This window comes from Lygodium microphyllum, chromosome 8 (genome assembly GCF_053477565.2).
Source record: "Lygodium microphyllum isolate KBCC chromosome 8, Lygodium_microphyllum_v1.1.10, whole genome shotgun sequence".
NCBI classification, from domain to species: domain Eukaryota; kingdom Viridiplantae; phylum Streptophyta; class Polypodiopsida; order Schizaeales; family Lygodiaceae; genus Lygodium; species Lygodium microphyllum.
The window spans coordinates 141,834,403-141,978,581 of NC_141142.1; the positions used below are offsets into that span (position 1 = coordinate 141,834,403).

The following is a 144,179-nucleotide window of genomic DNA, read 5'->3' on the forward strand; positions in this document are numbered from 1 at the left end:
GCCAACTTGAGACGTCAAAGGTGGAGCACAAAGCAAAAGGTAGTTAATTTTAGAAAAGGAATGTATATTGTAGTATGTAAGTCAATGTATCGACCATGTTTTAGATCTTCTAATTAAAAATGAGAAAATTTTCTTTAACCTATTGTTTATATCTTATAATTAATTAGAAATTTATGTGCACAAAACATAACATGCAAGCTTACTTATAAAGACCTTTCTTCAAGTTTTGTAAAGTAGACTCGAACTTTTGTAGTTTGCAATTAAAGGTATCACCATAAGAAGTCAAGATGATTTGTTTCACAAGAGGATCAAGATTCTATTTTCTTTGTGAAACTCATATTTGTTGCAATGTTCTAGAATGTGTTGATGTTCCTATCAAAGTTATGATGCTTTTGTGCACAATTATATGTTGAGTTTTTGGTGGGACATAAGGCAAAAAATGGAAGAAGGAGAAGTTGTATATGAATATCAATATGTTATTAAGAATAAAGTGTATGAGCATTGCTTCATGGGGCATCCATGTAGCATGATATAACAAAAATGTATTAAGTCGTCAGGCTTTGGTGAAGATGAGCCCTCAACTTGGACATTTCACTATTTAGCTACAAGTGTATATTTTGGTAAGATCTTATGCAATTCTTGAGGAGATTCTTAAAAAATATCATTAGCTACAAGTGTGTATTTAGCTACAAGTGCATGGTAAGAAATTACACTATGAAAAAATTGAGCTCACTCGTGTTCTTCTAGCAAAAGGTGACTCTCTCTCTCTCTCTCTCTCTCTCTCTCTCTCTCTCTCTCTCTCTCTCTCTCTCTCTCTCTCTCTCTCTCTCTCTCTCTCTCTCTCTCTCTCTCTCTCTCTCTCTCTCTCTCTCTCTCTCTCTCTCTCTCTCTCTCTCTCTCTCTCTCTCTCTCTCTCTCTCTCTCTCTCTCTCTCTCTCTCTCCTCGCATTATATGCTAAGTTTCTCTAAGTTAAATTACTTTTCAAAATTACTTTCCATAGTCTTGGTGCGGTTTGAACCACCTTCGAGATGGGAATGTTCTATATCATGCCAAAACCCTATTAACCCAATTGAAGGGCCAAGGCCTCTATTTCATGAGTGTGGTAGGTTTTCTTAAGTGATTGATACATCAATTATTTTCTCAATCATCTTACTGCATCCAAATTAACGGGCCAAAGACTCAGCTTCAAGCTTGATAGAGCATGATATTCATGATGTGAGCCATAATTGAATTTTAAATTTGAAATTTGCATTGCAAAAAATGAGGATCTCATAAGGTGTTTCCATATATCTCCACCCTCTCGCTATTTGGCTTTACATATGTGATACATACATTTAGTCAATGGTCTAATGGATAAGAGTGAAAATGAACAATAATTGGTATCAAGTTTGAAATAGTTATTTTGTTGGAGGCTCACATGGACCACCCATGAACCAAACAACTTACATATACATGAGGAACAAGGGTTACGTAGTGAGAGATATGTTGTCTTCAACAATACGTTTCTCTTAGAATCAAAATTTTTGGACCCTGACACATGCTTAACACTCATTCCAATGTCACTACCAATGCTTTATAATGTTGATACGTTTAAACATGCTTTGATTAATTCTAATAGTTTTCTTACATTCGTAAACCATAATACATGAAAATCCACTTCAATATGGGTAGTACAACATTGCACTTAGTACTTCGCATTCCCTTAGGGACCCAACTCTACTAAGTGTCTATATTGAAGAGTTAGATGTTCTTACAAGAACTATGTTTACTTATTCTCAATAGTATTAGCATGGTTAGAGAAAAAATGATCAACTTTGTGGATATGATGTTGCTCAAACCAAAAGCTAGATTTGATTCTTTAAAGTAAAATTGAGTGTGTAAGAGGCCATGACTTGTAAATTCCTTCTTAAATAGCACGTGGCATACTATGATTTACTAGACACCATGTGACAATCCAACTATAAATTTATCATTGCATTGAATAAGATTTATGATCCAGAAAATAGATGTTAACACTAGCCTTATAATTTGCCACAAAAGTGGCTATAAGCCACTTTAATTGCTTAAAACTTATTTTATTATATCTAAAATAACATGTGCATATGCTATTAAAATTCAGTGGGACTTTGCCAATATTGCAAGATGGTATAATAAAAGGTTTAAAACAAGTTTCAAGTAGAAATTCATGTTTTACAAAAATTGGATTTTGATAAGCATAGGAAAATTGGTCAAAATAGCACTCAACAATACTATTTGGAGCTCTTTAAAAAGTTGTCAATTTTTATCTCATTGCAACTCTCCTAATGGGAATGCATGCTATAGATATCAAAGAATTCTTCATGAAATGTTTAGCCTAGTTTTAAAAATTTGAGATGGTTTTGATAAGAAGCACTAGTCTTTTATTTTTTGCGAAAATGGTCTCAAAGGTAGACATAACTTGTTTTGGCATTGTGTATTTTTTCCAACTACTATCTTATGTTGATTGTGTTTGCCTAAAACCATTTAAATGTAATTTTCTTATAGAGGGTTCAAATTTCCACAAAAGTGACTTTTCTACTACAATACCAACATTGATCCCACTTAGTGGTGAAAATTTTTATGGAAAGAATATCACTAAGTGCCCTTTTTGGAAAGAAAGTTAAGCCTTAATAGAACGAAAAAATCGCAACACCTTGACCAACCAAATGAGCTTCTAATTGGCAATGTGATCAGTATCTCTCTTGACACTTGTGCCCTTAGTGCCCATTCACTAGACACACACACACACAACAAATGTATACTTACACATTGTAATATCTATCAACTGTTAGAAATAGAATTGCACATTATACAAGCTCAAACTTACCATCTAACTTGCATTATACAAGATACACAATATGTATTATACAAAAATGCATCACTATCACAAAGCTCCTAGAAAGAGATGGTATAACATGGGTGACACATAAGCAAATGTAGGAATAAATGTATCTAATTAAGCACATCCAATCTATTGTATGATATAATTAACTCTTTTCCATTATATATTATTTAGTATGAAAGAGTCTTTAGTTCAAAATCATTCTTTGATACGTAATAATTTTTATCATGATAGAATTTTAGTAGATAAATGGCACCCCTTATATGAGCCATAGCCCCACAGACCAAAGTGTGATTTATCCCTTTGGCAAAAGCTTAGGAAATTTGAGTTATGCAAACAAAATCAAAGTCAAAAAAGATAAATCCTAATGATCAACATCATGTGAACAAATATACTTGTTATGTACTAATTTAAGTGGTCAAAGGCTCATGATATGTAAATAGTCATAGGAATACTCCAATCAAAACCTCTCTTTTTTACCCCTTAGTTTTAAATGTAGCTTGATAATATTCAAGACATTGACAAGACTTGTTACATGTTTCCAAGAGTTATTAGTACATTACGTAGTTTTCAAACTTAAAAATTAAGGGTCATTTTTAATAGTAATTGAGATTCCCTAAATTTCACCCACATATTTACACCATGCATCAAGTTATGTTAGCATACCAAGTGTCATGAGTGTTTGCAAATGTGGGGACAACTAGCCTCATTTGCTATTATAGATAAAGGCTCTCTCCCATGTTTAAAAAAGCCTTTGCAAAGATACTTGCAAACACAATCTTAATTTCACATTGGTATCTACCCATAATAATTTCTTATTAGTTACAAACCTCAAGTTGTGGTCATTAGCATGGTAAAGAGAACACCCTTTGTAACATGTCACAACATGTTGTAATTCACTAATAAGTTGGTAATAATAAGCCCATGGATACACTCTTTTTGTTTATGAGATGTTGTTCAAATCAACATCTAATAACTTGTTAGTTGTCAAATTTGTAGGCCACATGATTTTTGCTTATTAGCATGGAATGTGAATTTATACTACTAAAAATGTAGTATGTACAAGCTCAAAAGTCTAGATACCTAAATTATCTACAATGACAAAGTCCTCTTCATGCTCGGATCCATATTAATAAGCCTTGAGTAACTAGCCAAAACAATCGGCCTCTATCTTTAGCTAAGCGGTGCATTGTTAATCCCTGCAACTTTGATTCTATCAAACCACAAAGTCTAATAAATGAATTACCTTCATAAATGCAAACATTATTCCCCATCATTATAAAGGCATAGTAGAAACACCCACCACCATCTTCTTAGAAGTAAACTTAATACCAAAATCCTTATAAAGAAATCCAAACATTTTCTCCACATAGCCTTAAAGAGCATCTCCAAAAGATATGACCTAAGGTCGCAACTAAAATTTTACGTCTAAAGAAAACAGGCTACAATTCATTTCCCCTCTTTTACAATGAAATTTTTAGAGGAAAAACACCCAATAGCATTCTCAACATACAAATTACATTTAAAATGTAAATATACTTTCTGCACATCATAAGAAAGACATGACCCTTTTCTTTTCCAAATAACCATTACTCAACTCCTATTGGAACTCTAAGAAAGCCACATTTTCTCTAATAACTAACATGGATCCTATATCTGCATACTAATTCTCTCAATCCCTGCAATTGAGATTATGAAACCTAGACATTTGAACTTCACATGTTGTTTAACATTTCTTTAAAGTTTTTGAAACTTGCATGTGAGGCCGTATTTCTATTAGCCATTTTAAAGGCAGACAAAGATCCATTATTGAGCATGTCACTAATAAAAAAGTGCATTTAAGAATGAGCCGGTGTATATATGTAATAAACTTATATGAAGAAGATTGCAAGGCTACAGGAATCCCAAGCTCAACATAGTCTATGGCTAGCTTCCTTTTTACCATTGAATTAGCTATTTAAAAAAGATTATTTAAAAACCAATGAGATCGTTGACAAAAGTAAACATCAACTCTCATTGGGAGTCCCAATACCTTGAAATTATTACCTATTAAAACCTTCCCCATGCCAATCCAAGCCCTCCAAAGAGTGCTCAAGAAATCTAACAAGAAAGGACCCATATCAATTAATATTAATGGAAGATTGTTGGACCAAAACTTTATTTTGAGAATGATTTGAAGTTGAGTGAGCTTCCAAAATGATTTTCATGATAGCGCCCTTTTTTTTTTAATAAAGCCATGTTGCATAGGGTGGACAAAATTAGGAAGATCACTTAATGCTAACAATTTAGGAAAAATGTAATAAATGAGAGATATGATCTCCAAGGAGAGATTGGAGTACGAAGACATTGATTGGTTTTTTTGACAATACCCATTTCATATTGAAACTTTTGAAGCTGATAGTCAAGAAACTCTAATTTCAACAACCACTAAAAATCTTTAGTGATGCCATTTCATTCTTGTGCTTTTGAAGGATTCACACCTTTAGTGTCCTATTATTTTAGTCCATGCAAAGGAAACAAGCCTTTTTAAATATCAAAGTAGCTAATCTCATGAATGACTTCTTTGAGATTAAGAAGTTCTTTTTTATATTAATTATTTTTAAAGCTAATTCATATAACCTACATAATTGTTGTGCTTATAGTTGGGAATAATCATTTAATAAGATATCCCCACTATATTGATTCTATTAAAATAATTGAAAGAAGATGAACCAAGCTTTACCTAACCCTCCATTGTTATTCAATCAACATATGGTACACCAAAACATTTTCATTAAAGAAGGTTCAAAAGCTTACAAACTAATAAGCCCATCTCTCATAAATGGCAAGTTAGGGGAGGTGACTTACTAGCAACAATAGCAACATAATAATCATCCCAATCATGTGTGGAGCATCTCTACGTATATTAGAAAATATGATATTGCCCATCATATAGCTTTTGAAGAACATGACTAAGAAAGACTATGCCTACTATTAGAAACCTTTTCTTAGCTTAGCTTCAATTTTTCATTATTCTAATTGCTCAGTTATTGCAAGCCCATGTTGATGTTATCCTTTTAAAAAATTGATGTACCCACAAACATAGGTATGCCTTTAAATTTTTTACAAAGTGCACACATTTGAAGCATGAAACAAGAGAGGTAACATGGAGATTATCATATTAGAAAAGCAAAAAAATAGTGAAATACCAAAAGACAAGGCTATTGATAAAGGAGACTATGCAAAAAACATAAATCGGAAATAGGAATCCACTATGTTAATCAATATTATAATGGATAAGTGCCAACTAACAAACTCCACAAGCTTCCTCTCCACACATCAAGCATTTGCAAGTACATGAATGAATGATTGTCGCCACACTCCCTCCCTTTATAGACAAAGTACAAGAGTTCTCACACCATAAAGGAGATTGGCCAATAATCACATAAATAATAAAGAGTCCGCTCATGAATGTATGATGTGAACACTTCTAGCACCCTCTCTCGAAGCGCAAGTGAACTAGCAGAGAACAATAATACCTAGGAATGCACCATAGATACTATAGTAGCACGCACTTCACTAAATGCACCTTAGTAAGAAAGATGATGATGAAGTCCAAATAACAAAATTTTGGTGAATTTGAAAAACTTTCAAGTCCCATTTTTATTATTTAGAACATCAGGATTCAAAAAGAGATGTGTTCAAGGTCACTCAAAGCTACCACCTAATACATAATTGGAAACCTTACTAAAAATAGAATCTATTGAGCTATTGAATACCGAATTCAGAGCCATGATGTGAGAGTTATAGCAAAGAGAAAGTTTTAATCATGAGTCCTAAACTTGTGAAAAAATCCCAAATTCATTAATGGCATGTTAAATAACATAATCTCTCTATCAAAGCATAGTCAAGCTAGCCACCTTGCACCTCTTATAGCCACACAAGCTCCATGGAAATCTCACCATGATACCAAGATTCCCCCACTAGAACATATGCATGCTCTTTAAGTCCTCTCATCTGAGACCACATGAAAACATTATGTTTTAGGTACCATCATGAAATTTGTATTGGACAAAACCAATCCAAGTTTTGGGGTCATCGAAACACGTGAACTTTGACACATATCAAATCCCCAAGAATGATAGAGATCATCATGCCCTTTATCTACCCTTGAACTTGCCCATTTTGGCTAAGAGCATGTGAGGGCATGCAAGATCACTTGAGCCATCGATGGGCTTCAATTGAATCAAGATGATGTAGACATACATTATATCTCATGCTTCACCATGCATGACCATGATATGCATTCCACATAATTACCACACCATTCCTTATCTTCACCTTCACATGTATGACCATTGCTCCACTGTGCATTTGTGATGGAAGCAAGGACTCCTCTAAATATTAGAGCAATCCAACACCTACTCTGAAACACTAGTGAACGCCATAGCACTCAACCATAGCTCTTTGGGATATGTCAACCAAATGAATCTCTCAATCACAAGGGCACAATTAGGATCATAATACATAGTGAAATGAAACTAGAGAAGAAAAATACTTGGATATTGCATCGGTTGGGAATGAGTGACAAAGGGAGTGTGATTAGCCTACAAGTGCTTAACCACAAGCAAATCAAGAAAAACACAACCAACAAATAATACTCATATGAACCATCTACAAAGAAAACTCGAGATGGGAATGAATGTACACATAGAAAACACATCCAATATAGTCAAAGAGAACCAAGCAATATACACCATCGCGTTCAAACCTCAATGACAATCAATGTTGACATCATGATAACAATAGTCATCAAACAAAACAACAATGTCAACAAATGTCATAATAATAAAAATGACAACATCCAAGGAGATAGGAGCAAAGCAACAATATCGCAAGGATAATCACACTAGGGTGTAGCCATTGAAGAATACAAAGTTGAACACACGATACACAACATCCATGCTCCAAAGACATGGTCCATACCAAACTTGACAGTTGTTTCTAAGATGATAACAAAGGAAACAAAAGCCAATGTAAAAATAACAATGCCAAACAAACACAAGTCAACATACTACCAACATTAAATACACCAAGGTTAGGAAACATGAGACGTGTCATTGCCAAAATATGTAGAAATGCTCACAATTTCAACAATCAATTAAAAGCATATCGCATCTCAATCAAGTGCTTCTCTTTCCTTGGGAGTAGGGTTTGGGAAAAAAAATTAAAGAAAGGAAGTAATTGACTTGGACTTCTTTCATTCCTTGTATAAATTAATAAGGATTTTTTCTCAAGGTAAACAAGTTTCAGGTCGAAGCAAACTCATCATTTTCTAAAACTTGCTTTGGAAGCATATCGCATCTCAATCAAGTGCTTCTCTTTCCTTGGGAGTAGGGTTTGGGAAAAAAATTTAAAGAAAGGAAGTAATTGACTTGGACTTCTTTCATTCCTCGTATAAATTAAGAAGGATTTTTACTCAAGGTAAACAAGTTTTAGGTCGAAGCAAACTCGTAATTTTCTAAAACTCACTTTGGAGGGTTAAAGGTTTGCACAACTGAGCTAAATATTTGGTGCAAGCTTATCCCATGTGGGTTAAATTCAAATGAAAGACTATCTTCCCTTACTTGGCCGGCCTCTTTACATAATATTGCTTTTTTACAAGTGAAGTTCTTTTTGTTACTCAAATTAGTAGTGACAAGGCTTTTGTTCTTTGGAGAAATAGACTCAAGAATATAAGGATGCATAGTTTTCTTTTTTCCCTCTTTGTTTTGGTTATCTCTATGTTAACTTGTCTCATTTGAAATAATGACTTTAGAGCAACTTGATTGCCTTGTTCTTTTCTTGCTCTACCTTTGAGCTATTTCTATGTTATCCTCTCCTAGGGTTAGCATGTAGGTTTATTCAAGAGCATGTTATCTGCATTGTTGTCTTTGCTTCTACCTTTTATTGTATCTATGTTATCCTCTCCTAAGGTTAGTAGATAGGTTCACTCAAGATCATGTAGGTACACTCAAGATCATTTGGTATGCATTATTTTCTTTGCTTATACCTTTGATTCGTTAGAAATGATCACATCAAAGAATAAACTAGTTTATAGTAGGACAACTCCATTTTTATCTGTAAAAGAAGGAAGTATACCCACAACCATGCATTCATGTACTTGCAATGCCTTCTATGGTAAATTCTTTCCAAAGTTATCATATGTAGTTAAACTAATGATCAATTCCAAGAACTTAGAATTAAACATAAGCATGAGCACCACAACTTTAAATCTATACATATAAGCTTCCTTTTAAAGCGTGTTAAACTTACTTTCATGATGTCACTTGCAAATATATTCATGTATTTTCATGGGCCCAACATAAGAATTTTCTCAAATACCATTTTTAGCATTTAAATCTATGTTAAAAAGACATTATTTACCAATTGAATTTAAAAATGTTGCGATTTATTCATAGATAAGTAGGCATTGGAAGCACATTGATATAAAGGATATACATATAGTAAAACCCTTGAGCCTTCATATTTTACTCTTATGCTCATCAAATGGTTAAAGGACATTTGTAACGGTTTTGTCAAGCTCAACACTATCATCAGCTTGCATTTCTAGACCATCAATGGAGCTTCATCTTCTAGATTTGTCAAGCAAAAGCGGATGCATGCAAGAGCAGTTCTAAGAGGAACTTCCATCAAGCATGCATGGAACAACAAAGGCAAGGATGGTGCTGATCCGTGCAAGAAACTCTATACTCTGAAGACGTCTTCAATTCCCCAATATACATACAATTTTCTAACACTTAATTATTTAAGGCATCAACGCATTCGATTCCTCATTGCCACTAGATGTGACGGTAAAATCGATCCCTTGGTACAACGAAAACGGTGCAAATTTACATCTAATTTATGAGCTCTATGTTTCAAAACTATGCCCATCCGATGTATACATTGGAACATGCAAGGTTAAGTTTCTTGGTTGACCTTCATAAGCGATTTTGCTTGGATGATCTCGAAACAACTTACCCAAGTCAAGAGGCAGGAAATTTTATTTCAACAAACTCTTTTCTGTTCAGTAATTTCACTCTTCACCTCCTCCCCTGCCATCAACATCTGCATTCTGCAGATTTAAAGCGTATCTGCAGATGAAAGAATACATTGTTTATGTGCAGATTTGAAGGACGTATTGTATGCAAATTGCAGACCGTAAAGGCACTGCTGTGTGACTGAGAGCATATATGGTCTGTATGGAGTATGATTGTTCCATCTGTACTTGATTCTTCTATCTGACAGGCTGCGGGCAAAAGCTACGTCTGTGCGATGGCCTGTCTGTCATTCTGCGTAAGTTGGAACCATGGCAATTTTTGTTGAGCGTGCACTTGCCTTACCTTGTTGATCCGACTCTTTGACGCACCATCTCGAGCACCCCATCAATGGCAATGTCGAACGCGTCCCTAAAATTAGCAGTGCAGTTCGTCGAAGGCGTGTAGATCACACGAGGCATGGTGGCAATCAGATTCTCTCTCATCTTCCTGATCCTCCGCTCCGAGAAGCCCTTGAGAACGTCCTCGATGCGTTTCCCCTTCCTCACCTCCTTCCTGTCAATGAACACAGAGTAGCTATCTTCTTCGGGAGGAAGGTGCCATCCGTACTGCAGATACGCAGAGCGATGCCAGAAGAACACCGGGATGCAGCCTGCGACCATGGAGTCGAAAATGGACCGGCGCGTGTAGCTGTCCCCCCGCGGCTGCAGGCAGAAGACGGAGTCCAAGAAGAGCTCCATGGCCGGTAGGGGATGCTCGCATCTCTGCTCCGAGCAGTCCACAGACCGGCACGGTCCCGAGTAAGCGGAACTCCTACATTGCTCCAGCAAGACGCCCCTAAAATCGTCCGCAAACCGAGATCTCGAGCCTCCGGCATAGCTGAACAGGTTGCTCCGCTTAAAGGTTCTCACAATGCCCTGCCATGCCGCGAGCTCCGAATCGGAGCTAGGGTGAAAGCTGGTCGGATATGGCACGGCTATTTCCTGCTTGTCGGCGAGGTCCTTTTCGATTGTGAGGCGTAGGGGGCCATTCCTCATCTCAGGTGTGAGGAAGAAATCGCTTCCCCAGCCTGACCTCCCCCAAAGCCTATCCCACAGGGAGCTCTCTTCTCGCCTGAAGTCCCAGGTAATCCTGCCAATCACCATGAAATGATCCCTCCCGCCGTTCTTCTTCCAGGCCTTCTGCATCTTCAGCCACCGCAGCAAGTCATGGCTGAGCTCGTCTGTCTGAGCGGCCGTCGACGGCACGAAGAGGTACCTGGCCACATCCAGACCCGCGTAGAACGGCACGAAGAAGGCAGCGGCCTGCTTCTCGTCCCGAGTGCGGCAGGGATGTACCAGCATTTTGGCGTGGTAGAGGACCTCGCCGCCGAACTGGCTGGTGAAGTACCAGAAGCCCGTGCCGAGCCACGACGGCATGTCGAGAGGACGGCCGATACCGTTGTTGTCGAGCGCGGGGCACAAATCCGCCCATGGCACCAAGGAAGAGCAGGCCAGGAGAAGGTCCGCATTGAACTGCGGGGGCAGATCGTAGACATAGACGCGGCCGGCGGGACAGAAGCTCTTGGATTCCTCGCCGTCAGCCGCCATAGTGTTGGCCAATGCCGGGGAAGGCAACCTTAAGTAAACGCCGGCTGGCGAAGGTGCAGGCTGGTCCAGCTTCGCAGCAGGAGAAGGACAGGAGCGCCATGGCAGGAGGGAGCAGGTATGGAAGCCAAAGAGGTAGACGCAGGAGAAGAAGGCGAGGAGGGAAAGGGCGAGGGAGAGCTTCCGGGGAGGGTAGTGAGGGCAGGAGCGGAGGGTCTTCATGGAGCCGGGGTAAGCGAGAGCAATGTAGGCAAGGTTTTCTGCTGCTGATGCGTGGGCCTGCGCTTGCAGGAGCGGTTGTCCGCCATAGCCAGGTGCCTCGTTTGTGAGATCTTGCTTCTTGTCCTCTGGAGGAGGTGCATGGTATTTCGGAGATGCAGGCGCACTATGCTGCCTCGGAGGGGGAGAGCTGGCAATTTCGTCTGTCATTTTGCCATCAAGCACCCAACCCCTCTTGTCTCTTTGTAGATAGGCTAGCCCGCTTGGTTTTTAACAAGTTTATTTCATCGAATCTTAATAACCCATCCCCTCGGGGAGAATTTAGACAACATAACTTTTCGAGTTCCAAGAGGTCCAATTCAAACTCGATGTGAACATTGGAAACGCTTTCTTGGTCATGCATGGAGTTTATGTATATGCATTCTTTTGATGGATGGAGTCCAACTTTCTCCAGCCTTTTTGTGCTACCAACACCCGAGCTCGCTATGAGGCTTGCCAAATCTCCGAGTCCGCATGCTTTTGGATCTACCATCAAACTACAAACTGTGAACCCTTATGAGCCACCTGTGGAAGCATTGTTCGAAAAGGTTTGCTCCCAAATTCACATGTATGGTGTATGGGCCAACACAACATTTCATGTTTTCAAAATCATAAATCACTCCTAAGCAACTTTATTGTGCATGTGGGCTGGTCTTTATGGGCTCCAAACTGGCACTCGAACAGGTTGTGAACCTTACACCTAGTGGTGCACCAAAGCATCCATTGCCAACACATCCCACCTCTCCTCAAGTAAAACTCACAAGCATTTTTATTTGCCTTAGTCACAATCGAATGGATTGCCTTCAACCATGGACCTTGCTCTTCCAATCTTGGGAGGGGCTTTGCACATGGGCATAGCTTGCAATTTACTGCATTTGTAAAGATGAATCTTTGAACAGCCAACTATGCCTCTTTCAAAAAAGTTCACATAACTACACCATTTCAAGTCTTGAGAAGGGAGGAAAAGTTTAATGTAAGCTCAAGCTCATGTGAAGGGCTGTTTAGTTAGCTAAAGTTACGATGAAGAAGGGAGTTTTCAAGAACCTTTATGGTGTAATGTAATCATGCCAATACAGAAAATTCAAATCCCGAAACCCAAGAAATGGTGGCCTCATGGAAGAGTAGCTTTGATAACACCAAGTCCACTACTTCAAGTGATTTGGACTTTTAAGCATGCTTGTGATCCTCCTACCATCCAAGTTGTGAGGACACTAGGTACCAAATAAATTGTAAGATGATTCAAAACTTCTAAGATAGGAAGGTCAATTATATGATAAGGCTAGTGACTAACACATTTAGAACACTATCAAGGGTCAATTCTGTAATAACCTACTCTCCATAACAACACACTTATGAAGAAGTGGTTAGCTTGAGATTACTTGGCATCTTCGCATTGTTGGAGAGGTAGGTCCAAATCCATGCATTATGTTATCACAAACACTTCGATAGCAATCTACTTGTAGATTACATACACTTGTGATCTCAAATTCACTTGTGAATGGAGATTGATCCACATCTTGTTACATCACATGACCATTTTGGCCTTGCTCTTCACAAGGTAGCATGTCAAACAAGAAGCTTGCATGCAATCCCAAGCTTGAAATACCAAAGTTGGCAAGAAAGGTTTTTGTTGTTGTATCCTCAAAGGGAAAATATAATAATTGTCAACAAGAGTCCACGAGTGTGTGTAAGAACATTGCCCCTTTTCCTATAGCAACCTCCTAATATGGGAAAAATCAAGTAAAGCAGAAAGTGAGCCTTTAGTCATTTTTTTAATGAAGATTCACCATGCCATCATTCCATCATAATACCACATGCCACTAATGGGCAATGGTAAGAAAGCTAATTGTGCTTCAAAAAACTAAACTTCTCATAGGGGATTGCTTAGATATGAACAAGTGTAATCATCATGAAACTCACACAAATGTTAACTAGGGGAACCTACGTAAATAAATGTGTTAATGTAGTTTTACCAAAATTCTAATGTAAGGAAAGGATAAACTATGGTGATCACCAATCAACTCTCAAGCTCATAAAATATACTCAATCTAGCTAATTGTTGGGTTTGGCTTAGATGCAATGCATGCCACCATAGACTAGCATGGTCCATCCACTTATCTCAAAGTGATGCCACTAAACTTCTCATAGGGGATTTTGCCTAGATATGAACAAAGTGTAGTCATCACGAAACTCACACAAAGGTTAACTACAGAGTATTAAGTAAATAAATGTGTTAACATAGTTTTACCAAATTTCTAATGTTGGGAAATTATAGAATTATGTGATCACCAATCAACTCTCAAGTTCATAAAACATACTCAATCTGGCTAACTTTTGGGTTAGCTTAGATGTAATGCATGCCCTAGAGTAGGGTGGCTAAGCCACTTATCTCAGAGTGATGTACTAGTCTGCTAGCATAATAGCAATTATTCACTTACCTAAATTTTCATGCACTAAAAAGTGCCACTAGGTGCATGGGACTATTGCTTCTCCTAGCACTGGTCTATGGCCTGCCCACTTTCACATATGTTTCATAAGGTGAGTATCAAAATATGACTTCCTTCCTTGTGGATGACATCCTTCATGAGAGGTTAACTTCATTTCCCTATCCAACACCATGATCTTTGGTAACCCGAAAACCAAAAACTATGCATAATAGTGAGAAATTTGCAATGTTTACATTTCATCATTATTTACATAATTCTAAACATACTTTTAAATCATTGCCTTACATAATGTATGATAGAACATAAGGCATCAAGGAAGTCTTTGCAAAACGTAAACCTTACCTAATTATGGTATGATATAACTAAAGTTATGGCATTAGAAGCTTCAACAAACCCTTGGCCTTTAACCATACAGCCAACCATCATTTTTGTAACCCCAAGCATGTATCTGGAATCTAGGTTCATTATATCTTGCTATTATTGATGAAAAGGAACTAGATACAACCAATCATCTTTTTTGTAACTACAAGTATGTATCTTGTAACTATGAGAACTCTATTAGCTCATGTGCAATGACATAAGCTTTTATGTTCAATAAATGTTCTTCTTATGTTTCCAAAATCTAGGTTCATTCTATCTTACTATTACTGAGATGAAGAGGCAACTAGAGAGCGAATGCATACAACCCATGGATGGAATCCACATCAACTTAAGCATATAGGATTTACCTAATCTTACACATACATCCATACCAAGACAATGTACCCAATTATAAGGGGTGACGTAAATTATGAAGCAAAATAAGATATGCTCTCAAATAACACTTGATATATGATTAGACATACTCTCTTATTCGTAAGAAGGGTAAAAAATGTCATGCTCCCTTTTGATGCATCTCTGAAACAAAGCATTAGGAGTGATTAATACAACTCTTAAACATAGCCTCTTGGGGAGGGAAGCTTTGAAAGATGCATGTAACAAACCTTTTGGGGGAAAAGCCTAAGCTCTTTCTAAAGTAGCTACCAAATGCTTAACAACATAAGATATATTATCGAGAAGCATAAAATCACTAACAAAAAAAAGCATACACTTAGCTAAGACATCATATTGTCATTACAAAAAATATTGGATGTGCATTGAACATCAATACACTTACATTTCAAGCTTGCACTTCAACTACTTCAAATGAGTATTGGATATGCATTGAGCATAAATACACTTACATTTCAAGCTTGCACTTCAACTACTTCAAATGAGTATGGCATCTATTGGTTTTAATGCAAAATAAAATAGATGTAACAATTGGTGAGCATGCAAAAGGAAAGCTACAAAGTTACAAGGCCTTTATCCTTTTCCATACTATTTAGCACTTCATCAATTGCACCTAAGTTTCTCCAAAAAGGCTAAGACTTCCTTATTAATACAAACAAACTCTTCTAAGTTTTATTAGATGTTTGTCCCAAGAGTTATAACTATCAAAGTTTTCCCACATTTTTGTGACTCATCATGCCATTTAGCTTTATCCCCTAAAAGAGCATGCCTATAATTATCTCTGCAATAATGGTTCTCCACACCCAATGTATCCAAGCATGTCAGGTGGAATGCACAATCCCATGTAGTGCAAGCCAACTTGAGGAAATTATTAACTCATGTCGATTCCTTTTGTTCCATACCTTGAGATTATCTACCAAAGCACTTTCAAACCCAATTAGACTAATGTATTGACATTAAACTCTGACTATTTTTATTACTTCAAGGGTTCAAAACTTCAAGGGTTCAATTGTGCAAATTGGAAGTTCGAAGTCCCTCTCCACTAATTCACAGGTTGAGTCAGTAGAACAAGTAATAATTTAATCCATTGAAAAAAGAAAAGAAAATAAAAGAAATCATTATTGACTAATTGGCCAAGATAGCTTAGTTGGTAGAGAAAAGGACTGGAAATCCTCATGTCATCAATTCGAATCTGGTTCCCAACATATATAATTAGTTGGGATAAAACAAGGAAAAACAATCTCATATCTTCCACCTATTGATAGCACTACAATTGGGATGACAACAACCATTAATGGATCAATCAAAACAAGAGTGAAGGTTTTCTAGTTAATATGTACCCATATATTTAGATCTACTTTGTCATGCAAAATCAAATTGAAATTATATCCACATCTCAATAAGCATCATGTAGTTCATCAAAGTCAAGCACCATACAATCTTTCTGCAAAGGCCAACCGATCCATTTTTTTGGCATTAATATACATTTAAAATTCGAATGACCATCATGAATGATTCCCAACATGTCATAGGACTCTCACTCTTGAAAATCACACATTTTCCAAACACACTAAACTAAAGGTATCCTAGGGCTCGTCCTTGAAACAAATATTTTTACACATACTTCTTCATGTTGATTCACATTATCTTCCATTTGTGTTCAGTGATAAACACTAACTAAAAACCTCATGGGGTTCTATCATAGGCACATTGAGATCAAAGATAGTTAAAACCATATGCATATAGCACAACAGCTATAGAAATGACCATTCCTCCACTCTTACTTGCAAGATTTTAACACCTCAATAATCAAAACCTGAAGGTCTATGAGCTAACCTAGGACAACAGCTATACAAATGACCATTCTTCCACTCTTACTTGCAAGATTTCAACACCTCGATAATCAGAACCTAAAGGTATACGAGCTAACCTATGTTTAGCTAACTAAGTAGATAATGGACTTCGTGTGTTGGTATCAAACAAATTTTCACTATTGGAATTCATATTGGCTAACAGCTAATCATTCATATGTCGATTTTTGATACAAATCCCTCACTTTTGTCTTTCACAACCCATAAAAACGTTTCCAAAGAGATGTATGTTAATAAATTTGAGGATAAATCATACATTCCATAATCGTATGAACTAATATTGATATTGGGTACAACAAATTTATGAGTCAATGTGACACTTTCTTCAACTACATCGATCAATCCGATCCTTATCGTTTTCCCTAGCCTTTTTTTTTTTTAAAGCTTTGTCATAGCATTAATAATAGCTTCTTATATCGATGGACAACCCGGCAAATAAATATTCACCCATACTAGTTTTTCCATCCCACAAACAGTTGTATAAGAATTTACACTGAATATGCTTCTGTTGATGGTGCATGCACCCATTGCAATCACATGTTTGGGCTCTAGCATCTGATGATACAATCTAACCAAAGATGGGGCAATTTTCATGGTAATAGTACCAACCATTATTAAAAAATCCACTTGCCTAGGACTTTATCTTGACAATAGTCTGTATCGATCAAAGTCGAATCGTGATCCAATTAGTGAAGGGAATTCAATCAAGTAACAACTGGTACCATAGAGAAGTGGCCAATTGGAAAATTCATTCAAATTAGCTAAAATTTTTGAATTAGACGAGTATGCTTCAAAAAAGAAAGATTCTATAAAATTTACCAATTGAGTTTCACGACTATTTATTTGATGCTTATCACTCAACTTTGGAGATTGAGGCCATTCTAACACTCCTTTTCGCCACGCATGGGACAAGCCCAAGAATAGGGAAATATTGTCTCGACATCAAAGATAACAAACACTAGGAAAAACATATAACAACGAATTTAAAACCAGATCCAAATGTCCCCTTTTGGTTCTATACCCAATTCGCAGCTTGCCAACTTCTTTGGTCCTTTACGATCAGGCACAATAAATTTGAAAACTAAAAAAGCTAAGTAAAAAACGACAATGGAGATAACTAAGAAGATCCATACATTATCATGCTTGTGGAGCAAAAACATTTGCATACTTCTTTTGGTTCAAATTCTTCTTCCTTCATTAAAGATCACATTAGCTAGCAAAGCAGATAGGAAAAACACTTAATTAGTTTGCAATCATAAGATAGGGAGAGGAAGGTTTCCAAATATGATATATTCTATTGCGTAATAGTACTTAAGTGTCAATTCCTTCAAAGATAAGTTGTCCACCCCTATAACAATAAATGAATAATAAATGGGATACAACCTAATATACGAGATTTTGAGTCATTCGTGACACAAGGAAACTAAACTTTGGGTAAATAACTACATGTGTTGAGTATAAATACACAAGTAATATGCCCCTACCTCAATGGAACAAGTTCAAATATTATCAAGCTAAAAGCTTCCATTATATTTTATGAAGAATACTTAAGTGATTAATGGGATTTCCATCCCATAACTATTTTCCAAGTCTCTTTTAAGAACACATGCTTAATAAACTATTTATTCTATTGAGAAATTGCTTTAACAAATTCTTTATAATTAGGGCTATACAGATTCAAACCATAAACATTCTTGATTAAGCAAATCAAAATAGATGGGAAAATGTTAAAAATTCAATTATTATATTAATGATCTGCTTTACGAACCCAACATGCTCATTTCAAAGTATTGGGCTCCAATATCAACGCATCGCTTATTTATGAACCAAAATAAACAACCCTTTTCAATGCACCAATCTTCATTGCTTTGATTAAGAAAGATAATAAGATGATTCCGTATGCTTATCTGAGTAATCTTTGATAACACAAGCAATGCAATCCTGAAGCGCCTTGAAAGGATTATTAACGTCGGCATAGGCTTACTATTCAAGAATAAAATTCTACTTTCTTAAGAAAATCTATCTATTGCTTGGAAGAGGTATATGAGATACCTTACACCCCAAAGCTCATAAAATGAAGAAGAGATTTTGTTAATATCCTTGTGAGTACTACCTCTAGCATAGAATGAAGAAGAGATTTTGTTAATATCCTTGTGAGTACTACCTCTAGCATAGAATGGATTACCTATTTACTATATCAACTGAAAAATCTTTTTAAGATTATACTTTATATCATACTAATGTTCTTTTCAATACCTCTGACTAATGAATAAAGACATAGATTTTTCACGCAAAACCTTATGAGTGAATCAATTGAACATCAATGAATCCTTTTCAAAAAGCATTGATACACATGTAAACAAGGTGCTCCGCCGATGAACTATAGCCCTTGACCTAACTAGTTTATCTTTATAGAATCTAATATAATTAGTACATAGATGCTAAAGCTAAATTATCAAAACAAATGAATCATGCACATAGAAGTAGAAAACAAGAGAAAATGAAAGGGGAAAATATATTTTACAACTTGGATCCACTATTTCATGGTCTTGCCACTATTTTCAATCATTCCACCATGTATAATGAAATTAACACGAAAAGAAAAGACCTACTTGGCTCAATGATTAGAGTATCACTTTCATATAGCCACAGTCATTGGTTCGAACCCAATAGTAGGTAAAACTTATTAGGTACCATACTATGGTACGTCAACACTTAATAAGTCCTATGATTTGAGATAATCTTTTGGGTTAAGCTCAGAAACCCATTGCACTTTTCCGAAAGGAATCCATAACGTTCCCTTGGTTTCTTTGTGCCTTCCTACGCCTCGATTTTCCATCACCCTATTCATTCCTTCGGAGAAACAACAAATGGTCAAACTAGGGTATAGATATGAACTTATCTTCTTACACATAAATAAAAACTCCCTGGCAACCTATATGATACAAAGTCCAACTCAAATTTTCGAAGTCACGAGTAGCAAAAGCTTGGAAACATGGCTTAGGCTTCCAACAAGTGTAAGTTCACTATTGATGAAAAGGATCTATCATTCTGTGTTAGATATGATGTTGGCTTCTCAAACACCATAGCTTTCGTCTTTGAAGAGAAAAGAAAATATCGTTGTTAATTCACTTTGAGTAAACCATGGACTTGATGCATGATACCATTGGTATAAAAAGCAAGTAGATCCTCACATGCTCAAGCAAGAAAGGCAAATACAATAGGCACAAGTCTCAGAGTAAGGGGGGAATTTGAAACTATGAGAGCGATTGCAATTATCCTCCAAGTCTTCACTCAAAATTAGAAGAGCCAATAATGCATAAACAAACTTACCTATTAGTGTGTAATGTTACTTGAGGAGAGGATCCCTTAGCTGTGGAGGGATAAAGAGACAACTGAGGCTGACACATCTTTTGGACTAGAAAAGGGGAGAAGACTACCTCTTTTTCCAAGAATGGGAAGCATACACTTCAAGGCCTGATGGTTAGCAATTGCAATGTAGAAAACTGTTGAGGATCCACTAATGAAGGGCGTTGACAGAGAGCTCACATTTAGATCTTTAGCCAAGAGAGAGAACTGAATGCAAAAAAATTCGCCATGAGGAAGTTCTAAATTGTTCAAGATAGGGAACTATTGACCATTCTAGAAGACTACGTTTGCTCTAAGCATGTAATGTACATGCAAGCAATAGACAGCATACCAGGCTTATATTTCACTCAAAAAAGTTTAGCTCAGCGTCCTCTTCAATTGTAGGTTTCTCTCTAATTATTTCTGTCTTTTCATCCCAATTTGAACCAACAATTCTTTATACTTCCTTTCTTATGAATTTCTAAATTCAAGGTCACAATCCAGACTCCCTCGTTAATTTGCTTAATACTGCAAAAACTCTTTTACAGAATGATATTTACTTTAAGCAACTAATGATGATGGAACCGAAATAATCATTAAGCAAGTCTCAAGCACAAAATCATGTGTATACATTATGCGGGCATGCACAAATCTTTGTATAAGAAAGGCGGCTCCAATATGATTAATTTTCCAAGCGCACATATTCATTTCCTTCCATGAAGGTGTTTTAGCTGTCACCCAAAAAGCAGCAGCTCAAATCCATGGCGTCAGTCAAGTGAGCAGATTAAGTGCTATATTTGGCAATCAACTGATCCAAAACAAGTTAAGGTGACCAAGTTCATCCGTTGATCCCAACCAGCTCCGCAAAGAAGCAGCCCAATTCCAATTATTAATTTCAGTTTCAGAAAAATTAAAGCTAGTGCACTAGTGCACCTCAGCTACCTCCACCACATTTTTCTACACTTGCAAGCATTAAAAAGAAGCTTTTCCAAACAAAAAAATAGATTACAAAAGCAAACTCTCGAATTGGAAAAGGAGAGTCCATTTGCTGAGGAAAATGTACAATCTGATTGAGAACATGGGAGGAGCAACCTGCATCATAATGAAACAAATCATCCCCAGGCATTACACAACACAAAACCAAACTTGAACCTCCCCCCCCTCTCTCTCTCTCTCTCTCTCTCTCTCTCTCTCTCTCTCTCATGTGGACTCCTAGGGGATCCCATCTACTTGGATGATGACCTTACCAGGATGCAGGTGGAACATAGGTGCACAAGCATGCCCAAAATAATCCAAGCCGAGAAAGAGGGATACAAGGTAGTGTACAGACATGGCCAGGTCATCACTGATGGCAAGGCAATTGAATAGGGGCACGCAGCCTATGAGACAGACTCATAAGAGGTACGGATGACCATCTGGCACTGCAACAGCTCACTATGAGCACATCCAAGGAGGATGGAGGAGGTGATGGATTCTAGTCACACAAACACTTCAGAGTCCCCAGAGGTTAGATTCATTTATCCTCATGTGTGAACACACATTGTGTGTAAAAGTGTGTGTTTACGTGTGAACACCTTTTACACCACTTGGTATTGAATAAGGGGCGAAGGTGTAGCTGGATACCTCAGCCGATATATTCAGGCCCTATCATGTGTACTTTCATCTCACTTATCTATCATTATCAATCTATCTTTCAATTTGTGACTACTTGCAAGAATGCTCTCTCTCTCTCTCTCTCTCTCTCTCTCTCTCTCTCTCCACATCCATGGAATTCCATCCACCATAGCTTGCTGGTCACATGCGAGTTCCATACCCAACAGTGTTATCAAAGCAGAAGATACATTCTCAGCCGCCGAGGCTTCAGCAACACAGAAGAAGAAGAAAAAGAAGAATAAGAGGAAGACGAAGATGCTTCCTGCTCCAATTGCAGCCACCACCTGAAATTCCAAGCAGCCTCACCACTTCTTCACCTACCTTCTGTATTGCCTGTCCAGCCCTTATACTGCAGCCTTCACCCTGTTCAGCAACTGTCTACCCTGTTTTCACATTCGCTACTCCCACAGCCACCACCTGCTCTATTTTGGTGCCACTTGACACACTGACCTGTGGCCTCACTAAGCCACATCAAATCTTCCCCTGCTGCGATGTGCCACTGAGCTGGAAATGACACATCTCCCCTGGTCTGCCCACATGCCCCACCCCCTGGTCCTAGCGTGCCAATCTGCCCCGACACTCACGTGCCACGTCAACAGGCAGCTCCTAAGCTGTTCCAGCACATGTTCAACAGATCTGTCACCATCAGATCTGTCCTGTCACAAGGAAAGCAGTAATCCAAAGATCAGTTCAAAATTTAAAAGATTCATTTTTCAGTTTCAGTCCAAACCTGTGCTTCTTAGGGACTGTTCACACTGGTTGGGGCTTTTCAATCTTCTCCAAAATTTCTCCACGTTTCTTCTCCAAAATTTGGGGGATTTCAGTTTCTATTGAAATTTCTCAAATTTCTTAAATAAAAATTGGGGCTTTTCACACTGGAGTCCTCTGCCATCAAATTGAGGCCTCCAATGAAGCATTCAAGACCACCCAAGCGATCACCTTCAACATCCGGCATAAAATGACCTGCCAAGCGTCCACTGCTTGGCAACGCCATCACAAGCGATCAACATTGATTGCAATGTCCTCAGCATTGATATCGAGGGGGCATTCTAATCCCATTAAGATTTGTAAAAAATAAAAATAATTTTAAAAAGTAGGTGATCAGAATTAGACATTGGCCATGTACATGCATACACTTTTCCATCAGTTATTGAATAATTGTGTGGGGTCCTCTATATGGATTCTAATCCAAAATGAGTTGTATTTCGTTTTATTTTCAAGGGGGATTGTAATCCAAAAGGAGCTATATTTCAAGGGGGTTTGTAACCACTTCCTGCGTGACCTTTGACATAATCCTGAAAACTATACACATGTATTTGACCTCTGGTCGTGTACCCAATGACTCTGAGCCACACTATCTTTTGATCAACTTCTAAGCCATGCACACGCACCTCTGAACCACGTCTTCAAATCCTTCAACTTCTCAATAGACCATGTCATGACCTACCTCGTGCTATATCAACCTTACTTATCTATCTCCTTTTCCAAAATCATTGTGAGTGATTAGACACTGCCTCTTCGAGGTAAGACCTTCCCTTTTACTTTTTTAATATGTTTCATGTCACGAATTCAATCACCCATCACCTGAAGGGGGATTTGTTAGATTTACTTATCCTCATGTGTGAACACACATTATTGTGTGTGAAAGTGTGTATTTAGATGTGAACACCTTTTACACCACTTAGCATTAAATAAGGGGCAAAGGTGTAGGTGGATATCTCAGCCTATATATTCGGGCCTTATCACTTGTACTTTCATCTCACTTATCTCATCTATCATTATCAATCTATCTTTCAATTTATGTGTACTAGCAAGAGCTCCTCTCTCTCTCTCTCTCTCTCTCTCTCTCTCTCTCTCTCTCTCTCTCTACTCCATCGAGTTCCATCCGCCATAGCCTGTTGGTCACACGCGAGCTCCATACCCAACAACTCTATTGTTCCTTTGTGGATTTTTGCAAGGCCTTTGATACAATTCCAAGAGATAGACTACTATACAGGCTACAAACACTCGGAATCCCATCGGTGATAAAGTGATACTTCACCTATATGTGCTTCGTCTTTGCAAGAAAGACGGGGTTCTGTGCTAGCATGATAGAACTCTGACTATCACAATGGAGGACAGAGGTCTCGGTAATGCCAAGCTCTCCCACCAGACGTAAAAGCCATAAAGCCTCCTTGTATGTCTCAATGGCAACCACATACTCTAGCTCTATAATACACAATGCAGCACATTTTTGTAGCCTAAAGATCCAAGAAACTACTCCCCTTGTGAAGATGAGTATATACCTTGAAGTAGACTTTCTACAATCAACATAGTCTGTATCCGTAAAGCCGATGGTAAATGTCTTTTGCTTTCCAATATGTGCTTTGTTTTTGCACAAAAGACGCGGTTCCGTGCTAGCATAATAAAACTCTGACTATCAGAATGGAGGATAGGGGTCTTGGTACTACCAAGCTCTCCGACCAAACGTGAAAGCCATAAAGCCTCCTAGCATGCCTTAGTGGCAACCACATACTCTGCCTTTGTAATAGACAATGCAACACATTTTTGTAACTTGGAGATCCAAAAAACTACTCCCCCCATGAAGGTAAATACACACCCTAAAGTAGACTTTCTATAGTCAACATGACCAACATAGACTGCAACCGTAAAGCCAACAACAGATGCCTTCTGCTTTCCAAAGCAAATGCACAAATCCCTTGTGTCCTTAAGATATCTCATGATATCTTTCACTGCTTCCCAATGCTTTCTACCAAGATGTGCCATGTATCTACTAACCACTCCCACCACAAATGCTATGTCAAGACATGTAGCAACATAGCATACATCAAGCTACCCATAGCTGAAGCATGCAGAATCTTGGCCATTTCAGCCTTTTCATCATCAAACATAGGTTTGTTCTCTGCAGCGAGTTTCACATATAGAGGCAATGGTACGCTGCTTTCCCCCCCTCCATACTGAAACACTGCAAAATCTTGGACACAAACTTCTGCTATGACAAATAAAAAAGACCTTTTAATCTATCCCTCAATATACACATGCCAAGATTGTGATTTGCCTCACCAAGATGCTTCATATTGAAATTGTTGGGTAGGTTCTACTTCAATGTGTCCAAAGCATGAACATCCCTACCACCAATCAGCATGTCATCCACATACAAAACTAGCATAATAAGGTTGCCATCTGATGTCCTCTTGGTATATAAGTAGTGATCCACTCCTTTTGAATCCTTGAGATTGCATAAATGTATCAAACTTACGCTACCATTCATATGGTGTCTGATTCAACCCATACAAGCTTTTATTGAGTTTACATACCATCTTTTCCTTCCCCTTGGCCACAAAACCTTCTAGTTGTTGCACATATATGTCCTCATGCAAATCTCCATGTAAGAAAGTTGTCTTTACATCCATTTGTATGAGTTTCATATCCTCACATGCAACCAAGCCCAATCTCATGTAAGAAAGTAGTCATCTTGACTATAGGAGAAAAGATCTGGTCAAAAGCAATCCCATGCTCCTACTTATACGCCTTTGCAACAAGTCGTACTTTGTACTTGGTGAGGAACCAGAAGTGATCTTCATCTTGTAAACCCGTTTGTATGGTAGGACTTTCTACCCCTCGGGCAAATGTACCAAATCCCAAGTACCATTCTTCTTTAGAGATTCTATCTCTAACAGCATAGCTTTGTGTCATTTCTTGTTGTCCTCTCTATCCATTGCTTCCTTGAAGCAAGCTGGTTCACCACAATCTGCCAACATGACATAATCAACAACATAATTTGCACCAGGAACAAACCTATCTGGCTACTCGATATTTCTCGTCGACCTATAAACCCAATGATCAGTGTTTACTAGCTATTCAACTTGCAAATCTACATTAACAGCTTGTCATTCAAATAGTTTAGTATGTTGTCTTGCCTGTTCCGGCCATTCTAATGGCACACTTTCTTGTTGAAGCTGTGATATATCATGGGCAACTTCTTGTTCATTAATTTCAGCATCATTCCCTACATTTATAGAGTCATTTACAAGAGGTTTTTGAACAGTGGACAGACTTTGCTATCCTACAGGTATCTCTTCTCGAAACGCAACCCTTTTAACTTCATCAGTCTTTTTGAACTATTTATGCATGTGATCTTCCTAGAAGATAATATCATTGCTGCATACAATTTTCATTTTCTCGAAATCCCATAATTTATACCTCATTTCACCCTTGTCACCATATCCTAGGCAAATGCATTTACAAGGCTTTGGCTCCAATTTGCTACATTGTTCCTTGCATATATGCACAAATGTCTCGCAGCCAAACACTCTCAAGTGTGCGTACAAAGGTGGCTTGCCTAACCACGCTTCTTGAGAGACTCTCCGCCCAAAGACCTGTTTGGGGACTGATTTATCAAGTGTACAGCTGTCTCATAGTTGTCAGGTACGAAAAGTACGGTACGATAAAATACGGTACTAAATGGTACCTTAAGATTTTATAAGGTACGGTACGATATTAGTACCAAAAAAATTTAACTTCATTATTTTGAACTATAGATGATAGAACAGATGTTTAAAGTCTAATAGCAATGCTATTGGAGTATATAAGATGAATACTTGAGGGTAATACGCCAAAACCTCTATGGCATATGCCGCATACGCAACATGCGCTACAACTTACAAGTATATACATAGGAGTGGATACATCATACATGAATGATCATACAAATAAGAGGCATGTATGCTTGAGAGAGAGAAGGTTTAGAGAGAGGGAGAGGAGAGAGAGAGAGAGAGAGATATGAAATGACATGAGATGCTTTATTAACGTCTACAAGAGTCCAAAATGACCTGTGAGACCAACAGTTACCAAACAAACCACCAAAGGTTTTGGTAAAAGATTTATGAATTTTGTTATGGTTTTATTTGGCATTGCTAAGGCTTAGTAGCTACCAATGGTACATTCACTAATTCATGTACTCTCACAAGGTACATTAGGCCAAGCTATCCTCTGGCCTAGTTTTATTAGCAATGTGTACTAATGCTTTACCAATGCTATGAGGCTCATAACCAGATTTTGCATTGCTATTACCAAGACTTGCATAACCATAGCAAGAATAAGAATCAATATAAATTGAATTGTTTACTTGGGTGGTGCAAAATGAGCTGTGAACAAAGGTAAAATCAATAGGATTAAGCTACTTGATGATTCTCAAATGGTGCTGAATTTATTTATTGATGGCACTAACATATTGTGAAAAATGATGGGACATCAATTAGAAACGTTTGGAACTGCTTGAATACCTTATGTATGGCCTTTGGCTCTAGGATAAATCATAACAAAACATGTATGAGGAGTTTAATCAAGCTTCCACCCCCTTTCTTGGTTGATGGATCAAGGCTACAAAATCACACCACCATGACAACAGTCAACAACCCAAACCACCACCAACAACAACAACCACACCCAAAAAAAAAGTGCTTGTTTTTTTGTACGAATTCGTACGGTACGGTACGAACCGTATAGTACGAACCAGTTCGTACCACGTACGAGTGCAGCTATGAGCTGTCTTAATAGCCTCTACCCAAAATCCATGGGTTAAAGCAGCATGAGAGAGTATGGTACGGACCTTCTCCTAAATAGTCCTATTCATATGCTCTGCAACACCATTTTGGGACAGATTATAAGGGGTTTATCCCTTTCCTGCCACAAAAGGCCTAGAAGGCTTTTGACACATATTCCCCACCATTGTTAGAGCAAAGACACTCTAATGTCTTGCTGGTCATATTTTCAACAAGTGCCATGAATGTTTTAAACTTATATGATTCCTTGTCCTTACAACGAATCGCATAAACCCCTACTTTACATATCAGCCACAAAGCATAGTTGCACTCGTATGTCGTACGGTACTATCCCTACTGCACAATTTTCACCATACATATCCGTAAAGTTTCATACAATAAAACAGGCCTTTACTAGCCACCGCATCTCCCTGTGTTCCACCTATGCGTGTCTCCTGCATGGCACTTTTGAGGGGTGGGAAGCCTTGGATACTTAAGCCCACTCCCTTTTCCAACTATGCACTCCTTTCCCATCTCCCCTTGGATTCCATCTAGCTAGCAGCCACGCTTGACTCTTGATCCTTCTTTGACTGTTTGACACTTCTCTCATCTACAAAAGGTGCTGCTCTCCTCCATGCTTCCACACCAATTCAGCAAGCATTTGCCATTCTCATCTACCTCTCTTGGATCTTGAATTAATTTGTGATTCATGAAGCTCTAGCCTCCCACTCCCTCCTCTTTCCCGCAGCTTATCAAGGCTTAAGGCTCAAGCCTCTTCCATTCCCTCTCGCTCACTCTTGCTCTTTCATCATTACCTCCACCCTCTCCCTCTCTTTCAAGTTTAAAAGTCAAGACTCAAGAATCTCACTCTCCCTCTCTCTCTATCCCCCCCTCCCCCTCAGGGCCCCCCCATTTGTCATCGACACCATAACTGGTAAGAAGTATCAGGCCTTCAATTTTCTAGGATCCAAGTGGAAAGGGCACAAAGGTGCAACCAACTTCTCCAACATCTTCCCAAGATGGGGGGACAAGTTGCCCCATGCAAGGAAATCCCTCAAAACATTGCGGATGAGATTCTCACCAAGATGAGAGGGGGATCCACAAGAGGAGGAGGAAGTAGCATATTGGCACCAACTCCTATACCTACTAATGAGAAAGCATTAAATATCACATAAAATGACATGAGGATGAAAAAGATTGATAAAGACAATGAGAGGATTGATAGAGCCCTTGATCCTACTCAGGATACATGGATAAAATATGGTTGCTCGATTCTCACCAACGGATGAAGTGATTATAAGGAAAAAAAGAAGAAGATTTCTGCCCTATCTCTCTATGTTCTCAAGTCTCCATTGCTTTTGTGTGTGTGTGTGTGCACTCTTAGATACTTCACCTCAATTGAAGTTCTTCCACCTTGCTCAATTTTCCTTGGGTTATAGCCACAGAAGGCTCGAGGCTGGTAGGGCTGCAGTCTCCGATTGTAGTGAAACTTGGTAAACAGAAAGAACAATGTATATACTATAGATTAAGCCCTTTAGAGGTTGCCTGCTATGATTTTTGGCGTCTAAGGTCATTTTGGTCTCTATTCTAGACCTGCAAGTGGTCCCAACAACAGTTTTTGGGTAGCTACAGTTTCAGCTGTGTCAACCATTTACAGGTGCACAAGTTACAGATTTTGAATCTGTAAGGTTTCAAGTGTTTGCCGTGTTGCAAACACAGAAGGCATCTACATACAAATTGCAAATTGTGGTTATTCTTGTGATAGTTAGTGAAAAAGGTTGCATGTTTAATGCAACTTTTTGTAAGTTATTTGCTTTATCAAAATGTCTGACAACTTTAACCAAATTATTAGTGAGAAGCCTAGTAAGAACAATTATCCTGCATGAAAGTTCACGATGATAAATTCCTTCAAAGGCAAAGGCGTTTGGAATTATATTGAAGGAGACATGGAAGTGGCACCCAAAGTTCCTGTGTAAAATGCTACTGCAAAACACGTAAAGGCTAAGAAAGATTGAAACCAAACACTAAGTAAAGTTATGTATTGGCTATTTGACAGTGTCACAAATAGCATGATGGGCTATTTGTAGAAATATGATACCCCCACTATTGCATGAAACAATCTAGCAAGGCTATTTGAAGTAAACACAAAGGCCAGAAAGCTATAGCTCAAGTCAATGCTGAACTAAGTGAAAAGAGGAAACTTATCAAGTAATGATTATGCCTTGAAGATCAAGAGTATTGTGCAAGCTCTTGGATCTATCCGTGTGGTAGTTGATGAAGATATTATATGTGCGTGCTTAGATAGGCTTAAAGATGAATACAAGAGCTTCAAGTCATCTATGAATACGAGGGATGATATCCCTGATTTTGCAGACTTGATTTCTATGTTGATACTTGAGTAGAAGAACCTTGGTTTGGTTTTCTCTTCTTCTCAAAGCAAGAATAAGTCTAAACACATATTTTAGTCTACTAGCCGAGATAGAGATCATGGCAGAGACCTAGGTGGTGGTTGTGGTCAAAGTTACAATGCACAGCAAAATAGAGGAGAGTCCCCAAAAGGGGAAGTCAAAGAAGCCACGTTGCAGATTCTAATAGGTAACAAAATTCTAGTAATAGTAGAGAGTATTGGCATTGTAGTCAAAAATGTCACATTTCTAAAAAGTACTTCAAAAAAAAACTGAAATAAGAAATTGAAAAAGCAATAACACAATTATACATCTAGTAGAAGCAAAAACAATGATGACAAAACTAAACAATTGTTTGCTATGTAGCACTTTATAAATACTATGATTGTTGAGGGTTCATTAAAGAACGATACATGATATGTAGGCTCAGATATCTCTAACCACATGACTTCTCACAAAGAGTGATTTAGAGAGATGCACAGTCCAGAGTCTCCAAGCTAGGTGGAGATAGAGGATAATATAGACCCCATTTCTCATGTTGGAAATGTTCCTTTGAGTATACAACATGGTAAAACTAGGTACCTGGCTAATTTGCTACAAGTACCAAATATTACAAGCAACGTGGTTTCTCTTGGTAAGATGGTAGAACACAGGTTGCAAGTTTGGTTCACATTTAATGGTTGTTATGTAAAAGATCTCAAAAATGATTGCAAGTTGATTGCAAAAGAGAAATATGCTAGCAAATTGTTTACTATTGATGTAGATCTATATGAAATGGATGCTGTCATGTTTGCATGAGGTTCAAGTGTTATGGCTAATAGTATGAGATGTTATGGCTGATATTAAAATTTGGCATAAGAGAATCGGTCATGTGAATGTGCAATGGTTGAAAGACATACAGTCAGAACAAGTTGTGGATGGCTTGTCTAAGTTTAGAGTTGATGCGACATGTAAAGTATGTGAAGCATATTAATTCAGAAAGCAAGCAAGGCATTTGTTTCCACATGAAAAGCATGTATGTAAGAAGCCACTTTAATTGATACATTCCAATGTATGGGATCCTATAAAGATTGCAACTTTGAGTAGTCACAAGTATTATGTTTCCTTCATTGATCATCATACTTGCAAAGTATGGGTTTACTTTATGCGTGAGAAAAGAGAGCTGTTTACTCACCTAAAAAGCTTTAAGGCTTTGGTTGAGAAGGAAACACGGTTATATATTAAATGCCTAAGGTCGGATGGAGAAGAAGAATATCCCTCCAATAAGTTTTTTTATTTTTTCCTAAAAAATGGTATACAAAGGCAATATACCTGTATGTAGAATACTCCACAACAAAATGGAGTTACTAAGCGAAAAAACAGATATATTACACACATGGCTCGTACATTGATATCAAAAAGAAACTTGCCTCATTACTATTGGGTTGAAGCAGTTGCTACTACTGTATACATTATGAACAGGACACCTACAAGCGACTACTATTCCACATCGTATGAGACCCGAAGAGAAGCTTACGGGTAGAAAGCCAAATCTATCCCATTCGAAAGTATTTGGATGTTCCTGATGAATTGTGCACTAAATTGGATCCCAAAGCTGAAAAATATGTATTTGTAGGATATTCTCTTGAGCAAAAGAGATATAGATGTTATAACCCTATTGCATGTGAGCTAAGAGTTAGCACGCATGTTTCTTTTGAATAAGTAGTTGATACACTGATGTACAAAATGCAATTGCAACTGATGAGCAAGAGAGTGTGGCTATATAGAAAATAGGTCTGCAGTCATAGACATTGGGTGAACCACAAGCGTCTCCTAGTCATGGTTCCGTTGATAGACCTTGGAGTGGCAAATTGACATCATAGGTTACTCCACCAAGTACATTACAGATGTCAAGAAAAGATAAAGACAAAGTTGGAGACTCATCTATTATGACAAACGTATCATGACGTTTCTCTCATGTTGATGTTGATTCAAATTGCTCTAAGTAGAGCTTGGATGAGGAGTTTGGGATTCTGTCTATTAAAACACTTGGTGTGCAGAAGGAACAAGAGGATGCTAAAGCACTTGGTAATTATCTAAGTCCACATAGGTCACGTAGAGTAAGAAAGCCTATGCAGTGATTGACATATGAAAGCTATGTAGCTCATCACTATGCACGATGTGAAACCCACTTGTTTTGAGAATGCACTGGGTTGTAGGGACCGGTTAGGCACGAAGATCAAGACAAACTGTCCTACGCGCAGTGTGAGAGAGAGAGAGCAGAGTAGAGAGTGAGCACGTTTTCATGTACAATGACGAGTATGCACCTTTAGGTTTTTAGATAGATATATATGTGAATGTAAGTGCTAAAGCTATGTTCACACCCGAGTACATTTAAAAGGCACAAGGCCTTTATTTCCAACCTCCCACCTAAAGGCAATACGCCTTAAGAGGAGAAAAGAATCAACTAAGTCTAGATATGTACAAACCTGAAATACATATATCTATCCAACTCCCATCATCTATCGGCAATGAGCAAACCGCTCTACTGGAAGACCCTTCGTGAGAAGGTCTGCAAGGTTATCATCTGTGTACACTTTGATAAGCTCAATGCTTTTGTCAGGTATATCTCTAATGAAGTGGTACTTCACCTGTATGTGCTTTGTCTTTGCATGAAAGACAGGATTCCATGCTAGCATGATAGCACTCTAACTATCACAATGGACAACAGGTAACTCTATGATGCCAAGCTCTCCCACTAGACATGAAAGCCATAAAGCCTCCTTGCATGCCTCAATGACAGCCACATACTCTGCCTCTGTAGTAGACAATGCAATACACTTTTATAGCCTAGAGATCCAAGAGACTGCTCCTCATGTGAAAGTAAGCACATACCCAGAAGTGGACTTCTTGCAGTCCGCATGACCAACATAGTTTGCGTCCGTAAAGCCAACAACATCTGCCTTCTGCTTTCCAAAGCAGATGCACAACTTCTTTGTGCCTTTGAGGTATCTCATAATACCTTTCATCGCATCCCAATGCTTCTTGCCAAGGGTTGCCATGTATCTGCTAACCACTCCCACTGCAAAGGCAATGTCAGGACGTGTAGCAACCATAGCATACATCAAACTGCCAACAGCTAAAGCATATGGTATCTTGGCCATTTCAGCCTTCTCATCATCTGATGTAAGGTTGTCCTCTGCACTAAGTTTCACATATGGAAGCAATGGAACCCCAATTGTTTTCCCCCCCTCCATATTGAAACACTACAAAACTTTGGAGATATACTCCTGCTGAGATAGATAGAGTAAGCCTTTTGATCTATCTCTGAGTATTCACATGCCAAGAATGTGATTTGCATCAGCAAGATCCTTCATGTCAAAGCTACCATGAAGACATTGCTTTAATGAATCCAAGGAATGAGTATCCCTGCCAACACACAGCATGTCATCAACATACAAAACTAACATAATCAGGCTCCCATCTACTGCCTTCTTGGTGTACAAGAAGTGATCCACTTGACTTCTATGAAAGCTTTGGGGCTGCATGAATGTATCAAACTTATGATACCATTCTCTTGGTGCTTATTTCAGCCCATACAAACTCCTTTTGAATTAACATAGCATCTTTTCTTTTTCTTTTTCGACAAAAGCTTTAGGCTGCTGCATATACATGTTCTCATGCAGATCACCATGTAAAAATGCAGTCTTTACATCCATCTGCATGAGTTCCATATCTTTAGCTGCAATCAAGCCCAAAATGGTTCTCAATGTAGTCATCTTGACTACAGGAGAGAAAATCTCATCAAAGTCAATTCCATGCTCCTGCTTGTATCCCTTTGCAACCAATCTTGCTTTCTACTTTGGTGAGGAACCAAAAGTGACCTTCATCTTGTAAACCCATTTGCATGGAAGTGTTTTCTGCCCTTTAGGCAACTGCACCACAAGTCCCAAGTGCCAATTTTTTCAAGAGATTCCATCTCTGGCAGCATGGCTTTATACCATTTCTTACTATCCTGTCTGCCCATTGCTTCCTTGAAGCAAGACGGTCCACCACAGTCTGTCAACATGACATAATCACCCACATTAATTGCACCAAGAACAAACCTGTCAGGTTGTCTAGTAGCCCTAGACGATCTCCTAACCCAATCATTATTGTTTACTGGCTGTTCTTGCAAATTTCCATTTTCAACATGCTGTCCTGGCATTTCAGCCTGCAAATCAGCATTAACAGCTTGCTGTCCTGGCTCTTTCTGCACATGTAATGGCTCATTTTCATGGGCAATAGCGGGTTGATCATTTCCAGCATCATTTCTTGCATTTACAGATTCATTTACAACAGGTATTTGCTGCTATACAGCGGACACATTTTGTTGTCCAAAAGGTATTTCTTCCCGGAATACAACCCTACGGACCTCCTCAGTCTTTTCGGGCTGTTTGTGCATGCGATCTTCTGGGAAGATAACGTCATTGCTGCGTACTACTTTCCTTTTCTCGGGATCCCACAATCTATAACCCATTTCACCCTTGTCACCGTATCCTAGGAAAATGCATTTACAGGACTTTGGCTCAAGTTTGTTGCGTTTTTCTTTACGAATGTGCACAAAAGCCTCGCATCCAAACACTTTCAAATGAGCATATGAAAGTGGCTTGCCCGACCACGCTTCTTGGGGAACTTGAGCCAAAGTCGGGCATATGAAAGTGGCTTGCCCGAAAACCCCCCCCCCCCCCAAGACCTGTTTCGTGACCAATTAATCAAGTGAATGGTTATCATAATAGTCTCTGCCCAAAAACCATGGGGTAATGTAGCATGAAACAGCATCGTACGGACCTTATCTTGTATGGTCCGATTCATACGCTCTGCAACTCCATTTTGGGGCGCACTTCATCGTTGCTACGAATGGAATAAACCCATACCTTCCATGTAGCATCATCAACAAAGGTGACAAAATATTTCTTTCCCCCTAAAGATAATCCTGGCATTTTACATATATCCGAATATACTAACTCTAGAGGAGAAGATTTCAAAGAAAGAGACTTTTTGTGAGACGTCCTGTGCATGTTTGTCATAAATGCAATGATCACAATCAGCATAACAAAGACAAGGCAAGTAACCCAAACGAGAAAGCACTTTCATTCATGTTTGACTCATGTGTCCCAACCGGCCATGCCACAAAGAAACGTTTGACTACTCGGTCACGGCAACAACATGGTCACGCACACTAGATACATGAAGTGAATACAAAGTATCACTCTTGCAACCTCTAACAATCACTCTTGATCCCTTACAAATCTTCCATATTCCATCACAAAAGGTGGTATGAAAACCATCATCATCTAGCTGCCCTATGCTAATCAAGCTCTTCTTGAGCTGAGATACATGCCGTACATGCTGAAGTGTGAAAACAGAGCCATGTTGAAATTGCAACAGCACACTGCCAATACCTGGAATGTCACATGCATAAGTGTCCCCAAGATGGCCAAAACCATGTCGACCCCCTGTATAGTCAGAGAATCACTTGTTGGAGTGCGCAGGTAGCGGAAGCATGAAGATTTGCAGCAGAGAAGTGAGCAGGTGAGTGAGAGTGAGAGACAGAGAGAGTACGAGCTGATTTGGATGTACCAACAAATATATTCGTACACAAAGAATAAAATGTATTTATACTTAGGGCCCGTTAAGGGTGCATTCACATGTACAACATAACAATACACGTGTAAAATACACAAAGGTAAATAAAGGACCTTTACATCCCAACAACTTCCCACTTAAAGGTCCGGAGTGAACATTTAACCAACTCCCACTAGTTGTATGCAATGCTCATGCTGAGCCTTGCCTAGACTTTTAGTGAGAACATCTGCAGGGTTGTCCTGTGTTTTGATCTTGGTCAATGTGATTAGACCATCTTCCAAAATCTGTCTGATAAAGTGATATCGCACATCAATATGCTTTGTGCGTGAATGATACATGGCATTTTTAGCCAGATACATAGCACTCTGGCTATCACATCCCAACACTGGAGTACTCATAGACACGCCAAGATCCTCTGCGAGTCTGCTCAACCATATAGCTTTCTTAGAAGCTTCAGTATAGCTGATATGTATTCAGCTTCAGTAGTACTCAGTGCTACGATGTTCTGCAACCTGGAGCACCAAGAGACGGCCCCTCTGGCAACTGTAAAGACATACCCGCTAGTGGACCTGCGAGTGTCTAAGTCACCTGCCATGTCTGCATCACAATAACCCTGCAGATTAAGTGCACCCTGCCCATAGCAAATACATTTTATTTGTGTACTCTTTAGATATCTAAGAATACACTTGACAGCCTCCCAATGTGGTTTGCCAAGATTTGACATAAACCTGCTGACAACTCCCACTCCATGAGCAACGTCTGGACGAGTAGCCACCATAGCATACATAAGAGAGCCACAAGCTGATGCATAAGGAACTCCCTTCATAGCATTGGCTTCCATGTCATCTTTTGGGCTCTTGGCTTTACTAAGCTTAAGGTATGGAGGTAAGGGTACTCCGAGAGGCTTAGCTTCAACCATGTTAAATCTGTCAAGTACCTTTTCAATGTACTTTTCTTGAGATAAGAACAGCAATTTCTGCGTTCTATCCCTATGAATCGTTATGCCCAATATATGCTCTACATTCCCCAAATCTTTCAAGGAAAAAGCTGATTTCAGTTGATCCTTGAGAGCATCCAAGCTAGTCTTTCTCTTCCCAGCTAGCAACATATCATCCACATACAAAACAAGTATGATAGGGCTGCCATCTGTATCCTTTTTCATATACAAACAATGATCTGCATGGCTGCGTGTAAACCCATGAGAGAGCATAAAAGTGTCAAACTTTTTGTACCACTGCCATGGTGCTTGTTTCAGCCCATATAAGCTGCGTTTTAGTTTACACACCAACTGCTCTTTTCCAGGAACTACAAAACCCTCGGGCTGTTTCATGTAGATCTCATCAATGTCACCATGCAGAAAAGTTGTTTTCACATCCATTTGGTACAGCACTAAATCCAATACAGCAGTGAGAGCAAAAAGCACACGTAGTGTGGTCATCTTCATGACAGGTGAGAAGACCTCCTGGAAGTCAATCCCCTCCTTCTGTGCATACCCTTTGGCAACCAATCTTGCCTTGTACTTGGGTTTCCCATCAACTGTCTTTACTTTGTAAACCCATTTGTTTGGAAGAGGCTTTCTTCCTTTAGGCAACGACACAAGATCCCAAGTATCATTAGCATACAGAGATTCAATCTCTTCCTGCATAGCTAGCTCCCACTTATTGCTGAATTTGCATGACTTGGCCTCTTTATATGTCAGAGGCTCACCCTCATCAGTAAGCATCACATAATGCAAAGAGGGGTCATACCTATGTGGCTGCCTTCTTAGGCATGTAGACCTACGTACCCAATGATCTACATTCTCAAGAATTGGATCTACATCTAGAGGCATGTTATTTTCAGCATTTATTGGCTGCTGTAAGCCATTTTCAGCATGCTGTTCATGCTGTACAGCACCTTCATTTTCATTTCCAGCACCTGCATTTTCATAATCAGCAAGTCTATCTTGCTGTCCATGACCTCCCTGTGCTTCTATTTGCTGTCCATCATCATCTAGCTCAAAGATAACCAGCTGATCATCAGTTTCAGCCTGTGGTACAGCACCATGAGGCTCATCATTTGAAGTACTAGGTGGCTGCAAATTCTGAAATTTGACCTTTTTCATGTCTTCATCAGAGGCTAAAGTACTTTTCAACAACTTTGCCTCATTAAACACAACATTACGGCTGCGAACAATTTTCTTAGACTGAGGTAGCCACACTTTATAGCCAAATTCACCCTCATCACCATAGCCCATGAAAATGCCTTTGGTGGATTTCGGATCAAGTTTATTCCTCAGCTCATTTCTAACATGCACAAAAGCATCACAGCCAAATATTCGTAAATGGTCATATGAGGCTGGTTTGCCAAACCAAACCTCCTCAGGGATGCCATTATTTAGGGACCTGTTTGCAGAGCGGTTGCAAATGTGAACCGCGGTTTTAAGTGCCTCTCCCCAAAATTCATGAGGGAGATTAGCAGTGAACAGCATGCACCGCACTCTCTCACATAGGGTCCTATTGTATCTTTCAGCCACACCATTTGAAGAAGGGCTGTAAGGGACTGTAAGCTCCCTCTTGATTCCATGCAAGTCACAAAAAGACTTAAATTCATTAGATGTGAACTCACCTCCATTATCAGTTCTCAAGCATTTTAACTTTCTACCTGTCTGAGTGGTCACGAATGCATGAAAAGTTTTAAAGACAGCAAACACTTAACTTTTCTTTTTCAACAAATAAACCCAAATCTTGGGCCAACGATTTCACAGGCATGCTACATACATCAGAATGCACTAAGTCCAATACATTTGACTTACGGGAGACACCAGAGTAAAAGGAATTTTTCATTTGCTTTCCAAACTGACAGTCATTACAAAAATCAAGTTTAGAGCCTTTTCCATCAACCCTCTTCAAAGAGGTAAGGACATCAAGTCCTTTCTAGCTCATATGGCCTAATCTCTTATGCCATAACTCCAAATGACAACCAATTTCAGCAACTGTAAGAAACTTGCCATTCAAAGCTTTACAGTGCAGACAATACAAAGTGCCCTTCTTGGTTCCTTTAGCAATCAGCATGGAACCCCTTTTTAATTTCCACAAACCACCACCAAACAGTGTGGTGTAACCATACAAGTCAAGCTGTCCAACAGATAGTAAACTCTTCTTGATGCCAAGCACATATCTAACATCTTTCAACACAAGTTCTTGCCCATTATCCAAAGACAAGTGTATGTTGCCAATCCCATCAATGTTGCAAGCATGATTATTTCCAAGGTAAACCTTGCCATAACAGCCTGCATCAAAAGTAGCAAAGCACTCCAAGCATGGAGTCACATGGAAAGAGGCACCAGAGTCTACAATCCAAGTCTGAGTGACACCATCATCAACAGACAAAAGTGCATCAATCACATCAGCCTTGGTGATCTGCATATCCTGCATGTGATATACAAGGGCATCATAATCCACTGCACATAATACATCAGCCTCTGCATCCGAGAGCTCCTCTATGACAACACTGGAGGCCACATTGGCCTTTTCCTTGCCTTTGCCTGCCTCAGATGCATCTATCTTTTCCTCTTTCTTCTTTTTGTCTCCTGCATTCTTCTTTCTCTCTTGTTCCTTCTTGTAATACCTGCAATCAGGCTTCTTGTGGCTCTTCCGACCACACTGATAGCATGTAACATCACTCTTTTCTTTTCCTTTGCTCTTGCTCCTGCTTCTCTCTCCAGTATTTGCATTTTTCTTTTCAGCCCTACCTCTAACATTATAAGCTGAGTTGCTGCCTTCTCCACTAGACTTACGTCTAATTTCTTCATTCAAGATCGAACCCCTCACACCATCATATGTGAGATTGGGGTTATTACTGAGAGAAACAACCAAAGTCTCCCAAGAGTCAAGCAATTTCATGATCAAAAAGATCGCCCTGAACTTATCATCAAAATCCAAATTAGCAGCCTTGAGCTGATTTAAAATACCAGTAAATGCACACAAGTGCTCAACTGTAGACTTGGACTCATCCAGCCGCATATTCACCAACTTGCGCATTAAATGCACATGATTAACAGGTGTGGTGATCTCATAGGTAGTTTTCAACTTCTCCCATATTGCATGACCAGTGTCTAAACCCTTAATGTCTGTCAAAATGTCATCAATGACACCCATCTTTATATAAGCCACAGCCTTTTTATTGACTTTGGCCCAATCTGCCTCAGACATTTGTGAGGGTTTATCCTTCTGCAAAGCATCCTCACAATCCTTTAAGAACAATATGTCCTGCATACGATCTTTCCAAAGATCAAAACCCTGACCATCAAACCGTTTGATTTCCATCAAACTCTTAATGTCAGAATTGGAAGAAGTTGCAGCCATTTTTATCACAAGTACAAGTGTAAATGCACTGAACTACAAGAGCACAAAGCTAAATCAGCAAATACACTGCTGTTCTTGCATAACCAGCAATAATCCTCTGCTGTTTTTACATAAACCAGCCACTGCACATTACATAAACCAGCCACTGCACAGGCAAATAATGCAAAAATTTATCAAATTCCGCACAAAATCCCAAATTTCAAGGTCCAAATGTGCGCAAATGTCAGCCAAACTGACTCAGCTGAGCAAAATTACATCAATACATGAAAAGCCCCAATTTTTATTGGTCCAATGCCAAGAAATTTTACTCGGATGAGCAAAATTCCAACAAATTTGGCAAAATCCCCAATTTAATTGAGGTCAATGCGCACAATGTCTGACATAGATGCCACTATCAAGCATAAACAACATCAAATCTAAGAAAAGCCCCAAATTTCCAGGCTCAAAATTGCACAAATCTGCAAACTGTGCTTGCGTGCATGAACCGGGGCTTGTGTAAGTGTGAAAAATCACACACAAGATCAAATAAACTGTCATGACCTGGTTTTGCAGGTCAAATTTGATTGCCGCCTATTTGCGTGAGCTGTCACCTGACGATTTTGACCTGCCGCCTGCAAGAAAAACTGTCGCCTCAGCTGTCACTTCACTTTCGTGACCTGCCGCCTGCAGGGAAACTGTCGCTTGCACTCCTGTGAGCTGTTGCCTGCAATCGCCTGGTCAGACACGACCTGTCTTGCTGCCTTCTGATGGAAAACGACCTGTCCTCGCCTGCCAGGTCAAAAAACGACCTGTCGATTTCGCGCAAGCGAACACTGGAGATGTCTCGCACAGACTCCGAGGAGCCCGAGCACCTTAGCTGAAGCTCTGATACCAGTTGTTGGAGTGCGCGGGTAGCGGAAGCGTGAAGATTTGCAGCAGAGAAGTAAGCAGGTGAGTGAGAGTGAGAGATAGAGAGACTACGAGCTGATTTGGGTGTACCAACAAATGTGTTGGTACACAAAGAATAAAATGTATTTATACTTAGGGCCCGTAAGGGTGCATTCACATGTACAACATAACAATACACGTGTAAAATACACGGAGGTGAATAAAGGACCTTTACATCCCAAAATCACTCACGATGAGGGGTGACATGAAAGGAAGCACTTGAATCGAGAATCCAGGTATGCATGTCATCATCTGTATCTGCAAGTAAAGCATGTGCACCAAAGTGTGAAGAGACAAAGAGTACGTCAGGTGGTGGACACCAATAACAGGAAAGGAGAATCACAAGCTCTGTCATGTATCCCCATATCAAGCAAGCTATTCTTGAGGTAACTTATTTAACATTACAATGTATATGTACATAAATCATTAATTACTTTGTTATCTTGAGTCTTATAATATTTATTTTGTATGTATCTATGTTGGTCTGTAAAAGATAATCCAAGTGGTCACCAAAAAATGCCTCCAATTGTGCATCAATGAGATGGGAACTTGAGGCCAAATTTCCATCCATAGTATAGACACCATGCACAAATTGCCTAGAGCTTCTCATGGAAGTTTTAGGCAAATTAGAGTGGATTAAGAGGATTATTGATGACACTTGCAAGATCATTGCCTTCATCAATGGCAAGACCCAAGTACTTGTAGATTTTCACTCATACTCAGACTTGGAGTTGAAGAAGCCATCGAAGACACACTTCGTGGCCATGTATGATGTGGCTTCTTCCCAAGCATCTCTAATGCAAGAGTGCATAGTTGTCACAAAAGCAGCATGGAGCAGGCCCACAACTAAGGGAGACAAATCTGATACAGGGCAGCCTGCTGCGGCAGTAAACACAAGCAATAGAGGTAACAAATAGGTGGCTGCTAATGACATCAGCTGAAGGCTGCAAATGCAGTACAGAACTAGGTACTAGCTGGTTGGTGGCACCTAGTATGAGGTTGGCACGTGTTGGCGATGAAGTGGCAGCAGTCATGGATGGCTGGACAGCCACTAGAGGAAGAGACCTAATGACTAGAACCTGCAAAAGAAAGGGATAATTTGAGTGGCCAAGCAACCTCCTATTTATAGATCTGGTCCATGGATCCTCCCAAGGTTTGGAGGTTTGCTTATGGGACAGAGAAACTTTGGTAAAATTTGAGTTTTGGGGCTGTTTTAATGAGCTAATGAAGATTTAATGCGAAATGCATCTTTTTTAGCTTAATACTCATTACCTCACTCAATACATAGCACACTTAAGCTACCTCCCTTGAATTCACCCCTAGTCATGAGAGCTCTATTGAACCCACTACAATCAGTTAGTGATGCTATAAACGTGAAACTGTTTTCAAGATGCAGACCTGTTGCTCCAAAAGGTCTCGTTGTCCAGGGAAACAAACTAAAAGAGTACAGAGTACATAAACACAAACTTCAAGACAGCAGTATCCTAAACCCTATGAGACTGCCACAGCTACAAGAGGAAAGTATGTATGTGAAGTTGCTTGGATAGTAAAACATGGCTTCCTAATAAGTCACTAACAGGAGAAACAAACAGTTGAAGCTGCCTATGATCAAAACCCAATGCTAACCCTAGAAAAGACTCAACTAGATACGTGCATGAAGTAAGATCAACAGCAGCAAGAAGGGCAGGAGATGATGCCAGTAATGTAACCTAGCAGGTACGAGCTGTTAATGGAGGATTTCAAAGGGAACTGCAGAAAAACAGTGAAATGCAGCAAAAAACACCAAAAAAAGCAGCAACAAGACTCAAGACAGAAAAGGACAGTAATATTCAGCCTGTTAGCATGTAAATAAAACAAGGTAGCATGTCAAATGCAAATAACCGCAGGAAAGAAGGCTTGAAAGAGCTGATCCAAGAAGAGATGAAACTGATAAAAACAGGGCATGGCATTCCGAAGGCAATAATTTTACTTGGATGCTATGCTTCAGGTATTCTACTTTTTATTTTGTATTGACTGAGGAAACTTGCTATAATGAATAGGTACAAACCCAGAAATGTTGATGCACCTTATATCTATTGAAAGCAGACCTTGAGGGATGCAAAAATGAATTACCAATTGGTGGCTTTTCAATGTGTTCTTAGGAGCAAAATGATCCAATTCCACTTATAATATGTTGCATTGGCTGAGCAATCTTGTGATGATGGCAAGACCCATTTTCTATACTACCCCTTAGATGGGGTCTGGCATTATAGCCCACCAGATCAATTGTTCACAGAACCATTATATTTGTGATGTCCTTACTTTTTACAGATTTCCTCATACTTTCTCTTTTAGCTCAGGTGGATTTTCTTCAAGGTATCATTACTAGAATGCTTTAATCAGGAAAACAAAGGCACGTTAGGACTTGATTTAATGAAGCAGACAGTTTTATGTATATTGGAGAAAAGAAAAATGGAAGAAACCAACAGCTAAGAAACAATACTCCCTAGCTAGCAATTAATTTTACTTTTTGGATTATTGGGTCCTTTCTTTGGCTATGCATACATGAGCTAGAAGGAAAGACAATGGGCTTTACATTTTATTGGGCCTCCACTTAAAGAACTCAGCAGCCTTACTATGAAAAAACATGGACGATGCAATACTTTTTGGATTATTGGGTCCTTTCTTTGGCTATGCATACATGAGCTAGAAGGAAAGACTGTGGGCTTTACATTTTATTGGGCCTCCACTTAAAGAACTCAGCAGCCTTACTATGAAAAAACATGGACGATGCAATCTTCTTGTGCAAAATCCAGGTTATTAATAACAGTTGATTCACAGAGCGTCTGGATCTGACACATGCTTGAGGTAGCCAGAATGCCAAAGTATATCGTGTTTCCTGATTAACAAAAGGGTTGTTGATGCAGCTCAAACTCTTTAAGTAGCAAAAAGAATGCATATAATATGGGCATGATCTGCGCACACACTTGTAATCCAAAATTGACATCATTTTTGTTCCTACAGTTCAAGAAAATGTCCTATGAGAGTGCTAGCAAGTTCTGAAAAGAAGCAAACCTCATGGAGCTGATTGGCTTCCACTGCTTCCTTGCAGTTGCTGTGATTGTGGCTTTTGTAACTGCACTTGTTGGGCCTGTTGCTGTTGCGGCTGCTGCTGCTGCTGCTTTTGCTGCTGCCGTTGTGGCTGTTGTTGTTGCAGCTGTTGCTGCTGCTGCATATAAGCATTATATATTTCCAAGTTCCTTTGCATGCTCATGTTCAGTGAAGGATGCTGCAGATAGAACGATAGAGGCAGAAAGCATACAAACAAGTTAATTAAGAATTCTGAACCACAGCGAACACAAGGGAACTTATCGCATTCCTTCTTCATCCTCAAAATCCTCCATCCTTCCATCCCTTTCAACAGGTCATACAATCAGGTCTGCTCAGACTATGATATATATGTGGAAGTGTTATTCAGAGTTATCCAAAGATGCAACAATAAAAAGTCCAATTCGTCGGGTCCATGCAGCACATCATCATTCAGCAGCCACCTCACTTGACTATTATTTATGAGTATCTTCTCATTGCCATGTTCAAAGTACGGTGGGCAAGTGTCTGTGAGAGAGGCAGACAAGAAAACCAAGAGACAGACAGACAGACAGAAAGAGCACATCATGATAAGAACATACACATGCTTGAAAGAACATGCACATACTTAGTACGCATGACCCTTCAAAGAACACAGAAGAAAAGATGGGACAAAGGAAAGAAACTCTATTACAAGCTGTGATGATACAAGAGTTATCCATATTGAGCCACCAAAGCATTTCTCACACAATCGGCAGGCACCAAGACAATAGCCTAGCCACAATTGCACACAAATGTCAACTGAGTACAAGTGATAAAACAAAAACGTGTGGAGTGGAACATAATCTAGCATTGAGCACATATGGTCTGCCCAAAGAATAACTGCAAACACCCTCTCTTAAATAATTTTGATTCATAGGCTATCACATGTTGACCAAGAGGCACAATGGATACTCCAGCATCGTGGACTCTGCTTGATACACCTCAATAATAAAGCGCCATGAATAATGTGATTCTCCTAACGAGCACCAATAACCGAAGTAGTGCTCCCACACATGAGGTAAAAGGACAAATAAACTGATCACCAACAATACCAAGCATTTTTACACTGATGTCATATGCATAAGCTTGATAGGCAATCCAGGTCTTCCCAAACCTCACAAGTCAACCAAGAGGCACCATGGACTCTCCTCAATACACCTCAATAATAAAGCACCATGAATAATGCAATTCTCCTAATGAGCACCAATAACCGACATAGTGCTCCCACACATACAAGGAAAAATAAACTCATCACCACCAACAATACCAAGAATTAGTACACTGATGTCACATGCAGAAGCTTGATAGGCAATCCAGGTGTCTTCCCAAACCTAAATAACTTTGCTTACAATGCATTTCAACTCCACTTAACATCCCCCAGCAAAGGAGCATTTGCATTCCTTTACTTGCTAGAGAACTAAGAACTAGGTACAATGACTGAAGCAGCCAATCAAGTAGAGTAGACAATGAACAGCCCAAACATGGATCTTGAGGATGGACACAAATGGTACTTAACTTGGGCCTAAACAAGAGAGACATACGTGTGATCATGCACGTAATGCAAACAAGGCACACTGCAGCAGGGGCTGCAATGAGAATAATGACTCCAGAAAGAGTATGCACAGAAACACGCACACTGACTGCACCATTGCATTGTGAATGCAAGCTGAATGTGCAGGCAGCAGGTTACACATAGATGGCAGCAACCTGAGCACTGATGGGAACTGCAACTGCAGGCTGCAGTTATAGACTGCACACAGACTCGGAAAACACAAAAGTCCTAAATGACCTTGGAAACCCTTGTCTTTAGACCCCTACACAAATTAGAGTATGATAAGGCCCAAGTCATCCCAAAACTCCAACTTGGTGGCTGAAGGGGACTATTGGTCTAGCCAATGCTCACCATAACATGATTATGCCTACTCTACTTAGAACTTTGAGACCTTAGGAACACTAGGTTTTCCAATCTTCCGTGATGCAAGTGCTGCATTGGCATCCTGTTCTTGTAAACATGCTTTTGTGCATATTTGATCCCTTTTCACTCAAAGAATGGTCTATTCTAGATCCACCATAGACATGGCAGCTTACATGGCAGTCTCCCTAAGCAAACTTTATGGAAACACTACACCCATACTCCCCATACCTTTCCTTCTTCAACGAAACCCACGGGTGGTTGAGATAGCTTGTCTACTTTGTGGTGTGTTGGATCTAACCATAGAAACATGAAACAAGGAACAGGAATAGGGAACCGGGACGCGGACGAGGACACGGACGGTGACGGAGATGCCAAACCTAGGGAACATGGACATGGGAACGGGAAAGGCATTTAAAAAATTAAAATTCATGAAAAAAAATTAATATTTCACTCATAATCCATGTGGAGTGTTAAAACCAAGGTATATAATCCACAAGGACAAATCATTTTAAGTTTTAACTTTAAAGATATCATGCATCATTCTAAAACTAGTCATTACAAAGTGAATTACAACTTACAAGGCTCAAGAGCTAAGCTATTCAATTATAAAACGCATAATGCATATATCATCAAACAATGAACGATGAAATAAACTTTAAAGTTAAAAGAACGTGCCCATTGCCCCATTGCCAAAAAACTTAAAAGACTACAAATATGGAGTCTAATCTTTGAAAAAACATGCTCATTGCCCCAAAAAAGACTACAAATATCAAGTCTAATCTCTAGACTGAAGCAAAATGCAACATGCCAAAATAGCCCAAAGGGCAACTACAAGACTGCAAGTACAAATATAATATCGGCATGGCACAACGGCCCAGGTGTCACACTATCATCAATGATCATAATATCATATATAATGTACATGTGTCATGAGACTCATAAGAGAGGGATGTACTTCATTTTTCCCTCCGAGGAGACTCCTACTTCTTCTTGGGCTTCAAAGGGGGCCCTTGCACCTCCACTTCTTCTTGGGCTTCAAAGGGGGCCCTTGCACCTCCACCCCTCCAGGGGGCACCTAGTCATCATGAAGTTCGTCACCCACCATTTACACTTTGGGGATGGTTGTCTTCGAGCAGTTATTTCTCATCCTAATACCTCAGATCTTCAAAGACCGCCTAGATTAGAGCCTTGGAGGTTCAACCACAACTTGGTAACAAGGCCTTCAAATTTCTTCTAGCATGGAGTTATGGAGCTAGTGGCTTCTCTCCCAAGGTGGAGCCAGGTTCTATAGTTCATCCTGTCTATTGTTCCTTACTACAAGTTATCTTTTAGGTGGCAATCTTGGATCTCCAAGATTCTCTTCTTTTTCCGTGTATCTCTCTTTGCTCCTCTTTCTTCATCCCTTTTTGGGCCTAAGAGGGGGTGTTGAGAAACCACTTCTTCAGTTCACACACTTCATTTAGGGTTTCACACTAGCAGCCTAAAAAGAGCTGATCTCCACATTTTGGCCACTTTTCAATGGTGTCCCACCCTAGACAGCTTATGCCTATAGATAGGCAATCACTTCATTTATTCTTACCACTCCTACCACTCTCCAGTCATTCTTCACCCTTCTTCGTCCGTCATCACACACCCCTCACTTCTCTCATCAACCCCTTCCATTGCTCTCACATCCCTTCAGGAGGACATTGCAGTTCATGGCTTGTAGAGCTGCCTTCACCCTTCCTCTTCTACTTCAAGTGCCTTATTACAACATCAAGCCTTGCATTTGAAGAATCTTCTACCTGGCGTCGCCATTATTTGCTTGGCATCAACACCCTTCTCCATCACGCTCCACCTTCACCTGCATTTTTAAGTCTGGAGGTCTTCTCCTTGCCTCGCATCATCATCTCCAGCTTGGCGTTAGCATCCTAGCCTTTAGTGATAGTCTTTATCATTGAGCATCAGTGATTTCATCACTCGTCTATCACAAGAGCTATAGGGACCTGTGTTTTTGTAGCCTAGCTCCTCCTCCATCACCTGGCATCACTTGTCTATCTTAGGGGCTGTTGGGACCTACATTTTTGCAGCCTGTCTTTTACTCCACCACTTGGCATTACTTGTCTGTCACATAGGTTGCTGGGACCTACGTTTTTGCAGGCCAACTCATCCTCCATCATTTGACATCAGCATTATCCACTTAGTGTCACCACCTCGATTGCTCTTCATGCCTTTGACAGCTCCAATACTCTGGGATTTGTGTTTTATTCCCCAAGTCACTCCTCGGCATCAAAGGACTACCCTTCACTCCCTCGACAGCTGGTGATCATCTTCCACATCTTCGACGGCATTAGAGGATTGTAGTCCCCGCTCCCTCGACAACTATATTTCACCTTCTAGTGATTACTTCGATCGCCCACTGCCCGAACGACTGCGTTTTGCTCCCTTCACTATGAAGATTTCCCACAAGTGTTGCTGCCTAATTCAGACAGGACATTGCAGTTATCTTTTGAGCTTTGGCTCTATTGTATTAGCTTTTCTTCTCGTAGCATCATTCAATGCATCATCACCGTGTTCTTCTTGTGTTTTTGAAGAAAGTTTCTCTTCTCTCTCAATGTTTGCCATACACACTCTATGTTACTCCCACAAATTCTATTGTCTCTCTACACCGTCGCTTATTTTGACATGGTATCAGAGCATACCTATTATTTTTTTCAGAGAAGCTTTACTATATAAAGACATAAAATAGACCTCAAACAAATCCAAGTCGGTTAGCATTAATGTTGGTTGACTAGCATCATAAATGCTAAAAAAAGCATGAAATGACCACAACAAAAATGCCTAAAAAAACTGCAGTGTGCATAGCCCTAAATGGCATGAGTTGACAATCCTACTAACACCCTCTCTCAGATCATGGGCGATCTAAATTGACTAGCATCATAAATGCCAAAAAAGACATGAAATGACCACAACAATTGAAAAGAAGAGAACTCAAAAGAAGATTTGGGAAATAGAATCCATATACCAAACACAGGATAGTTGTGTACGATAATGAGTTCATGGCTGCATGGGCACTGGCATCGCCTTCTCTCTCTCCACCAAGGTATGCACTAAATCTACAAGTGATGAATGATGAGGAGGAGCCCTACCATATAGAGGCATAAAATAGGCCCCAAATAAATGCTGGTTGGCCCAACCAGCATTAATGCTGGCCAATTGGCATCATAAATGCCAAAATGACATGAAATGACCACAACATAAATGCCTAAAATAACTACAATGTGGCCAGCCCTCTATGGCATGCACAGACTCTCGCATGAGCTGACAATCCTGCTATAACAAGATGCCCCCTCTCATCGACACTCTTTGGATTATACATTGATGATGCAATCTCTAAGTGCATTTTTAGATGTAGAGATAGAAGGGCCCCACTAAGTAGCACTTGGATACCTCTCTTACTGTATGCAAATGGCATTGTGTTGATAACCGACTCCCCACAAGGGCTACAAAGACATCTAGATGTACTATACTCAAATGAATAGGATAGTGGCCTCTCAATCAACCTCACAGACCAAGGTCAAGGTGTTTAACACTACATCACAATGGATGAAGAGATCGGACTCTTACACATATTTGGGGGTCTTATTTACAACACCTACTTTCTCTTTGAAAAAGCCAACAGAGACTACACTTGCACAAGGATATGCAGCCACTTGGAGGGACAAAGAGGAAGTGCTCATACATACAGTTCCAAGAGCCTCACACAAATTAATGGCTATTTGATACTTTAGTTACATCCACACTCTTATATGCAGCCACCTGGAGGGACACAAAAGAAGTGCTCATACATACAGTTCCAAGAGCCTCACACAAAGTTATGGTTATTTGATACTTTAGTTACATCCACACTCTTATATGGTGCGGACCTAGTCTTGACCATCACAACACATCATGCCCCCCATACGATGGATGGAAATCAATGGACAGGCCACTAGCTTCAATGACTTCCGAGATGATCAAATGTAAGGCATTGGTCCCACATGAGATAATCAAAACCAAACTAGAGGTCCCTAGAGGGTCTCATTCATACACAATCTATGAAAACTCCCTTGACACACATATGCACAACTAGCACTTGAGTCCTCACAACAACTTGCCACAAAGGGTGATACATCATGCTAGTATGCCCAAACAACATGATGGTCTAAGCTACATGGTCTCAACATGAAGAGACTCCCCACCTTTTAGTACTCCCTTAATGCACAATCTTACTTTGAGTCACTCAGACATTCGCAAGATCTTATTCAACTAAAGACTAGAAGGACATGGTCGATAAAAATGGAGGAGATGGGAGATAATCAAAACCAAACTAGGGGTCCCCTCGACTTTCGTGGAGACCCTCACTAGATTGGTCTCATTCATACACAATCTATGAAAACTCCCTTGACACACATATGCACAAGTAGCACTTGAGTCCTCACAACAACTTGTCACAAAGGGTGATACATCATGCTAGTATGCCCAAACAACATGATGGTTTGAGCTACATGGTCTCAACATGGAGAGACTCCCCACCTTTTAGTACTCCCTTAATGCACAATCTTACTTAGAGTCACTCAGATATTCGCAAGATCTTATTTAACTAAAGACTAGAAGGACATGGTCGACAAAAATGGAGGAGATGGGGACAAAGATGGCCTTCTACCGAGGGATGGCTTTATTATACGTCTAAGATACATGGATACTCACCTATCACATGGGATTAGATGTGCTATTGGCCCAATATGCACCTCCTCATAGAGACTAGTAAATATGCAACCATACATCTAGTAGAATGTATGTGCCGGATTTTTTCAATAAGAGACCAAGACAAAGAAGTACTATATTTATCAATGGCCGGCATACTATGAGATATGAGGCTATTTTCATTGTCTTTTGAGAGACAGATTTGGGCCTCTATCGAGAATTATGTATTACATTGACTAGAGATGCCTTGACCTCTATCTCTTGGAGATAGGAGGATTACGAGAGACCATCCTTAGAGGTGGAGCACCAATATGGCGAGTACATACTCAAAGGCAGCTCGCAAATTTCTTTACAAGGAGCACCTAGACAAAGGCTTGATCTACACTTAACAAGGATACTGAGGAGCCCCTTACATGACCTCAACCTACATCGATCTGAGGAACGCTGATTGATTGTGCAGTCCAACTTGGCCAATCCAAATGTCCTAGGGCCCAACACATGCATCGAAGACATGCACTAGAGAATATAGCAAATCATTGCTCGCACTAGGGCTAGACCATCTAGGGTCTTCTCTTCATGGGAGGAGGGACTATGGTCCAGCCACCAATGAGGGGTTTCTTGAGATGATGTGTATTCCCTCACCTTATTAGCTAGTTTTCTTTTATTATTAGCATTTACATCTAGATTTCTTTATTGTATTAATGTTTATTTCCCACACTTATATCATGATACAAATGGTTGTAACTTATGGTCCCATATGTCATTCTGGCCTCTTGCAGAGCCATTAATCTCTCTCTCTCTCTCTCTCTCTCTCTCTCTCTCTCTCTCTCTCTCTCTCTCTCTCTCTCTCTCTCCAACAAAATGCTAAGCTAAAAAATGCATTACGAACTAATTAGCTATTTAAAACAGCCCTTTAAAAGGCATGTAAATTACCCAAAGTTTCATTAAACGGTGCATGGTCCTAGAGAGTGTCTACGTCCCATAAGCCAAACCCTAATTTGGGAGGATCCACTCATCTATAAATAAACATGCTGCCCACCAATCCTCAACCTCTCTTCTGTTGTTAGCATCTATTTCCAACCTTCACTCTCCTCCAATGGTGGAGGTCCAACCCTTGTAAACTATCGCCATATCCACCCAGCCTATAGGAGATGCTCTCCGGCTGCATGTGGCCAATGTTGTGATGACTGTGATGCCTTATGGAAATTCCAATGCATTTTACTCTTTGCTTTTGGCACATTGCAATGAAATTGAGGACGACTGTAGGGATTTCAAGGGGGAGGACTGTCACAAGGACATGAAATTTTTTAGATGCTTTGCTCTTGCTAGTAACACTTGATTAATTTAATAATCAAATGTGCAATGTTATAAGGCTGATGCACATGGCCATTATTTCACGATAACAGTCCAAGGCCCTAAGGAAGCAGTGGGTATCAAAGGTAAAAGTTATGACAAGTTATACCAACTAGGTTTTGGGTGTCAATTTGGCCCTGGGACAATTAGTTGGCCAAGAAGTGTTAGTGGTGACACTAGGAACTAAGCACTAATTAATTAACTTGTGCTTGTCCAAGGGTTAATTAAGGATAGGGACCACTTGTGGTTGCAAATAGCTTGCCAATTAAAAAATGGATGGACACATCTAATTTCCAGTAGGGTCAGAAGGATTGTAATTGATTTTCAGAATTAATTAATTTTGAAAATTAATTAATTGGCTGAAATTTGCTGAAAAATGGGATTAGAAGACTACTGCTTAGCAAAAATACCCATGCAATAGGGGAGAAGATCATTTGGGGGCAATGGAGCCCCATTCAGTGTATCCAAGCTGTGAGTGAGAGAGACACAGAGAGAGAGAGAGGAGGTGTTGTTGGTCAATTTCTAGAGCAAGAAAGAGCCATCTACAGCACGTGACAAATATCTAAGCCCTCAATAAGGCAGGCAACACGAAGTTTGTGCTTCCTAGGGGCTGGTGGCTGTAGTGGAGGGCTTGCAACAGCACTTTGGAGGCTCCAGGCAGCACGCGAAAGTAGCATTCAGTGTATCCAAGCTCAGAGAGAGAGAGAGAGAGAAAGAAAGAAAGAAGAAAGTTATATTAACGTCTACAAAAGGCCAAGTTGGCCTATGAGACCAAAATGTTACATACAAAATGTTTGGGAAATGGAGAGAGAGGAGGTGATGTTGGTCAGTTTCTAGAGTAGGAAAGAGCCATCTACAACACGCGACAAATATTTGAGCCCTCAAGAAGGCAAGTGGCATGAAGTTTGTGCTTCTCCGGGGCTGGTGACAGTAGTGGACGGCTGGCAACAACATTCTGGAGCCTCCAGGCAGCAGGCGAAAGCAGCAAGCAGATTTAAGGGTTTTCCCCAGTGAAAACTCTGAATTTTCTCTCTCTTCAACAATCCGTCACCTTCTCCAATCCATTCTCTGGTTATCTCAGCAATTCTCAACCATTTGAAGAGTTTCTCCACCAGATTTGGTGGGCAGCAATGAAATTTCTACTGTGAACCCTAGTTCTCAATAAAAATTAGGGTTTAGCAGCCACCTTGAAAACCATGCCAGCAATTAGAAGCATTGTACACTGAAATCAACAACTAGAATTCAAGGAATTGCCAAGGATTTCAGAGGTCAACCCATCCCATTTGATTTGGAGCAGCATTTGGCCAATCAAGGGTCCAATTTGTACAAGTCCTCGGTGAAGGTCAAGTTAGCAGCCATGTTTGTCATGCCTTGTCATCTCCTGCCTATGAGTCTCAGTTTAAGTCAAATGAGGACTTTTGGAGCTTTGACATGTCTATCATGTGTTTTAATGGGGGAGGCTACTCATTCTAGAGTGGTCATCTGTGTGCATTTCTATGCATTTCCTCCAGTTGTCGAGTTCCAATGAGCTTTTCTTGTGCAATTTCTGTATTTCCCAAGCTATCCATGCCTATCGAACATTGTCCATGCCTTTCAAAAAATTTTCTATGCCACCTGCGTATTTCTAGCATTTTTGCTAGCATCACCAGCATTAAATGCTGGTTGGCCAACTTTTTGGCATCCTTCTGGGGCAGGTCCACCAGATTTGGGGATAATTGGCTATTTACAGCTTGCCCCCTCCACACTTCATTATCATCAAGTCATCTTCATTTCTTCTGGACGGTGCACACTCCGATTCGTTCATCTTCCTCCATCTCCGATGTTGCCGTCATCATCAACCTAATCTCGTAAACTCGCTGACCTTGTGGGCTCCATGCAAGGACTGATCAGTCCTGCTCCTATATTCAACATTTGTTCCTTGTTCAGTGCAGATTTCTTTTCTTCTTCTCCTGTATCTCACTCTCTTACACTGTGTTTGAATTCCTTCTTCCGTTACACGCTCTCACATGGTATCATCACCAAAAGTGAGCACACAAAGCTGAGTGGAGCTGCAGCACACCATCGATTGCTGAGGCAAGTCCATGAACCTTCAGGATTTTTTCTATGCCACCAATATTTCTCTAGCATTTTCACCAACATAAGCAACATTAAATGCTGGTCAGCCAGCTTTTTGGCATCCTTTTGAGGCAAGTCAGCTAAATTTGGGGATTATTTGTGAGAGTGCGCTGCGGAAGAGGAAATACGAACACGGAGGGAGAGAGAGAGAGAGAGAAAGCAGAAAAAAAGGAAGAGAAATCTGCACTAACTGAAATGAATGCTGAATACACTGAAATGGACTGATCAGTCCCTGCACGCAGCCCGAAGCATCAGTGAGGGCACCAGATCAAGCTGATGATGATGGCAGCACCACCACGGGGGAGGAGTGTCGGAATCTGCAAGAAGACAAGTGACCAAGTGGGGAGGGGGGCTGCCTATAAATAGGCAACGGACAAACCCTAACCCTAACCCTAAAATGGGCGCAAACCCTAAAATGGGCACCCCACAACAGTGACCAAAAAGTGGCCGGCGGGCAGCCAGTGGCTGCCCACTAAAAGAGGCCAAAAAGAAATACACAACCTAAGATAGCCAGTCGAGAGTGACTAGCCTCCCCCATCATAACACATGACAGACATGTCAGAGCTCCTAATGTCCTCGTCTGACTCAGACTTAGGCTCACAGGCAGGAGATGACAAGGCATGACAAACATGACTGCTAACACCCCCTCTCAGATCCTGGATGTGGCTCAAGGTCAAGGGAGAAACGGATCCTGGGGTGGCAAGAGGAATGCCAATGTCGATGAAGTCCGTCGAGGTCGATTGCCGCTGAAGGAGCTTCTCATGATCCTGGGAATCCCCCTCTAAAACACTAGGGGCCAGGGAATCCACAGTCACATCACCAAGATCGTCCCCCTCTGAAAGGGATGGGGGATACGAGGGAACCACCGGAGGAGAAGGTGGGGGATGGGAAGGAACCTGTGAAATAGAAGGTGCACAAGCGGGAACAGGTGTAGCAATAGACTGCCTCGGAGGACCCTACATCAAAGAAGGGGAATGGAGCCTGTAAAGCCCGCTCTCCTGCCAACCTGTAGATAAGACAGCTCCTGTAGAAGAATCCTCAATAACAACGGCATGCTCGGTGAAGATCACTCGTGTGCCAAGCCTCGTAAGGCCATAAACTGAGAGGAGGGAAAGGCCCAAATCCGGAACATATAGGGCCTGTGAGAAGGAGCTCAAAGGTCGGTCGGTAAACAAAGGCAATGTGCCAACACCACTAATAGGCACCGATAAAAGGTCACCAACAGTGACTGAACCCTCTGATGGACGGAGATCCTGTAACAAATCACCTCGGGGAGCCATATGACTAGAAGCACCACTGTCCATTAACCAAGGCTGCGCAGAAGACACTGCAGCCAAGGAAGAAGGATCCTCCTCCAAAGCATGGATATGAAGGAACACTAACTCATGGGTAACAGCTAGTATAGAGGTAGAAGAAGGCTCCGATGTAGATCCACCCGTCGCTCCTGGACGAAGGTGAGGGTACTTCTTCCAGCATTTCTCCTCGGGATGTGTCCCTTTCCCATAGTGTGGGCACTTCGGTCTCTCTGAATCTGTGTCAGAGCCTGAAGAACTGTCCTTCTGCTTAGCCTTTGACTTCTTCTTCTTCTTCTGTCCTCTCGAACCTGCAACAAAGGCTCTAGTGGAGTCGGATCCACTAGCACTGACCTCTCTGAGTCGCTTGTCATGCTCCAAGACAAGCAGGGATAGCTCCTCCCATAGAAGCTGGGCACGGGTCCTCGATGTAAGAAGGCTGGTGTAGAAGACATCAAACCGAGGCGATGGCAGCTGAGTCAAAAGAATCATAGCCATGTCTTCAGAAGATATCGTCCGACCAAGAGATGCAAGCTCATCCCTCATATCCTGTAATCTGTTGATGTGGTCCTTCATGGAAGGACTATCATCAATAGCGAGCATCCGCAACTTCTTTTCGAGAGATATCCGGTGGACAAACGTCTTCTGTTGATAGAGAGACGCAAGCTTTCTCCACACGTCCGCTGCAGTCTTCAACCTGTGAACATGAACAAGGACAGAATCCCGCAAACTCAGAAAGAGGAAAGATCGGGCTCTAGAATTGAGCCGATTCATGACAGACATGTCAGAGCTCCTAATGTCCTCGTCTGACTCAGACTAAGGCTCACAGGCAAGAGATGACAAGGCATGAAAAACATGACTGCTAACATTATTGGCTATTTATAGCCTGCGTCTCTCCACACTTCATTGCCACCAAGTCATCTTCCTTTCTTTTCGCACGTGCACACTCCGATTCTGTCATCTTCCTCCGTCTCCGCTGGTACCATCATCATCAACCTGATCTAGTGCCCTCACTGACACTGTGGGCTACGTGTAGGGACTGATTAGTCCTTCTATATTCACCACTTTTTCCTTGTTCAATGAAAGTTTATTTTCTTCTTATCTTGCAAATTGTCTCTATCTCTTCCTCTGTGTTCAAGTTCCTTCTTCTATTGTGCACCCTCACACTAGGCCACATTCACATCTCTAACATTGCACTAACCATTCCTCATTGCCTCGACACGCTTCATTGGCTTTTTCATTGGCTTTAGAGAGATTGCATTACATTTAGGAGCACCAAGGTGCAATGGAAGAAACATAGGAAGCCATACTCAAATGGAGGGAATACTACACATAGAACTGAGGAAAGGGACCATAAAGTATTGTTCTAACATGTTACTTGTGCATGACACACTATTGATTGAAAAATGGGAGATCTCGGTCCAAGCACAAGTTGCACTTAGGGCACTTGAATTATGAATTGAACATGTTGGTTGAGAAGGGCACAAGTTTGTTTGCGGACAAACTCACTTATCCTAAAATTCTAGAAAAAGTACTCACACTATTGATCTTGTGTGACAAAGAGGTTCAAAAGAGACACAAAGGGAGAAAACAACCTGTGATAGATGAAAAACATGTTGAGAATAAAGGCTCGCCATGCCTTTTACCGTGTTCAGGTGTGAACACACCCTTTCACTTGTTGTACTTTATATATATTCAAAACCTAAAATGTGGTGCACTAGTCTTTGTGCCGAACATCAAGTGTCATGCTCACTCTCTCACTCTACTGCTCTCAACTCTTTGCACTCGGAACACCCTTCTCAACAAACTTGTATCAGAGCACACAGGCTGTGCACGCTTCCCGAAGCTAGTGACAGTCGTCAGGCCGTGTGACAAGTGAGCAGGAGCTTCAGGTACCAATCGTTAGTGTTCAACAAGTGCAAGAGAGGTAGATGGACCAGCAGGTGTAGCGAGTAAGGAACGGACTGCACCGCAAACACGCAATAGGTTGACGAAGGCCAAACAAAACCTGCACGTGACAAGCCAATGCACACGTGACCAAGCTCAACATGCGTGACGCAACTAGGCCCAAGCAACACGGCGACAAGTTCAGTGCGGACAAGCAGCACGGAAGAGATGGGCTCAGCGACGGTACTCCGACGAGTAGGTGGTGACCTAAGGCCAAGCGGGTCACCAATCATATCCAACAGTCAACGCTGTCTTTTTTTTTTTTTTAATTCATTTCAATTTTATCCTCCTCCACAACTGGGTGTTTGCGCACACACACACAGTGTGCAAGCCTGACTTGAAAATTTGGGGGTTTTTCCAAATTTGGGACCTATAATGCAAAAGTGGACAATTTGACTCAAAATTTGCAAAACCGGTGCACATTTGCCCGTGAAATTTTGGAGCTTTTTACATTTCAATGAAATTTCTTCAATTTTCAGTGAAATTTGAGCACGCTGGACCCGATAAATTTGGGGCTTTTGCAGAATTTTATCAATTTGTGCAAGAATTCTTGGTATATGCACATGGGTACTTAAATTGATGCAATTGTCTCAAGAATTCTAATTGTCTCAAAAATTGCTTGAGAAGTGCAGCAAACGACATTTTTTAATTCTGAAAATTCAGTTGCAGTTCTGAAATTTCTGCAATCTTGGGATTTTCATTGTTGGTTGGTATTCTTATGCATGGTGGCCACTTGTGTCATATTTGGGCTTGCCTTTGGTGACTAGTTCTAGTAAGTCAATTTGGGACTGCAAATTATGGCTGGAAACAATGACAGCAGTAATCTTTTGCACATTAAGAAGCTCGAGGGTACCCATAATTTTGCAATTTGGTAAAAACAATGCTATAATGTCTTGGTGTAGAAGAAACATGTAAAGCCAATCAAAACAAAAAGAATCAAACCAGCAGACATAGAACAAGACGAGTGGGATGACTTGGACAAGCTTGCTTGCTCTACCATTGAGCTCTGAGTATCAGAAAACTTGCTCTTCAACATTGAGAAGATGAATTCAGCATATGCAATGCGGCAAAAACTTGAAGAATTGTATTCTCAGAAAAGTGCAGCCAGCAAGGTTTATTGGCTAAAAAAACTGACAGACTTTCGCATGAAAGAGGGTACAGCCATGTCTGTACATTTGAATGAGTTTAACTCAATTTTCAGTTAGCTGATTGCTTTGGATTTTCATATTGATGAAGAGTTCAAAGCTACCTTCTTGCTATGTACTTTACTTGAAAGTTGGAATACTTTCAAGACAGCTTTGAGCAATTTGAATGTTCAGCAGTTATACTCTGATGTGGAGAGTTCTTTAATAACGGAAAAAACAATGAAGCCAACAAGGGTGAAAACAAGGAAAGCCCACCTACCAAAAAGAGCAATGTGAAAATAGAATACATTAATGTAGTCACTCATGGCAATGACAATGATAGTGATGTACTTCTTGCGTCTTCTTTGGATGCACATGCATTGATTGCAGATTCTGAGGATGATATTCACACTTGGGTACTTGATTCAAGTGTGTCTTTTCATGTCACACCACATCATGAGTGGTTCTCTAACTACAATGGTGTTGTACGTGGTGTTGTCCACTTGGGAGATAACTATGCATGTAAAATTGCAAGCATTGGCAATGTGAAACTGGAATTTCAACATGGCTCCGTGTTTGTTTTGCATAATATGAGACATGTACCTCAGCTCAAGAAGAGTTTGATAAGCACAGGGCAACTAGATGATGAAGGCTATTACACTACCTTTGGGAATAGCAAATGGAAAATATGTAACGGTTCCCGCATTGTTACCAAGGGGTCCAAAAGTGATACTTTATATCCTTTGTATGTATCTAGTGTGCATGACCATGTTGTCGCCATAACTGAGCAGCCAAGTGTTTCTTTGTGGCATAGCCGGTTGGGACACATGAGTCAATCTAGAATGAAAGTGCTCTCTCGTATGGGTTATTTATCGTCTTTGAGATATGTTGATTTTGAACAGAGTGATCATTGTATTTATGGTAAACATGTTCAAACATCACACAAAAAATCTCTCTCTAAAGTGTTCACCCTTAGAGTTAGTACATTTAGATGTATGTCAAATGCCAGGATTATCTCTAGGGGGGAAGAACTATTTTATTACCTTTGTTAATGATGCAACACGCAAAGTATGGGTTTATCCAATCTGTTGCAAAGATGATGCCTTGGATAAATTTAAAAAATTCCTAGCACTTGCTGAAAATCAGACTAGCGAGACGTTAAAATGCCTTCGCTCTGACAATGGTGGGCAATATGTGTCCAAAGCTTTTAAGACTTTTGTAACAACAAAGGGATTAAAAGGGAGCTTACTGTTCCTCATGATCCACCCCAAAATTGGTATTGCAGAGCATATGAATAGGACCATTCAAGACAAGGTCCATACAATGCTGTCACATGTTGCTTTACCCCGTGATTTTAGCGTAGAGGCTATTATGACAGCCGTACACTTGATTAATTGGTCACCAAACACGTCTTTGGAGAGGGGAGTTACCCAAGTAGAGCAGTCGAGCAAGCCACCTTCGTATGCACACTTGAAAGTGTTTGGCTGCGAGACATTTGTGCACATACGTAAGGAAGAATGCAGCAAACTTGAGCCAGTCCTATAAATATATTTTCCTAGGATATGGTGATGAAGGTGAAATGGGGTATAGATTATGGGATTCCAAGAAAAGAAAAGTAGTATGCAACAATGATGTCATCTTTCGGGAAGATCGCATGCACAAACAGCCCAAAAGAACAGAGGAGGTCAGAAGAGTTGTATTCCGGGAGGATGTACCAGTAGGACAGTAAAGAATGCCCGTTAGACAGCAGCAAATACCTACTGAAAATGTCCCTAAAAATGTAGGGAATGATGTTGTAAATGGTCAGTAGGATCTTGCCCATGATGTCCCACAAATTCAGTAAGAACATGTGCACTTGGAACAACCTGAACCAGCTATACAGCAAGCTGCACCTGCAGAACAACAAGCTGTTAATGCAAATTTGCAGGCTGAACAGCCAGCAAATATTGACCACTGGGTCCATAGGTCGACCAAAGTGCAAAAACAACCAAATAGATTTGTTCTTGGAGTAAACTATGTGGCTGAATATGTCATGTTAACAGATTGTGGTGAACCGTCATGCTTCCAAGAAGCAATGGACAGATAGGATAGTAAAAAATGGCAAAAAGCAATTCTATCATAAATGGAATCTCTTATGAAGAATGGCACTTGGGATTTGGTGCATTTACCAAAAGGAAAAAAAGTGCTACCTTGCAAATAGGTTTACAAAATAAAAGTCGCTTCTGGTTCTTTGCCAAAGTACAAGGCACGCTTGGTTGTTAAAGGGTACAAGCAAGAACATGAAATTGATTTTGATGAAATCTTTTCTCCTGAAGTCAAAATGACTACTTTGCGAACCATCTTGGGCTTGGTTGCATCTGAGGACATGGAACTCATACAAATGGATGTAAAAACCACATTCTTACATGGTGATCTGCATGAGGAAATCTAAATGCAGCAGCCTGACGGTTTTGTTGCAAAGGGAAAGAGCACATGGTATGTAAACTCAACAAAAGTCTGTATGGGCTGAAGCACGCACCACAAGAATGGTATCACAAATTTAATACATTCATGCAATCTCAGGGATTTCATCGTTCTCAAGTTGATCATTGCTTATATACCAAGCAGGCAGCACAAGGCAGCCTTATTCTCTTGGTTTTGTATGTGGATGACATGCTAATTACAGGCAAGGATGTTCGTGCCTTGGGAATCCTTGAAGCAAAGTCTACACAATAGCTTTGATATAAAAGATCTTGGTGAGGCAAATCACATTCTTGGCCTGCGTATACTCAGAGACAGATCAAAAGGTCTTCTTTATCTGTCACAGCAGAAGTATATTACAAAAGTTCTGCAAAGTTTGGGAAGGGTCGCAGTGTACCATTGCCTCCATATGCAGATGACAGCTCTACATTAGATGATGGAAAGGCTGAAATGGCCAAGATACCCTATGCTTCAGCTGTTGGTAGCTTGATGTATGCTATGTTTGCTACACATCCTGACATTGCATTTGCGGTGGGAGTGGTTAGCAGATACATTGCATATCCTGGCAAAAACCACTAGGAAGCAGTGAAGGGTATCATGGGATACCTTAAGGGCACAAAGGATTTGAGTATCTGCTTTGGTAAGTAGAAGTCATCTGTTGTCGGTTTCACGAATACAAACTATGCTGGCCATCCTGACTGCAAGAAGTCTACTTCAGGCTATGTGTTTATGTTCACAGGAGGAGCAATCTCTTGGATATCTAGGTTGCAAAAGTGTGTTGCACTGTCTACTACAAAGGCAGAATATGTGGCTACCACTTTATCAAGGATGTACTTGACAGCAAAGGCATTGAGCTTGTCAAGGTACATAGAGATGATAATCCTGTAGACCTTCTTACGAAGGGTCTTCCAATCAAGCAGTTTGCTCATTGCCGCCAGATGATGGGGGTTGGATAGTATATGTATCTTTCAACTTTGTACATGCATAGACTTAGTTGATTCTTTTCTCTACCTTCAAGCACGTTGCATTTAGGTGGAAAGTTGTTGGGAATAAATACTCACCGTGTCTTTTACCGTGTTCAAGTGTGAACGCACCCTCTCACTTATTGTACTTTATATATATTCAAAACCTAAAATGTGGTTTTGAATATTAAGTGTCGTGCTCACTCTCTCACTCTACTACTCTTAACTCTCTGCACCTTCACTCTCAGCTCGGAACAGCGTTCTCAACAAAACAAGGACTAGATTGCTAATAATTACTGTGAAAGTAAAAATTGCATCAAAACATACATAGCCACATGAGGGTCTAGCACATCACTAAAAACAATCGATGGAAAAGCAAGTAAAGGCTATAGAAATCCCTAGAGAAGCCAACTACCAAGCAAACAAAACAGAATCTAACTTCGCTCCTTCAAGAACCATGCCCTCCCTGCTCTCTCCATGTTCCACAAAAGGCCCCTTCTACTGGCCTTCATATGCCTTCCATGGCACCCTCTATACAAATGCAAGTCCTCCCTTCTTTACCCAAAGAGAACAAGCTTGATGGTTCCAACTACTCACTTTGGTCGTGTAAAGTGGAGTCTATTCCTGATACCTTCGATCTTTGGAAATTTGTTACCCACCCTATTCCTTGTCCAATGGAGGTGTCAAAAGTGGATGCAACAGTGGAAGCATAAACATATGCTGAAATAAACTACTAAACACAAGACAAAAGAGGAAGGAAAGAAGGAACACTAAAGAATACAATATAGATGAGAACTCAGATGTATGCTCAGGAAATGGAATCCATATATCCAACACGAGACAATCACATACAACAGTGAGTCACTAGCTGTGCGGGCACTAGCATCGGCTCCTCTCCCCCAGCAAAAGATCCACAAGTGTGATGGTGAGTGACTGATTGACTGACTGAGGAGGAAAAACTTGAATAAATAGGATAAAAATCTGTCCTCGATATGATAAAGTCGGCCAGCATTTAATGCATGCATACACTCACACATGAGTTAACATATCTACTAACAAGAGGATCCCATAGTTGGATCATCAATAGATCATGCGGCCTTATGGGATCGGCTCAACTCTAGAGCCCAATCTTTCCTTTTTATGAGTTTACAGGATTCTGTCCTAGTGCATGTGCACACGTTGCGGAAAGCAATGGAAGTGTGGACAACGATTGCTTCTTTGTACCGTCAGAAAGACATTAGTCCACCGGATTACTCTCAAGAAGAAATTACAAATGCTCACCGTTGATGATTCTGCTTCCATGAAGGATCATATCCACAGGTTGAAGGACATGAAAAATGAGCTTGCGTTCCTTAGCAAGATGATCTCTTCAGAGGATATGGCTATGATTCTTTTGACTCAACTGCAGTATCCCCGCTTTGATGTCTTCTATACCAACCTTCTTACATCGAGGACCCATGAGAAGCTTCTATAAGAGGAGCTTCCCTCACTTGTTTGGGTAGCCATGTGGATCCACCTCCACCAAAGCTTTTGTTGCAAGTTCAGGAGGAGGGAAGAAGAAGAAAGGGAAGTCAAAGGCTAAAAGACGAGAGTTCTTCACACTCTGACTCTGACTTGGAGAAGCCTACATGACCATACTCTGAGAAGGGGACACATTCAGAGGAGAAATATTGGAAGAAGTACCCTCATCTTCGTCCGAGAGTGAAGGATGGAGCTAAAATGTTCAACCCTTCTACCTTTGCTCCGATGGTTACCCATGAGTCAATGTTCCTTCATATTGTTGCCTTAGAGGAGTCTTTTTCAGTGGTTGCCTCATCTTCTGAGAGGCCTATCTAGTCCTATGAACCCATGAGGTGATTTGTTGTCACTATTGGTGACATTGTTTCGGTGCCTATCTATGGTATTGGCACTTTGCCTTTATTTCCCAACCATGCATCGAGCTCCCTCTCACACACCCTTTATGTTCCGGACTTGGGCTTTCCACTTCTCTTAGTTTATGGCCTTACTAGGCTTGGTACTTGAGTTGTCTTCACCGAGTTGGCCATTTGTATTGAGAATTCTACTTCAAGGGTTGGGCTGTTATCACAATTGGTTGGCAGGAGAGTGGACTTTACAAGCTCCATTCTTCTTCTCTAATGCGGGGTCCTCCCAGGCAGTTGTCTATTGCGACACAAGTTCCCGCTTGTGCACCATCTTTCCACAAGTTCCTTCCTGCCCCCCACCCTCTCCTCCACTGGTTCCCTCATTTACCCCCATCCCCTTCAAATGGGGATAAACTCGGTGATGCAGTTGTGGATTTCCTAGCCCCGAGTGTTTCAAAGGGGATTTCCCAAGATCGTGAGGATCTTTTTCATTGGCAGTCTTCATCGACGGTCTTCCTCAACATTGGCATTCCTCTTGCCACCCCAAGATCCGTTTGCTCCTTAGCCTTCCACTATATCCAAGATCTAAGAGGGGATGTTAGTAGTCATGTTTGTCACGCCTTGTCATCTCCCGCCAATGAGCCTCAATCTGAGTCAAACGAGGACTTTTGGAGCTCTAACAAGTCTGTCATGTGTTTTGATAGGGGGAGGCTACTCATTCTAGAGTGGATGTTTGTGTGCATTTCTATGCATTTCCTCCAATTATCGAGTTCCAATAGTATGCTTTTCTTGTGCAGTTTTTGCATTTTGCGAGTTGTCATTGCTTGTCGAACATTGTCCATGCCTTTTGGGATTTTTTCTGTGCCACATGTATTTTTCTAGCATCTTTACTAGCAAGACCAGCATTAAATGCTGGTCGGCCAGCTTTGTGGCATCCTTTTGGGGCAGGTCCGCCAGATTTGGGGATTATTGGCTATTTATAGCCTGCCCTCTCCACACTTCATTATCATCAAGTCATCTTCCTTTCTTCTGGTAAGTGCACACTCCAACTCCGTCATCTTCCTCCATCTCTGGTGTTGCTATCATCATCAACCTGATCTGGTGTCCTCACTGACACTGTGGGCTGCATGCAGGGACTAATCAGTCCTTCTGTATTCAGCACTTGTTCCTTGTTCAATGCTAGTTTCTTTTCTTCTTCTCTTGTAGATTGTCTCTCTCTCTTCCTCTTTATTCGAGTTCCTTCTTCCATGGCACACTCTCACAAATCAAGGGGAAATTTGCCCGAAAGGCTTGTTGATTGGTTGTGACAGCAAGGGGCTTTTGGATCAACGGAGGAGATTAAGAAATCTTAGTTGTACTCCACCCAATAGCAATACAAATTGAAGAAATATTGCAAGGGGCGCCAATTTTGGGGCCAACAAGGTGTCCAATGTCCAAGAATGTTATGGTAAAGTTTGTATTTCAATTTTATTGAATTTATTAATTGCTATAGTTAAGTGCTTGATCAAGCTTTACCACCCTCTCCGGAAAAAAAGGCTAGTTTCACTAAGTTTTCCCCTTTAGATTCAGTGCATCGGTCTAATGATTTTGCAGGAACATTGGAAGCTCTACAAAAGACTGGACATCTTGATGTGGAAACCAGCATAGAGTTCAGACCATTCATTTCATTACCACTTTTATCTCCATCTCTACCTCTTTCATCTATGCCATTTACATCTCTACCTTCATTCACTCCTATGTCAAGTAGACAATACTACACTTCTCCATCTTTTAAGTCTACTTCCTCTTTTCAGCAAGATGTAGGTGATTCTCATGAAGAAGGGACTATGCAATCATGATATTGGTTCATAAGTCCAAAAGAAGATAGAATTTCATTCATTAACTCTAAGAAGGGTGATGAGTACAAAAGATTAATTCAAATACCTATAAGTTCCCTCACTTCTTTTCCTTCAATTGTTCTTTCTCAAGGTCATTTTAAAGTAGGTGAACCATCTTTATTTTCATTCAATGCATTTAATGGACAAAAGAAACCAAAATCTTTTCCAAGAACTGCATCAACCAATCCATTTAATCTCCCATTCATCCCCCCCTCTACTTCCGCTGCATCTTCCTTTCCATCTCCATAAGTGCCTCTAACATGTCATCACACACCACACTGGGTCTCTAGGTCTACTTCTTTCCCTTAGCCAGGTGGTGTATCCATGATGGAGCCTCGTCCTCCTGTCCACACACTTTTAGGATTATCACGCCCTAGGAATGCCACCACAGCCATTACCAAGTGTGGATCAATTTGTTTCCCAGTTTACTTCTACGGCAATACCTAGGGGGCCTTCTTGGTCATTTTATTGTGTCCCAATTGACATTTGGACAGGGCCTACATGTCCCAATGCCTCCATCTCCACCGACACCCTATGGAAACATTCATGTTCCAATGCCTCCACATCAATTAGTGCCCATTGGACACTTCCAACCTATCTCTGCCTACCAACCTCCTCTCTCTCCTACTTATCCCCCTCCCCCACCTTATCCTTCTTATTCCACTTATTAGACACCTCATGGTTCTTCTTCCTCATCAATCAAACATGACTTTACTAACAAGACTCGTTTTAATAGGTTCAACTTCACTACTTGGTCCAATCTCATAAGGCATGTTCTTGACTCCCAAAATATATGGAATATTGTGCAAGGTTGAAACCCCAACCTGATCCCGCACTTGTTACATACTGTGAGAGCACACAATGGAAGGGAACACAAACACCAAGACAAAGAAACAAAGAGAGACTGCAAGAAAAGATAAAAGAAATCTGCACTAAACAAGGAAAGAATGTTGAATACAGAAGGACTAATCAGTCCCTGCATGCAGCCCACAAAATCAATGAGGGCACTCGATCAAGCTAGTGATGATAGCAGCACCGAAGACGGAGCAAGATGACGAAGTCGGAGTGTGCACCTGCCAAGGAAGAAGGAAGATGATCTGCCAACTCAGTGGGAAAAGATAACCCAAAACTGGTTGACCAACAATCTAGGCCAAAAAAGTAGCCAACCAGCATTTAATGCTGGTAAAAATGTCTGACACGTGAGACAGACTATGACATATGCAAAAATTGCCTAGAAAATGCACATAAAATCTCGGCTAGAGGAGAAAATGCACTGAAAGGCAATAAATTGACTGCTCTAGAATGAGCTACCTCCTCCATCAAAACGAGTGACCAACACATTAAAGCTCCTAAAGTCCTCATCTCACTCAGACCAAGACTCATAAGTAAGAGATGACAAGGCATAACAATCATGACTACTAATACCCCCTCTCAAATCCTAGATGTGGTGAAAGGCCATGTCAAGATTTTGGGAGAGAAGGAAGGAGTCTCACTTGTAGCTTTCTTGCTTGCACAATGGGGGAATACACACAAAGGTGGAGGCTGAAAACAATTTTCCTCTTCTTAGTTGTGTAAGCCAAAAGAACTCTAGTACATAGAAATAGAAGATCCCTATATATGGGTCTCAAACCAAACTCAACTAACTAAGGTGGCATACTAACTGAGCCACGAACTAGAGTAGATAAGGATAGCTGTCATCTAGCTATTATTCATGGGCGGTGTTCCTGCACACCAAGCAGGTCTCTAAACTTGCGCAGCTTCTCTACACCCAATGCCTTCGTAAATATATCAGCTACCTGATCCTCTGTGCTGACATAAACTAGATCAATAAGACCTAGTAAAACCCTCTCCCACACATAGTAATAATGCACCTCAATGTGCTTTGTTCTAGCATGATAGACTGGGTTATTTGCCAAGTGTATACTACTCGTGTTGTCACAATAAATGACAACTGGCCCATCTGTAGGCTAATGCATATCATAAAGTAGCTTATGCAACCGAGCTACCTCACATGCAACCATTGCTGCACCCCTGTACTCAGCCTCTGTGCTGAACAAGGCAACTGTAGGCTGTTTCTTGCTGCTCCAAGTGACTGCAGCACTCCCAAAAGAGAACACATATCCACTGATACATCGTCTATCAGAAATGCTACCAGCCCAATCAGCATCAGTGTATCCATGCAACTGTATCTGAACCCCAGTCTCATAAAATAGTCCATACTGCAATGTGGACTTTACATACCTGAGTATGCGTCCAGCCGCATCCAAATGCGGTTTCCTTGGAGCCTGCGTAAACTGACTTACCAATCCGACAGCATAGCTCAAATCTGGCCTGATAATAGTCATGTAAATCAAACTTCCTACTATGCATCTGTACATAGTAGGGTCTTCCAGAAGTTCACCTACATCTGCGCTCAGCTTCACATTCTGCTCCAAAGGAACTGAAATAGGCTTACAATCTGTCATCCCATATTTGGACAGTATGTCCAATCCATACTGCCTCTGCAAGAGCTGTATCCCACTTGGTGATCTAATCACCTCAATGCCCAAGAAATAACGCAGCTCTCCCAAATTCTTCATCTCAAACTTCTACTTCAATAGTATTTTCACATGAAGAATATCTTCATCATTATCCCCTGTCATAATCAAATCATCAACATAAATGACAAGTAGCATAATACCTTTCTTTGTTTTTCTCACATAAAGTGAGAAATCTGCCTTGGAAATCTGAAAGCCAATAGTGACAAGATACTGTCCTATATTGTCAGACCATGCTCTAGATGCTTGTTTCAAGACATACAATGCTTTCTTCAACCTGCAAACAAACTCAGGATGAACAGCATGCACATAACCTGGTGGCTGCTCCATATATACCTCTTCTTGCAAATCACCATGCAAGAAGGCATTCTTTACATCCATCTGATATAAAGACCATTCCTTTGATGCAGCCATAGCAATGACTGCTCTTACAGTTGCCATACTTGCAACCGGACTGAATGTTTCTTCATAATCAATGCCATATGTTTGTGCATACCCCTTGACTACTAATCTTACCTTGTATCTATTCACGGAACCATCTGCATTGTGTTTCACCTTATAAACCCACTTACAGCCAATTGCATTCTTATCTTTAGGCAAAGGTACCGATTCCCATGTAGCATTTGCTTCCAAGACATTCATTTCTTCATCCATGGCTTTCTCCCATTTTTCTTTTCCCATGGCTTGCTCAAAAGAATTGGGTTCTGGTTCCTGTATCACTTTGACCATATATGCATAGTGAATGGCTGCAAATCCATCATATTTCAGCCTATCCACAGGATACCTAGCTCGGGTAGACCTGCGCAAAGTAGGTTCACTCCCAGGTGCTCTCAAAACATCCCTGGTCTTCCTTACTCCAAGTGTAACAATAGAAGGAATACCCAACTCATCATCAATGCTCTGTTCTGAGCCACTAGATTCACCATCCACATAAGAGTGACCTGCATTCACATCAAACATGGGCTGATCTACCTTCTCTTTTCCTTTTCGTGATACCTGAATACCACTATCTCCATTACTTTGAGAAGATTCTCCTGATCTCAATCTGTCTGTCCATGGCGAAGAATGTGAACCACTGCTAGAGGACCCTCCAAGTCCACTAATATTTTGTGGCTGCTGCTGTGAATTCTATGCAGCATTATCATTTTGTGCATCTACATCATCAATCACATTTACTAGTTTATACCATCTACTCATCTCATCAAAAACATCTCTGCTCACTGTAAACTTACGAGTAGAAGGGTTATAGCATCTATACCCTTTTTGCTGCAGAGAGTAACCAATAAAGATGCACTTCTCAGCTTTTGGATCCAACTTGGATCTCAACTCATCTGACACATGTACATAGGCAATGCAACCAAAAATTTTCAAATGAGAAATATCTGGTTTCCTACCAGTATACCTCTCCTCTGGAGTCATCCCATGTATTGCTGCAGTGGGAGTCCTGTTCATTATATAAACTGCCGTAGCAACTGCTTTAGCCCAGTAAAAATCTGACAAGTCTTTTTCGTTGAGCATGGCACGAGATACCTCTCTAATATACATGTTTTTCCTTTCTGCAATTCCATTTTGTCGTGGGGTATGACTGCATGAATATTGCTGCTTTATGCCATGCTCCTGCAGGAACCTTGCAAACTCATTTGAGAGGTACTCTCCCCCTCCATCTGACCTTAGGCATTTTATTTGCAAGCATGTTTCTTTTTCAACCATAGCTTTAAGAGTTTTGAAATGCCCAAAAACTTCACTTTTCTTTTTCATAAAATACACCCAAACTTTTCTGCTATAGTCATCAATAAAACTGACAAAATAATGACAACCTCCAAGAGATGCAGCTTTAGTAGTCCACACATCAGAGTGGATTAATTCCAATGGCTTCTTACTCTCTTGAACATGTCTAGGAAATGGTTTCCTTGCCTGTTTTCCAAATTGGCAAGCTTCACATATCTTATGCATTTCTGTAACCTTGAATTTAGGCAATTCTGCAACAATATTTTGGGCCTGCATTGATTTAAGTCGCTGTACATTAACATGACCAATGCGTTTATGCCAGATATCAATATCTGCAACTACACCGGTCCCATGTGCAAACATTGCTGCACTCAATTCAAACATTTCTGCATCCAACGTAAACATTCTGCCCTTCTTCTTTCCTTTTGCTATCAAGCGACCTTTATTTTTCATATCCTCAACAAAGCATCCATGAGGATTAAATCTGACTTGCAAGCCCTGCTCAACCATTTAACCAACAGAAACTAGATTCTTGGTGATATTCAGGACATGAAATACATCGCACAAGTAGATAAGGATAGCTGTCATGTAGCTATTATTCATGGGCAGTGTACCAACCGCATCTGCAACTGACACGTCGGTGACATAAATGCACAACGGTCACCCTAGCATATCACGAGTGGAGCTCGATATCTCAACAGGCCAAGGAAGAAACGGATCCTGGGGTGGCAAGAGAAATGCCAAGGTCGATGAAGTCAATCAATGAAGACTACCAAGACTACTGATGAAGAAGCTCTTCACGATCCTGGGAAACCTCCTCTACAACACTAGGAGCCACGAAATCCGAAGCCACATCACCAAGATCATCCTCCTCTGAAAGGAATGGGGGTACAAGGGAACCACTGAAGAAGAGGGTGGGGAATAGGAAGGAACTTTTGGAATAGATGGTCAAGCAGGATGGGGTGTAGCAATAGATAACAACCTTATAGGACCCTACATAAGAAAAGGAGAATGAAGCCTATAAAGCCTACTCTCCTGCCAACCTATCACGATAACAATCCCTGTAGAAGAATCCTCAATACAAACAGCCTACTCAATCAAGACAACCCATGTACCAAGCCTAGTAAGGCCATAAACTAACAAAAGGGGAAAGCCCAAGTCCGGAACATAAAAGATCTATGAAAGTTATCTCAACGCACGATTAAGAAACAAAGGCAAAGTCCCAACACCACGAATAGGCACCAACACAATGTCACCAACAATGTTTGAATCCTCAAAAGGACATAGATCCTACAACAAATCATCTCATGGAGTCGTAGGACTAGTAACTCTACTATCAACCAGCCAAGGCCTCTCAGAAGATGAGGCAACCATGGAAGAAGGCTCCTTCAACTCAACAATATAAAGGAACATTGACTCGTGGGTAACCGCTAGAGTAGAGGTGGAAGGCTCGAATGTTTTAGCTCCATGATCCATCCTTCGCTCCTAGACAGAGGTGAGGGTACTTCTTCCAACCCTTCCCACAGTATGGGCATTTAGGCTTCTCTAAGTCGGATTCAAAGCTTGAAAAACTCTTCTATCATTTAGCCTTTGAGGATAGAAAAGCCATTCCTAACAAATGGGTCTATAAAATCAAATGTGTGGATGGCAAACCCAAATACAAAGCGAGACTTGTGGCTAAGGGCTATACACAAAAGGAGGGCATTGATTTTCAGGAAGTGTTTTCTCATGTTGTCAAAATGACCACTCTTCCGAGTGTTATTTGCCTTTGTAGCATCTATGGATCTTGAACATGATCAAATGGATGTTAGAACTGCATTTCTACATGGTGATCTAGGAGAAGAGCTGTACATGAAACAGCCCGAAGGCTTTGTTATACATGGAAAGGAGCATCTCGTATGTAAGCCTTTCCATGTATAAAAAGTTTGATGCCTTCATGAAGTTTGATACAATTGTCTAGGTTTGAAACGGGCTCCTAGACAATTGTATAAAAAGTTTGATGCCTTCATGCTCTCACATGGTTTTAAAAGGAGTAGTGTAGATCACTGCTTATATATTAAGAAGGTTGATGATGGAAGCCTTATTATACTTGTACTTTATGTGGATGATATGCTTATTGCCTATAAGCATAAAAGCCAGATTAATGCATTGAAAAGGCAGCTGAATTCAGCCTTTTCTATGAAGGATTTGGGTGCAGCTGTGTTAGACAGTCATTTCCTGGACAGTTAGTAGACAGCAGGTTACACGTCAGCAGGTTGGTGGACAGCAAACTCTGCGTCAGCAGTACGGCAGTCCACGTCAGTAGTACGGCAGGGCACTAGTACAGTCGGCCAGATTTACTGGTACAGTCGGCCAGATTTAATGCAGTCGGTTACATTTAATGCAGCCGACCTGCTCCAATTATTTCCTATTTTTCGGCTATTTATAGCCGGTTTCGTGGCTCACTCCAATATTCATTATTCAGATTCTGATCTTGAGATCTGTTGGCTGAGACAGACTGTGCTCGGGCTGACGGAGATCGAGATCATCAAGTCGAAGACATACGCAGATATTTCCTCTGACCCCTTGTGTATTTTTGCACTCTTATACAACATATTACACCACAGATTTTCTGCGTTTACTCCGTCTCCTTTTCTCTCTCTCTCTCTTCTCTCTGTTTCACTATCTCTCAGTCTTTGTCCTACACTTTTGCATCGCTGCACTCTGACATGGTAGCAGAGCAGTGAAGATGGACTGACTGAGGGCTGAACCTATCTGAAGAGGAGATTTCAACGCAACACAAGGCTGTGTTTCCAGGTTTCGAGGGCGAGCGGGAGGGCTGCGCATCGGATCAGGGCTGAAGCGAGCGTGGGCGTGCGGGAAAGGAGTCTGGTCGGTGAATTTGCTGCAGGTTATTGCTGTTCGTAGGTGAGGAAGGCTGCGTTTGAGGCCTTCCATTGCAGATTTTACCTTTTCATCGCCTCCGGCGGATGAAGAAGGTTTGGGCAGCAGAGGAATCAGTCCTAGAAGGCTGCGTTTTCACAGTCAGAGAGGGCTGTTTTTTTCGTTTGTGCAGGTATTGCAGGTTAACATGTCTTCAGAGACTGATTTGGAGTTCCAGACGATCATGGACAGGAACGTGCCTATCCTACGGCTCTTCCAACGGATCAAAAGCTTGATAGTGACAATTAATGCATCTGGCGGGTGATGATGTTGGCCATTTTAGAGTCTTATGATTTGGCGAAACTGGTGATGGAGGAGATTAACAGGCCCTCGGTGAGGGATGAGCCCAAACTGTTGGGATGTAAAGGTCCTTTATTCACCTCCGTGTATTTTACACGTGTATTGTTATGTTGTACATGTGAATGCACCCTTACGGACCCTAAGTATAAATACATTTTATTCTTTGTGTACCAACACATTGTTGGTACACCCAAATCTGTTCGTTACTCTTACTCTTACTCTCACTCTCACTCACCTGTTCACTTCCTCTGCTGTAAATCTTCACGGTTCCGCTACCCGCGCACTCCAACAACTGGTATCAGAGCTGAGGTTAAGGTGCTCGCGCTCCTCGAAGTCCGTGTGAGACAACACCAACTCGTTGCTCGCAAGAAATCAGTAAGTCGTCACTCATACAGGTCAGGTCGTCACTGTTTCCAGGCACGTGTATGTGCTGGACAGTCAGGCGACACTGTTGCAGGTCACGTTTTGTGCAAGCGACAGCCTGATAGACAGGCAACAGGTCATTTTTGACCTGGCAGACAGGACAGGTCATTTTCGACCTGGCAGGCAGGGACAGGTCGTTTTTGACCTGGCAGGCAGGACAAGTCGTTTTTTTATTAGGCGACAGTCAAAAAGGTCACGAGCAGCCACGACAGGTCGTTTTTTTATCAGGTGACAGTCAAACAGGTCACGAGCGGACAGGTCGTTTTTTTATCAAGCGCAGGCTGGACAGGCTGGGTGGCATCAGGCGCAGGTCAACGATTGTAGGCGATAGCTTACGCAAGCTGCGTGGCATCTGACGGGCAGCACGATAGTCGACGGCTGGTGACGGGGTGATTCGACACATTATTTCTTCCAGAAATTTCTCTAAGGTTTATTGCAAGCAACCCTTTTGCCACTGACGGGAGTTCGCGCGTACAAGCACAGTTCTCAGATTTGGTCAAATTTGAACTTGGAAATTTGGGGCTTTTCCCAGATTTGATGAACTTATAATGTTAGAGGCAAGGCTGAAAAGAAAAATGCAAATGCTGGACAGAGAAGCAAGAGCAAGAGCAAAGGAAAAGAAAAGAGTGATGTTACATGCTATCAGTGTGGTCGGAAGGGCCACGAGAAGCCTGATTGCAGGTATTACAAGAAGGAACAAGAGAGAAAGAAGAATGCAGTAGAAAAAAGAAGAAAGAGAAATATATCTGAGGCAGGTAAAGGCAAGGAAAAGGCCAATGTGGCCTCCAGTGTTGCCATAGAGGAGCTCTCAGATGTAGAGGCTGATGTATTATGTGCAGTGGATTATGATGCCCTTGTATGTCACATGCAGGATATGCAGATCACCAAGGCTGATGTGATTGATGCACTTTTGTCAGTTGATGATTGTGTCACTCAGACTTGGATTGTAGACTCTGGTGCCTCTTTCCATGTGACTCCATGCTTGGAGTGTTTTGCTACTTTTGATGCAGGCTGTTATGGCAAGGTTTACCTTGGAAATAATCATGCTTGCAGCATTGATGGGATTGGCACCATACACTTGTCTTTGGATAATGGGCAAGAACTTGTGTTGAAAGATGTCAGATATGTGCCTGGCATCAAGAAGAGTTTACTATCTGTTGGACAGCTTGACTTGCATGGTTACACCACACTGTTTGGTGGTGGTTTATGGAAATTAAAAAGGGGTTCCATGCTGATTGCTAAAGGAACCAAGAAGGGCACTTTGTATTGTCTGCACTGTAAAGCTTTGAATGGCAAGTTTCTTACAGTTGCTGAAATTGGCTGTCATTTGGAGTTATGGCATAAGAGATTAGGCCATATGAGCCAGAAAGAACTTGATGTTCTTAACTCTTTGAAGAGGGTTGATGGAAAAGTCTCTAAACTTGATTTTTGTAATGACTGTTAGTTTGGAAAGCAAATAAATTCCTTTTACTCTGGTGTCTCCCGTAAGTCAAATGTATTGGACTTGGTGCATTCTGATGTATGTAGCATGCCTTTGAAATCATTGGGTGGTGCTGCATACTTTGCCTCTTTTATTGATAATTGTTCCAGGAAGATTTGGGTTTATTTGTTGAAAAAGAAAAGTGAAGTGTTTGCTGTTTTTAAAACATTTCATGCATTCGTGACCACTCAGACAGGTAGAAAGTTGAAATGCTTGAGAACTGATAATGGGGGTGAGTTCACGTCTAATGAATTTAAGTCCTTTTGTGACTTGCATGGGATCAAGAGGGAGCTTACAGCCCCTTACAGCCCTTCTTCAAATGGTGTGGCTGAAAGATACAATAGGACTCTATGTGAGAGAGTGCGGTGCATGTTGTCCACTGCTAATCTCCCTCATGAATTTTGGGGAGAGGCACTTAAAACCGCGGTTCACATTTGCAACCGCTCTGCAAACAGGTCCCTAAATAATGGCATTCCTGAGGAGGTTTGGTCTGGCAAACCAACCTCATATGACCATTTACGAATATTTGGCTATGATGCTTTTGTGCATGTTAGAAATGAACTAAGGAATAAACTGGACCCGAAATCCACCAAAGGCATTTTCATGGGCTATGGTGATGAGGGTGAATTTGGCTATAGAGTGTGGCTACCTCAGTCCAAGAAAATTGTTCGCAGTCGTAATGTTGTGTTTAATGAGGCAAAGTTGCTGAAAGGTACTTTAGCCTCTGATGAAGACATGAAAAAGGTCAAATTTCAGAATTTGCAGCCACCTATTACTTCAAATGATGAGCCTCATGGTGCTGTACCACAGGCTGAAACTGATGATCAGCCGGTTATCTTTGAGCCAGATGATGATGGACAGCAAATAGAAGCACAAGGAGGTCGTGGACAGCAAGATAGACTTGCTGATTATGAAAATGCAGGTGCTGGAAATGAAAATGAAGGTGCTGTACAGCATGAACAGCATGCTGAAAATGGCTTACAACAGCCAATAAATGCTGAAAATAACATGCCTCCAGATGTAGATCCGATTCCTGAGAATGTAGATCATTGGGTACGCAGGTCTACACGCCTAAGAAAGCAGCCACATAGGTATGACCCCTCTTTGCATTATGTGATGCTTACTAATGAGGGTGAGCCTCTGACATATAAAGAGGCTAAGTCATGCAAATTCAGCAATAAGTGGAAGCTAGCTATGCAGGAAGAGATTAAATCTATGTATGCTAATGATACTTGGGATCTTGTGTCGTTGCCCAAAGGAAGAAAGCCTCTTCCAAACAAATGGGTTTACAAAGTAAAGACAGTTGATGGGAAACCCAAGTACAAGGCAAGATTGGTTGCCAAAGGGTATGCACAGAAGGAAGGGATTGACTTCCAGGAGGTCTTCTCACCTGTCGTGAAGATGACCACACTACGTGTGCTTTTTGTTCTCACTGTTGTATTGGATTTAGAGCTGTACCAAATGGATGTGAAAACAGCTTTTCTGCATGGTGACATTGATGAGGAGATCTACAAGAAACAGCCCGAGGGTTTTGTAGTTCCTGGAAAAGAGCAGTTGGTGTGTAAACTAAAACGCAGCTTATATGGGCTGAAACAAGCACCACGGCAGTGGTACAAAAAGTTTGACACTTTTATGCTCTCTCATGGGTTTACGCGCAGCCTTGCAGATCATTGTTTGTATATGAAAAAGGATACAGATGGCAGCCCTATCATACTTGTTTTGTATGTGGATGATATGTTGTTAGCTGGGAAGAGAAAGACTAGCTTGGATGCTCTCAAAGATCAGCTGAAATCAGCTTTTTCCATGAAAGATTTGGGGAATACAAAGCATATATTGGGCATGAGGATTCGTAGGGATAGAACGCAGAAATTGCTGTTCTTATCTCAAGAAAAGTACATTGAAAAGGCACTGGACAGATTTAACATGGCTGAAGCTAAGCCTCTCGGAGTACCCTTACCTCCATACCTTAAGCTTAGTAAAGCCAACAGCCCAAAAGATGACATGGAAGCCAATGCTATGAAGGGAGTCCCTTATGCATCAGCTTGTGGCTCTCTTATGTATGCTATGGTTGCTACTTGTCCAGACATTGCTCATGCAGTGGGAGTTGTTAGCAGGTTCATGTCAAATCCTGGCAAACCACATTGGGAGGCTGTCAAGAGTATTCTTAGATATCTGAAGGGTACACAAAGAAAGTGTATTTGCTATGGGTAGGGTGCACTTAATTTGCACGGTTATTGTGATACAGACATGGCAGGTGACTCAGACACTCACAGGTCCACTAGTGGGCATGTCTTTACAGTTGCTAGAGGGGCCGTCTCTTGGTGCTCTAGGTTGCAGAACATCGTCGCACTGAGTACTACTGAAGCTGAATACATATCAGCTATACTAAAGCTTCTAAGAAAGCTATATGGTTGAGCAGACTCGCAGAGGATCTCGACATGTCTATGAGTACTCCAGTATTGGGATGTGATAGCCAGAGTGCTGTGTATCTGGCTAAAAATGCCATGCATCATTCACGCACAAACCATATTGATGTGCGATATCACTTTATTAGACAGATTCTGGAGGATGGTCTAATCACATTGACCAAGATCAAAACACAGGCCAACCCTGCAGATGTTCTCACTAAAAGTTTAGGCAAGGCTCGGCATGAGCATTGCATATGACTAGTGGGAGTTGGTTAAAGGTTCACTCCGGACCTTTAAGTGGGAGGTTGTTGGGATGTAAAGGTCCTTTATTCACCTCCGTGTATTTTACATGTGCATTGTTATGTTGTACATGTGAATGCACCCTTACGGGCCCTAAGTATAAATACATTTTATTCTTTGTGTACAAACACATTGTTGGTACACCCAAATTTGTTCGTCACTCTTACTCTCACTCTCACTCACCTGTTCACTTCCTCTGCTGCAAATCTTCATGCTTCCGCTACCCGCGCACTCCAACACAAACTCTCTTCCAATGCTCGTGCAGAGTTGACCAAGGCTCGGTCTCATTGGGACAAACTCAATGTCAAGATTCCATCTTTTTTGTTTCTGTCTTGCACCACAGCCGTGATAGTTCACATCGAGCACTTGACGGTGGCTCGTGAGATATAGCTAGAGCTTGACTAGATGTACAACCGGATGACCCTGATGAAGAGGGTGTCTTTGGAGGTGCATATGCAGACTTTGTCTGTGAATAAGTCTTATTCGCTTCGGGAACACATCAACAAGCTTCGGCAGCTTCAGATGCAGGTTCAAAATGCGGAGAAGCCTATTTCATGCGAAGACATGGCGATCACTTTACTATCCCAGTTGCCGCCACGATTTGGTACTTTTTATTCCGCTCTTATTGCTTCAGGGCGAGAGTCGACTCTTAGGTGGGAAGAGTTGGTTCCTATGGTCTTGGACCAGGAGGAACAATTGAAGGGACATAATGCTTCCTAATCGGAGGCATTGGTTGGTCAAGCCTCTCAGAAGAAGGGGAAGGACCAAAAGAAGAAGGAGGACAACAAATCCAAGAAGGACAAGGAGAAGGAATCAACTTGCCATATTTGTGGAAAGACCGGTCACTGGAAGAAGGATTGCCGTGGTAAAGACAATAAGGATACCAAGAAGAAGGACACGAAGGACTCTTGAGCGGTGGTTGCACCCTTATCGGCTGCTTTTCTACACTTAGCAGTCATTGAGGACTCCACCGACAACTTCTAATGCTGCGATGACAGGCTCCCAGGCGCCTTGCCGGGTCCCTCAATTGGCTCACTGGCTTGCCCTTATCTCTTTGCTCCTAGCAAAATCACTACTCTATCAACCTTCTTAAACTTCGTGAAGCATTTGGGGAGATCCTGCGGCTTCTTTTGCCTCTCTTCTTCTGAGTCTTTAGTTTGCTTCCTGGCCTCCTCCCTTAGGCGTCTGCGCCTTAGGTGGACTAGAAAGTCCCCTTTGGTGCGTCTGACCTTAGAGGGTTGGGGTATTTCGGGATCACTCTCTGTACCGACTTTAGACTCCAGTTGTGGACAATGGTGCCTCATGGCAGATGACTCCTTCTTCCGTTGGTGTTGCCCATTTGCGACCTTCGCATGGACAGATTCTCATTGAAGACACCTCTTCTGTCTCTATTGCTGCACGGGGTGAGATGCAGCTTATTCCAGATGGACGTGGTGGTACCCACACCTCTGAGGTGTTGCATGTGCCAGGATTGGGGTATCATTTACTTTCGGTTCATAAGATTTGTGCTCTTGGTCTCTTGGTGGAGTTTTGACAGTGATACTGTTCGAGTCCTTGATCGTGGATGGAGGAAGGTTCTCTCTGCAGGGTATGAGGAGAATGGAGTCTACAAATTGAAGTCTTCTTCAGCTCTTACTTCTCTTCTTCTTACTTCTCAGACACAGTGCGAGCTATGGTATGCTCGGTTTGGCCACCTGAACTACGAGTACCTTCAGAAGGCGTCGCGAGGGTCGTTTGTCCGAGGCTTACCGGACATAGTGGTGAGTCATCAGCCATGTGTCTCCTACATTCGTGGGAAACTACATCGGGATGCAATTCTCAACAAAGCTTCTAGGCGGTCTACTTCACCCATGGAGCTTGTATCTACGGATCTTTGTGGCCCAATGAGGACCGAGTCCCTAAATGGGAGCTTGTACTTCATGTTGATCGTAGATGACTACAGCAGGATGACTTGGGCCTATTTCTTGACTTTGAAGTCGAAGGCTTTCTCTCATTTCAAGGATTGGCTTCTCTTTGAGGAGAACCATTCTGGCCGACGACTGAAGACCTTGCGTTCAGACAAGGGAAGTGAATTTGTGAGAGTGCGCTGCGGAAGAGGAAATACGAACACGGAGGGAGAGAGAGAGAGAGAAAGCAGAAAATAAGGAAGAGAAATCTGCACTGACTGAAATGAATGCTGAATACACTGAAATGGGCTGATCAGTCCCTGCACGCAGCCCACAGCGTCAGTGAGGGCACCAGATCAGGCTGATGATGATGGCAGCACCACCACGGGGGAGAAGGAGTGTCGGAATCTGAAAGAAGACAAGTGATCAAGTGGGGAGGGGGGCTGCCAATAAATAGGCAACGGACAAACCCTAAACCTAACCCTAATCCTAAAATGGGCGCAAACCCTAAAAGTGCCCTAAAATGGGCGCCCCACAATAGTGACCAAAAAGTGGCCGGGCAGCCAGTGGCTGCCCACTAAAAGAGGCCAAAAAGAAATACACAACCTAAGACAGCCAGTCGAGAGTGACTAGCCTCCCCCATCATAACACATGACAAGACATGTTAGAGCTCCTAATGTCCTCGTCTGACTCAGACTGAGGCTCACAGGCAGGAGATGACAAGGCATGACAAACATGACTGCTAACACCCCCTCTCAGATCCTAGATGTGGCTGAAGGCCAAGGGAGAAACGGATCCTGGGGTGGCAAGAGGAATGCCAAGGTCGATGAAGTCCGTCGATGTAGACTGCCGCTGAAGGAGCTCCTCATGATCCTGGAAAGCCCCCTCTAAAACACTAGGGGCCAGGGAATCCACAGCCGCATCACCGAGATCGTCCCCCTCTGAAAGGGATGGGGGGTACGAGGGAACCACCGGAGGAGAAGGTGGGGGATGGGAAGGAACCTGTGGAATAGAAGGTACACAAGCGGGAACGGGTGTAGCAATAGACTGCCGCGGAGGACCCTGCATCAAAGAAGGGGAATGGAGCCTATAAAGCCCGCTCTCCTGCCAACCTGTAGATAAGACAGCTCCTGTAGAGAATCCTCAATAACAACGGCATGCTTGGTGAAGATCACTCGTGTGCCAAGCCTCATAAGGCCATAAACTGAGAGGAGGGGAAGGCCCAAGTCCGGAACATGTAGGACCTGTGAAAGGAAGCTCGTAGGTCGGTCTGTAAACAAAGGCAATGTGCCAACACCACTAACAGGCACTGATAAAATGTCACCAACAGTGACTGAACCCTCTGATGGACGGAGATCCTGTAACAAATCACCTCAGGGAGTCATATGACTCGAAGCACCACTGTCCACTAACCAAGGCTGTGCAGAAGACACTGCAGCCATGGAAGAAGGAACCTCCTCCAAAGCATGGATATGAAGGAACACTGACTCATGGGTAACAGCTGGTGTAGATCCACCCTTCGCTCCCGGACGAAGGTGAGGGTACTTCTTCCAGCATTTCTCCTCGGGATGTGTCCCTTTCCCACAGTGTGGGCACTTCGGTCTCTCTGAATCTGAGTCAGAGCCTGAAGAACTGTCCTTCTGCTTAGCCTTTGACTTCTTCTTCTTCTTCTGTCCTCCCGAACCTGCAACAAAGGCTCTAATGGAGTCGGATCCACTAGCACTGACCTCTCTGAGTCGCTCATCATGCTCCAAGACAAGCGGGGATAGCTCCTCCCATAGAAGCTTCTCACGGGTCCTCGATGTAAGAAGGCTGGTGTAGAAGACATCAAACCGAGGCGATGGCAGCTGAGTCAAAAGAATCATAGCCATGTCGTCAGAAGATATCGTCCGACCAAGGGATGCAAGCTCATCCCTCATATCCTGTAATCTATTGATGTGGTCCTTCATGGAAGGACTATCATCAATAGCGAGCATCCGCAACTTCTTTTCGAGAGATATCCGGTGGGCAAACGTCTTCTGTTGATAGAGAGACGCGAGCTTTCTCCACACATCCGCTGCAGTCTTCAACTTGTGAACATGAACAAGGACAGAATCCTGCAAACTCAGAAAGAGGAAAGATCTGGCTCTAGAATTAAGCCGATCCCATAAGGCTGCACGATCTAGGGATGTCCCATCTGCGGGATCCACCTGAGGCTGGGGAATAGGAACAGAAACAAGCTCCCAAAGATCGAAGGAGTCCAAGATACACTCCACCTTGCAGGACCATAAAGAAAAGTTGGAGCCATCCAACCGGTCCTCTTTGGGCAGCTAAGGAAGTACGGGTACCTATACAGGGGGTACCAAAGGCTGCATCTTCGGCCCACTAGAAGGGGCTCGCCGAGATACATGAATAGAAGGGGGACGAGAACGAGAAATAGACTCCGTATGACGATCCTCGCGATAGAAATCACGCCTCCGTTCAGATGAGTGTTGAGACAAAAGCTCGTCATCTGAATCATCAAAACCTGTAGACTGATGATAAGACATCTTCCAATCTGCAAAATACCAAACACCAAAGAAAACTGTGCCAATGCCGAAGAATGACCACCAGATGGGTCACCAACCACCAGAAGAACCACCAAAATCCAAGAGATCAGGTCGCCTATCACCAGGAGGTGAAAACGCAGCTGTGTAGGGCACAAAATCCGGAGGGAAAGTTGCTAGGCACAAACGCAGCCCAGAAAAGAAGCGCCAGCTGGAGATGAGCCGCCAGGAGGGAATATGACCACCTTGGATGCAAAACGCAGCCTATAGGGGAGTCGCCCAGCTGAAGAGAAGGCCGCCCAGCTGAAAACGCAAGGAAACAGGGGCTGGTTGATGACGTGGCAACCTCTGGAAGGGGCTGATGCAGCAAACGCAAATATTCAGACCACCTATGCAGCAAACGCAAATATTCAGACCACCTGGAGGGGCCGCTTGGCTGTTGGAGAGAAGGGGGGCAGCAACATATGATAGGTGTGGTGTCTCTCCAGTCGATGAAGACCTCCGTGCTCTCAGTTTGGCGATGATACCATGTGAGAGTGCGCTGCGGAAGAGGAAATACAAACACGGGGGGAGAGAGAGAGAGAAAGCAGAAAATAAGGAAGAGAAATCTGCACTGACTGAAATGAATGCTGAATACACTGAAATGGACTGATCAGTCCCTGCACGCAGCCCACAGCATCAGTGAGGGCACCAGATCAGGCTGATGATGATGGCAGCACCACCATGGGGGAGAAGGAGTGTCGGAATCTGAAAGAAGACAAGTGATCAAGTGGGGAGGGGGGCTGCCAATAAATAGGCAACGAACAAACCCTAACCCTAACCCTAAATGGGGGCAAACCCTAAAATGGGCGCAAACCCTAAAAGTGCCCTAAAATGGACGCCCCACAACAGTGACCAAAAAGTGGCCGGGCAGCCAGTGGTTGCCCACTAAAAGAGGCCAAAAAGAAATACACAACCTAAGACAGCCAGTCGAGAGTGACTAGCCTCCCCCATCATAACACATGACAGACATGTCAGAGCTCCTAATGTCCTCGTCTGACTCAGACTGAGGCTCACAGGCAGGAGATGACAAGGCATGACAAACATGACTGCTAACAGAATTTATGTCTAATGAGTTTGCTCGTTTTTGTGCAGATAGGGGCATTCACCAAGAGTTTGCTAACACCAACACTCCCCAAGAGAATGGCATTTTGGAGCGGAAGAACCAAAGTGTGATCGAGATGGCACGCACCATGATGGAGCACTGACAGACATCTCAGTTTCTGTGGGTCGAGGCAATGGCTACCGCAGTTCACATCCTTAATCGATCTTCCACTTCGGCCGTTGACAGGATGACACCTTTTGAGGCTTACTTCGGGACTAAGCCTGATGTCTCTTATTTCAAGATCTTTGGGTGTGATGCTTATGTGCACATTCCGAAGACACAGCGTGATAAGCTCGAGGCAGCTTCCCAACGACAGGTTTTTGTTGCCTATAGTCCCAATCCCAAGATTATCGTTTGTTTGATCCCGTTAAGCGGGATGTCTACACGAGCTGAGATGTGCGGTTCATGAAAGTACCGGCCACAGAGGGGGGTGAGGAGCACCCCGTCCTTGGAGATCCAGGGAAGAGTTGGGCTCCTAAGATAGTTTCTTTGGAGCCAGAGCCTCTTGATGGAGATTCTTCTTCGGATTCAGAGTCTTCTCTTCCACCGGCCACCCTCAAGGAGCCTCCGCCCGTGGATGTTCCTGTGTCTTCAGCAGATGGAGAGCGACAGGAAGAGGTTCGTCCTCCTCGTTCGGCCCGTGACACCCTCCGAGATTCAGGAATCAAGGGGGTCCCTGAGGAGTGGGAACCGCAAGATGGACCGCGGGGGTCACGGAGGAACCAAGCACATTCTTTGGAGCTTGTTTGCTCCAACTATTGTTTACTGACCCGTGTTATGCACGATCGAGAGCCCACTTGCAGTCTGATCATTGGCGGAAGGCCATGGAAGCCGAGTTGGAGGCTATTGAGAGGAATGGCACTTGGTCTCTTGTACCTCGTCCCTCTCACAAGAAGGTGATTGGTGTCAAGTGGATCTTCAAGACCAAGTACCTTAGTGATGGTCCTTTGGACAAGCACAAGGCTCGCCTTGTTGCTAAAGGTTTTGCTCAGGGCCCAGACATTGATTTCCATGATACTTTTGCCCCCACTACTCGTATGTCAACTATTCAAGCTGTTCTTGCCTTGGCTAGCCATAGGAGATGGCCTATTTATCAGTTGGATGTGAAGTCAGCCTTTATGAATGGTGGCTTGCAAGAGGAGATCTATGTTGAGCAGCCTCCTGGCTTTGGATCCTCAGATGGGAAAGTTTACAGTTTGAAGAAGGCCTTGTATGGCCTCAAGCAGACTCCGCGTGCATGGAACGAGAAGATTGACTCGTTTCTTCAGTCGAAGTTGAAATATTGGCGCTAAGGCCGATCCGCAACTTTACGTGCACACTTCCGAGGTTGATCATGAGCTGTTTGTGTTATATGTTGATGATTTGATTTTGATAGGGGATCATGTACAGAAGGTCCGAGAGACCAAGACAGCTCTTCATCAGGCATTCGAGATGATGGATTTGGGGCTTCTTCATTTCTTCTTGGGTCACGAGATTTATCAATCTCAAAGGGGGATTTTCATCTCTTAGCAAAGGTACATTCAGGAGCTCTTGGTGACTTTTGAGATGGAGACTTGTCGGTCCATTATTAATCCTATGGATCCAAATTGAAAAGCCACTTCACACTCAGATTTTTCCATGATGGATGCTTCACGCTATTGTCAATTGATTGAATCCTTCATTTGGCTTCTCAACACTCGTATTGATCTTTGTTTTGTTGTGGGTCTTTTGGCAGGATTCATGACGGAATCCAAACACGTGCATTTGGCAGGCTGCCCTGCGGATTCTTTAGTATTTGAGGGAGACCTCTGACTTAGGGATTTCTTATCCCGCAGGTACAGATGCTACAGATCTGGTTCTTGCAGGTTGGAGTGACTCGGATTGGACTGGAGATGTTGACCACCGACGGTCTACTACAAGCTACTATTTCATCTTGGGTACAGGTGTTATCTCTTAGAGTAGCAAGAAGCAACCCACGGTAACCCTTTCTTCTACTGAGGCGGAGTATCGGGCTAGGTCTTCCACCACATGTGAGGTAGTGTGGCTTCAGAGATTGTTGGAGGAGCTTGGCTGCCCCCAGAGTCGTCCTACTCTTCTGCGGTGCGACAATGAGAGTTGCATTGCCTTGGTACGGAATCCAGTATTCCATGCCCGGACGAAGCACATTGAGATCTAGTATCACTTCATTTGGAAGAAGCTTCTGGATGGGGCCATTGATGTGGAGTACTACAAGACGGAGGATAATCTTGCAAATTTGTTTACGAAGGCACTTCCCCACGCTCTTCTTAGGCAGCATTCCAGATCCCTCAGTCTTTTGACCTGTCCAGGATCTGAGAGGGGGTGTTAGACAGTCATTTCTTGGATAGTTAGTAGACAGCAGGTTCCACGTCAGCAGGTTGGTGGACAGCAGACTCCACGTCAGCAATACGGCAGTCCACGTCAACAGTACGGCAAGGCACTGGTACAGTCGGCCAAATTTACTGGTACAATCGGCCAAATTTAATGCAGTCAGCTGCATTTAATACAGCCAACCTGCTCCAATTATTTCCTATTTTTCGGCTATTTATAGCTGGTTTTGTAGCTCACTCCAGTATTCATTATTCAGATTCTGTTCTTGAGATCTATTGGCTAAGACTGACTGTGCTCGGGCTGATGGAGATTGAGGTCATCAAGTCGGAGACATACGCAGATATTTCCTCTGTCCCCTTGTGTATTTCTGCACTCTTATACAGCATATTACACCGCAGATTTTCTGCGTTTACACTGTCTCCTTTTCTCTCTCTCTCTCTCTTCTCTCTGTGTTCACTCTCTCTCAATCTTTGTCCTACGCTTCCGCATCGCTGCACACTGACAAGCTGAACATATTTTGGACACGTGTGTAACACGAGATAGAGAGCAACAACTCTTATTTCTCGCACAAGAAAAGTACATCAGCAAAGTACTTTATCATTTTTCTATGGCTGATGCTAAGCCTCTCTGTGTACCTTTTCCACCCTATCTTAAGCTTAGCAAAGCAGATTACCCAAAAGATGATAAGGCAGCCACTACTATGAAGGGTGTTCCTTATTCTTCAGCTTGTGGTTCACTCATGCATGTTATAGCTGCTACTAGACCTGACATTGCTTATGCAGTGGGAGTTGTAAGCAAGTTCATGTCAAATCCCGGCAAAGCACATTGGGAAGCAGTGAAATGCATCTTACAATACCTTAAGGGCACACAAAGAAAATGTATTTGTTATGGCAAGGGTACGTTGGATCTACAGGGGTATTGTGATACAGTCATGGTAGGTGATTTGGATACTCGCAAGTCTACTAGCGGGTATATCTTTACCTTGACGGGTGGGGTGGTTTCTTAGTGCTCTAGATTGCAAAAAATAGTAGCACTCTCTACCACTGAGGCTGAATATATTTCAACCACTGAAGCTTCAAAAGAAGCAGTTTGGCTTAGTCATTTGGTCAAGGATTTTGGGCTGCCCACCAAAACACATGTACTTAGATGTGATAGCCAGAGCGCTTTATGCCTTGCTAAGAATGTCATGTTTCATGAAAGTACCAAACATTTTGATATTCGGTAGCATTTTATCAGACAAGTTCTAGATGATAGTCTAGTCACCCTGACTAAGATCAAATCACAAGATAACCCTATAGATGTTCTCGCTAAAAGTCTTGCAAAGGCTCAACATGAGCATTGTATTAGACTTGTGGAAATTGATTAAAGGTTCGCTTAGGACCTTTAAGTGGGAGGTTGTTGGGTGTAAAGGCCCTTTACGCACTCTCCCGTGTATATATTACTTCACACATGTGAACCCACACTAATGGATGTAAGTGTACCATACCCTAAGTATAAATACATTCTTTTATTCTTTGTGTACCACACCGGTACACACCTATCCGACGACTCACTCTCACTCTATCACTGTCAAACACTGTTCAGCTCTGTCATTGAACTCCTCGATTAATGTGCCTACTCTCAGCTCTCTTTCTCTATCTGCTTCCGCTTCGACTCTGCATTCATTTCTTCTTACATAGCTAGCTCCCACTTTTTCTATAACTCGCATGATAAGGCCTCTTTATATGTAAGAGGCTCACCTTCATCTGTGAGCAAAATGCAGTCCAAAGAAGGATCAAATCTCTCTATAGGTCTTCTGACACGTGTAGACCTTCTTACCCAATGATCTGTGTTATCAGGTAATAGAATCCACATCTAAGGGAATGTCAATGACCTCATTGTTTGGCTGTTGAACTGCATATTCAGGTTGTTGTAATACAATTTCAGGCTGCTCTAATTCATTTTCAGCATGCTGACTTTGGTGCTCAAGCTAATGTTCAGCATCCCCTTGCCGCCCATTTTCATATGGCTTAATAACGATACGCTGATTGTCATAATCAGCGTCAAAAGGAGCTGAATTTTCAATGGCTGATGGCTGCTCAAGTAACTGATCATGCTGAAATTTAACAAAATTTTTGTTTGAGTCATTAGATATGACATTTCTCAACAGCTTTGACTCATTGAATACCACATCCCGACTGCGTAACACCTTTTTCATGCTTGAAACCCAAACTCGATAGCTCATTTTACCTTCATCTCCATAACCCATGGAGATGCCTCTATGAGATTTCATGTCAAGTTTGGTTCCGCTATCATCAAATGCATGTACATAGCATTTGCAGCCAAAAACTCTTAAGTGATCATATGAAGTAGGTTTGCCAGACCAAACCTCTTCAGGGATGCCACTTTCAAGTGCACGATGTGAAGATCGGTTGCAAATATACACCGCGTTTTGAAGTCTCCCTCCCCAAAACGATTGCGAGAGATTAGCTGTGGATAGCATGCACCAAATCTTCTCACATAACATGCGATTCATTCGCTCAGTCACACCACTAGATGATGGATTATAAGGAGCTGTAAGCTCTTGTTTAATCCCATTGTCATCACAAAAGTTATTGAATTCTTTAGATACATACTCTCCCCCATTATCTATTCTTATGCATTTTAAGTAAGCCTTTTTTAGTATTAACCAATGCATAAAACCTTTTAAAAGCATCCAACGCCTCACTTTTCTACTTAAGCAAGTAGACCCATTACTTCCCAGAATGGTCATCAATAAAAGACACAAAATAACAAAAACCAGGATGTGTTTTATTGGCATGGTGCAAACATCAAAATGGACTAAATCCAAGATACATGCCTTCCTAGAGGCTCCATGAGAGTATGGACTCTTTATGTGTTTACCAAGAACACAATCATTACAAAAGTCAAGCTTTGAGTTTTTCACATCAACTCTTCCAAGTGAAGAGAGTGCATGGGCACACTTTTGGCTCATATGTCCAAGACGCTTGTGCCATAATTCCATGTGCGACTGCAACAAACTTTCCAAGAAGTGCCTTGTAGTAGAGATAATACAGAGTCCCCTTTTTACCACCTCTAGTGACTAGCATAGATCCTTTCTATATTTTCCACATACCACCACCAAAAGTAGTGAAGTAACCTTTGTTGTCTAGCTACCCAACCGAAAGCAAGCTCTTCTTGATGCCAGGAACATACCTAACATCGTGAAGAATCAATTCCTGACCATTTTCCAAAGCTAAATGTATGGTGTCCATTCCTTCAATATCACATCCATGATTGTTTCCAAGGTAGACTTTTCCAAGATTACCTTCTGCATAAGTAAAAAAACACTCCAAAGATGGAGTTACATGAAAAGAAGCACCATTGTCAACAATCCACGATTGTGACAAACTATCGTGAGCTGACAACAAAGCATCTATCACATCTCTTTTAGTGATATACATATCCTCCACTGGGATAGAGCTGTCATCCTTGTTATTCTTTTTGCCTTTTGCATTAGTATGCTTCTTACGTTCTTGTTTTTTTTTTTTAAGTACCTGTAATCGGGCTTTTTATGCCCTTTGCAACCACATTGATAACAAGTTACATCTTGCTGTTTTTCCTTGCTTTTGCTGTGATTTTTGTCTTTATTTGCAACATTATACCTTTTTTCAATTCTTCCTCTCACACCATCAAATGTCAAGTTGGGGTTATTGCTCAATGACACAACCAATGCTTCCCATGAATCGGGCAAGGTCATGAGCAAGAAGATAGCCCTCAATTTAGAATCAAAAGCTGGCAAACCTGCATCTTGTAACTAACTCAAAATACCAGTGAAAGCAGGCTTGGACTCATCAAGCTTCAAGTTGACCAAATTCTGCATGAGATGTACCTGATTGACAGAAGTGTTCTTCTCATAAGTAGCCTTGAGTTTCTCCCAAACTACATAGGCAGTATCAAGCCCCTGTCAAGATTGTGGGAGAGAAGGAAGGAGTCTCGCTTGAAGCTTTCTTGCTTGCACAATGGGGGAAGACACACAAGGGTGGAGACTGAAAACAGTTTTCCTCTTCTTAGTTGTGTAAGCCAAAAGAACTCAAGTACAAAGAAATAGAAGAACCCTATATATGGGTCTCAAACCAAACTTAACTAACTAAGGTGGCATACTAACTGAGCCACGAACTAGAGTAGATAAGGATAGCTATCATGTAGCTATTATTCATGGGCGGTGTACCAACCGCGTCTGCAACTGACAAGTCGGTGACATAAATATACAACGGTCACCCTGGCGTATCACGAGTGGAGCTCGATATCTCAACACTCCCCCTCGAGCTCAATCCCAATTCCTGCACACCAAGCAGGTCTCTGAACTTGCGCAGCTTCTCTACGCCCAATACCTTCGTGAATATGTCAGCTACCTGATCCTCTGTGCTGACATAAACTAGATCAATAAGACCTAGTAAAACCCTCTCTCGCACATAGTGATAATGCACCTCAATGTGCTTTGTTCTAGCATGATAGACTGGGTTATTTGCCAAGTGTATACTACTCCTGTTGTCACAATAAATGACAACTGGCCCATCTGTAGACTGATGCATATCATAAAGTAGCTTATGCAACCAAGCTACCTCACATGCAGTCATTGCTGCACCCCTGTACTCAGCCTCTGTGCTCGACAAGGCAACTGTAGGCTGTTTCTTGCTGCTCCAAGTGACTGCAGCACTCCCAAAAGAGAATACATATCCACTGGTAGATCGTCTATCAGAAATACTACCAGCCCAATCAGCATCAGTGTATCCATGCAACTGTATCTGAACCCCAGTCTCATAAAATAGTCCATACTGCAATGTGGACTTCACATACCTAAGTATGCGTCTAGCCGCATCCAAATGTGGTTTCCTTGGAGCCTGCATAAACTGACTTACCAATCCAACAGCATAGCTCAAATCTGGCCTGGTAATAGTCATATAAATCAAACTTCCTACTATGCGTCTGTACATAGTAGGGTCTTCTAGAAGCTCACCTGCATCTGTGCTCAGCTTCACATTTTGCTCCAAAGGAACTGAAATAGGCTTACAGCCTGTCATCCCATATTTGGACAGTATGTCCAATCCATACTGCCTCTGCAAGAGCTGTATCCCACTTGGTGATCTAATCACCTCAATGCCCAAGAAATAACGCAGCTCTCCCAAATCCTTCATCTCAAACTTCTGCTTCAATAGCATTTTCACATGAAGGATATCTTCATCACTGTCACCTGTCATAATCAAATCATCAACATAAATGACAAGCAGCATAATACCTTTCTCTGTTTTTCTCACATAAAGTGAGAAATCTGCCTTGGAAATCTGAAAGCCAATAGTGACAAGATACTGTCCTATCTTGTCAGACCATGCTCTAGGTGCTTGCTTCAAGCCATACAAGGCTTTCTTCAACCTGCAAACAAACTCAGGATGAACAGCATGCACATAACCTGGTGGCTGCTCCATATAGACCTCTTCTTGCAAATCACCATGCAAGAAGGCATTCTTTACATCCATCTGATGTAAAGACCATCCCTTTGATGCAGCCATAGCAATGACTGCTCTTACGGTTGCCATCCTTGCAACCGGACTGAATGTTTCTTCATAGTCAATGCCATATGTTTGTGCATACCCCTTGACTACTAATCTTGCCTTGTATCTGTTCACAGAACCATCAGCATTGTGCTTCACCTTATAAACCCACTTACAGCCAATTGCATTCTTACCTTTAGGCAAAGGTACTAACTCCCATGTAGCATTTGCTTCCAAGGCATCCATTTCTTCATCCATGGCTTTCTCCCATTTTTCTTTTCCCATGGCTTGCTCAAAAGATGTGGGTTCTGGTTCCTGTATCACTTTGACCATATATGCATAGTGAATGGCTGTAAATCCATCATATTTCAGCCTATCCACAGGATACCTAGCTCTTGTAGACCTGCGCAAAGTAGGTTCACTCCCAGGTGCTCTCAAAACATCCCTGGTCTTCCTTACTCCAGGTGTAACCATAGAAGGAATACCCAACTCATCATCAATGCTCTGTTCTGAGCCACTGGATTCACCATCCACATAAGAGTGACCTGCATTCACATCAAACATGGGCTGATCAACCTTCTCTTTTCCTTTTCGTGATACCTGCATACCACTATCTGCATTGCTTTGAGAAGATTCTCCTGATCTCAATCTGCCTGTCCATGGCGAAGAATGTGAACCACTGCTAGAGGACGCTCCAAGTCCACTAATATTTTGTGACTGCTGCTGTGAATTCTGTGTAGCATTACCATTTTGTGCATCTTCATCATAGGTCCACTAATATTTTGTGACTGCTGCTGTGAATTCTGTGTAGCATTACCATTTTGTGCATCTTCATCATCAATCACATTTACTGGTTTATACCAGCTACTCATCTCATCAAAAACAACATCTCTGCTCACTATAAACTTACGAGTAGAAGGGTTATAGCATCTATACCCTTTTTGTTGCAGAGAGTAACCAATAAAGATGCACTTCTCAGCTTTTGGATCCAACTTGGATCTCAGCTCATCTGGCACATGTACATAGGCAATGCAACCAAAAATTTTCAAATGAGAAATATCTGGTTTCCTACCAGTATACCTCTCCTCTGGAGTCATTCCATGTATTGCTGCAGTGGGAGTCCTGTTCATTATGTAGACTGCTGTAGCAACTGCTTCAGCCCAATAAAAATCTGGCAAGTCTTTTTCATTGAGTATGGCACGAGATACCTCTCCAATATGAATGTTTTTCCTTTCTGCAATTCCATTTTGTTGTGGGGTATAACTGCATGAATATTGCTGCTTTATGCCATGCTCCTGCAAGAACTTTGCAAACTCATTTGAGAGGTACTCTCCCCCTCCATCTGACCTTAGGCATTTTATCTGCAAGCTTGTTTCTTTTTCAACCATAGCTTTAAGAGTTTTGAAATGCCCAAAAACTTCACTTTTCTTTTTCATAAAATACACCCAAACTTTTCTGCTATAGTCATCAATAAAACTGACAAAATAATGACAGCCTCCAAGAGATGCAGCTTTAGTAGTCCACACATCAGAGTGGATTAATTCCAATGGCTTCTTACTCTCTTGAACATGTCTAGGAAATGATTTCCTTGCCTGTTTTCCAAATTGGCAAGCTTCACATATCTTATGCATTTCTGTAACCTTGAATTTAGGCAATTCTGCAACAATATTTTGGGCCTGCATTGATTTAAGTCGCTGTACATTAACATGACCAATGCGTTTATGCCAGATATCAATATCTGCAACTACACCGGTCCCATGTGCAAACATTGCTGCACTCAATTCAGACATGTCTGCATCCAATGTAAACATTCTGCCCTTCTTCTTTCCTTTTGCTATCAAGCGACCTTTATTTTTCATATCCTCAACAAAGCATCCATGAGGATTAAATCTGACCTGCAAGCCCTGTTCAACCATTTGACCAACTGAAACCAGATTCTTGGTGATATTCGGGACATGAAATACATCGGACAGGTATTTCTTTTTCCCACCCTGCATAGACAAGGGAATTTTTCCAATCTGCACAATAGGATGTGCAGTATCATCACCAGTCTCCACAAATCCTGGTTTTTCCATTTTCCTTGCATCCTCCATCAATTCTGCATGACCTGTCATGTGGTTTGATGCACCTGAGTCAACATACCATACATCATTGCTTTCTTCTGCACTTGTCATAGAATTGTTCATGTGCTGCACCATGAACAAATGCTCATTTCTGTCATCACCCTGTCTACTAGAAGATGCATAATTCCCTTGTTGCAGTTTTCCATTCATGATGTCATTCTGCTTTTTATAGCAGTCTTTAGCCATATGACCCATTTTACCACAGTAGTAGCATTCAACATTACTGTTTGCATTTTGGCCTCTTTGCCATCCACCACGACCTCTTTGGCTCCCCCTGCCTCTAGAGTTACCACGTCCTCCTCCATAGGACTGGTTTTCTTGAGTTTGCTGCATATTCTGATTTCTGCCACGGCCTCCAAATCGGCCTCCTCTACCTCTGCCTCTACCTCTTCCAGCATTTGAGTAGAAGACAGCTTCTTTTGAAGTTCCTCCTGAAGAAGATACACCACCATTTCTCTGTTCCTCAGAAATTAGAAGAGCAATCAACTCCTCAAAATCAGGAAATCTTTCACGAACTGAAATGGATGTCCGAAACTGTGCATAATCCTTTCCTAGACCATTCAAGGTCACGGAAACTAAATCATCTTCCACTGGCGACCCAATGGAAGCAAGTGCATCTGCAATCTTCTTTACCTTCATGTGGTAGTCGTTGATGCTCATACTTTCTCTTTGCACATTATGCAACTCTTGCTTGAGCTGCATTTTCCTGGCTTGCGTATTTGTGCTATACATTTTTGACAAAGTATCCCATGCCTCCTTTGGCGTACTTGCATCCTGAATATGCACAATCATAGAGTCTGAAATACTGATAGACAGCCAATACATAACTTTCCTGGCTCTCTCATGCCATGTTTTAAATGCCTGCATTTGTTGTTGATTGGGAACATCCGGAAGAACTGGTTCTTCTTCATTTCCTGCAACAAATTCCCAATATCCTTTTCCCATAAGGAAATTCGTCATTCTAAACTTCCATGCCTGGAAGTTGTTCTTGTCAAGCTTTTCAGTGACAATCTGTGAAAGAGAATCAGACGCCATTACAGAATACTGCAAGAAATTCTGTCACTGCAAAAAACACAGCTTCACCCTCACAAGGGCAAATCTGCAAAACTGGCGAAAGTGGTATTTGACCACACAGTCACTTCCTAGTGACGATTTTGCATAAACAGGAACCAATGATGATTCTGAAACTCCCAATGTCTCTGCGCACAAGCATACGATGCAATTTCTACAGTAACTTTTCACCGACCTGTAGAACAGTGGTCGCACAGCATAAAACTGAGCCTTTTCTTGAGTGCGTGCAGAAAACTTCCGTCTGCAAAACAGGCCCCGAAATGGCCTCAAATCAAAAAAACAAGGTCGCCGAGGGCTAAAGCCCTCGCCCGCAGCATATACTGCCCTCTTGCTTCACCGCGAAGGGCGTCTCAACCTGAGACAATGCACTCCTGCAATTTCCGGCTGTACTACCTGCAGAGATCTGCTCCCAAAACAGGAAATGAAAGCAACACTGCTCCTCTTACCAGACCACCGCAAGCTTGGCTTGCTTTCTTGAGCTCCTTACCACGAACAAGGCTCTGATACCATGTCAAGATTGTGGGAGAGAAGGAAGGAGTCTCGCTTGAAGCTTTCTTGCTTGCACAATGGGGGAAGACACACAAGGGTGGAGGCTGAAAACAGTTTTCCTCTTCTTAGTTGTGTAAGCCAAAAGAACTCAAGTACAAAGAAATAGAAGAACCCTATATATGGGTCTCAAACCAAACTTAACTAACTAAGGTGGCATACTAACTGAGCCACGAACTAGAGTAGATAAGGATAGCTATCATGTAGCTATTATTCATGGGCGGTGTACCAACCGCGTTTGCAACTGACAAGTCGGTGACATAAATATACAACGGTCACCCTGGCGTATCACGAGTGGAGCTCGATATCTCAACAGTCCCTTTATATCAACCAAGATATCATCTGTGACAGTCATTTTGATGTAAGTAATGGCCTTTTTATTCATTTCAGCCCAATCCTCATCTAACAAAGCAACAGGCTTATGTTCTTCTAAAGCATCATCACAATCCTTTAGAAAGAGTATACCTTGCATACGATCTTTCCAAAGATCAAAACCATTTCCTTCGAATTTACGAATCTCAAAGAGATTCTTTGTGTCAGATGTAGATGCACTGCCAACCATCTTCAGCAATACACAACTGCAATAAAGGGTTGAATGATTTCAACCAATAGTAAGGTTTCTAAATTGTAACAGCAAGTACACACTCTTGTACTTCCAAGGTATCCAAGAAGCAGATGTTTAGCTGCAAATTTCAGTCTCAAGTACTGATTACAGCATATGCACGAATCAAATTTGATACATTTGCATTAAGGATAGCTCCTACTTCAGTAATACATCACCAATATTTCCAAATGCAATGACCCAAATGCTGTATTTACCATTGTTTCACTGCATAATGAGTATTTAGCAATACATGAACCAAGAGAAGTTGCAAACTCCCACTCAGCAGTGAATTTGCTGCAAATTTCATTGTCCAGTCTCAAAACGACTCAAAAATACATCACCAAAGTGAAAAGCCCCAAAATTTCTGCAGTGAATCTGCTCCAATTGCATAAATACATCTTCCCGAGCATCAAGTACGAGCTAACGTTGCAGAAATTTCACGATTTCTGCAAAAGCCCCAAATTTCAGGGTCCAACCAAGCCAAAATTTCACTTGCATTCGAGAATCCCCAAAATTTCTTAGGCCTGTGCACTCAATGTCTGCAATTTATGGTTCAGAAGTCACTAAAATATGTGTTAGACACCAAATTTGGGAAAAGCCCCAAATTTTAAGGGGGGAATTTGCACAAATTCGGGCTCTGTGCTTGCTCACATGAACACCTGGAAGAGGGGGGGAATAAATCAGACCGAAAAATTTCTGATTTCAATTATTAAAAAAACGAGGTGTTGACCTGCCCATCGTCCGTGCATGGCTGCGTGACGTCTATCATCCGTGCGGCCCAACACCCTGTCCCCATCACGTGTGAGCGTTTGATGCATGCCTCGAGCCCCGTCGCGCAGCAGTCCAGCAGTCCGTCGCGACTGCATGCCTCCAGTCAATGCAATAGTCGTGCAGCAGTCACCCATTACGCCTGCACCCAACCAGTCAGTCGCCTGGCCCGTTAGCTACACCCGACCAATCAATCACCTGTCACCTACTCGCCTACTCCTCAATGGCCCGACAGACTGTTACACCTGTTGGTCCCAATGGTGACGACTACACTGTCACTAGTGGCTTCCGATCACGATTGCCTGCTTGCATGAGCCATTGGCTCTTGTACCAGTTTGTAGAGTTGAAGCGGAAGCAGATAGATCAAGAGAGCTGAGAGCATGCACATTAATCGAGGAGCTCAATGACTCAGAAATGAACAGTATTTGATAGTGATAGAGTGAGAGTGAGTCAACGGATAGGTGTATACCAGTGTGGTACACACAAAGAATAAAAGAATGTATTTGTACTTAAAGGTATGGTACACTTACACCCATTAGGGTGGGTTCACTGTGTGAAGTAATATATACACGGGAGAGCGCATAAAGGGCCTTTAACACCCAACATATCCTACTTTATGTCGACGACATCATTGGCTCAGATTCTGTTATGCCATGGTGGAAATTAAGGCTAAGCTATGTGCCATGTTTGAGATGATAAACCTCAGTTTGTTGTCTTACTTTTTAGGGATGGAGATAGTTCGATCTAGGGAATGCATTTTTGTGTCACATCAAAAGTATCCTTTTCAATTGGTGAATGAGTATTGCCATGCCTCTCAATCCACCTATCCACTTATATAAGGATACCCTAGGTCAACCCTTCAATGAGCACACCTATAGATCTGTAGTAAAGAAACTCCTTTGGTTGATTTATACTAGGCCAAATTTAGCATACTCAGTTAGTTTACTCAATCAGTATTTCATTATACCTAGGATGTCACATTGGATTACATGTCTTTGTATTTTGAGATATTTACAGTGTACCTATTCTTGTGGATTGACTTATGCTTTTAGTTTATGTTTGCAAGGGTACACTGATCCTGATTGGGCGGGAGCTGCATCTTTACCTTAGGCAAGGCTTCCATTTCTTAGGCCGGCCATAAGTAGGAGACAATGCAACTTCCATGGATAAGACCGACCGAGTATAGGGCTCCCTCTGATGGCACCACCAAGGCCATCTACTTGAGAAGCTTGTTGGTGCCGCTTCAATTCCCATATGCTACACCGACTATCCGCTACTGCAACTAGAGTGCAATTGCACTAGTTGATAACCTAATTATTACACCTTGAACATGGCATGTTGGAGCATACCAAAGCACAGGTTGAGCTAGCCACCGTTCCCCTAGAGTTTGTGCCTTCATCAAACAATTTTGCAAACATATTGACCAAGGCAATTGTCTAATTAGCAGATGCTTGAATACTTACTACCCAAGATTGGCTTGGGTACACCCACCTCTACTTCTTCAAATTGACAGAGAGAGGATGCTTCCCTCCAACTTTCCCTTTGAGTTGAAGAGGAGGTGGCTTTCTTCTCTTCATGGTGGCAAGGTGTTGTTTACCGCTTTTGTTTCACACATTATGTATATTGAACTTTGTATCTTCATCCTCGTTATCAAGATGACCATGATTGTAGAACGGCACCTCGGTAAGTGAACAATTCCCCCCGCAAGGGCACTACCCAAGTGATATCATTGCATTGCAATTTACATGGGTATGATCGCATCTACATTGTCTTTTGCATAACTCCAATGCATTGGCATTTTGTTATTGTAAACATGCATATGTGCACATTTATCCATTTTCAGCATTTGAAATGGTCGACTCTGGATTCACCATATTCATGGCATTGCACAATCTCCCTTACTTGCTTAGCTTGTCTACCTTGCTTTTTGCACTTCTTTTTTGCATCTCCACATACCCACTATAGATGCTTCCCACACTTAGCCTATTTCCTTCATCATCGAAACCCAGTAGTGGTTGAGATAGATGGGTTTGTTTTGTAAAAGTCATGGGATTGTTGACTACCCTATCTATTGTTACTCAATTGACTGAAAACTTTTTGAAAACACTCAATACTAAATCTTTTGAAAAACAAATAAAGCCCTCCATCCAAAAGGGAAAAAAAAAAGATAGTCCCTTGCCTTTCCATCCACCTTTGCCGGACTTAGTAGGCCACTAGGCAACCAACAAGTGCCCTTTGTCCAATGCTCTATCCTCTCTAGGGTAAACAGGTAGATCACTAGGCAGCCGGCATGGACACAATGCCCTAGCTACTTTGGGGTTGGATGCCTTGGGAAAAGAGAAGAAAAAGGGCTTCCACTTGTTTACAGTCCCTTTCTGGTTCCAATTTTGGGCTTGAGCAAATATTGAGCTAAATTACCATTAGCTTTCATCATAGTTGTCAGGTACGAAAGGTGCAATACCGTACGCTACAATAAAATACGGTATTAAATGGTACCTTAAGATTTTATAAGGTACGATACGATATTAGTACTAAAACTTGATTTTTTAAAAACCAAAATGATAGAGCACTTGTTTGAAGTCAAAATGGCAATGTCATTACAAAACAATATGAATACATGAGATTACAAGCCAAATTTGACATATGCTAAGCGCTGACAACCACATGCACAACATGCAATATATCATACATGGATAGATCATAGGTAGTGATGGAACCTGACGAATCTGGACTAAGTGAGCTGAGAGTGAACGTGTCCAATATCACACAGAGAATAAAGAGAAGAGAGAGAACAACACACTTGATGTTCGGTACAAAGATGAGTATCACTTTTTAGGTTTTGATAATATATATATATATATAAAGTACAAGAGTGTAAGGGTGCATTTACACCCGAACACTGTAAAAGGCACAGTGAGCCTTTATTCCCAACAACCTCCCACCTAAAGGCAACGTGCCTAAAGGTGGAGGAAAGAATCAACTAAGTCTATGTATGTACAAAGCTAAAAGACACATATACCATCCAACCCCCATCATCTAGCGACAATGAGCAAACCGCTCGGCTAAAAGACCCTTCGTGAGAAGGTCTACAAAGTTATCATTTGTATGTATCTTGACAAGCTCAATGCCTTTGCTGTCGAGTACATCCCTGATAAAGTGATACTTCACCTGTATGTGCTTTATCTATGCGTGAAACAAAAGATTCTGTGCTAGCATGATAGCACTCTGACTGTCACTGTGAAGGGTAAGAACCTTTGTAATACCAAGCTCTCTCACCAGATGTGAAAGCCGTAAAGCTTCTTTGCATGCCTCTGTGGCAGCCACATATTCTGCCTCCGTAGTAGACAATCCGACACACTTTTGCACCCTAGATATCCAAGAGACTGCTCCTCCTATGAACATGAAGTAGACTTCCTGCAGTCAAGATAGCGAGCATAGTCTGCATCCGTAAACCCAACAAATGACTTTTGCTTACCAAAACAGATACACAAATCCTTTGTGCCCTTAAGGTATCCCATGATTCCCAATGCTTTTTGCCAGGATATGGCATGTATCTACTAACCACTCCCACCACAAATGCAATGTCAGGACGTGTAGCGACCATAGCATACATCAAGCTACCAACAACTAAAGCATAGCGTATCTTGGTCATTTCAACATTTCCATCCTCCGATGTAGGACTGTCATCTGCATTAAGTTTCACATATGGAGGCAATGGTACACTAATGGCTTCCCCCCCCTCCATATTGAAACGCTACAGAACTTTCATGACATACTCCTGCTATGACAGATAAAGAAGACCCTTTAATCTGTCTTTAAGTATACGCATGCCAAGAATCTCTGCTTCAAGGAGTTCAAGGCATGAATATCCTTACCTGCAATTAGCATATCATCCACATACAAAACCAAGAGAATAAGGCTACCATCTGCTGCCTTCTTAGTGTATAAGTAGTGATCAACTTGAGAACGACGAAATCCGTGAGATTGCATGAATGTATCAAATTTGTAATACCACTCTCGTGGTGCCTGCTTCAGCCCATACAAACTCCTGTTGAGTTTACATACCTGTGCTATTTTCCCTTTGCAACGAAACCTTCAAGCTGTTGCATATAAATCTTCTCATGCAGATCACCATGTAAGAATGCAATTTTTACATCTATCTGTATGAGTTCCATGTCTTCAGATACAACCAAGCCCAAGATGGTTCGCAAAGTAGTCATTTTGACTGCAGGAGAAAAGCTTTCATCAAAATCAATTTCACGTTCTTACTTGTACCCTTTAACAACCAAGCGTGCCTTGTACTTTGGCAAAGAACCACAAGTGACTTTCATTTGGTAAACCCATTTGTAAGGTAGCATTTTTTGTCCTTTTGGCAAATGTACCAAATGCCAAGTGCCATTCTTCATGAGCGATTCCATCTCTAATAGCATTGCTTTGTGCCATCTCTTACTATCTTGTCTATCCATTGCTTCTTGGAAGCATGACGGTTCACCACAATCTGTTAACGTGACATAATTAGCTACATAGTTTACACTAGGAACAAATCTATCTAGTTGTTTTTGCACTCTAGTCGACCTACGGACCCAATGGTCAAGATTTGCTGGCTGTTCAGCCTGCAAATCTGCATTAACAGCTTGCTGTTTTGCAGGTTCAGCATGTTGTACAGCTGGTTCAAGTTGTTCCAAACACACATGTTCTTGCTGAATTTGTGGGAAATCATGGGCAAGATCCTGTTGATCATTTCCAGCATCATTCCCTGTATTTTCAAGGACATTTACAGCAGGTATTTGCTGCTGTCTAACGGGCATTCTTTGCTGTACTATTGGTACATTCCCCCTAAATACAACCCTTCTAACCTCCTCTGTTCTTTTCGGGTGTTTGTGCAAGCGATCTTCCTGGAAGATAACATCATTGCTGCATACTACTTTTCTTTTCTCCGGATCCCATAATCGATACCCCATCTCACCTTCATCACCATATCCTGGGAAAATACATTCACAAGACTTTGGCTTAAGTTTGTTGTGTTCTTCCTTGCGAATGTGCACAAATGCCTTACAATCAAACACTCTTAAGTGAGCATACGAAGGTGGCTTGCCCGACCACTCTTCTTGAGGGACTCCCCCCCCCCCCCCCAAAAGACCGGTTTGGTGACCGATTAATTAAGTGTACGGCTGTCATAACAGCCTCTGCCCAAAATGCATGGGGTAAAGCCGCATGGGACAACATTGTATGGACCTTGTCTTGAATGGTCCTGTTCACACACTCTGTAACACCATTTTGGGACAAATTATGAGGGGCAGTAAACTCCCTTTTAATCCCTTTGCTGTCACAAAAGTCTTGAAAGGCTTTGGACACATATTCCCCACCATTGTCAAAGCGAAGCAATTTTAATGTCTTGCTGGTCTCATTTTCAACAAGTGCCAGGAATTTTTTAAATTCATCCAAGGTCTCTCTTTCCTACGGATCAGATAAACCCATACTTTACATGTGGCATCTTCAACAAAGGTAATGAAATAGTTCTCCCCCCTAAAGATAATCCAAGCATTTGACATACATTTGAATGTACCAATCTAAGGGTGAAGACTTTAGAGAAAGAGATTTTTTGTGTGACGTTTGAGCGTGTTTACCATAAATACAATGATCGCACTGTTCAAAATCAGCATACCTCAAAGACAGTAAATAACCCAAACGACAGAGCACTTTCATTCCAGATTGACTCATGTGTCCCAACCAACTATGCCACAAAGAAACATTTGGCTGCTCAGTTATGGCGACGAGCAACTTTGCCCTCCATCCACAGCTTGTTCTACAACTTCCAGCCCTTACATTTCTTGCTATCAGCTGCTGCCCAGCTCAGTCAACATGTCTTTATTGTCGCAACCAATCGTCATGAGCAACCCAAGAAGGCTGCCCCTACAATTTTCAGCCTCTGTCACGAGACTTCTTATCTTGGATAAAAACCAAGATTATACAAGGCCAGCATTGACCTCTTCACTGTGTTGGTTTCCAAGAGCACATTTTCTCTCTAAAGCTTGTTGTCCAAGCTTCTTATGTACACCCATTGTGCACTCAAACTGTGTCTTTTTATTCTTTGTAGTATCTACCATGCTCACTATTTGAGCATCCACCAGTAAGTTATGCAGCATATAACACTTGTTTTCAATGAAGTGCCTCCTTGTGTACCTCTTCATTTGAGCAACACACCATAAGGAAACCATAACCAATTTGCAACCAAATATCACAGCACACCCAATCGTTTTAAGTGGTTCAACTTGTCCAAAGTTGATGTAGATACCTCCTCTTCTCAGCAATGCCTTCTTTGACAGCAACTTGAAATGTTCATCTTCATGTAGTCTCCAAGAGATAGGGATTTGTGCTATTTTCTCAACCGTTTAAAACACAATGGAAAAGGATAATGTAACACAAAATGGACCCTAGGGTTGGGTTATAAAGGCTTTGATACCAACTTGAGAGATTAAAATTAAAATAAAACACACCTCCAAGATGCTAATCCTAATCTAATCGATAATTCTTAAGGTGAAGATTAAGGTGCCTCAAAGTAATCTAGACAACCCATTGTAGAGGTGCAAATGGGCATCCTCTAACTCAATGCACTCCGATATGTTATAGACAGTACAATGAGATGTAGATACATGGATAGCATCAAGGAATTCTCCTTTATACACATGATGCCATGTGGCATACTTATCTATTGTTGACACATCACCTCTCCCTATGCTAGCCATCCTCACTGTTAGATTGACTTTCCTTTTCTCTTAGTCACAAATTCACATTGCACATTTTAACACTGCACCCCCCCCCCCCCCCCCCAAACAACAGATAATTGCACCATGACAAACAGTGACACAGGACGGGTTTTCGGGATGGGAATGGGGCCAGGAATGGGAATGGGAACAAGCACAGGATTGCCATCCCTTGTCACCATGAGAGGGGGCTTTAACATGGGGATGATGACAAGGTGGAACTAGGATGGGAAGCTAGGAAATGTTATTGCACCTCCTCAGAAAAAATTTTGTTTTCTTACACTGATAACAGTCATTGTTTCATATGCCCCAACTTATCTGATCAAGTCCCAAAATTAAGAAGAGCAGTATCTAAAACTAAGAACAATGGACTTACATACCTGAACTTGATGGTGTGGTAAATAGAAGCTGTATGGATCCATGAAATTGGAGTTTTGAAGCTCTTGAGTTTCTGCCATGCTCATAGATGGACCACAGGGGTGTAAAGTCACAGCATGGGATGAAGCACCCACTGGAGATTGTCCAGGAAACGGTGCAATTGGAACCACTGTGCGTCCAGCAGCATCCAGTAAACCCATCCCCATGCCCATACCCATGCCCATGCCAAGTCCAACCCCCATCCCCATTCCCATTCCCAAGCCCATATGCGGCAGGGCTGGCATCTGCAGATGGTGCATCCCCATAGTAGGTAGCATAGTCGGAGGAATACCGATGCCTGAGCGCATAGACATTGTCTGCTTACAGACAAATCAAAATAAGCCTCTAACCTGCAATGACAAAAATCTATTCATGATATCAAATCCTGTTACAAATAAGACAGTTATTGTGGGGAAAACCTGCAGCTGTGACTGAAGGAGTTTTGTATACTCAATTGCTTCATCCAAAATTGAAGCCTTGTCAGTCTGTTCGAGATCAAATTGGATCAAATAAAAAACTTGTCCATAGCATGAATCAATTTGGACACACTCAGGTATATGTAGCATTCAATAATATCTGAGGTATATGACCTTGCAGTTCACATCTACAACTCAAGAGACAATACATTCAAAAATGGACTATGAACAGTTAGTCCCACTCTCACCTTGTTTGAGTTGGGAATAAGCTCCTGTAAAGCCTTCATCTTTTCCTTGATTTTATCCCTGCGCCTCTGACATCAAAAGTAGCGTTATTGGTTTCTTGAAATGTACACTTGAACTGTGCTTTCATGCCCAATGTGCTAATCGATCATGAAAGGAAAAGCTGCAAAAGAGTGACATACTCTTTCAGATTGATTGTGCATTTCTGCAGCTCTTGTGCGCTTGGCAGCTGAGGGTGGTTTCCTATGGTTGGTGGCAATCTCCTCAACATCCTGATCAAATCAATGTAAGCTCTACACTGCTTCAAATGTATCTCCAAAACTAGGATAAAAACAGTGCACATCTTGTACTACCTCACTTTGATACTCTAAGTCGTCCCTTCCACTGAACTTTCTCTTGGAAGATGTAGCAGCTTCTTTGCAACTCTTCTCAGTGCTACTGCCAGAGCCTCGAGAAGGTGATGTTGCAGTTTGTTCAGCCGTCTCTAGCTCCACCACTTTCTCAGAAGCTGTCACAGCACTATTGGACATGCTTGAATTAATTACACTGTCCCTGCAAATTCCCTTTCCTCTTCCTGTATCAGCCTCTAATGGACCTAATGAGTTTGGAGGGGGAGTTGGCCATCTTGCATGTACTCCATCATTCTGAGGGGTGTCATATTGTTGTACCTGTGTTGATTGAATTCCAGCGGGTTCTTCTAAAACTTGTTCGGCAGCATTCTGCTCAGACCTTCCCAGCTGCCCAAATTGTTGTCTTACTCGCTCAACATTGGTGGGACCACTCTCTGCACCAATCACGTGCAGATTGGCCTTTGTTTCAGCTGCAGGTCTAGAAAAATGCAGGAAATTCTTGCTGCCCGACTTACCCGGAACAGGCAGTGGCACAAAAGGAGTGGTGGAATCCAGCGGTTTAAATGTGGGAAGAGATACAGTCACATAAGGCAAGAGAGGATTCGGATGTCTAGAAGAGGAACCCTCACTAAGGTTTTGGCTAGTGAGGGACCCTATATCCAAGCCTTTCAGATTCGCATTTGGAGAAACACTCTGCGAACTGTTGGCTAAGGAATGAGAAGGCTGATTAGTGGTGGCTTGCACTTCACCAAGAACCTCCATCACAGGATGGGAAGTGAGGCCTGCGGCTTGCCCCCCACTAACAGCCATTGCAGCATCTGCACCTGCTACCTTGTTTCTTGCTTGACCTGCAGCACTGCCACAAGATTCTGCAGCCTCTTCACTGCTCGAATTTGGGGGCAAAACACCACCAAACGCAGGCCCTGAAAGTGTGAAAGAAGTCTCCTGCAGCTTCAAGCCAAGCTGATTGAATGAATGCTTTACTATCTGGGAACTGGAATTGGACACATCACCAAACCAATCAGAGCAATATCCCCGGTCATAAGCATCATCCAAGGGGTACTGCAGCCAAGAAAGCAATTCATCTTCCTGGAAGCTAGGGGTTGGGTTCCTGATAGGAACATCGACCGTGCGCACTGATTCATTGACTATAGCATTCAAGGTACCATCATTAGCATGTGACTCTGCCTTTGGTTCTACCAAGCATGCTGCTCCCTGCACAACGGCAGGAGAACCACTCACCCAAGAGGAACTCCCATGTGCAGAATTGGTGCGATTCACAACCCGTCCATCTCTCGATTGCATTGTAACCTGTTCCTGTCGTTGCATTATGTGGTTGGCTTCATTGTTGAGACTGTACATGAAGAAAGAGTCCACACATTAAGGTTTTTCCAACTGGCATCTAATTGAAAGAACTATAAGTGTACAGAGGGGTGAAGTGTACACAGCAGCAATGAATGGTGTGGACGATGATGCTGCAGACGACAACACCGACGACGATGATATTCTTTTTGGTAATGGAAACAAATTCCTTCGCAAATTTCTGGTACTAGAGGTCAGCAGATCTGAGGGTGCCGGATCAACAGCTGCATCAGCATAGAGAGTCATGCTCTGGACAGTCGAAGCAAGACTGCACCATTTAGAGAAATATCCAGAATGGTGGAAACTCGGGAGACGGAAGCTCGCTCATCGTTCTCGCGATAAAAGGATAAAAGGACTCCCGTCAGGAGCTTCTTCTACGCCGCAAGATGCCTCGCTCGATGATAGGCGGCATTTCTCAGCAATTTCGGGGATATGCGCGAGAGGCCTCCGGCCGGTTAAGGGGAGGCGAGCATTGGAGCTGCTGCGCGGGCAGCGATGGCCAGCAGGACCGAGCTGGTAGCGATAGCCGGGAGGGACAATTGGGAGCTTCATGAGCAGGCGAATGGAAAAAGAAGGGGAGGGGGAGGGGGAGGAGGTGATAGGACTGTGCTGCAGCTGGTGCTGTTGAAGATGAAGACGGCGATGACGATGATACTGCTGATGGTAACGGGAGAGGACGCAGAGCTCTCCTGTCGCTGGCTCATGCTGCTCCTATCCCTCGTCGGCGGCCTGAAGAGATCGTGTATGTTGTGAGAGAGAGAGAGAAAGAGAGATATATCAGTGATGTGTGTGAGAGAGAGAGAGAGAGAGAGAGAGAGAGAGTCGCCGGCACACCACGCACCGGGGAACGCCCGCCGCGAAATCAAACTGCGCATTAGCCGTTTAATCTAACGCATTACTTATCCTTAATTTAAAGTATTTCTTAATTTAATTAGCGTTTTTCATTAACATTCTGATTGTTGCCTTACCACTTTCTAGGTCCCGGACGTGTTCACACGTTACCCTTGTTCGCAGATCTACTAAGGGTCTGATCACACACGCACTCCCCAGAATACAACCCGAAGTCAGATCGCACTCCCCAGAATACAACCCGAAGTCAGATCGCACTCGTTTTTTGTTCTTTTTCGCGAGATATACTATCGATGTCTATTCCCAGGTTTTGAACTCGCACACCCACTAAACTCAACCCACACACCAACCATTGAGCTACGACCCCATTGGTCACTCGCCCAATTATTGCCATGGGCTTTTTTGAGCGATGTGAATTTTTAGAGTCTTTTGTGTTTGAGTTATGCAAGATTTGGGAAGAAAATGTAGAAAAGTATCATGTGACTATAGTTAGGAAAGACTATTGGTGAATGGACACCAAGACACTAGTTATCATTATGTTGTGTCAACTCTGACCACTCTACGTTCTTGGCATGTCCCTTACAAACAAACTCACTTTGGCAAACTTTACCATTTTGTCACGTTGCTTACATCTATACTATTGGTCGCAACTACTTTGTTCAATAGGGAGTTTTTATTTTACATTGTCGCCCATGAGCTTTTGGCCAAGGAGGAAGCTTGTGCTAAATCACATAGACATATCAACTAGTTAATATGTATTTTATTGAATCACCCCCTAGCACACTCCAAACCACATAGGTGTATCGACTAGTCAATGTGCATTTTATGAAATCGCTCCCTAGCAAACTCCAAACCAAATAGGTCTATCAACTGGTCAATGTGCATTTTACAAAATCACTTACTAATGGTATCACCCGTGTACATTCTAAACAAGCATCAATGATCAAGTGTCCCTATAAACACACTACTCAAGGGAGATCCATTTAAGGCACTCATCCCCTTGAGAACATGCCACCATATTAAAGAACAACCATTCAAGGCACTCATCCCTTTGACAATATGCACAAGGGAGAACCATTTTAAGCACTCATCCCCTTAAGGACATGCCCTAATATTAAAGAAGAATTGTTGAAGGCACTCATCCCTTTGACAATATGCACAAGGAGAACCATTTTAGTGATCGATCCCTTATGTAGGTGCCTCTTAACAACATATGCGAGTCAAAGGGATGAGTGCCTTAAATGATTCTCCTTTTATACTAGAGCACATTCTCAAGGTGATGAGCACGTGATCGGTTCTCCCTTGAGCAACGAGTTTATAGGGATGTTGTCCTTTCTAATCATTGAACTTGTTAGTGTGTACACCGTGATACTAGTGATTCCATAAAATGCACATTAATTGCTAAAAATGTTTACACAATTTCGAGTATACATGCTCCCATCAATGTTTTTTAGTATTATCGAGTATTGATTTTCATTGCTAAGTTTTTGTTTTCACATATCATATTTTTAGTGCAGTTGAAACCAATTTAATAGATTTGTTGATTGCCACACACTACCTTGTATTTGTGAATGATTCAACTAATGTATAGAGAGGTATGGCAAATATTGGTCAGTTAGTCTATATATTTATTCGATGGGTTTTTACTAAATGAGCAACTATATATTTTATATTTTTCAAATTGTATGGGCATCATCAATCATTTGATCTAACAAAGTACCCTGATCAACAACCTTTGAGAATTATTTGTCATTAGAATTGGCAACCAATGTTGAAATTACATAGACTTACAAGAGCTAGTGCATGAAAATATCATTTTGTGAAAAAAATACTAATTGTAAAAGGTTTGCTTCTCACAAATGATTCAATATTTTTGAATACACTATGGAGAAGAGCCTCTCTAGATTATACCCAATTTGTGCCATGCTCTAATTTCCCTTTTGCATTTTAAAGTTTATTTATTTGAGTTTCTCAATAAAGAGAGAAAGGATAGTGGAGGAGCTTTGATTGATCACTATGTACTCCATTGAGGTCATCCCATCAATGGGAGAGACTAAAAAGATGACCATAGTTTATATTTTAGATGACAAGAAGCATGACACATGTTCATACAATATTGTTTCTATTGTCCTCGTATGATTGGTGCTTGCCAATATCAAGTTGGGTCAAACTATGTAGCTAGTCTTGTTCAAGCTAAATAGACATTTTAATTTGTGCTAGAGAGGTATTCAAATGATAACGATTGCCCCTTATTGATACTTTAGGTATTATGTCTTTAGTTGCTAATGTGGAGCTTAATTGGATTCATGGCAAGGGAGAGCATGATGGCATTAACGTGGTCATTAAGCATGCTTGGATTGTAGAGCTATTGGATGTTCAGCGCATAAAGCCACAAAATGCAAGTGATTGTTAAGTGTTGGAGATTATGATGACGTAAAGTAAAGGCTCTTCATGGAGGTAAAGGTGGAAGATGTCAATGGGACTAATGCATGGGGATGTCAATGGGACTAATGCATGGGGATGCCAACGAGTGAAAGGAACTTAGTTAGCACACTACATTCTTAGTTTAATATCAACAACTATATACAAGTCACGTATTCGATGTTTGTCGTGTTTCCTCATTTTGCACGGATGAACGACTGAAAACACTACCAATCTATCAAGAATTTATCTCATGCGAGTTTGTGAGTATTACATAAGTGAGAACCCATTAAGTCACAAAGTCCACTAGTGCCAGTTCCCTTCTAATTGTTGAAGACTTGTATGTGGTGCTATGTAAGCAAGGCAAAATGCCCTTACAAGAGCATGTAAAAGATGGTTGGGGAAAGTCTTCAAAGTTGGGGTGAAGAGAACAATGAGTGCCTTCTTGCATGATTTTTGAAGCAATTATGTCAATTTGTGGGCACCTCGTGCTAAAATACATCCAAAAATCATGAATTGCTTTCCCATGACAAATAAATTAACCAACTGATTCAATTTAACTTGGCCATGAGAGTCAACTTGCTCATCTAAGGTACAAAAGGAGTCTAACAAGGGTGCATTGTCCATGCAAGAGCAATGCCCTTTTTTCTACACAAGAGAGAGAGAGAGAGAGAGAGAGAGAGAGAGAGAGAGAGAGAGAGAGAGAGAGAGAGAGAGAGAGAGAGAGAGAGAGAGAGAGAGAGAGGAAGTGTGTGTGTGTGTGTGTGTGTGTGTGTGTGTGTGTGTGTGTGTGTGTGTGTGTGTGTGTGTGTGTGTGTGTGTGTGTGTGTGTGTGTGTGCCCATTTTCTTTCATTTTCTAAAATAAACTATTGTTTCTCAAAAAGAGAGACATTCACACATTTCAAGGCTATATGGACCATTTAATTGAAGTTAAAGTGGTGGGTAAAATTTTTGGGACCTATATCACCTTGTCGTTGCACTATTGTATAAGCATATGCCCTAAATGGCAATGCTAACAAAAGAAATATATAGTCAATTACCTATAATAGTTGATGATCACTTGAAGAAAACCTTTGGAGCCTCAAATTTTTGTTAATTTTATGGAAGTATGCAAATGCACGAGGCATTGGTATGAGAAAGAAACAAATGAATTGAATGATCGCTTGGAGCTTGGAACTGTGAAACAAGCAATCACCTCTAACTACTACTACCAACATTGGACATATTAGCCTTTTAATAGTAACCTTTACCTAGTAGCATAGAAACTAGTATTATGAGTTCAAAAGGTCTTACCTTTCATTCTCATGATTCTAGCGCCATAACCATGCAATCTCTTTCTCTAGCTTTCATTTGTTGTTAGCAAATCTACTTAGACTTGTATCGAATCCTTCCCTACTACGTTGATGCATAAAAGACATTAGAGGCATATTAAATGCTATCAATTTTTCTACAAACTTGATTTTTAAGAAGCGTAATATGCTCGATTTTTAAGAACTCTATTGATCTTCCCTAATTCATGTGTCATTCTATCATAAGAGATGCTGTAGAGGCATATTGAACCTTGAGTTCTACCTTCTTTTTCTGAGAGAAGATGGTTGAATCTACTCTATGATTCCAGGGCATGCCAAGAATCACATCGCAACCATCAAGGTCTCCGATACAGAAGGTATCTTCGTCACTATAGCCTTGAATTTGAAACTTGAGCTTGCCAATGTAGGGTATCACAGTCTTCACTGTGTCACCTTCATCAGCATTTAAAGCTTGGCGAACTTCTGCCGGAACTTCTGCCGAAGTGTCCATCTCTTCATTCTTTAATCCAAGCTCTTTAGCTAATTGCAAGGAAATGATATTTTCATTCGCCCCAAGATCTATCAAGAATAGTGCTTGCTTACCTTGCAACTGTCCCCAAGCTTTTAATAATTTGCGCGTCTCGAGAGTGTGAGTTGTGTTTGCAACTACATCACTGATAGCATTGATTTTCACTGGCGACTTAGGCTGGTTGTCAGAAACCTATTTTGTTACTAATGAGATTGTTAGGAAGTGCAAGATATTCACATTCTTTTGACCATTTCATTAAGTTGAACATTAGAGGTAGAGCATGAGTTGGGACACAGCCAAAATGCACAACATTGGCTGGCTACTAAATAAACTTGAGAATTCCATTCAATCTTTATTGCAACAAGAGTATCTAAGGAGCTTCAAAAGTTGCAATTACTTTTTTTTCCAAGTGGAAAAGGTAAACACATATTAATTGTACATGAATTAAACATTTAAACATAGGGACTTTACACCTATAGTACAAATTTACGAGATTCTTGAAAATGAAAGTCAATTGGCATTTACATAAAATTTTGTAAACATTGTCATGATATGTATAACTAATTCACATGGAATACATTTTTTTTAGCATTACATGTTGTTTGCCTTTCAAATGAGAAATAAGGATTTTCAATTGAAAGCCTTCTGATTCAAATGTCTTGGTATTCTTTGAATCAAAGGTGACATGGAGCTAATACCACACTTGTTTCAAAGAGATTGGACTTGTCTTTTAAACTTCCATGGCCATTGATACCAATTAGTACTCAACCACATTATGATCCCCTAAAACTGTGTTGAGTCAATCCTATCCTACCAAATTAGTGAGTTACATTCTAATAGGAAAGTTATCTTATTTATCAACTCTACCCAACCATAGACTCTTAGTTGTCAAGATTGAGGTCTTCCACTTTCCTCAATGGGTTTATCTTAGTTATCTAATTAGGCAAAGCATACTATTGCACTGTATGAACATATAAAAGTAGCTTCCTTCTATTAATCCATTACACAAGGTTCATTTCATATAATTTAGGCATAATATATAAATAATCAATAATGTCAAGTAGTTCCTTTTAATTAGGATTCAATTTTAAATTTATACGATCACCACCACCACAGGAATGTAAACAAACTCCATGGTGGAAATAATCTTCCCAATTAGACTACTTCTAGTTCTTGGCATATTCTTTGAAGTTGGACAAACTTTCTTTTAATCATCAGTCTATTCTACTACCATGCTAAGAGTGATATTTAGCTCAGCAAACACCACCCCTAAAATTTGATTTTTAAAATACATATCCCTATGGCTAGTGATGTTAGTAACACATTCATAAAATTGACATATTTGCTCAATCAAAATTAGAATATTGTATTTATTGTCATTAATTCTCATTGAAATGAAGTGAATCCAACATTACTATTACCAAGGCTATTGAGGATAAGTTGGATGGAACCAACTATCAATTGTGTGCTCATATGATGTGTCATGTATTTGTTGTAAAGGGGCATTAGAACATTGTACATGCACTTGAAAGACATTTTAGTAGTGTTTTAGAAGCTCCAAGTAAAGTAGAAAAGCAACGAAAGCATGTGTTGTTGAGGATCTTGTAGGCTTCAGTTTTACTCCAACTTTGGGATGGCAGAGATGCAGATGCTCATGCTTTGAATTATTGTCTATTAAATGTACCATGGTCCAACATATTCACTTATGTAAGATAGCTAAGGATGCTTGGGAAACTCTTGCACATTTATATCAAGGAAGAAATGAGGCATGTGTTGCTTACCTGCATAATCAGTTAGAGAATGAATATACGGATGATGGTGACTCCATGGATAATTTCTTAGCAAAGATCAAATACCATAAGTAGCAATTGATTGCTACATATGAGATTTTGCCAGTTAGCTGACTTATGTAGATTGTTCTCAATGGTTTTCTTGATTCTTACTAGAGTTTTGCATCTATACTTTGTTTGATGATGAAAGGCAATTTGAATGGCATGTCATTTGATGAGTTTGTTTTTGTTTTGTTGCAAAAGGAATAATCTAGGCAAAACAAGTCCATTATTCATGTTATAGACCAAGCTTTTGTAGCTAATAAAAAAGATAAAGGTAAAGCTTCCTCTTCTGCTAGTAAAGTAGAAATCTACAAATGCTACTTAGATAAAGAAGATGGATAAGGATGAGAAGAAAAAGAGAGTCAAATGTTTTGCAAGTATTGTAAGACAAAATGTCGTGTCATTAAGGGTTGTCCCAAATTAGTTGCAAAAGAGGCCAAGACGAAAGAGGCTAGTATGGCTATTGTAGATGCCTCTACTTCTTCTAAGTCAAAGTCTATGAATGTTGTGTAAAATACAAAATACACATTTAGTAGGCAATGTAACTATGACCCATCTTTACACAATTCTAACATTTCTGTTGTGGATTTAGATATATTGTACTTTGACAATGGTGCCACAAAGCATGTTATTTCTTTAAACAATATGTTCACTTCTTTTGAGCATGTCCCTGATAATAATGTGACATGTGCCAACAACTCTTCTTATACTATCAAAGGAGCCAAACAAATTGTGTTGACTATATGCATGGTAGTACTCTCACAATTATGGATGCTTCATATATGTACCAGAGATTAAAAAAGAATTTGCAATTGCCTAGGTTGGCTTGATTGTGGAAGTTTATTGATGATAAAGGTACAGTTCATGATCTCTCTTATAGTGATACAATTATTGCATCTTGTTCACTATGCCATGGGATGTATAAGCTCCATAACTATGGGAAATATGTGAAAGACGGTATATACAGTTGTAGATTCAAAGGTAGTTTCAAATGCAAAACTTTGACATGTGTGTTTTGGCCATTTCAAATTTGCCATTTTATTACATCAATAGAAATCTGATGTGGCGTTGTCATTACACTCTTTAGGAACCTAAAAAACACATTTTTGAATGTTGCATATTGTGTAAAATGTAGTGTGTTTCCAAAACATGGTCAAATGAGAGTTGTGCTCAAAGTATAGTTTGTATATAGTGATATCTGTGGTTCAATGCAAATAGTATCTTTTGATAACTACATGTACTTCATGACTTTCATTGATGACTACTCCAAGAATGCATGGGTATATGGTTTAAAAGTTAAGTCCAAAGTGCTTCACGTAATTTGTTAGCATGTCAGAAATTTTTTGAGGATGTAAAGTGGGCACTCTCCATTTTGATTGGGGGCATTGGGGGGGGGGAAATATATGTCTAAGGAATTTAATGCATATTTAATCGATTATGGAGTAAAACACTAGTGTGCAATGGCATATGGATATGTTTATGACATGCTCTTAAGCTGAGATTGGAGCATTGATGCTTTGACATCAACTGTCATTCCTATCCTTAGATGTTCCTTGTGGACGCTACAGTTAGAGTCTTGTAGACTACTTAGATTCAATGCTTTTGGATATATGCTCTATGGATCTTGGATTCAATGCTTCTGGATATATTCTCTATGGATCTTGGATTCAAAGCTTCTGGATATATACAGTCAGAGTCTTGTAGACTACTTGGATTCAATGCTTTTGGATATATGCTCTATGGATCTTGGATACTCAGATGGCATTCTACTCATTTGGCATTCGACTTTTGCTTCAATGGGAGCTACTTGGCTTTATGTATTGAGCCACATTGGCACTTGGATATACTACAGAGCATTTGGTTCATGTACTTGAGCTTGAGCTTATTGCAGTGAGATAATGTGACTCACTGTGACATGTACATGCTCTCGTGATATTTATTGGATGTAGTTGCCCTATCGTGGGCCAACTTGATCTCTTAGCTTGAACCTGGTACTTATGTCTGTCACAGCGTTGTTAGTGGTATTTATATGCTTCTGGGTTATGTGTTGAGCTTTTACTCAATGGGTTATGCATCAGGCAATTCTCTTCATTTATCCTTGAGACCTACCATGTGCATGATTTCTATGCCTATGGCATGTATGGTTTTTGATACATTGTAGTTGTGATACTCTTTAGTGTTGGTTGTTCTTTGCTTCTCCCTTCTTGGTTGCTCACAGTTGGTTGTTGGTATATTGTTGCAATTTATTACAACAACCTGTCATTTCAATTGTATGCATTCTATTTGAGGGCAATCACTTGTAGTTGACAATCTTTTGGTTACAGTTTGTGGACAACTCATTAATTTGGCAATATCTCATGTCTCTTACTTGATTTAGCAGGGTATTACAACAACATGTCTTGCCCTTCTACGTACTTGCTTGATCTCATTATGGCTAGTGGTTCTCATGATAGGGCTATCTTCAATATTGAGAAACTGGATGGAACCAATTACAACTATTGGAAGACCTAGATATGGCAAGTTTTAGTGCAGAAATTGCACGTTAGACCACTCAAAAATGGGGGTGCTCGACCCAAAAACATTTCAAGTGAGGATTAGGATAAACTAGATGAATGTTGTAACTGGAAATCAAACTGCATATGAGATTTAGACACAAATTAAGAATCTCTATGATAAGCAGAGTCTTGTACCTCAACTGTATTGGCTAAAATAATTGATGGATCTTTGCATGAAGGAAGGGACTTCTGTGTCTACACAATTGAATGAGTTTCACTCCATCATTAGTCAGCTAGCTTTGCAGGAGATTGAGTTCAAGGATACTTTTCATCCTCTATTTTTGCTTGGTACTGTATGTGACAAATGCGGGATCTAGAGCATGGCAAAACCGGAAGCTATGGAGGATGGAAAAAGAAGTGTAGACTCATGATGGAAAGGACACTGTTTGTTACACAAGTGAATTAGGTTCCAAGATTGAGACTTGGACTCATAAACACAATCTTGTGTATGTGGACAATGACATTGACACTTTACTGAAATGAAAAGAGTACTATCATTGCATTAAGAAAGGAAGCAAGTACAATGCTTTATAGGAAAGTAGGAAACTGCAGTAGGCACCATTGTGCATATGGGATAAGTTAGCCTGCATGTCCTTGACCCTGAGACTCCATACAAAGAGGCTGTTTGAGTGTGATTGCTGATTCTCAACACCCCTCCTCAATCACAACTAGGAAAGGCACAGAGTGTGTAGAGGCTGTAATGAGAACCACCTGCAAAGTGTGGGCATACCACAGACATGGCAAAACACCAGAGGCTGTCGCAGAAAAAGCTAAGTGTGGGTACCATAAAGATGGTGGACATCCAGAGGCTGTAACAGGGGCCTCACAAAGTGTACAGGGACTGTAATGCCAAGTTACATAAGGAGTTTACAAAGCTTATGGCAGGAAGCATTAGGGCAAGGAAGTACAAGGCTTTTAAAACAGTCTATCAGAATTATGAGAGTACAAGGACTGATGAGTCTTGTCCTTCCGATCCTGGTGATCTTCATCTTCATCTTCTTCTTCCTTTGCTCCATTTTCTTCTTCTTCTTTGACTGCGACTAGATAGGCCTTTTGGGATCTCTTTCTTGCGTGGCAGAACTTCTCGGTGTGTCCGGTCCTTTTGCAGAAGTCACAAAAGAGCTGATCCTTCTTGCCTTTGTACCTCTTGCCAACATATAATGCATGCTCATCTCTAGAGGTACTTGGTTCTTCTTTAGTTTTTAGCTTCTTTTCTTCTTCTAACAGTGATGCCTAGATATCAACAAGTTCAGGATTTGGCATGTCGATTAAAGTTGTTGATACATTATTATATTCAAGAGGCAAGCTCTTAAGTAGAACACCGATGCAAACATCTTCATCCATTTTAATGTTGATTCCTGCAAGTTGGGTTAGGAGTCCTTCCATGTAATTAAGATGTGTGGCAAGTGATGTGCTGGACTTCATTTCAAGCCTGAAGAACTCAATCAGGAGACCATACTTTGATGATTTAGATTGTGCACCGAACAGGGTGTCAAGTCTTTTCCATGTATCCTGTGAGGTCTCACAGTTATCCACATGATGGATATAACTGTCGTCTAGCTCCAATTTGATAATGGCCTGAGCTCTGTCATCATTCTTTTGCCAAGTAGTTGCAAGGTCCGCGTCTCGAGGTTTCTTCTCTTTGCCATTTGTGATGGCCCAGAGACCCTTCTTCATCAGGATGAGCTTGATGCGGGTTTGCCAAGTGTGGAACCCGACTCCTTTGAATCGAGCATTTGGAGAGTCTTTTCCCATGTTAGATTTACGGGAACAGTAGCAAATCAACTTCAGACTTATTAGATTTGAGCAACAGAAGAATTGATTGAGAGACACAAGTGTTAAAAAACACTAACTGAGTGTCAATGAATACCAAATCTGCAAAAGTCTTTTACTCTTTTAAAATCCAAGTGATCTTCCCCTTCTTGATTTGATGCTGATGCCTTCAGATCTGAGTGACAGTACTTTAATGAACTTCAGAGAGTATTGCTCAGTGATTAAAATCACTGTTGATAACTTCAGTGAGAGAAACAGTGAAAAATGTCAAGATTTTGAAGCTTTGGCTATGGTGGAATTAGGGTTTCTGAGACAGGGGCCTGGTTTTTCTCAGATTGCAGGAGCTACAGTGGATCATTTTCAAAAAATTTTATATGCCTAGGAAGCTGATTTCATGGGCTACCAAAGCCCTATCATAATCATCAAAATCGTGGACAGTATGCAACACGCAGACACGTCGAACAGCAGCAGGCGCATTTCTGACAGGATTCCGCGATTTTTGCAATGCTGAAGCCAGGGCGCAGTAATGTCATCGATTCTCGTGCCAGGATGAAGCGCCTTAAGTAGAGGAACAACTCCCTAGAAGAAATCGTGGGCTGAAATGGCCTGGTTGAAGAGTTATGGAAGCTCCAAGTAAGGTAGGTCCTGTCTGGCTATGGCAGACACAGAGCAGAGATTGGGGATTTTCACAATGCTGAGCTCCAGATGGTCCAATGTCCTGGATTGATGTGATACAGGGAAGCTTTGTGAGTTGGGGAATACTTTTCCAGAAGGAAGCTCCAAGAGATTTGACCTGTGGAGTGAGATATAAGCAGCTCAATCTGACAGGGTGCTGCTGGCTATGGCTGCCATGGAAGCTTCAGTGAGAGTAGAGTTGGGAGATGAAGTCATGAGCTGACATTGAGCTAGACTGAGGTTGAAAGGAATCAAGAGAGGCTAGACAAGCAATGCCATGCCCAACTGGGCTCTGATACCATGTGACAAATGCGGGATCTAGAGCATGGCAAAACCGGAAGCTATGGAGGATGGAAAAAGAAGTGTAGACTCATGATGGAAAGGACACTGTTTGTTACACAAGTGAATTAGGTTCCAAGATTGAGACTTGGACTCATAAACACAATCCTATGTATGTGGACAATGACATTGACACTTTACTGAAATGAAAAGAGTACTATCATTGCATTAAGAAAGGAAGCAAGTACAATGCTTTATAGGAAAGTAGGAAACTGCAGTAGGCACCATTGTGCATATGGGATAAGTTAGCCTGCATGTCCTTGACCCTGAGACTCCATACAAAGAGGCTGTTTGAGTGTGATTGCTGATTCTCAACACTGTACTTGAGTCGTGGCACACTTTTTGTATGGCTTTTTGTGCTAAGGATGGGTTAAAATTGCACTGTGTTGAGAGTACCCTCTTGACAGAAGAGGTGAATGGAAAGAATGTGGATGTTTCCCCTACGTCACATGCATTGATTTGTGAGAGGCTAACAGGATGGAAATAGCTGTGGTAGAGACTCTAACAGGTCTCAGTCTATGATACTTGGATAGTCTTGTAGTAAGTCATGTGGCTCTAAGTCCGGTCTTACTTGTCATTATTGTGGGAAAGCAGATCATATTTGGCCACAGTGTCATAAAATGTGCTAACACAAGTGCAAGGAAAAGGGAAAGGATAAAGTGCAATACAAGAATGATGTGTTAAGGTTGCAGAGATTAATGTAGTATAGCCTAATATATCTGATGATCTTATCTTGGTAGCTTCTTGTTTGGATGCTTCAGAGCTGTCCAAGGCTTTGTCAAGATATGCTCAATGTTGATTGATAGATTTGAGGGCTTCCTTTCATGTGACCCCTGATAGAGAGTGGTTTAACTCCTCTTGCAAAATGACTCGATCTGTCTATTTGGGTAGTGACCTAGCAACTAATGTATATGATCTTCAAGGACAATATCCTTGAAGTATTTTTGACAACCTTTGCATTAACTCCACTGGGGGAACACCTTCACAAATTGAGGTAAGCCTTTGATATAAATAGACAACTTTACCTCTCTGTGAACCTTGTAAAATACCAATTTTGAATTAAACATTGTTGTTTCCTAACATATGGGGTATTAAACAATGGGATTACAACAAGAGTTTCCAAAGCAAATGTGATTTTGATCTTCCACTACCAGTGGTTGCTAAGGGAGTTTTGCTTCCTTGAAACACTAGATATTACAAGTAGATTGTTTTGAGCTATGACATCATTACCAAACCTTTAGAAATCTACTCTAATCTTGAATGGATCAAGGAATCCCAATGAGCATACGACACTTTGAAAGAGGCTCTAATAACTGTATCCATCTTATGAGCCCTAGATTGGTCACATTTTGTATTCATATTGATGCATCCAAGACTAACGCTGGAGTAGTTCTATGCTAGCTTGGTCAACATAACACATATATCCCAAATGATCTTTAAAAGCAAGCAACTCATAGATGCTAAAATGAATTAAGTAAATGAGTAAAATGGGAAGGATGGGGAATGGTATAGAAATTTTGACACTATCTTATGGCTACCTTGCTCATTTTCTTTGTAAACCATCAAACCTTATTATATCTTGTTAACAAACCCTACACATTTGAATGCATAGCAAGATGGGTACTACTACTTGAATTCTATTTCTCAAAGATCGTGCACAAAAAGGAAATCGATATTACATAACAAACTGCCTGTTAAGGATTTCAAGTGAAGAACATGCACAAGATACCATGGATGATTTGTTGGATTCCCATTTGTTCCAATTTGAGTTGGAGATCAACCCCTTTGGAGCAAACCTAACTCCCCATTTTGGTGATGATATTGTGCACATTTTAGAACATAGATCGATAGACTACTCAATGGAGAAGGCAAGAGTCATCCATCTACTCAGTATCCAACCCTACTCTCATCATAGGCCAACTCTATTAGCTAGGGCAAGACAATTCGAAGAGAATATGTGTATATGATCATGAAATGCTAGGTGTGCTTCAAGAAGCACATGAAGAACAGTAGGTGGACACTTCAACAAAGACACGATTGCATGTAAGGCTCTTCAAGGTCAATCATGATGGTCTTTGTTGTTCAAGGACACAACTCGATTTGTAAAACATTATAATGAGTGCGAACACATGAAAATGCTAATCAAGAAAGGCAATATGGAATTGGTAGTAGCCCATCAATCCTTCAAAAAATGAAGGACAAAATTTATGGAACCTATTAGTCCTAAATCTTAGCACCTAAGGAAATTGGGGCCATAAGGAAGAAAGATGCACAAACTATGGCAAAGTTTTCTTGTGAGCAAGACATCTCAAGATTGGGCTACCCCATTGAAATCTTAGTAATCAAGGAATCCACTTCCCAAAAAAGTTTATTGAACATCTCCTATCCACCTTCATAATCATTCACAAAAAGTCATCTTTATTACCCATAGACAAACAACCAAGTCAAGTAAGAGGCCAAGATATGAACCTTTAGAAGTGAGTGTGACATTAAGCATGCGGCAGCTGTTGGGGGTAAAGGCACCTTTGCCTAGCCGCTCGTGTATTACTACATTGACATTACCTGCACTTGCACACTGCAAGCGGCGGACGCCCATCACTGTCATTTCATTCTTTATTCTTTCTCAGTGACATTTGAATAAAGGGAAGGCTAATCACACATTATGATTGTTAGAGTTCCCACATTGTGTGTGTGTCTCTCTCTCTCTCTCTCTCTCTTGCTCTTGCTCCTTCCACCATAGCTCTTGCTCCCACTCGTGCTTCCACTTTAGGGCTTACCTCCCTTCAACTAGTATCAAAGCCTTCTTCTTTGCGAGCTTGAGCAGCTTGGTCCCGCACACTCTTAGCTTCCATTCGAATACCTACAACAGTCATCTCTTTGTTGGCAGCCATAGCCACTCCGTTCGAGCTTCCTATTGGTTGCATTCTTCTTAGGGACTCTTTGAGCCTTCTTGAGCAAGTTGGAGTAGTCCCCCATAGCCCTCACCCTGTTGATGCAGCATCACGCTGTGTGGAATATGCCCTTTTTTTAGCAACAACTCACATTTTTCATCTCCCACATCATATCTTCTTCATTGGGCAGTTATATAAGCACTTATACACTAGGTTTTGATGCTTGGCATTGATCCTTCCACTCTTGGCATTTTATTTGAGTGCTAAGCTTCAGTTTTGGACTGTTATAGCAATCCACAAACTGTCATAAAATAGAGTAGAACTTATCTTTGATGTCTACACTCATTGCCACTGGTTGGATGATGCAAGGTTGATGCTTATACATTCGAGGATGCTATGCCATTGCTTGGAGTTGATTTTGGAACCGATTTAACCACTTCATTTACTCTATTTTGGTTGAGGTTTGTTGGTTGGAAGTACACGGCAACACTCTATATTGATGCTTCTGTGGTGAGCTTTGTTGGTCTTATGATACCTGGTTATGCTGGGGTGATGTCTACATGTATGGGAATGCTATGCCTATGTTATGGGTTGGATTTGGAGCTCACATTGGTACTGAAATGTTTGGTTTGATAGTGTATTCATTGTTGTATACAATAGGACTGAACCTCTTTTAATAAGAATTTTATATGCCTATTGCTTTTGGCTATGATTCGGGTCTTATATATGCACTACTGATGTGTACCATTAATGCTAGTACATTGATATATCATATGCCCATGATTTGAGGTGGATTTAAGCTTGATTTGAGGACTGATTTACTCAAATTTGATAGTGAATCTATTGTTGTAATAACTAGGGCTGAAGCCTATTTGGTCAATGTAGGCTCTACCTATTGGTCACGGGTGCTTCTCGGGTGACTCATATGGCTATACGGATGTATATGGAGGTTGGCACATGTCTTCTATTGCTCCAGAATGCCTTTTGAGCTTCAATTGAGCTCCTTCTTGGTTGGTAGTTGATTGACATTGGTCTACAGTGGCATGCTTTGTGACAGTCATTATGCCTATGGTCTATGCTTGATCCTTCGGTACATGCTTTGATGCATATGTTAGAAATGCATGCTCCTTGCATTTTTTGTGTTTGATTGCCACTTGGAGCTTCAATTGGGCATTCATTTGCATACTTTGGGCACCTTTGTTGCTTAGTCGCTCGTGTATTACTACACTGACAGTACTTGCACCTGCACATTGTAGGTGGCATTGTAGGCGGTAGATGCCCATCACTGTCACTTCATTCTTTATTATTTTAGTGACATTTGAATAAAGGGAATGTAGGTCACACATTGTGACTATTGGAGTTCCCAAATTGTGTGTCTCTCTTGCTTGCTCTTGCTCCTTCCACCATAGCTCTTGTTGCCACTTGTGCTTCCACTTCAAGGCTCACCTCCAATGGCTTTATAGTCTTACCACATAGTCTACGAGATTGTGATAATCCAAATCACACTTATATTGAACTATGGCATTGATACCATCATGTTGGTTGAATTTAAAAAATACGTAGGAAGGCTTGGTTTGACAAGCATGTTAAGCAAAGACACTTCAAGAAGGAGACATTGTGTTCATAAAGTTACTTAAGGACTTTGAATTCTTTTCAGCTTCAAGCAAGATGGGCCTTGAGAAGAATCCTTTCAACTCTTTAGGGTTTGAAATTCTTTTAACTTCCTAGAAACCCTACGTATTCTATCATAAGTTCAATCTATGTTTTGTGAGATGTAATAGGATTTCCTATTATTTCAACCAAGCAAACGGATGCAGATGCATAAAATCTATTTGGCTTAATTGCAGTTTAATGCGTATTCTTGAAACTTTTCATACATATATTAGCATGAAATTTTTCCATACAATTTATGTGCAATTTAACATCTTTTAAGTGCAATTTTAATCGATCACCTAAGATGAATGCGATGAACAAAATTTTCCCAGCATGCTCATTATCCCAAAACATGCTCAATTAAGTTGTGATAATTAGTGTAAACATTCGTTTCTCCCAATTTTCTTTCCCTAATACAACAGGGTGCACTTGATTCATAAGAGATGCGTTTCTTGTAGTTGCGGTCCATTGGTTCGAGGTCCCATTGGTTGTGGTGAGAGTTTCAACATTTGGAGAGATCTTTCGCTTGGGGGCCATTGTCTGCAAGTGGATTCAAGAGATAAAGAAGGAGGAATGCATTTGAGATGGGAGAGCGTAAGAGAAGATGGCTTAGTCAAAGACCGAGATAGGGGGTGTGGGAGCTTTCGCTCAACTGCCAAGACCCACGGACCGCTTATTACTTCAAGCATTCCAAGCGAGCTCTAATGGCTATCTCTTACCTAGCCGACGCGCCGTCGATCCTATGAGTGTAGTGAGCTTACCTTGATGCTTGATCGAGTATCTTCCTCTCTCTTCCACTCCGGTAGCTCCACGATTCTTGATGCTAGCTCAAGCATCCTCAATCCTCCTCCATCTCCAAGCTCCATCCTCCATAGCCATGCGCGCAAGAGAAGAGAAGAGAAGAGAAGAGAAGAGAAGAGAAGAAGAGAAGAGGAGATGGTGAAGAGCTTCACCCACTTGATTCCTCACTCCCTCACACTCTCACACTCCCTCTCTCAAGAGCACACACAAGCAAGAAGGAGAGAAGAAGAGAGGAAGAAGAAGACTCTTTTTGCCACACACCAAAAGAATGAGCTTCACATTCACTTTTCACTTTATATACAAAGCCCTAAATCCTTTTTGGGCGATCATTCCCTTTTCTATTTTTTACATGGCCGACCGTAGCCTAGGCCATTTTTCCCATTTCCCACCATTCTAATTTATCCTATTCCCAACTAATTTGTACACTTTGCACAGGAGCGAGCCTGGTGCTCTTTTACAAGGATTTGGGAGTGCTTCCACATTTTAATGGTGTGGCTTTTACTCTTTTGTTGTCTCGGGGTAACATTGAGACTTTCTGAGGGTCGTGCCCAAACATTTAAAATTTTCAGGGTCTGGTTACCAGTTAAGGCGCCTTTTTCTGCTTTTATCCTGCGCCTTTTTTGCTATTTCTTTTTTTTCATTTTTCGCTTCTCTATGCTGTGGGAAACACGGTAACAGGGGGAATTGAGCTAACTCTCTTCCTTGCAGCCTCTCAGGGTAACTCCTCTCTCTCTCTCTCTCTCTCTTTCTCAAGCTCCTTCTCGCAATCCCTTGGAGGGGTATTCTTCTACCTCCCTCTCTCTACCTCTCTCTCGCAGCCTCTCAGGGTGTCCTTATGTTTCCCTAACTGCTCCCCATGCCTCATATTTATAGCTCAACAAGAAAAGAATGGTTGTGGCTGAGAAGAAGAGATCTTTATGTGGAGGGGATCTTGGAAAAATCAACAATCTAATGCTTAAATCACAATTCTGATAGTTCTGTTGGCTCTGAAAGGGAAATAAGACCCCAAGACACTTGACTAGAAATCTTCTAGATCACTCCTTCTTTTTCTCCCTATTCGAAGTGCTGTTTACTACTTGTAAACTTTTATCACGACGCGCGCGATTTCGCCAATCCTTCTTTTTTTGGTATCAAATCTCCAAAACAAGCTGAAAAAACCACTTACTTTTATAAAAAAACATAGCATCCTATTCTAGAAATCTCCATAGCTTTTTAGGATATTTACAATCAATAAGATCTAAAATATGCTAGTTTTACCCAAAATCTAATATTTTTGGACTATCCATACTATACACATTAAGACTAGTGATTAATATGGCTCATAACTCTCGTTCACGTTGTAACTTCCGTGAAGGGTGGCTACAGTCCTTGTCAATCCGAGAAAAATATCGGATTACGACTCTCAATTTTTTAATATTTTTAATTAAATAAAGATTATTAGTTATTAATGTTAGTTAGTTTTTACTTTAGTTAGTCATTAGTTAGTAACCTTACTAACTTATTAATTGACTAACTAACCAACTAGTTTTTAATTGTGTGGAAGTATTACATTCTCCTCCCCTTACAGAAATCGAGATGTCCTCATCTCGAGAGAAACCATGGGTATTGTTGATGAAGAGCATTCTCATCTATCCATGTAGCATATTCTTCAGTATAATCCTTCCACTGGACAAGGTATTCTCTAAGGGTTCTACTCATCAATTGTCTCTCCCTAGTATCTAGGATTTTATTTGGTTGCAACTCAAGGACTCCTTGGCTAGGCATTACAATTTGTTGATCACTCAGTACATGGCTAGGATTAGTAGGCCCATATTTCTTTAGTAAACTAACATGAAATACGTTGTGAACTTGTACATTTTTAGGGAGTTGAATTTTATGAGCATTAGGTCCTAGGCTTTTGAGGATCTTGTAAGGCCCGCAATACCTTGGGCTAAGATATTTAAAATATCCCAAGGATAAGGAACTCGTCTCGGGTTATACACAAATGAAAACCATATCCCCCTCGAAGAGCCGCTCTTGCCTATTCAAATCCGCATAAGCCTTTTGCCTATCCTTGGAGGCTTTGATGTCTTGCTTAGTGGCCTTAACCTGTTCATCCATTTCTTCTAGCATATTCTTGGAAGCCTCTACCCTTAAAGTAGGGTCCAAGAAATTTAATGGAGAATGGAAATCATGCCCATACAAGGCTTGGAAATGTGTCATTTGAATGCTTTGTTGGAAGGAAGCATTGTAGGCAAACTCCACCAAGGGTAGATATTGGATCCACTTCTTAGGCTTGTGACAGCAATATGGTCTAAGCATATCTTCAATCACTTGATTGACCCTTTCTGTTTGGCCATCAGTTTGAGGATGATAGGCCGTACTAAAATAGAGCTGAGTCCAATAGCTTCAAATATCCCTCTCCAGAAATGAGATGTGAAAAGGGAGTCTCGATCACTAATGATCCTTTTGGGTAGACCATGGAGTCTGAATATCTCCTTAATGAATAGTTTGGTAATGTCTAAAGCCTTATAATTTGTCTTTATTGGGAGGAGATGCGTAACCTTGGTGAGCATATCTACTACAATCATAATTGAGTTGTACCCACCTAGAACTAGGGGTAACCCAACAACAAAGTCCATGCCGATAAATTCCCACTTCATCTGAGGGATGTCAAGGGGTTGTAGCTTTCCAAGCATCTTGACATGCTCTGCCTTGATGCGTTGGCAAGACAAACATTCCATGACATATTTGAGTACATCTCCCTTAAGTCTTTCCCAATGATAGCTCTCCCTGACCATGTTAAGAGTCTTGGCATATCCTAGATAACCAAAGAAGGGGAATCATGTGCTTCCTAGAGTATTCGTCATTTAAGTCTTTGGCTAGAAGGAATGCATAGTCTTGTCCTGAAGTAGGCTAGGCCTTCATAGATAGAGTACTCTTGGTATTTAACTTTGAGTTTGGGACTTTGGTCATTTTTTAGGATATCCTTTATGATTTTTTGATATTGTGGGTCATGTTTAGAGTCCTCCCTAGCCAATTCAAGGATAGGGTTGCTTGGCATTGACACCATGGTGGCTAATGACCTGGCCATTGAAGGTTCCTCCATAATGAGAGAGTTGCGAAATGCTTTATGACTTAAGGCATCAACGACCACATTTTCCTTGCCAAGTCTATATCTGATCTTGAAGTCATACTCTTGTAGCATCTCGATCCAGTGGCGTTGCCTCATGTTGAGGTCAACTTGGGTGAAGATCAATTTGAGGCTCTTGTGGTCCGTGACCAAGAAGATTTTGTTGCTGAGCAAGTAGTGTCTCTAGATTTTGAGGGCATGAATGATAGCCAATAGTTCCAAGTCATGAGTAGCATAATTTTTCTCATGGGTTTTTAACTTCCTTGAGGAATATGCCATGGGATGACCTTCTTGCATTAGTACATAACCTAGTGCAAGTGAGCTGACATCTGTAACAACTTTGAACTCCTTGCTCAAGTCTAGGAGCTTCAGAATTGGCACTGCCACTAAGCTATGTTTGAGTTGGTCGAAGCTTGCTTATTCAGTGGATGTCTACACTATGGCAACCTACTTCTTTAGTAGATCTGTGAGGGGTGCCGCAATTAAGGTGTAGTTTTTGATGAAGATCCTATACCATCCTGTTAGACCAAGAAAGCTACACACATCCTTAATAGTGGTTGGTGGGGGCCATTCTTGTACATCTTTAACCTTTGCAAGATCCACAGAGATTCCCTCTTTTGATACAATGAAGCCTAGATACTCAATCTGTCATTCGAGGAAGGCACACTTCCTCTTTTTGTTATAAAGCTTGTGCGTCCTCATGATTTCGAGGACAATGCGAAGTTGAGGCTCATGGTCTTCTTCTTGCTTGGAGTAGACCAGGGTATCATAAAAGAAAACAAGTATAAACTCGTCAAGGTATGATCTAAAGCTATCCTGCATTAGCCTATTGAATGTAGTAGGAGCATTGGGTAATCCAAAGGGCATTACTGTGAACTCAAAATGACCATATATGGTGTTGAGAGCTGTCTTTGTAATATCCTCATCCTTGATGCAGATTTGGTAATACCCTGATCTTAAGTCAAATTTGGAGAAGATTTTTGCCCCTTGTAGGTGATGAACTAGCTCATCTATCCTTGGGATAGGATATTTATTCTTGATGGTTACTTGATTCAGCCCTTTGTAGTCGATGCATAGCGGGAGTATTCCATCCTTCTTCTTTTGAAGTAATATAGGAGCTCCCCATGGCAAACTACTAGGCCGAGTGAACCCCTGATCTAAAAGTTATTTGAGTTGCTCCTTTAATTTGATGGCTTCAAGAATAGACATTTTGTAGTGTCTTTTTGCAACTAGAGTGACACCTGGTATGAGTTTGATCTCATGATCAATCTCCCTTGGGGACAATAGCTTTGTCAAGTCTTCGGGGAACACATCTGTGTACTCCTTTTCAGCCACGAAGATTCTTCTTCAAACTGTTTGCTTTGCTCTAGTATATTTAGCTTGATCAAGTAGATGGGTAGACCCTTCTACATTCCCTTAACTATCTGTGATGTCTTTGCTAATTGGAATTTGGGTTTATCAGCCTCCCCTTGAGTTGTGACTAGTTCCCCTTTAGAACTTCAAAAGGAAATTTGGCCCCTTCCATAGTGAATGTGGACATCGTTGGGTATTAACCAATCCATCCCAAGTAAGCATTCATGAGTCCCTAAGTTCATTACTTTGAATTTTACAATTGTTGGCTTTCCACTGAGTAGGAATCTCACTTTGGCAGTTTGTCTAGTACAACGGATTTCACGCCCATTTGCTAATTCCACAAGTAAATATTTTCTAGTGACAACATTACTTCACTCTACCCAATTTACTCTTAACTTGCTTATGTTGTTTGTTGGTTTGCTTTGATATCAATCGTAATGTGCCAAGGTCATGATACGTTTTAGTAGTCCATCGAGAGTTTGATCTAAAAGATGCCACCTGGCACTCCCATGGAATGTGACAGGGTTTGTCGGTTAGCGGCTCCCAAGTCTACTCCACAATGAAATGTATCGGCCAACCCTGTTAGGATCAATTTGAATCTTCATGGGTTTCTAATAGTCAAGTCATTCTACGGCCTTCTAGCGTCGAGATCTACTTTGCACATAGCATCTAAGCTGAGGCACACTCATATTGCACTTGGTTCAAAGAGAATGGAAAATGAGAGGGATGCATCACTTGAACTCTCTACCCATAGGGTAAAGTCCCATTTCGGTTCCCTAAAATGATATGAGCTAGGGTTCTACCCTTACATTATCTGAGGTCGATATGTCATCACGATTTGAATGTTGAGAAGCTTCCTAGTTCTCTAGGACCACCCTGGGACCCGTTGGGGGTTCCACCCACCCAGTTCCCTTGAAAACTTTAGTTTTCTACTTACCTAAGGGCACATTAGTGGTAACACATACAAGCAGCTTCCTTAATTAACACGTTAGTCACATGTTTATTTATATAATTTTATGCACTAATATGAAAAGAGATCAGACAAATTCCTTGAAAGTAAACTTTATAGTAAAATTCCAACTAAGATACAAATCCCATCCATAAGATGATTTCCGCAATCCGTAAGGATACGTCTTAATTTTCTCCAAGTTTTCACCCTTGCATTCGTAACAAGGCCTCGAGATTCCTTCCTGAGTCACGTAGACCATTTGAGTAGGACTCGAAGGTAGGGGATTTACAACCAGAGCCCCCCTTGGCACCCGAGCATCCTCCTATGAATAGATGTTTCTATGGAGAGACCTCTCACAATAGGTTCTATCCACATTCTCAACGTGGCTATCAAAAACCCCCTTGGATAGGGTTAGTAGCTAGTTGGGGGTGCTCAACACGCCTTTCCCATGTGTTTCAACCTAAATCCAATTTGAAAGATTTTCTTCTTATCAATTTCTTTGTTAGATGACTCCTTTTCCAAACAGGTGTTCTAAGTACAAACACAAGCAGAAGTGCACAATATGTACTAGAAAATTCTTTGTTCTCTCTACTAAAGGAAATTTCGATTTGATGCGATAGCATCTAGTCTCGGCTTTATCCTTGTTATCGTCTGAGATTTCCAGAGATAACCTAATTTAATTTCCTCATTTTTTTGAATGAAGGAGTATTCTTTCAATGTTGACTGCAATTTGGGACATTGGCTTCCCTACAAGGAAACCCTACGTATTCATTTGAACTAGGGTTTGTCATGTAATTCATAAAGTTACTTAAGGACTTTGAATTTCTTTGAACTTCAAGTAAGATGGTCCTTGAGAAGAATCCTTTCAACTTTTTAGGGTTTGAAATTCTTACAACTTCCTAAGAACCCTACGTATTCTATCACAAGTTCAATCTATGTTTTGTGAGATGTAATAGAATTTCCTATTATTTCAACCAAGCAAACGGATGTAGATGCATAAAATCTATCTGGCTTAGTTGCAGTTTAATGTGTATTCTTGAAACTTTTCATATATATATTATCATGAAATTTCCATGCAATTTAACGGCTTTTAAGTGCAATTTTAATCGATCACCTAAGATGAATGCGATGAACAAAATAATCCTAGTACCCTCATTATCTTGAAACATGCTCAATTAAGTTGTGATAATTAATGTAAATGCTCTTTTCTCCCAATTTCTTTTCCCTAATACAATGGGGTACACCTTATTCATAAGAGATGGGTTTCCCGTCGTTGCCGTCCCTTATTTTGCGGTCCCGTTGGTTGTGGTGAGAGTTTCAGCATTTGGAGAGATCTTTCCCTTGGGGACCATCGTCCATAAGTGGATTGGAGAGATAAAGAAGGAGGAAAGAATTTGAGATGGGAAAGCATTATAGAAGATGGCTTTAGTCAAAGACCGAGATAGGGGGAATTGAGCTAACTCTCTCTCTCACAGCCTCTCGGGGTAACTCCTCTCTCTACCTCTCTCTCACAGCTTCAAGGGGTCTCATTGTGCTTCCCTAACTGGTCCCCATGCCTCATATTTATAGCTAAATAAGAGTAGAAGGGTTGTGGCTGAGAAGAAGAGCTCTTTATGGAGGGGATCTTGGAAAAATTAGCAACCTAATGCTCAAATCACAATTTTGATAGTTCCATTAACTTTGAAAGGGGGGTAAAACACCTAGACACAAGACACTTTGTTAGAAATCTTCCAGATCACTCCTTCTTCTCCCTGTTCGAAGTGTTGTTTTTTGCCTGTAAACTGCTATCGTGACGGACAGATTTCGCCAATCCTTCTTTTTTTGTATTAAACGTCCAAAACAAGCTGAAAAACCACTTGTTTTTTTTTTAAAAACGCGACATCATGTTCTAGAAGTCTCCATAGCTTTTTAGGATATTTACTATAAGTAATATCTAAAATATGCTAGTTTTGCCCAAAATCTAATATTTTTGAACCATCCATACTATACACGTTAACACTAGTGATTAATATGGCTCATAACTCTCGTTCACATTGTAACTTCCATGAAGGGTGGCTACAGTCCTTGTCAATTCGGGAAAAATGTTAGTTTACGACTCTCGTTTTTAAAAATATTTTTAATTAAATAAAAATTGTAGTTATTAATGTTAGTTAGTTTTTACTTTAGTTAGTAATATTACTAACTTATTAATTGACTAATTGACTTTCAAACTAACTAACTAAATTTTAATTGCGTGGAAGTATTACAGGTTCCATTTCACAAGTCCATTCTCTCTAAGTTCTTTTATGTTCTTGCTATTCTTTTCTATTTGTTGAGTTCATAGTAGGGCAATTAGAGCCATATGCTTGCTTCTGTTGCTCCACACTTTTCTAACATAAAGAATCGCCACCACCGACCTAGAAATAAGAAATAGAATTCAAGTAGCGATGTGTCACTGCTCAATCTAAGTAGCTGGATCCGAAAGGAAAAAAATTGAATGATGGAAATCTTGACAACAATAGTCCCAAACCATTGTTAATTCCTTATTCGAGACTTCGTTAAAGTGGTGGACGAAGTCATAGGTGTCACTGGAAGGCTAAGAGACAGGTGGTTGCTGGAAAGAGAGCACCATCCGACTGCATGGAGCAATGTAGACAGCAAATACTGACAGAACAAGGTATTCAGACCGCCAAGATCTGTGCCAGGATTTGAAAGCCATCCTCTATGGAGGAGAAGGCTATGTTTGATGAATATGGACACTTGGATGACCTTTTGCAATGCATTCCCCTCTGAGCGTAATGATCCCACTCACATGCCGTACCCTCAGAGGATTGGAGTCGATTTTGACCCAAGTGCCCATGGAAGGTATGATTTCCCAATCATCTACAACCCTAATTGTACAAATTACGAGGATGCTCTTACCTTCACCCCTAGCGATCTATGTAATGCCATTGTACACTTCCTAGACACATTCTCCTCTTGCCCTGACCCAGCATTTATCACCACTTGTAATTACCTTCGCCTACTTAGAATTCTCCTTAGGATAGATCCCACTCCGCAAGAGCGCAACTTACCCCCTCTCTTCTTTGATCCTAACATGATTGATAGCTGTGCCATGGCCCGTCTCATGATGTGAGCCATGCTCCTACCCTCATTTTGCCTAGCCCTTTTAGAGGATATGAGCGAAAGCCGATTTTCAACTTGTAATCATCCCTTCCTCTCCACCACCACACTCCGAACCCGCCTCAATCTACATAGGTATCTGCAAAGCCGACCCTTCCTTAATAGATCCCGCAAACCCCAACCTCCTTCCCAACATGATCAGAGTGAGCAACAGTAGCCATATCCTCCTCTGTAACTTCTTCCCTTATTAATAACTTAAAAAAAAAAAAAGAGAAGAAAAGAAAAGAAAAGCAAAGAATGTACAAAAAGAGGAAAGCTAAGAAAGAAAGACAAAGCAGAAAGCATGACAACACAAGCACTCACTTGTAGAAGCACTCAATCACCACATAAGCACTATCACTGCACCTAAGGGTTCTCAAGTTAGGCGTGCCCGGTGGCTTCGGTCGGCCGGGTCCGCTCCTAACCCCCTAGCCCCTTTTGCTCCCCCACTTCACCCTTAGGGCACATCAAGGGCAGGACATACCTAGGGAGATAACACTCGCCTATGGTTAGACCTGTCACCCTAAGCCACTTGCACCGCACCTCCCTTGGCACAAATGGGGTCCTCAAGTGTGGGACATCACCCAAGCTTGCCTGCGGTTAGACCCACCTCCCCATTCCACTAGCACGAGCACAGTACACTAACACGGTACGGTAGACAGTCCCCTTAGGTAGAGCACAGCACCTTCTCCTGTCAGGCATCACAGAAAGCAATAAACCACCAACTTTGGAGGCCTCGTCAACCACTCGCTATCCATTTAACTTCTCTGACAACCATCATTCCTTAGCTTCCATGAGCACCTGAATCTCCACATGGCCCTCCCCTTTACATCATCATTTGTCCAACTGCCCACCACTCTGCAACAACACAGAAGTGCCATGGGAATGGCACCCATCTAGGAGGGGGGTAATGTTAACCTTGAGTCAAGATGGCGAAAAATGAAGGAAAAAGCAGAAAAAGCACAGAAAAAGAGCAAAGACATGTAGGCGACCGCTAAAGCTAAGCCGGGACAAAAAGCGCAATTTTAAATGAAAGGCACCTCAAAAACTTGGAAAACTCTTGTAAAAGAGCGCCAGGCTCCCTCCTGTGCCAATTGTAAAATATTAGACGGGTGTAGACTAAAGGCATAATGCTAGAAGAGTAAAATGGAAAAATGACCTTGCCACAATGGCCGGTCATGTAAAAACAAGGATGGGTGCCTATGGGATTTTAGGGCTTGTATATAAAGTTCAAAAAAATGAATGGAAGCTCATTCTTTGGTGTGTGGCTAACAAGAGCTCTTATCTTCTTATCTTCTTCTCTTCCTTCTTTCTTGTGTGTGCTCTTGAGAGAGGGAGTGTGGGAGTGTGAGGGAGTGAGTGTGTGGGAGTGAGGGATCAAGAGGGTGAAGCTCTTCACTATCCCCTCTTCTCTTCTCTTTTCTCATGTGCACGGCTATGGAGGATGGAGCTTGGCAATGGAGGAGGCTTGAGGATGCTTGAGCTTGCATCAAGAATCGTGGAGCTAACAAGGTGTGTGAGGGAGGAGGCTACTCACATTGACATCAAGGTAAGCTCACTACACTCGTAGGATCGACGGCACGTTGGCTAGGTGAGAGATAGCCATTAGAGCTCGCTTGAAACGCTTGAAGCAATAAGCAGTCCGTGGGTCTTGGTGGTTGAGCGTGAGCTCCCTCTACAACTAGTATCAAAGCCATTTCATAAGAATTGAGGAGTTCAGCTCTCAGCTTGTGGATAAGAGCTTTAGTTTCACAATTTTAATGGCAGCCATGACTCAGCTTGGAGTGGTATGATTTAATGCTCTTCTCCTTTTCTATGATAAAAGACTTGTTGAGGCTTGCTCCAAGACTCAACAAGGCTCTAGTAATCATTGCCTTGGGCCCCATTGTGGGCAACATTAGCTCTAATAAGAGGAGCTGTAGGTATAATGTGTTTGCACCTGCTATCCCTGCCCCTCTTCCTACCTCACATGGCACCTCTCCCACCTCCCCTTTGGTCTCTACTACTTGGCTAACTCTTGGGCATTCACACTTTGGCACCCTGACATTGGTTACTAGCTCGTGGAGTTGGATTTGAGCCTTCCCATTTTAGTTCTTGAGTGTTCCTCATAGAAGTCTATTGTATACTACTTGTGGACAACAAGTATTGAGCTTATCTCTACCTATTTGATGCTCTTATGACTTGACATGAATGCCCGTATGTTAGCTTGATGCTTGGGGTATGCCTTGGGCTTCTATCGAGCTCATTTGGATTAGTTTGGAAATGTTATTTCATTGCTAGAATAATAGAGCAACATACTATTTTATCAGAGATCTTGTTCTTGGATGCTTCTCGAGCATTTTGGATGCTATAGTAGAGTATACCATTGAACTTACATGCTTGGTTATGCTTCTAGATTGCTTCTAAGTTGAGATTGGAGATTTGAATCTTAACATTAGCTATCATTTAGTGTTATGTATGAATATCTGATACTCCAATAAGAGCTTTGCAAGTTACTTGGGTTGGATGCTGTTGGATATATGCTACCTGAATCTTTGATGTATGGATGCCTTCCACATGATGTTTTGACCTTTGTTTGCTTGTTTGGCATTTGAACTTTGTTCCAGTGGGAGCCACTACTTGACACTTGGATTTTACATTGAGCATTTGGTTATGAAGTTGAGCTTGAGCGTCTTCTAGTGAGACCATGGGACTTGGTGACATGTGCATGCTTTTGTCATGTTTTATGTATGCAATTGATGCTTAGTGCATTGATTTGACATTCCTCTTGGGTCGACACTTGTCTCTACCATGAACTTGTCCATGATGTAAGCATCTTGGTTGGTAATGTATTGAGCTTTTGTTACATTGCTTAGTCTGTTGTGCCTTTAGTTGGTCTCTTCTATTACCCATTGTTGAGAAACATGCAATCACATCCACTATATACTCTTTTAAGGAATGGCAAGGCAAAGAATCACATTGCAAATAAAGACTTAGACTAGGTCATGTATGCATGGTTTATTAAAACCACAGTTGGTGAATACCATGATTCCTTTCCACCTTTTTCCACCTACCAATACCACCTACTATAAGCCTATAAAAGGCACTCATCCCCACACTTATATCATCAGTCATTATCATTTAGTTGTACTTGCATTATGTTTGGATAATATCAATTGTTCTTCTTTGTCACTACTATGCCTCATTATGATTGTCTATTTCCTCACCAGTGATCCACCTTAGCATGCATCCTCAATATTTTACATGGTATCAGAATAGGTTTTAGGCTAATGAGTAAATAGGTCACTGATTGGGTAATTCCAGTTTGAATTTTTGGCTCCCTCCACTTTTCCATGAATCTCTCACCTACCTGCATAGCCACCCACCTTCATTGGAGGGCTTGAATCTCTCTTCCCAAGCATTATCAGCTCTTGCTCTCTCTTGAAGAACTCATTCTTGACTCAGGGTGCTCTTGCCGCCCATCACTTCAAAACCCAACATTGGTGTCCCTCCTCTCCAACACTATACCTTTTCTCTATCACTGCCATTTATTGCGCCATTTTTGGTCGTACTATTGTTGCGAGTGAGAAGCCGCGATGCTGATGATCTTCATGGGGATTTTGAAGATCCATACCTAGGCTTTCTCTTTCTCAAAGGGTTTTCCAAATGGTCACCTCTATAGCTGCAATTAGGGAAATATCAGGCCCCTGTCTACAAACCCTAAAGGGTAGCCATAGCCATTAATCTCCAAGCTCATATTTTACTTCATTTTCTCACTTCCTTTGGGTCAATGATATCATAACTCTCTAATCTGCTAAAAACTCAATCCTCAGCAAAGTTACCACTTCAAATCAGAAAGAAGAAGATTCAACATCAAGATCAACATCAAGTGCTTCAACTACATAGTATCTCTTGTACTACCTAGTGTTGATTAACACTACTCTTCTTGTGTTCTTTGACACACTCAAATTCAACTCTTGTGCTAGTCTATTCTCAGTTCTTTGCTTCTACTCTTGCCAACAAAATGGGCAAAGATTCACCCTCATCCCGATTCAACAGTGTTGGATTCCATACATGAAAAACTAGGATAAAACTGATCCTCATGAAGAAAGGCTTGTGGTCAATCACACATGGTCAAGAGAAGAAACCAAGGGAAGCTACACTCTCAATCATATGGGATAAAAATGATGATAGGGCTCAAGCTATTATCAAGCTCAAACTTGATGACAACTACATTCATCATGTTGATGATTGTGAAACCTCTCAAGCAACATGGGATCGATTAGAAACCCTGTTTGTTGGAGCTCACTCAAAATCCTCCAAATATGGCTTACTGATTGAATTTTTTAGGCTTGACATGAAAAGTAGTACCTCACTTGCAACCCATTTGAATTACATGGAAATCTTGTTGACACAACTTGTAGGAATTAACTTGAAGATGGATGAAGACATTTGCATAGGAGTGCTTCTCAAGAGTCTTCCACCTAAGTTTGATAATGTGTCTACCACATTAATCAACATGCCAAAGCCAAAGCTTGTGGATATCAACACCTCTCTCCTGGGATAGGAAAATAAGATCAAGAGCAAGGGAAAAACAAGCACCCCAAGAGGAGACCAACAACTCCTCTATGTGAAAGGGAAGAAGAGCATAGTCTGTGATTTTTGTAAGAAAATTGGGCATATTGAGAAGTTTTTCCATGCTAAGAAAAGATCTCAAAGAGCATATCTTGCAACAGTCAAAGAAGATGAAGACAACAATGGAGAAGAAGAAGAAGAAGACACCTAAGAAAAAAAGGATAGGACTCAACAGTCCCTCTTTTGTAGCTCATTTTTTGATAGACTTTTTAAAGTTTTAAATGTGTACTTGCCTAATGTTCTTACCATAAGCATTTGTACTCCTTATGTAACCTTTGCACACTATAGCCTCTACATGCTTAGTGAGGCCTTGTGACAGCCTCTACCTTTGTATGGTTGCTTCTTTCCATGTCTACACTTAGCAAGGTTCTACTGATAACACTCTCTGTATACTCAGTGTCCTTCTTGGTTGTGATTGAGGAGGGGTGTTGAGAAATGTGCAATCACATCCAATATAGCCTCTTTGTAAAGGAACAACAAGGCAAAGAATCACATTGCAAATAAAGCCTTAGACTAGGTCATGCATGCATGGTTTATTAAAACCACAATTGGTGAATACCATGGTCCCTTTCCACCTTTTTCCACATCCCAAAACCACCTACTGTAAGCCTATAAAAGGCACTCATCCCCACTCTCGTATCATCATTATCATTTAGTTGTACTTGCATTATGCTTGGATGATATCAATTGTTCTTCTTTGTCATTACTTATGCCTCATTATGATTATCTATTTGCTCATTAGTGATCCACCTTAGCATGCATCCTCAATATTTTACACCCGTGAGATCCACTCTATGTATGATGGTTATGCCTATGGGATGTATCTCAAGTCTAATACACTGATACTTTGACAACTCTTGGTGCCAGTCACATATTCACTGAATGCTAGTTGGAGCTATTTCCTGGTAGTTGTAGTTTGTCTTATATCAATGATTGCCCATCTTTGGCATAGATTTCTTATTATTATACTTCACTTTCAACATGTTGTAATTGTAATTTTTTACACTGTTTATGTGAGCAATCACCTCCATTTGACAATTCTTTGCACTGAGTTTGTGGACAATTCATTCCTTGGTCATTACCCCTTGTTTTCAACTTTTTAGTAATTATAGTAGCATGATTTGATAGTTTGTAGACTTGTTTGCCTTTATTATGGCTAGTGGCTTGAGTGATAGTGCTATCTTTAACATTGAAAAGATGGATGTCACCAACTATAACTACTAGAGGGCCCAAATTTGGCAAGTTTTAGTGCAAAAAATCTAGGTTAGGCCTTTGAAACATAAGGATGTCAAGCCCAAGCTTATTGATGTAGAGGATTGGGTTGAATTAGATGAGCTACGCAAGTCCACCATCATATTGTCCCTCTCTAAGCAGGTGTTCTATAATGTTGTCTCAAATGGGTAGTCCGTATGGGACTAATGGGAAAAGATTTGCAATGTCTGTGACTAGCAGAGCCTCAGTTCTCAAATGTATTGGCTGGAAGCAACTCATGGACCTTCTCATTGAAGGAGGAAAATTCTATGTCAGCTCACTTAAATGAGTTTCATTCCAGTATTAGTCATTTGTCTTTGTAGGGGATTGAATTCACGGGTACTCTACTCCCCTTGTTTCTCTTAGTTATATTGCTTGAATCATGGGATACATTTTGTACTGCTATATGTGTCAGCATACCTACTGATGGGATGTAGTTGCAGGAAGCAAAGGCTACACTCTCGACTAAAGAGGTTAGCAAAAAGAATGTCAACGGTTCTCACACCTCTCATGCTTTGACAGTTAGAGGCAATAATGGTAGGAGCTCTGATGCCCACAATGGGAGAGACTCTCAATAGTCTCACTCTTAGTCACATGGATAGTCTTGTAGTAAGTCTCGTGGTTGACAATCCTCATTGACTTGTTATTACTGGGAAAAAACAAGGCATATTTGGCTGTATTACTATAAAATGCACGAAAACAAGCACAAGGAAAAGGGCAAGGATAAAATGATTATCGCAGCATTGTCCCTAGCCACTTAGGTGTTAAGATTGAAGAGATTAATGTTGTCGAGACTGATTTTGATGAAGGTTTCATACTTGCAACTTCTTCTCTTGATACTTCACACCTAATTGATGCTTTTTCACATAGGGTATACTCAGTGTTGGTTGATAGTATCATGGGCTTCCTTTCATGCAACCCCTCACAAAGAATAGTTTCACTCTTATTGTAGTATGACTGGATCTGTCCATTTGGATAATGACCTAGCATTGGTGATATTTAGCTATAGTTAGTTCAAGTTATATGTTTACTCTTCATGATGTATATCATGTACCAGATCTCACAAAGAGCCTTATCTCTGTAGGCACTTTGGATGATGCAGGTTATGTAGTTTCTTTTGGTGATTCCTCATGGAATATTACATGTGGGAATCTTATCATTGCACGTGATGCTAAGTCCAATACTTTCTACCCCTTGCTTGTATTTGGGTTAGTTGACCATGTTTTGGCAATGGATGCAGTTCTACATGTATCTCTGTGGCATCGTCGCCTTAGGCATATATCCTTGAAAGGAATGAAAATGCTTACCCATTTACAATATCTTCCACCCTTTGATTATAAGTGCTTTAAGTCTTGTGATCATTGTTTACACAATAGGTAGACATGAAATATGCATAAAAAGTCTGGTATGACATGCATGGGTGAGCCATTGGCTCTTATTCATTCGGATATATGTCATCCCATGACCTGCTAGTCATTGGGTGGTGCAAATTATTTCATTACCTTCATTGATGACTATATGCATAAGGTTTGGACATATTCTATTAAGTAGAAATTGGAAGTCTTGACTACATTTCAGCATTGGCTTGCTTTAGTTGGGTATAGGTTGAAATGTCTAAGGTCAGATAATGGGGAGTATGTCTCTAAAGCCTTTGAGCAATATTGTGATGAAAGGGATGGTAAGCATCAGTTGACCGCCCTGTACACCCGACCCCAGAATGGTATAGCACTAGCTGCATAAATAGGACAATTCAGGAGCAAGTTCACAGTACTGTTAGCTAGGCAGGCTCATCACAACATATTTGGATTGAGGTAATTACTACTGATGTACACTTGATAAATTGATCCCCATGTATTGCTCTTGACTATCAGGTTGCAAAGGAGGTATGGTCTAGAAAACCTCCCTCATATACTCATTTGTGTGTCTTAGGTTGCCAGGTTTTTTGCCATGTACCCAAGGACAAACATAATAAGTTGGATCTTAAGTTTAGGAAATGCATCCTTCTTGGTTATGGAGATGTAGGTGAGATGGGTTATATTGCCTAGTGGATCCGCAAGCTTAAAAAGTTATCCCTAGCCATGATGTTGTTTTCCATGAGGAGAAAATGCATAAGCATCTTGAGCATGTCGAGGTACACAGGGTGATATTTCATGAGGAGCCTCTTGCTACTGTACAACCATCTAGATAGCCTGTTGTAGTAGTAGCTAATGCCTGAATGGCCCACATCCCTAGTGCTCTATAGGATCTACAAGTCCCATAGCTAGCTTTAAGGAAATCTTCTAGAGATAGACGACAGCCTGCATGATATTTGAGCCCTCTATGGATTATGTTATGGTGATAGATGCTGATAAGCCTTTTACCTATGACAAGGCTTTGCATAGAGGTGATAGTCACTCTTGTGAGAGGGCCATGTAGTTAGAATATGACTCGCTTCAAAAAAAATCATACATGGGATTTGGTTCCTTTGCCTAGTAGTAAGCGTGATGTTGTGCCATGCAAGTGGATCTACAAGTTGAAAAGTACCTTGGACACCCCAAGCTAGCATACAAGGTAAGATTGGTTGCTAAGGGCTTCAAGTAGGAACATAGTGTGAACTTTGATAAAGTTTTCTCCCCTATTGTGAAGATGACTATCGTACACTTGGTACTGGCTTTGTTTGCTCAGCTTGACTTAGATCTTTATCAAATGGATGTCAAGACAACTTTTCTTCACAAGGACTTACATGATGAGATTTACTTGGAGTAGCCTAAGGGCTTTGCAAACCCTAGCAGGGAACACCTAGTGTGCAGATTGTGAAAGAGTCTTTATGGCCTTAAGCATGTACCTAGGAAATGGTATCACAAGTTTAATGCCTTTGTGCATTCACAAGGATATTTATGCAATGATTTGGATCCATATTTATACCCAAAGAAGGCTTGTGATGGTAGCCTTATGATTTTGATCCTCTACATGGGGATGATATGTTGATTGCTGGGAGTGCTCATGATGAGTTGGATGCCTTGAAAGGTCAGCTCAAGAAGAGCTTTAAGATGAAGGATATATGCCATGATAGCTACTGGTCCTAATATAACATTTACAGTGGGAGTTGTGGCACACTATATGGCTACACCTGGCAAATTGCATTAGGATATTGTCAAGAAGAGCGATCCCAAGAATATGTGAGGCATCTTAGAGCGATCATGTGTAATGCCTCACATATTCTTGGGATATGCACTACACATGTCCTTGGGATCCCAAGTAGAGAAGCCCCTTAGAGCGATCATGTGTAATGCCTCACATATTCTTGGGATATGCACTACACATGATCGCTCTAAGGGGCTTCTCTACTTGTCATATAAGGAGTGTATCCAGAAGATCCTCGAGGAGTTTTATTTGCAGGATGTTAAGCCTATTGGTTGTCCTTTACCTTCTCATGTGAAGGTTAGTTAGGCCAATTGTCTGCAGTCTGATGAGCAGAAGGCTGAGATGACCCAGATTCCTTATGCATCCATAGTGGGCAGTTTGATGTATGCCATGATAGTTACTGGTCCTAATATAACATTTGTAGTGGGAGTTGTGGCACACTATATGGCTACACCTGGCAAATGGCATTAGGATATTGTCAAGGGTATCATGCAATGCCTGAAGGGCACAACAGCTATGTGCATATGTTATAGTGGCTAGGATACAAGAGCCATTGGATACACTAACTCTGATTATGTAGGATATGCACACAGTAGGAAGTCCACCTTTGGTTATGTCTTCACCTTTACTAGAGCTGCTACTTCTTGGATAGCTAGGGTGCACAAATGCATAGTCCTATCTATTACAAAGCTAGAGTATGTTGCATGCCATTGAGGCTTGCAAAGAGGCTCACTGGTTAGACCCATAAACCTTGGCATTATTGATGTGGTCCATACACTACATTTGGATTCTATGAGTGCTATATAGTTGGTTAAGAATCTGATCTTCCATATGAAGATGAAGCACATTGAGGTGCGTTACCACTTTATTTGAGAGGTAATTGAGGATAAGTTCATTGACCTTGTCAAGATCTCAAAACTAATGGAAATTCTACCGATTTGCTCACTAAAAGTCTCTCCGTAGAGCATTTTGCCGTCCTTAAGAAATTGATAGGCATAGGATGAGATGACATTTTTCCTCATTCTATTTTACTTACATACATTTGTACTTTGTCACTTTTTTCTTGTTCTCTTTTCACTAGGGCACATTCTCCTTTAAGTGGGAGGTTGTTGGGGTTAAAGGTTCCTATACCTAGCCGCTTGTGTATTAGTTACACTAACAGTACCCGCATACCCGCACACCTATACACTGTAGGTGGTGGGCGCCCATCATTGTCACTTCATTCTTTACTCTTTTAGTGACATTTGAATAAAGGGAAAGCCGATCACACATTGTGATTGTTGGAGTTCCCACATCTTGTGTGTCTCTCTCTTTTGCTCTTGCTCCTTCCACCATAGCTCTTGCTTTTGCTTTGTGCTTCCAGTTTAGGGCTCACTCCCTTCATCCTTGATGTCGCTCTCCATGCTTATCACTTATAAGTATTGCATTAGTAGTAAAGACATCAATTGCCACCTCATCCATATGTCATGATTGTCACGACCAACACTAATTAAACCTTACTCCATCCCTCTTCCCTCAAGGTAGTTTCACCATTGTAATCATCATAAAACCCATCTCTTAGGCCCCATTCTCACCCTCAAGTTTCCCCAACATATTTCCTTATTAATCCTCCCTAATCCCCATTTGCATGGGTCTTCATTGTCTATTTTCTCTCCACATTTATAAACCTTCCACCCAATAGTGGGATAAAAACAAAAGAAGGTGCAAAGGAGCAAGCCATATCTCTTAGAAGACATCAAGACCAATGAAGTACAATATGGCATCAAAGAGATTGGTGGACTTCACCTAACTATCGTCAATCACCAACAACACCTCAAACATCCTCATGTAATTCAATATGTCTAGTTTAGAATAATATGTCAATCCTTTCTAGCAATTTATTCATTGTTCAATTTGCTAGATGTAAGAAATTGGTCTTGAATTTATCTTAACTAGTCATAGGAGCGATCAATAATTTTCAAATGGGATCTAATTAGTCAAGCAACAATAGGAGTGTAAGATAAATCATAATCACTGGTAGGAATCATGAATTAGAAATCCATTGGATCCTTCCAAAAATGAATACAAAACAATATAACATTGGAATAATCAACAATAAGAAGATTAAACATCCTTAAAAGTCTAGGGATGGAAGTAATATACCTATAAGAGATGACAAATGGGTCGAAATCATTACACAAAGAGAAAAACCTTAGGAACAAAGGCATATAAATAGCCAAGTCTTCAGCCAATACTAGTAACTCCAATATATAAGCTTAAGAAAACTTGGAAAATTTTAATTACTAGGATTAAACACTCATTAGCTAAATTGATTAGTAAAGAAAACTTGTAAGGACTTAAAGTAGGTCACCTAAGTTAATAGCTAATGTAGGCTAGTCAAAAGAAATTCAACCCTAATTTTCTTAAAGCAATGGAAGCAACAAACAATTAGAGGAAAAGAGTGAGACATATCACACATAATCTTGGTGAAATGCACAAATTACTGCATTCATTATTCTCCATACATGAGAAATAAAGAATTATACATCTATGTATGTGCATTGATGGGTGACTACTAATTTAAATGGGCATGTGAGCACAAGGCCCTTAGACAAACAACCTTAAAGGTCAATGCACTTTTAAGGGAGAACAAGATATGAGGTTAACCTCACCCAACACACATTAGCCATAATAACATGTAAACTACTCAAAGGCTAGGCTCTTTGTAAGAAGATTTGCAAGGTTCTCATCCATGTGTATCTTGACAAGGTGTATGGACTTGTCCTTAAGCACATCCTTGATCAATTGATAAGATATCTATCTAACACACACGCACACACGCACACAGAGTGCATGTGTAAGAAATTAGGGAGTGTCCATAGTGTTCGTCTTAGGGGTTTGGGGTGGCTTACATAGCCACTCCCCTAGAGGTGTTGCCTTGGTGGTCGTGGACTAAGGGAGTTGGGGGGACAAGGAGTGGAAAATCTCAATACTACCAATGATACTCACCACATATTTTGAATAAATTAATAATAACACATCAATAAGGTTTAAATGAGCATCTTAACATGCTTCTATGGAGGAGAATATGAGACTATGAGAGAGAGATTCATTTATAGAATTTTTGAGTGACTTTTTTTTTTCATGCTTATGCATTGTAGTAGTGGGAAAGGGGGTGCTATATGCAAAAAATAACTCAGGTATGCTTAGTGTTTTATCCCATGCATGATCCATAAAGTCACATATGGTATCAACAAATTTGACAACTTTTGTCTTGTAATCCTTCATAGATTTTTTGAGTCTTTGTATTTTTTAATCCCTCATTGATTATTTGAGTCTTCGAATTTAAAGCGATGAGTAAAAGTTGAAAGTGGTGTTTTACATTAAAAAGATAGATACATTACATGAGTTTTATTCATAGGATCCTTTCTATGAGCATTTGTAGGCTTGGGACATTTTTAGTGCATTTTTCCCTCAGAAAGCTCATTGCC

The 144,179-nt window shown here is 41.1% G+C and overlaps 1 protein-coding gene and 1 pseudogene across 5 annotated transcripts; both read right to left on the reverse strand.

The window, feature by feature from the left end:
- Positions 1-9,316: 9,316 nt before the first annotated feature.
- Positions 9,317-11,952, reverse strand: LOC148032949 (xyloglucan galactosyltransferase XLT2 pseudogene; annotated as a pseudogene).
- A 7,358-nt stretch (positions 11,953-19,310) lies between these two features.
- LOC148032950 (uncharacterized) lies at positions 19,311-106,317 on the reverse strand. Of its 5 annotated transcripts, XR_015691693.1 has the most exons (9): positions 105,641-106,317; positions 104,200-105,550; positions 104,029-104,118; positions 103,852-103,917; positions 103,607-103,672; positions 103,151-103,504; positions 43,697-43,910; positions 43,394-43,520; positions 19,311-19,666 (listed from the first exon to the last, which is right to left on the reverse strand). XR_015691693.1 is itself a non-coding variant. In XM_087683634.1 (8 exons), exons 1-7 carry the CDS (start codon positions 105,802-105,804, stop codon positions 43,698-43,700), a joined length of 2,304 nt encoding a protein of 767 aa, XP_087539760.1. In that variant the 5' UTR covers positions 105,805-106,317; the 3' UTR covers positions 19,311-19,656; position 43,697. The 5 variants fall into 5 exon arrangements, 4 of the variants coding, with proteins under 4 accessions (XP_087539760.1, XP_087539762.1, XP_087539758.1 ...); XM_087683634.1 differs by lacking the exon at positions 43,394-43,520 and having other exon boundaries at positions 19,311-19,656; XM_087683636.1 differs by lacking the exon at positions 43,394-43,520.
- Positions 106,318-144,179: the final 37,862 nt, after the last annotated feature.

What these genes read in the sequence shown, in the direction of transcription:
- LOC148032950 (XM_087683634.1), bottom strand. Translation starts at nt 105,804, where the DNA reads ATGACTCTCTATGCTGATGCAGCTGTTGATCCGGCACCCTCAGATCTG. An exon ending in ACACCATTCATTGCTGCTGT is followed by an intron (nt 105,551 to 105,640) that starts GTACACTTCACC and finishes CTTCATGTACAG; the next exon opens with TCTCAACAATGAAGCCAACC. An exon ending in ACTTAGAGTATCAAAGTGAG is followed by an intron (nt 104,119 to 104,199) that starts GTAGTACAAGAT and finishes TGATTTGATCAG; the next exon opens with GATGTTGAGGAGATTGCCAC.